The 144,179-nt window shown below is 38.8% G+C and overlaps 2 protein-coding genes across 4 annotated transcripts in view; both read left to right on the forward strand.

Annotated features, from left to right (window-relative positions):
• Nucleotides 1–3,956: 3,956 nt before the first annotated feature.
• Nucleotides 3,957–111,495, forward strand: LOC114655881 (solute carrier organic anion transporter family member 1C1-like). Of its 3 annotated transcripts, XM_028807170.2 has the most exons (15): nt 3,957–4,523; nt 24,591–24,735; nt 31,051–31,192; nt 32,494–32,626; nt 59,398–59,525; nt 72,434–72,580; nt 72,657–72,755; nt 73,216–73,461; nt 80,167–80,331; nt 83,647–83,842; nt 84,984–85,149; nt 87,584–87,768; nt 87,951–88,015; nt 98,117–98,234; nt 111,142–111,495. In XM_028807170.2, the coding sequence occupies exons 2-15, from the start codon at nt 24,604–24,606 to the stop codon at nt 111,365–111,367; spliced, it is 2,148 nt and encodes a 715-aa protein (XP_028663003.1). In that variant the 5' UTR covers nt 3,957–4,523; nt 24,591–24,603; the 3' UTR covers nt 111,368–111,495. The 3 variants fall into 3 exon arrangements, with proteins under 3 accessions (XP_028663003.1, XP_051775595.1, XP_051775589.1); XM_051919635.1 differs by lacking the exon at nt 80,167–80,331; XM_051919629.1 differs by lacking the exon at nt 24,591–24,735.
• Nucleotides 111,496–141,630: 30,135 nt separating this feature from the next.
• The window catches only part of LOC114655896 (solute carrier organic anion transporter family member 1C1-like), a 97,406-nt gene continuing 94,857 nt past the window's right edge, over nt 141,631–144,179 (forward strand). Inside the window, 1 exon segment of the mRNA XM_028807195.2 lies at nt 141,631–141,789. The gene's annotated coding sequence lies outside the window, so the exon portion shown is untranslated.

Raw genomic sequence — 144,179 nt, forward strand, 5'->3', positions numbered from 1 at the left:
AAAAAAAGGCAGTGTGCTCCGTGGTTACTCTCTCAGGTAGGAGTTAGCATATCATAATCTCTTGGATCAATAGAGTTAGTTTTCTGCATTCGACTTATACAACAGACATTATAAAATACCGGAAATTATACGATAAAATTAAGCCCCGACTTATCCGCCGGAGAACTTGAACACGAGTATATATGGTATTTAATAATTGCAGCCAGTAGAGGGCACTCTAGAACAGACCTCACGCCCAAAAAATGAGTCAAGAAAGCTAAAATGATTTTTTTCTTTATATGTTTTATTGATTTTAATTAGAAACAGATAACATTCCATACAATCAAGTCAAATTTAACAATTCAAAGCAAAATCCAACTTACACCCAAGAGAAAGTGAGAGGAGCCTGCAACCAAAGCTACTCTATAAAAGGAGCAAGAAAAGAAGGGTATCTTTTTCCCCGAAATGGAAGCTTATTGTAAAATGTTATTGACTAGATCCTGCCATGTTTAAAAAAAGGTTTGAACAGATGCTCTAAGTGAGAATTTGACTTTTTCCAGTTTCAAGTAATATAGAACATTGGTTACCCACTGACTTAAGAGTGGTGGGGTGGGTTTCTTTCAGTTGAGCAAGATAAGTCTACGTGTTAGTAGTGTAGTAAAGGAAGTTAAAGTTTGTTTGTCCTTCTACACTTTAAGGCCGCCTGGGAGTACACCACACACAGCTGTTAATGGATTAGGAGAGGTTCTGACACCAAGGCTGTCTGATAGGCATACAAAGATTTTTGTCCAAAATGTTGTTAATTTGGTACAATCCCAGAACATGTTGCCTAGTGAGGCTGGAGCTAGATGGCAACATTCACATGTTGAATCTTGCCCTGGATACATTTTGGACAATTTTAAACAAGATAAATGTGCTCAATAATAAAATGAAATTTAAAAAGAATTTAATACAAATGAGAGAGATTATAGAATTTATGGGGATTTAGGCGACACAGCACATATACAACAATAAACAAACCTCTTTGGACCTATCTAAATTTGGTCTTGAACTTTGAGTATGTTGTGGGGTATCACCTTTCTTGTCACTCATTTTTGTTATGCCAGGTAAAACTTCATGAACCAATTCATCTGGACTGCGGCACAGACGCTCTCTATCTGCTTTTCAACTTCAAATAGCCTACTCAAAAATGTGAAAGAGGAACTTCTAGATGTTTTTATGAACAGACCAGTAGAAGTGTACTGTTTTCAAGATATAAACTACAACAAATACATTACTTAAATATACAGTACTATGGATTAGAAGAAGACTAAAAATCAAATCGAGTTGGTGGAAAGCTATGATTCACTAAAATCAGAACCTAAAACATTAACATTTTTTCACAGTTTAAATGCATAATCTCAGACAAAGGACTAGTGGTGCTATGCTGGAATTTACAGAATAAGCAACTATTCATGACATGAATCATTGCTCCTACAGGAGACAGACCCTAGCAACCACTCAATGTATTTCATCTACCCAATAAAATACTAAAATGGTGGTTTGATAAATATAAACCTAAAAAAACTTTTTCAATCAAAGATATTAATTAAAATGTACACAAGGAAATGAAGCATGAACATTCAGATTTCAAAATAGTAAAGTTCCATAAGCAGATAAAAATATGTCTAAGTTAAAAAAAATTACTAATGAGAACACAGAGGTTTTACATATTTCTTCTACATTTCTGCCTCCTTTTTAGGGTTAATGCTGCATATTTGTACTGAAGAAGTGAACTGGTTGACAGGTCAGGAATATCTCAACCAAGCTTCACTCTTTCACACCTGCCCGGAAGCCATTAACTGACCAGCAAAGCGCTACATACAATTTTGTATGGTGTGGTTGAACTAAAAAAAAACATAACACGTTTTCCCCAAAATAAAAGGCAATCTGCAATTCTGTCATTACATGTGCCATGTAATAGTGGTGCCTTATGCCTTTCCTTAATCCCCATAACACAGAGAGTGGCAATGCAGAGATCAGACAAATACTCATGCATGGAGATGGCGGGGGTTCGATGAATTACAAGGGAGGCTGCACTACCTGTCAATGAAGTTCTGCAGCATTGTGATTGCATATGTATGAGGTTGCTTAGTATTGTCCATGTATGATTGGTTCAGGGCAGCAACCAGGTGGGGTTTATGCAAATTTACAAGATGACTGTAATTTATAAAGGTAAATTGCTTATAAATGTGTGTAGGCCAGATTTTATAAATCTGTACTTTTTTGGTGTACGCATTTTCCTGTCTTTTGGCATTCGCACATCTGCTTGCTCAAATCCACTCAAAGTTCTATAAATGAGACCGCTGTTGTATTTGCCTATACTTCCAGATACCACAGATCACAGAGTGCAAAAGATGGCCTCCTTGATATTGAAAACCCTGCAACCAAACTTTTACCAACTGTTATTATCCTTGTGGCTTTTAAAATGTGGAACTTACTCCTTTCATTTAACATGAGGCTCCTTTAGTCATAACATTCAAACTGTGCCCAGACATATACTTTTTCATTCTGTCACTCTCAAATTTGAGTTCAGCTCTGTTTGTTTGTATGATGTCATGGTGGTACAATAGTTAGCACTTTTGATTCACAGCTCGAAGAGACTGAAAGATTGGGCACTGTGCAGAATTTGCACATTCTCTGTATGTCTGTTAGGTTTTCTTTGAGTTCTGCAATTTTCTTCCCATAGAAGTTACATGTTAGGTATGTTAATTGGCAGCTCTAATTCAGCCCTATATGAGTGAGTGTGACCGTCTGCGTGAGTGTACCTGGCATTGTAACTGAATGCTACTGACTCCAGCTCTCTTAAAATCTATAGCTGGATAGAAAGCCTGCATCTCAGGCTTTAAAAAATTACTGTACTGTACCAGCTATACTAACATTGATCTTGTTTTGCTTTTCAGTCTTACTATGAATCAACTTCTAGTTATGCTGAATTCTTCCTTTTTGTATTCTGCAATAATTTAGATTCTTCCTGAATTATTTTTTCATAGGAGACTGCATTTCTTTGATGTGGTCAGTGACATCATTTGTATATTTTATAGCTCTGCGATCGCCAGCACGATATTCTACGCCCACCGAATCAACATTAATTATGGTGAAAAAGGCAGGCTCAGTTAAGGGACGCACACTTGATTCACTAGGGATAGTGGGAAAGGAGAGAATGAAGGGAAACCTGCCTGCCATTATAAACGATGCCTGCTATCCTCTCTCTGACACGCTAGCACTGAGTACTTTCAGCCAATGAGAAATTAACACAGCGGGGCCCTATTAAACCTACAGCTATATGACTCTATAATGCCACATTGTGACTGTGACTGCTCTTTTTAACTTTTGGCCAAGTCAGGCGTTTTCTTTTTCTTTTTTGGTTTATTATAGGGGAGTTCCTGTTGTTAATTATTGTATTTACGTATTATATTCCCAATTGCGACAAAATCTATCTATCTATCTATCTATCTATCTATCTATCTATCTATCTATCTATCTATCTATCTATCTATCTATCTATCTATCTATCTGTTGTGTTTAGGGTTGTGTGGAACTACAGTGTATTTAGGTAGCACTGTGTAGAAGGTGGGAAACCTCCAAGTTCTCGGTGCCGGTCCACTGCAAGGCACTCTGACATGCTGACATTCTTGGTATGAAAAATACCCTACAGAATACTGTAGCTGATAAATCAAGCACTGATAATTATTTTCTTCTTGTTCAATGTGCCTCTTGGGGAAATTCTGCAATTTAAATAAAGCCCAGTTGTTCCTATAAGAACTGCACAACAGAGGTAATTAAATTCTGCTTAAGGCAACGCTCCTTAATAGAAAGCTGATAAGCACACTAAGTACTTGTAAGTTTTGTATGAATTTGTGCAGCGCCAGTGCCTTGTTGCTTACGTGGTTACCTCGTGCCCAGCTTGGATTAAACCTTTTTGAGAGCAGCGTTCCCACCAGTCACCGTTTCTCGTTTCTATAACACATGACGCACGCAGTTCTACGCAAACAAGCAACAGCAGCTAACAAAACTCGGCTTTCTTTTCTCTAAGTAAAAAGCTGCAGCCGGGGGGTCTAAGCAACAGAAAAATCTCCCCCACCTGATGGTTAAGGAGTACAGCGATTTGTTTCTGTTTTCGTAACTTTTCTTTGTGTGCATCTCTCCGTCTGCATCATTTGTTTAGGAGCAGCGCATTAAACAGCACATAAGAAACAAAAGCACGTGTTTGCGTCAAGACTTTCAAGTGGAATACGAAATTTTGCAGTTCTGTTAACCCCCTACTTCTGACTCCCCGGCTGCCGTGTTAAAGCAAGGAGACTGACGTCAGAGCTTTCAAGAGAAACACGAATAAACCAGGGGGCAAAACGCTAGAGGATGACAGCCGGCAACTGACCCTACTCCGCTTTGTCGCTGATTCAGCCAGCTGTGGTAAACCCGCGCACCTTTCACCTCCTCTGCCGTCCTTCCCGGATCGTGGGGAGTGAAGAAACAGCTGTAAAGCGACGCGGGGACCACTTTACGTGAGTAATTACACGACTTTCGTCCGTCACTGTCCTTGTCAGTCCTGCCAGTTCACGGTGATTACAAGACCGTGGCGAGACGGTCCATATGAAACTGTTGAGGGGTTCAGGGCAAGTTGTCACATAAAATGCACGGGTTCGGCCCCTGTTAGTCTGCTTTATATAAATGTAATGAATTATTATTATTATTATTTATATATCATTTTAACTATTAGAAAATAAAATATATAATAGGAACAAATAACATGATTGGTAAGATACAATACACAATACAGTGCCTTAATGTGTGTACTGACTGTTTAGCTCGATGTTAAAGCTTGATGCCCACTCATTGTTTGCTCAGTTTCTTAGTTTATTCCTGAATATTTTTGTGATTTTGGTAAACATAATAGCTCCTGGTTAATTTATGATTTTTATGTATTGTAAAATTATCGAGTTTCTTCAGGCAATCATTTTAATTTTTAACATTCTTAAAACAGTATTAAGTCATTTACTGTTTAGATTATAGCTACCTTTAATTCACTTGTGAGAAATCATTTCTACCGTTTTGAAATGAATCTTACCGCCTAAAATACTACAATTATTTTGAAACTCTTAACACTTTGAAATGTACAGTATTTCCATTCTTTTAATATAAATATTATTTACTGTCATGCCTGAATTAGTATTCTTTCCTGGTGGAATACAGCAAATCCAATGGTGTTAAAAGTTGAATGAAATTTTTAATAAGCATTTTTTGATTAACAGGTTTTAGAAACTCATATTTACAGTCTTCTGTAATAATCTAGAATATAGTTTAGCAGATTAATGAAAGAGATATCTGAAGCATACTTTTCATCCAGATCTTATAAAGATCATCTGTCTTAAACATTTTTTCTAATAATGTGCTGATACCATTTTTATAAATAATAATAAGAAATAATCTATTTATCTATAGTTATCTGCCTCAGCCACGGTTCATTTCTGTAAAGATTTATATAAACACACTAAGACACTCTGTATAAATAGATATTATTTGTGTTGTCCTCCAGTTTTTTTGCATTTTTAAAAAATGCTAAAAATATAAGCATATTAAGTTATTTTTACTGTTTTATTATTATTTGCCCTGATGTTTTTAATTTCTTTGATGTAGAAATACAATTACAAATCCTTCTCTATTTTGCTTTCTCTTGTTGTATAGATCTATCAATATAGTTATTAGTGCATTCATTTGGTTAAAAATCAAATGATTAAACATCTGAAACTCAACACAGAGTGCAGATGCTGAGCATTGAAAATTAATCAATATTTGGAAGACCATAATTAAAATGAAATACCACAGCATTGATGAGAACAAATTTAATTGCCTTAAAAAAAAATGTTCTAAAGCCGTGATTGGAAAATAAATGATTAGATAGCTAAACTGTAATCTTGCTGATAATCTTAAAAACATGTCTATAAGCATGGCAGCATGGCTGTTAATTGTATTAATGATATGATCTATGCCTAATTTAAGATATGATGGTGTACCTAAGTATATACTGAAAGGCTGCTTTTTGGCCAAGCTCTTTAAATGCATCTTCAATGTAATACTAAAGCAGTAGTAGTTTACTGTGTTATTTCCAAGTTTAACATTGTTGAAATTCACAATTATTTGCTTACTTTTAGCACAATCAGTTAGTTTTATAAATAAAAAAATATAACTTGCATTTTTTTACTCATTAAATTCATAAGTAAATAAATTGATTACATTATACTGTCTGCAGTTTGATATATATTACTTGGATAAACAATAATGTTTCACACACCTAATTCATTAATTGTTTTATCTTTTATATGTTAAGAAGCATAGTCTTTTCGAGAACATTATTTACGTAATGCTGTAGATTAATCTGCATAAATTGTATATCTATAAAGTAAAACATTTTTTTCTGTAGATGCAAAATTGAGACTATTGCTCTTAAATGTCTGTTATGCCAATAATTCATATAAGATGATGTGGCAATTTGTATGGTACCCATTAAAAAGTAGGGTACAAATTCTTTAAGAGATTGGGCTTTCCAAAACATATTTCTGAAGTTTGGGGTTTTACTGCAGACACTTTCAGATTTCTGAAAACATGAGCTCTAGAGTAATGTTGTCAGCTTCACGGGACTCGAACATTTTTTAATGTCTTCTGGCAAAATAGTATGAAATTTAATAGAACTGTAAGTTACATGAAGGAGTCAAGTTTTGCATAAAACACAATTAATGCATTGCATGGTCAGAAGTACAGACTGCATTTTGTGTAAAATTAAATAGCTTTCTAGAGCCCCAGCCTTCATTTAAACCTGACTGCACTTTAATTTTGCGAAATTAGCCAGCTTAAAGCCATTAAGTTAAGTGTTGTGCTTTCAGCTACAATATTCTTGGCTCAATCGTTTATCGGTTTTGTTGTATATGTGTAATACCAATTATGTTTGATCCTGTAACACACTTAGCATATATAATGTATGTATGTATGTGTTAGAATATATGTGTGTGTGTGTACGTACATACACTTTGTAAGATTAGGTTTGTGCAGTGATGTTTTCATTCACAAGCATTTAAGTATGACTACAAGCCAAGGTAAGATCTCTATCAAATTTAAAAGTCATTTATCAAATGAAGTTGCCTTATCACTTTGCTTGTAAACCAGTATAACACATCTCACTGCAGGCAGATAATGTGCGTGTGTACCTTTTGTGGAGTTAACTTAAAAAAAAAAAGCTCTTAGGAAACCTCTAACTTCAAAACTGTAGCTCTCAACACAATAATTTACAATGAAAGATAGTAAAGAGTCAATTAAAGTTATGGAAATATAACCTTTTTGTTTTAATCATCATTAACACATTAAAATAGAGAAAACTTGTTTACACTTACTGTTTTCTGTAGCATGGCAGTTAGAAGTAAAGTAGTGGCCTAACAATTACTACACATTCCATATTTTACATTTATAAGATTAACACAATAAGACATGACTGCTTACCTCCAGGATGCATCCTCATAGAAAAGAAAAAAAAAGGACAAAGACGGGTTAAAAACAGGTTAAAAGTTAATTTTTGAAAAACAAACACACAGAAATCATCATAGCATTTTAAAACAACTTTCAAAAATCTAACCAATGTTTGAAAACAGGGTCTTTATTGTGGCCTAATGGATAGCACTGCTACCTCTTACCTGCAAAGTCTCAGATTCAAAACCCAGTCTGGGTTTTATTGTGTATTTTTCATTATGATTTATTTTCCCTTTTTTGTGATTTTATTTAATTTAATATAATTTAATTAATTAATTAAATTTAATATTATGGTTGTTGTAGAGGTTGTTGTAGGATAATTACATTTTGATTTTACTTAGTTTTAACTCCCTTTATGCCTTATACCTCACCCATGGAAGTGTTCAAATGACAGTTGATGAAAATCTTGTATAATCATGCCCTTAATAATGAATGAGAAACTATATGTAGAAATTATTTCTCTTCCATTTTAAATTGAGTAAAATGAGGAAAAACTGTAATAACAATTTGTAGATTTCCTTTGAAGTTGTGCTTACAAATCATGTACAAGTGTTAAAGTACAATATAGTTAGTGTATTAAAACCAGCACTCATGTTTATTGTAATTCAGCAACAGCACATTCATACTGACATGAAAGTATAACTGCTCTAAGTGCATTGTTTAAGTTTAAAAAAAATGTATATTTTTGTTAGAAAATGAAATAGAGAGAGGGATAATGAGATAATTCAGAAGTATCACAAAAATAAACCTCAAAGTAGAATCTTCCCTCCCTTAACATTTTTTATATAATAGACTGTAAATTCTAAAACTTTATTCATCTTTACCTCTACCTTTCTTCTGTCTCATCTGCAGTTTAATTCTTTAACTTTCCCACTTTCCAGTCAGAGTTCTTTAACCAAGCTTACTTCTGGATTTCAGATTCAATAGCCTCGGGCAGGAATAATTGTTTTCATTTCCAGCTTATGGTGACCTCTAAGAATCGTTTCGGTACTTAGTGACTCCAGTAGTCTAGTATGATCCTTAGTGGACCTAGGTAGATATGCATTTTTGGACTCTGCTTAACTGACAAGAACAAAAAGCCATTTTGACTTCTATATTGTCTGCCTTTATATAAATTTAGGAGGAGTCACTGATTTGACTTTGGGGTCATTGTGATACTAAGTTTTGTCCTGGAGGAATACGGCTTGACTCTACTTTGTCGTGATCACTGTCTAATTCTTCTCTCTCCACATAGTTTTTTTTCAGGGGCAGTCTTTACTTAACATAGTACCCTCATGATACCTCATTTCAGCTGTACAGGTTACTTGTCCAGGTTTTTACTATTCTCTGACATTCATGTTTCTCTTAACATCTTGTTTGCCTGGCTAAATGTAATTATAACCCAGTTTAAAAAAAACTTGGGAAACACAGTAAAATGTGAATAAAAACAGAATGTAATTATTTGCAAATCATTTAAACTCAAATTTAATTGAAAATAGAACAAAGACAACATATCAAATGTTGAAACTAAGAAATTGTATTGTTTTATGAAAAATACATGCTTATTTTGAATTTACTGCTAGCAACATGTTTTAAAAAAAAGTTGGGATGGGCCAAAGAAACACTGGAAAGACTGCCAGACTACCAGAGAGGCAGAGGCTGTCAGAAATATGGGTTCACCATTCACCACTAGTTCACATGGTGTGATAGTTTGCACATTTTTGAAGGCACCATTAATGCTGAATGATATATAAAGGTTTTGGAGCAGCATATGCTGCCATCCAGATGACGTCTTTTTAAGGGAAAGGCCTTGCTTATTTCAGCAAGATAATACCAAACTACATTCTGCATGTATTGCATCAGCATGGCTTTGTTAGTAAAAGAGTTCGGGTGATTGACCTGCCAGCAATCCAGACCCGCTTAAAACATTTGGCTCATTATGAAACAAAAATTTGACAAATGAGACCCCGAACTATTGAGCAGCTGAAATCCTATATCAGTTAAAAATGGGACAACATTTCACTTTCAAAACTACTGCGCTTGGTTTCCTAAGTTCCTAAATGTTTATAGGGTGTTTTTTAAAAAAGTGTGAAGCAGCACAGTGGTAAACATGCCCCAGCTTCAACTTTTTTGAAACGTGTTGCTGGCATCTTATTTAAAATGAGCACATATTTTTCTAAAAAGGATAAAATTTCTTAGTTTCAGCATTTGATATGTTGTCATTATACTATTTTCATTTATATGTAAGGTTATATAATTTGCAAATCACATTCTGTTTTTATTTACATTTTACAGTGTCACGATTTTTTTGGAAACTATATAATCGCAGTCGCATAGTTGAACAGAGTAAAATCTCTTAATTCCTTAGTTTTAAATCAGTTTGTTTTTACATGTCAGTCACTGAAAGTTTTACATGAAAGTTTTACAATGTCTACAGAACATCTGGTTGATTTTGCTGTAGGCTATGAAGTTATCATTAAAGGTGAGAATGAAAATGTATGAAAGTTTAAATATAAGGATTTTAAGCAATGCATTGTTTTATCAGAAGGTAAAAACATCTGTAATTACCAGTAAGAAGGAGCAATAACCTTTCTTATGGTTAATATACTAATGAAAAATACTGTAAATGATAGATTGTGCTGTATAGGCCTTGACTTTGACCTTAATTGAGATAAGAATATTTTGAATATGGAGGATGAAAAACTAGTGAAAATGGATATGTACTCAAAGTCCTTGAACAGTCTTATGATGCAAAGGATACCATATGTTATTTATTTATTTACTTTATTTAATTTTATTTTCTGTGTTTCCAATGGACTAATTAAAACAAGTATATTTTTTAACTCAAATGGCTTTAGTAAAATGAGCAACAGTGGTAGCTAAAAATTCTAAATAGCACCAATAGTTTACAATAAAATCTTTACTTTTTTAATTTATTAAAATGTAGTGTGTGTATGATAAGTTCAGTTTGAAGGGCAGAAAGTTAAGCACTATGTGTCTATTCCATTTATCTGATTCAGATCTTCTAACACACATACTCCCTTTGTTCCTCTTAATGTGTTCTTTTAACGTTTTCCTGGAAGTCATCCTTATGTTTTAACAAAAATGCAAAGCAGATATATTTTTCAGGCATTAAAGCCACTAAAGCATGAGGCAGCTGTTACAGATTTCATTATTCATGCTCATAGTCAAGTGTATTTGTAATTAAATGCAACATTGGTGATTATTCTAAAAGTCAAAGAATCATTCCCTGAAGCTTTGTAAGACTTACTTTACTATATGTTTCATGTAAGGAAAACAGCTTTAAACAAATGGAGGAGCAAAGCACATACAGAGCTATTTTTTGTTCATTAATCTGTTTACTGTGTTGTACATTATAATAAAGGAACACACAAATAAAAGAAGAATGCATAGAAAACACAGTATTTATTTGATAAAATTACCACTTTTGGAATAGTATTAAATAATATTAAGAATGTTGAGCACACAAACTACACCCTTAGACATAACAGTTTACCTGACATGTATGCTTTTGGAATGAGAGAGAAAAACTCACAGAAACATGAAGAGAGCATTTATAGTTGACACAATGAGTAAAACAAGATTCTAATTCAGTCTTCTGGTGCTTTGTGGCAGCAGTATTAGCCACAGTACAAGTGTGCCATTCTAAAATGAAGATGCGTGTGAAAAACTAAAAGTAGCAATACAGTATGCACTTTCGACTAGAGTCAGTGTCTAGTTTGTCCTCAAACTTTAAAGGGCATCATGACCCAACACTCCTGATATGGGGCCATATACTGTTCTTTCTCAATCTCTCTCTCTTTGTAAATACAGAGTCAGGCATGTTTGGCATCTACTAGGTTGTCTGCCCTCTAGCTACCTAAATGAATCTCTTCAGGCCCCTTCCAGAGATCCACATTCCCTCTGTCATTTGCACTGATGTCCTTATAGTTCCATTTCTGGGATGTCAAACAAGCTAGTACCTACAGCACCCTTCTGACTTTTGCTTCCTTGGTGGTATCTTAGCAAATTCTTTCCAGCCAGGCACCCTTTTATAATACACACACATGCAAGCATACACACACACAACCCTAGACATACAAATACATATACAGTAGGTGCTGCTATCTTGTATCCTTTGTGTTGGCCTGCACTGTCTTCTGGCATGCGTACTACTACTTCTTCTTCTTCTTTCGGCTGCTCCCATTAGGGTTTGCCACAGCGGATCATCTTTTTCCATATCTTTCTGTCCTCTGCATCTTGGTCTGTTACCCCGACCACCTGCATGTCCTCTCTCACCACATACATAAACCTCCTCTTAGGCCTTCCTCTTTTCCTTTTTCTTGGCAACTCTATCCTTAACATCCTTCTCCCAATATACTCATCATCTCTCATCTGCACATGTTCAAACCAACGCAATCTTGCCTCTCTGTACTTTATCTCCCATCCGTCCCACCTGAGCTGACCCTCCTAATTTACTCATTTCTAATCCTATCCATCCTCATCACACCCAGTGCAGATCTTAGCATCTTTAACTTTGCCTCCTCCAGCTCTGTCTCCTGCTTTCTGGTCAGTGCCACCGTCTCCAACCCATATAACATAGCTGGTCTCACTACCAGACCTTCTCTTTCACTTTTGCTGATACATGTCTGTCACAAATTACTCCTGACACTCTTCTCCACCCATTCCACCCTTCCTGCACTTTCTTTTTCACCTCTCTTCCACAATCCCCATTACTCTGTACTGTTGATCCCAAGTATTTAAACTCATCCACCTTCACCAACTCTGCTCCTTGCATCCTCACCATTCCACTGACCTCCCCCTCATTTACACACATGTATTCTGTCTTGTTCCTACTGACCTTCATTCCTCTCCTCTCCAGCACATATCTCCATCTCTCCAGGGTCTCCTCAATCTGCTCCCTACTCTCGCTACAGATCACAGTGTCATCAGCAAACATCATAGTCCATGGGGACTCCTGTCTAATCTCATCTGTCAACCTGTCCATCACCATTGCAAATAACATAGGGCTCAGAGCTGATCCCTAATGCAATCCCATCTCCACATTGAATGCATCCGTCACTCCTACTGTACACCTCACCACAGTCACACTTTCCTCATACATATCTTGTACAACTCTTACGTACTTCTCTGCCACTCCCGACTTCCTCATACAGTACCACAGCTCCTCTCGAGGCACCCAGTCATATGCTTTCTTCAGGTCCACAAAGACTCAATGCAACTCCTTCTGGCCTTCTCTATACTTCTCCATCAACATCCTCAGATCAAACATCACATCTGTGGTGCTCTTTCTTGGCATGAAACCATTCTGCTGCTCACTGATCATCACCTCCCTTCTTAACCTAGTTTCCACTACTCTTTCCCATAACTTCATGCTGTGGCTCATAAATTTTATCCCCCTGTAATTACTACAGTTCTGCACATCCCCCTTATTCTTAAATATCAGCACCTGTACACCTCTTCTCCACTCCTTAAGCATCCCTTCACTTTCCAAGATTCCATTAAACAACCTAGTTAAAAATTCCACTGCCATCTCTCCTAAACACCTCCATGCTTCCACAGCGGCCTTTCCATTCTTCATTCTCTTCATAGCTGTCCTTAATTCCTCCTTGCAAATCCGATGCAGTTCCTGATTCACTATCTCCGCATCATCCAACGTACTCTCTCTCATTCTCTGCATTCATCAGCCTCTCAAAGTACTCTTTCCATCTGTTCAACACACTCTCCTTGCTTGTGAGTACATTTCCATCTTTATCCTTTAACACCCTAACCTGCTGCACAGCTTTCCCAGCTCGGTCCCTCTGTCTATCCAATCGGTACAGGTCCTTTTCTCCTTTGTTAGTGTCCAACCTTTTCTTGAGCCTTCGCCAACTCTCTCTTCACCTTGTGCCTTATCTCCTTATACTCTTGTCTACTTTCTGAATCTCACTGACTATCCCACTTCTTCTTGGCCATCCTCTTCCTCTGTATACTCTCTTGTACTTCCCCATTCCACCACCAGGTTTCCTTTTTCTCCTTCCTCTGTCCAGATGTCATGCCAAGCACCCTTCTTGCTGTCACCCTTACTACATCTGCAGTAGTTGCCCAACTGTCTGGTAATTCTTCACTGCCACCCAGTGCCTGTCTAACCTCGTCCCTAGGCTCAATCTTGCAGTCTTCCTTTTTTAACTTCCACCATTTGGTCCTTGGTTCTGGCCTCACTCTCTTCCTCTTCTTGATTTCCAACGTCAACCTACAGACCACCATCCTATGCTGCTTAACTACACTTTCCCCTGCCACCATTTTGCAGTCTTCAATATCCTTCAGATTGACTCTTCTGCATAGAATCTGTATAATCTACCTGTGTGCATCTTCCTTCACTCCTGTATGTCACCCTATGTTCCTCCTTCTTCTTAAAATATGTATTCACCACAGCCATGTCCATCCTTTTGGCAAAATCCACTATCATCTGACCTTTCTCATTCCTCTCCTTGACAGCATACCTACCCAGGACCTCCTCGTCTCCTCTGTTCGCTTTACCAACATGTCCATTGAAATCCGTTCCAATTACCACTTTCTGTCCCTTGGGTACACTGTCCATCACTTCATCCAACTCACTCCAGAAATCTTCTTTCTCATCCATCGCACACCCAACTTGTGGGGCATATGCACTAACAACATTCATCATCACATCTCCAATTTCCAGCTTCATAATCATTACTCCGTCTCACACTCTTTTCACCTCCAAAACACTCTTGGCATACTCTTCCTTTGGAGTAACCCCTACCCCATTTTTCCTCCTATCCACACCATGATAGAACAATTTGAATCCACCTCCAATCCACCCGGTCTTCCTCGCTTTCCATTTAGTCTCTTGCACACACAATATATCAACCTTCCTTCTGTTCATCATTTCTGCTAAATCTCTCCCCTTACCAGTCATACTGCCAACATCCAAAGTTCCTACCCTCAGTTCCACTCTCTTTACCTTCCTCCTCTCCTCCTGCCTCCAGACACGTCTCCCCCTTCTTCTTCTCCTTCTTCGGCCAACAGTAGTCCATATTCCGCCAGCACCCTGTTGGCTAACAGTACTGGTGGTGGTCATTGTTAACCCGGGGATTGACTGTTCCAGTATGGAAATTTGCATTGTTGTCCGCATATTGATTTGGCAAAATTTTACACTGGATGCCTTTCCTGACGTAACCCTTCCCATTTATCCAGGTTTGGGACCGGTATGGAGAAAAAAACTGGTTTGTGCATCCCCTGTGGCTGGGTTGGCATGCATACTAATAAGATAACTATTTAAAGGAATACTCCCCCAAAAAATAATACTTTTTATATGTTACTTACACTATGTGATTTATGGTGATGGCTGAGAACATTTTTAGTCTCATGTTTTTATGAGAGATAGATAGATAGATAGATAGATAGATAGATAGATAGATAGATAGATAGATAGATAGATAGATAGATAGATAGATAGATAGATAGATAGATAGATAGATAGATAGATAGATAGATAGATAGATAGATAGATAGATAGATAGATAGATAGATAGATAGATAGATAGATAGATAGATTTTGTCGCAATTGGGAATATAATACGTAAATACAATAATTAACAACAGGAACTCCCCTATAATAAACCAAAAAAGAAAAAGAAAACGCCTGACTTGGCCAAAAGTTAAAAAGAGCAGTCACAGTCACAATGTGGCATTATAGAGTCATATAGCTGTAGGTTTAATAGGGCCCCGCTGTGTTAATTTCTCATTGGCTGAAAGTACTCAGTGCTAGCGTGTCAGAGAGAGGATAGCAGGCATCGTTTATAATGGCAGGCAGGTTTCCCTTCATTCTCTCCTTTCCCACTATCCCTAGTGAATCAAGTGTGCGTCCCTTAACTGAGCCTGCCTTTTTCACCATAATTAATGTTGATTCGGTGGGCGTAGAATATCGTGCTGGCGATCGCAGAGCTATAAAATATACAAATGATGTCACTGACCACATCAAAGAAATGCAGTCTCCTATGAAAAAATAATTCAGGAAGAATCTAAATTATTGCAGAATACAAAAAGGAAGAATTCAGCATAACTAGAAGTTGATTCATAGTAAGACTGAAAAGCAAAACAAGATCAATGTTAGTATAGCTGGTACAGTACAGTAATTTTTTAAAGCCTGAGATGCAGGCTTTCTATCCAGCTATAGATTTTAAGAGAGCTGGAGTCAGTAGCATTCAGTTACAATGCCAGGTACACTCACGCAGACGGTCACACTCACTCATATAGGGCTGAATTAGAGCTGCCAATTAACATACCTAACATGTAACTTCTTTATTAATCCCAAGGGGAAATTCACAATAGATAGATAGAGTGGGTATCTATGAAGACCAATGCGGGACTGCAGCAAACAATATAGGCACCTATGGATCATATCGCAAATACTGCGTGACTTTAAATGTCAGTGCTCATGACTCCACATTCGTAAAGGCACTAACCAAAAATAGGCTTCAATATAGAGTAGCACAGGAAAAACCACTGCTAACCAAGTAGTACATAAATGCACATCAGTTACAAAGATGGATCAGAGAATAGCTTGGTATTCATCAATGTGGAACATTTTAGATGCAGCATTCCACAGTAAGAACATTATACTACTACTACTACTACTAATAATAATAATACATGATATTTATATGGCGTCTGTCCCATGCTTAAGATGCTTATTTGTCAAACATAGTGGTGGTAGTATGATGGCAGGACCTGGATGACGTACAGTGATCCCTCGCTATATCGCGCTTTGCCTTTCGCGGCTTCACTCTATCGCGGATTTTATATGTAAGCATATTTAAATATATATCGTGGATTTTTTGCTGGTTCGCGGATTTCTGCGGACAATGGGTCTTTTAATTTCTGGTACATGCTTCCTCAGTTGGTTTGCCCAGTTGATTTCATACAAGGGACGCTATTGGCAGATGGCTGAGAAGCTACCCAGCTTACTTTTCTCTTTCTCTTGCGCTGACTTTCTCTGATCCTGACGTAGGGGGTGTGAGCAGGGGGGCTGTTCGCACACCTAGACGATATGGACGCTCGTCTAAAAATGCTGAAAGATTATCTTCACGTTGCTATCTTTTGTGCAGCTGCTTCCTGAAACGACATGCTGCACGGTGCTTCGCATACTTAAAAGCTCGAAGGGCACGTATTGATTTTTGACTGAAAAACAAACTCTGTCTCTCTCTATCTCTCTCTCTCTTCCTGCTCCTGACGGAGGGGGTGTGAGCTGCCGCCTTCAACAGCTTTGTGCCGCGGTGCTTCGCATACTTAAAAGCAAACAGCCCTATTGATTTGTTTGCTAGAGATTGTTTTCTCTATCTATGTGACATTCTGTGCTCCTGACACGCACTCCTTTGAAGAGGAAGATATGTTTGCATTCTTTTAATTGTGAGACAGAACTGTCATCTCTGTCTTGTCATGGAGCACAGTTTAAACTTTTGAAAAAGAGACAAATGTTTGTTTGCAGTGTTTGAATAACGTTCCTGTCTCTCTACAACCTCCTGTGTTTCTGCGCAAATCTGTGACCCAAGCATGACAATATAAAAATAACCATATAAACATATGGTTTCTAATTCGCGGATTTTCTTATTTCGCGGGTGGCTCTGGAACGCAACCCCCGCGATGGAGGAGGGATTACTGTATATAGTTGACGGAACCTTGAATACTCTTGTATCAGAAAATTCATAAGAAGAATATCCAGTTATCTGTCTGTGTGTGGAAGCTTAAGTGTAGCTTAATGCCACATCAGAATGTTGAAAAAAAGCAAAATTACAATTTTTGAACTGGCCTAATCAAAGTCCACATATATACCCAATGATGATGCTTTGGCTGGATCCGAAGCAAGTGGTTAATGCTCAGAAACTTACCATTGTTTATGAATTAAATCAGCCAGATAGGAAAGAGTGGGCTAAAATACCTCCACAACAATGTGAAAAACACAGTGAATTTATTACTTTGTCATATGCAGCAACTGGAACTCTCTTGAACAGTCGCTGTCATTGTGTTGTTAAAGATGGGACTTTTTGGTTGATATTAGCCCAGGATTCCTCTGTGTTTGTTTCAGATTAAAGTCTGCTGCATCAAGATGTTATGCAAGGCCAAGCAATGGTTTTCTTGGTTAGCCAAATTGGTGGGGCCTTAAGAATGTCATTTTGGACAGTCAGTTTATCATTTTTCATTATTTTGTTATACTCTTGGAGTAACACCTGTTTGCACTTGAAATGTGGAGGAGTGATATTATTGAGGTCAGGAAACCACTTAGTAGTTGTTGAGCGCACATTGTTTGTGAAGGTTCTCATTGCTGTGTTCAGTAGTATCTTGATGTCCTTGATGTATTGGCTGTTGAACCATATAAAGGCACATTATTCTGCTGCTGAGTACACTAAGGTCAAGGGTGATGTTTGAAGGCAACTGGTGGAGACACCCCAAGAAATGCAAACCAAATTCTGAATCAGATTATTTTTAGTTTTTAGTTTTGCCAGTCCCTTGCTGTTCTGAGCCTTGTGTGTCAGTGATCAACTGATTTTCAGTATCGCACCATTTATCTACTCTTTCAGTTGTCTGTTGGTCAGGTGACTGTTAAGGTGAAAGCAGGAAATTTCGGTCTTTGTAATGCTTGGCTGAAGGCTGCACTTTTTGCAGTAAAGGAAGCCATGTCGGTCATCATTAACCATTCTAAATGATGAAAGGCCATAGCGTTGGTATATTTAAACTTGTGTGATGCTGTTGAACTGGGTCATGGATGTAAAGGTGAAACATTAATGGTGCAGGGACTGAGCCCTGTTGTAGGTCATTGTTAAATCTTCATGTTGTGCTACTGTCATCACTTAGGTGTACGTTAAAATAACTATCACTGAGCATATTGATGATTAGGTCACAAATTTTGACTTACCAGATTACTTCAGTGAGCTTGTGGAGCAATCCTTCTTCCATGTGGTGTTATATGCTGCTGTAACATCAATCAAAGCCACAACTGGTTTTTGGTGCTCTTAAAATCTGTCTTTGATGAAATTAGTAAGAACAAGTATTGTCTTGGTGCATCTGTGAGCCTACAGAAGGCAGCCTGTTCAATAGAAATGACTGTCTGGTTAGCTTGACTGATTCTGATATGCAGCAGTCTCTCAAGTAGTTTAAGACAAATGGAAAATAACAAAACTGGGCAGTAGTTTTCAGGTACATCATCATATTAGCCTCTCTTGACTAGTGTGAAGATCTTTGCTCTTTTAAATGCTAATTAAAATTATTAAAATTAAATAGAGTTGAGGATATTGGAGTACAGTTAAAGATGATTTCTGGATAAATTCAATCCATTCGCCCCAACCGCGTATGGATTCTTTGTGGTTCCCTTCTGGGGGCACTTTTTTTGTCACGTGGCAACGTGCTGTATCAGTGCATGTTCCGTGCTGCCTACCTCTCGTTCTCTATATGTCATAGGTGAAAGTTTTTGTACACTGGGTGGTTTTCTTTTTTCCTTAGGCAAAAAACATGTATATAGTAAATGTAAGCACCAACATATGAAGGGAAAATAGGCACCCTTTGCTTGAGACTTGGATGATAAATGAAAAGGCAAATTTCCTGAATAATTCTGTTACAGGTTATTGTTGATGGCTGTCTACAGGATGTAGATAATTACCATCTTGCAAAAGTGTCACCTGCTTTGAAGATTTGACTGCTTTGATTGGTATCTCATCAACATACAATATTGTGATACAGAACCTGCTTTCTTTGAAAATTAACATGTTCTGGGGACATTCGTTTCTAATCGGCATACAGTGGTATACTGTATGTGCTTTTTGAAAGCAGGCAACAATACTATTGTTAAACCAATGAAAATGTGTTTACACTATTGTTAAGCAAAGGAAATTGGTATGTACTATTGTTTAATCGATCATCATATTGATCTAGGCAGAGACTGAAGCAGTTATATACTTCTGGGCAGTGTGTGGTGTTCGGACTGTATGAAGAGAGAGCGTAAGCAGAAAGGACGGAGCAAGGCCAGAGGACAGTGTGAATAAAAAGAGATCTGGCGCATGGGCAGACGGTGTAGAGAGCAGGGGCTCATGGGCAGATGAGGGTATGTGGCTGACAAGATGTGAGATACACGGACAGTGAGACCTACCTCGAGGGAGGAAGAGACAGTTTCACCAGGGTGATGGCAGTTGTGTCCCAGCAAAAGAGGGAAGACTTGCAAGAGGACCGAGTGAAGCTGGCAAACGAGAAGAGAATTGTGCCTCAGTCGTCGTGGCAGTACGCGGTACCCAGAAATGAAAGAGTTTAACAGACTTTAGAGTGTGGACTGCGTGCTCCTTCACTCCTGATATTTTTAGATTCCTATCTACTTTTATTTTCTATATAAATATCTTTCAATCTTTCTTTTATATTGTCTGGTGCCATAGAAGTTACTGTTGTTTTTCTTGAAATTGCTGCCATGTCTTTCATTGTGTGTTTACTCACTGCCCAACATAAAGAAACCTGTGTTCTATTATCTTTAAATTATAGGGGTTCTTAATGTTAAGATCTAGTTTAATAATTTATTAAACTTTTTAGCCTTTTAAAAATAATTTCAAGAGTTCCAAGACTATTAATACAACTGGGTGGTTTAGTCGGATGTATTAACTGTGTTTAGGTTAGATTACGTATAAGCAGAGTTGGGTAGTAACGAGTTACATTTACTCCGTTACATTTACTTGAGTAACTTTTTTAAAAAATTATACTTCTAAGAGAAGTTTTATTGCACCATACTTTTTACTTTTACTTTTACTTGAGTACGTTTGTGAAGAAGAAACGCTACTCTTTCTCCGCTACATTGGACAACACTCGAATCGTTACTTTTTTTCCATTAGATACGCTATATTTTTGCCAGAGAGAAGCCGCCAGTGGATCTACTGCATGACTGTTTCACCAATCAGACGTAGCAATAATAATCACAAGACTCCGTTTCACCAATCAGACGTAGCAACAATAATCACAAGACTCCGTTTCGCCAATCAGATGTAGCAGCAATAATCACATGGCTCCGTTTCACAAATCAGACGTAGCCATGCAGTCATGTGACCACACACAAACTGTGGCAGCATAGCGGCACAAACTCCTCACAGACAGCCGACAGGGAAAGAAAGAATACAAGTGGAACCTCGGTTTGCGAGCATAATTCGTTCCGGAAACATGCTTGCAATCCAAAGCACTCGTATATCAAAGCGAATTTCCCCATAAGAAATAATGGAAACTCAGATGATTTGTTCCACAACCCAAAACTATTCATATAAAAATGATTAATACAAAATATAAAGTAAAAATACATAAAACAAATTAACCTGCACTTTACCTTTGAAAAAAAATCATGGCTGGTGTGAGTGAGTTTGTAAACTCTTGTGGGATTTCACCCAACAGGACGACACGTGGAGGAGCATCCCGCAGCAAGCGCAGGCACCCAGCGCTGTAGCAGTTCGCTGTAAAAGCAAATCCGAAAAGATCGTGGTCATGCTATAAGCACATGCCGTTGATGGGTGATACAAGGAACAAGGAACATTATAAATGTGCAGGTCACAGTATTACTTGGCCACTAACCTGGGAATGACCCTGCCTGTCTGCTGTGCCTGTGTATAGGAAAGTAGCAGATCCCACTACAATAAATAACTGCGCTGTTCCTGTTTCATGCTGAATAAAGATGGTGTCGCTAAAGTATTGAGGCTCAGCTTCGTGTTTTGGGGTGCAAGATGGGGACTCACATGTCACAGCACATACACGTAGTCACAATGCTGTAGTAAACAGTATATGCTTGTACAGATGTTGACTATATGAGTAAGTCTCGCCGACTGACGATTGCCCACAATCCCGCAGTGAGAGATACCATCAGCTCAGTTGTGATCACATGACGCTCGGTAGACAAAGCATATATGGACTACTCGTATTGCAAGACCTCGCTCGTTTATCAAGTCAAAATTTATTAACAATTTTAGCTTGTCTTGCAAAACACTCACAGACCAAGTTACTCGCAATCCAAGGTTCCACTTGTACATGAAAAATAATATCTCATCTCTTATACTAATATAATCCTCTTGACACTTCCATTGACTCTGATGTCTATTAAAATCGCCACAGTATAGTATGGGATGTGAGAGTGATTGTAATACATCATCGGGACAGTCAATAATCGGGGGCTTGTAAATGTTGACAGAATTAATATCACTGACAAGGATGGTAATGGTGAAGAGGTTGCTGGAGGTTTCAGTACATGTATATTGTTGATGTCTTTTGTAAGTGGCAACTCCATAGATGGGAAGATTGTTTACTTCCACTAGCTTATAACCTATACGCTAACTATTGCTATAAGTTCTTCCTTCATAGAGGCATGTGTCTCCTGGAGCACAGCCACATAAATCTTTTTTTGTGCCAACAATTGTGACATGTTGTCAGCCTTGAATCTATTTATAGCTTCTACACTGAGTTGACAAATATGAAGTCATTGTCTGACTACAATATGCCTAGTAGTGTTGATCAGAGAATTTCGCCAAAGCATTATTTGCAGCAAATTTGCTGTTTTTGCATTTGCTCTGTTCATCGAATTATTTACTGATAATTAGGCCAGTTTATGAGAACTTTTTTTTTTCCACTGCCTAGTGGAGCAGCGTACCAGGGGTCAAGCAACACTACTGGGATATTTTACTAGGGACCTGTAGAAGCAGAAGCTGCAGCTCTGCAAGGTGCAGGCTCCTTTTGAGGAGGCCAATACGTTTGTCAGCTGGGAGAACTGTGGCTGGAATGATGTGCTCCCATTAGTGTTCCTGCTGTGTTCAGTCCAGTATAGCTGGGTGATGCTTCCCTAGCCGTTTGGGACACTTAAAAAAAACCAAACAAATTGGATTAAAAAAGTATTTTCTTTGGTGATCGTTTTTTTGAATTTCCTGGTTTTAAAGATCTCGTTATTTCTGACTTTAGACTCTGATTCGGCGTTTTCTCTTTGTTTTGATGAAACATATGATTGCTTTCTGGTTAAGAAGCTTGCGCATATCTCACTATCTTCCTTCTTCTTTGATCACATGGAAGCACAGTGGTGCAGTGGTTGGCACTATGAAGAGCACACAATCCTGCTCACAGTATCACTAGTCTACTGGCTGACACACTGCACATTTGAACACTGGGAGAAACACGGGGTTATCAGAGCAAACTCATGCAGATATAAACAGAACAGTTTGTTCAATAAATTGCATATATAAAGATGAGTTACTTATTCATTTAGGTATCCTTTATCTAATATATTTTGGCTGAAGACCTGAAAACACTCAATTTTTAAAAATGTACAATTTTCCAGGAAATCAGGAAGTGTAAAAATAGTTACTGAAAACAGTATACGATAACAGGCTGTCTGTTGTACTGTATGTTGTAGGTAAAATCTATGCCATTAAAGTGTACATTTAAAAGTCACATGCTGATAATGGTATTAATGTTAAACTAGCCGACGCCCGCCGTAGCATATGGCAGTGTAAGAATAGGAACGGAAAACGGTGAGAAAGGAATTCAGAAATCAAGTAGAAATTAATACTTCTTGAAAGACGCAGTGTGCATGTAAAATTTCCGGCCAAGTAGGATTACATGTGAAAGTGATAAATAAATCAGGCTTTCCGAATTTACGTACTATGGCCATGGCAACTTGATAGTTTTGTTGCATGTATCTTGGACTTCCTGGAAATGTGGATGGTAATATGATCATTTTGCCTACACATATGTTGCTATTTTCAGCGTTTGCTTACAGTGCGTCTGTATTCAAACATTGTATTGTTCCATGCGCAGATCTTGTTGATATAATCTGAGATAGCTGAGATGCGCGCCCTCTGTTTTAACATACGCATCTACGACGTACTGTTGGAATAGTTTGCCGCTGGAGTGCAATATACTAAATGTATTCCTCATTGCTAATCTGTATGCATAAAATTGGCATTGAGTAAGCCTTATTCGTTTGGCGGTTCTTTTATCAGGAACATGTTGTAAATCTTTGTGCCAGCCAATGTCTTCGTAAGGGAATAAAAGTGGGTAAACCACAGGATCGCAATTCATATTGAGCGTGGAAATCTGTTTACAGGAATTGCGTATGGGATAGATGCAAATGTCCCTTTCAGCAGGCGTTTCGCCATCTTCTCCGACGAAAATCACTGCAATTGTATCAGTAGCTTGCGCTGTATCAAAAACATACAACTGTCCATATCCTGGAGAGGTAGAAGTGTTAGCGTATAGTGAAGAGATTTGGTGATAAATTTGCCTGTGTATTTTAAAACAGGATGGTCCGTGGCCAGGAGGTTGAGTTATCTATGCACCCATGGAAGCAAACGCTAGAGAAGAGTTGTATTCTCAAATGTGTTCACGATAATTTTTACCTTCTGATGTTTGCTGTATAAGAAGCTGTTGTAAAGACACAGGTGGCTCCCGCAAAGGTGGTAAAGCTACTTTACCATTGTAGCAGCACCTCGAGTACTTGTTGGATGTATTACGCTCAGCAGGCCAGTATAGTGCATGACATGGAAGACGACGAATAGGAATCGAGAAATGCCGTGTCGGCTGCGTGTGGGCGGGACCGGTTTTGAAGTGGAAGCAGGACGAACCAGAAGAGAAATATATATAAGAGATGTGATGGAGCATGTATCCTGTTTAGTCATGCATTTGTGGCTTTTGAGATTGTGTTACACTAAAGTCAATTGAGATTTAAGAAAAAATATGTAAAATATAATTGCAAAATTAAAGATCATTCTGTATCAATGGTTTTTCGTAAAGTTAGATTTTAGAGTACCATGTTAAACTGTTTTCTTAAGCAGCTTTAAGATACTGCTCACTGTGAAGACTGTTTAATAAAATGTTTCATTGCTAATTTTCTGCTGTGTCTATGACATTGTAAGTAGTAAAATTATTTCATGCTATGATTATTAAATCATGGTTAAATTTAAAACTTAATAAACAGGATTTATTTTAAGCAGTCAGCAACCTGCTAATGTCTACAATTCCATGTTAACATATATATATATATATATTTATTTCAGTGTTATCTGAACAATGCCAAGGGATTGCATTATGGAGACTTCATCTAAAGAAAATGGTTTTTCTTCTTGGGCTGTTCACCTGCCAGTCAAACAGAAATCTATATCATTTTTCCACAGACCTCAGCTTTGTTTTTCTCAGCTTAAGGTAATTTTTTCTCACCACTTTGATTTTTTATAATTTACTTATTCGGCATCAAATTTTCTTAATCCATTCACGGCCACAGATTCCTCCACCTCTAACAGCAGCAGTGTATGCAAGGCAAGAGCTTGTGCTGGATTAATTACTACTCCAGAGATGCTGGAGTAGAAAGCTGAGTACTGTATATCCAGTAAAGAGTAACCTGTTAAGAGTTCCAGAAGTTCTCTTTGTCCATTTTTTGTATTTTCGGGGTCTTTACATCTGATCCTCCAAGCACATGAAACAAGTCAACATCAGTTTATGATTAGTTGAATACTCTAAACCTCGCTTTACTCACTTGTCCAGATTAAAAGACTTTGGATGCTCTTCAATGGTTTTATGGAACCACATGCATTACTGAGTAACCATATATTTCTACACTATATCTGTAATGCACAGTCCATGACAAGTAATACAATCAAAAAATAATTCACATCCATTCAGACCAGGATGGTCTTCACCTAATCACACCCTTGGAAATGTCTTCATCATTAACCATGTAGGCAAAGAAGGCTGTCTAGTTGAATATACAGTAATGAATAGTTTAAGTAAGCACATGTTCAAACAACAGCAGCCAGTGTTTTGTTCACTGCAATTTAAGGCTCATTTTAACAATTGTGGGAATGTGAAACAAACTACCAAGCCATGTACTGGAAGCAGAAACCTTGATAACCTTTAAGAAGTATCTGGATGAGATATTGGGACAGCTTAGCTATAAGCTAAACAAGCAAGCTTGATTGACTGAAAGGTTTCATCTTGTTTGTCAATTTTTTGATGTTGTTATGTTCATATGGTGTCCCTCTTGGTCCCTGGTAAAAACTCCTGTGCCTTTGACTATCCTTAAACCTGCCTGGGGCTTCTCCTTGGGAGCAACTGTAAGACAGGAGTGAGAGAGAGGCCTTACTGACTTTAGATTAAGCCCCCTACTATAAAACTAAATTGTACATCCAATTATAATTTCATCTTTAAGCATCAAAGTTATACTCTGCTTCACAAGAGAAAGTTTCTATCATTATGGCCTTGTCTGATTAAACATAAATAATGAATTTTATCTCTGTGTTTTCTTAACCTTTGCCAATTCCAGTTCAGGGCTGTAAGGATATACAACCTACCTTAAAAGACTCTGGTACAAAATAAGAACCAAACTCAGTTGGGCCAGCAATTTTTCAAAGAGTACAGCCACTAACAAAAGAACAAGTTCAGGAATTCACTTTTGCAAAATACCGTCAAGTCAAGATTTAAGAACCCCAAAATCCTTCTGTCTGCTACAGTACATAGTGACTACTTTACATATCTGTGGTTTTCAGTGTGAAGAAAAACATTCTTACATTGTGCAAAATTTACTCTCAGATCATCTTCCTTTTATGCCTCTTTGTTCTACTTATTATTATTATTACTTATTTTAATGCAAGAACATCTACTGTATTAATTCCCTTCCTAATTTTTAGCATTCAAGCCATTGAAATGGTTATAACACCATCTCAATTTACTTGTTTTGCATAATCTAAAGTCTTTCACGCACGAGAGCATTTACCAGAAATGGTTCGTTTTAGGAGTATTTTAGGCACAGAACATGTTTTTGTGATGTCTTGCGCATACCATACATTTGGATTATGCAAACCAAGTAATCTGAGATTTTTCATGGATGTTTTGATATTGTCTCCTGTTGTTCAACCTGGGTTGCCATTAAAGCCCATTGTGTCAGGACTTTTATGATCCACTTTCTCCGTGAAAACATGAGCTTAAAAGTATTTGCCAGCCACCACTACAAGCAACGAATAAGTAACAGATGCAAAAATTCTAGGTTTTGGATACAGTGAAGGCTGTAGAGAAAGACAAATGGGGTAGCTGGCAATGTGAAGTGCACATCCTGTCACATGACAGAATCTCATAACAATGGTTTGATTTTTTGCTTTTTTACTTTCTTAAAACAACTTGGAAATGTTACTTGGCAATATATGTTGTGAAGGAACACATGTATGGATGGGTGTCCTGACTGGGATTGGTACAATTCTCTTAACTGGCCAGGAAGCCAATATGACTGAAAAATGGAAGGGGGCGCAGTCTCGTAAACATATGCCTCCCCAAACCGCTAGATGGCAGCACCCCTATCCTTCAAGACCCATTCCCATAACTGTAAGGCATCATGGGACTTGTAGTGCTGTGAGGCAACCCGGCTTGGGTCCATGGGTGCCACCAGAGGGCACTACAGGAAGTTATGCTCCCTGCGTTAGGGAACTTCTTACTGACCCGGAAAAGTACTTCCATCAGTCTATGCCCTGCCACCGGAAGTACTCCCAGGTCCAAGATAAAAGGAGTCACTCAACCTCACCCAAGTTAAGTTGGAGTCAGGAGGAAGAGGGCAACACTTGTGGGAGGAAGAGGAGTCTGGAAAGGAGTCTAAAGGAGAAGACAGAACAGAGAGGATGCATTGTCCTTGTGTGATCCTTTTCTTGTGTTCATGTCATTTGTGTCTGGGGTTTGAGACTCAGTAGCACCCCCTAGCGTCCACACTGTGTAATCTAAAGATGGGGTTTGATACTCCGTAACATTTTGGATTGAAAGATGGATATTTTCAGTAAGTTTTAAGGCTTTTCTTTATAATGGGACCCTGTTGAAAATGCAGAATGTTATCTTTTAATTCACTTTTCAGACTATCAAAAAGTATTTGATTACTAAAAGAAAAGCTTTGTCAAAAACTAAAATGTGTGATTGTGCTAAAAGCTCATCTTAAAATATACCACATGAATCCCACAATAAAGTTGTAATAAAAAAGACACTGTCTTGTTAACAGTAACATAATGGAAAACTAAAGACTTAAGAAAAAAGTCATCAGTAAGATATAATAAGTGTTCCCTATCCATGACAAGACAGGGTACAATTACAAACAGAAGAGAGTACAAGAAAAAAATTCAATTATATAATAGCCTTTTCCTATTTGTTACTGATGTATTTTTATCTGAATTTCACTATCCACCACCCCTCCCCATAAATTGTAAACTTCATTAATAAATGCATAATCTATTCTTGTTATCCTATGTGATTGCGTTCCGGCAACTGAAATGGAAACCTTGGATATTGAAGCATTGATCCTGTGTTAAAAAATGGGGTTAGGTTTAGTTGTACCCAATTTTCTATACATTTTTGCTACTGTTTATCATAAACACAAACTTTTGTGTTCCAAAACGCAACTGAACTCATCACAATGCTTTTGTGTTTAGCAACAATTGGCAACACTCTTCTATTAGCATGTTGCTTTGCTGTCATTGTTATAATTTAATACATTTATCTGAAAAACAGTGTAAAACACTGAGAACAAATGGAATGTTATGAGAACATGGAGACTTGTTAGCACAACAGAAGCCTACAGCATCCTATTTTTTCTACTGCGCATGGTGGTGAATTAACACAAGTAGACCGTAGAAATTATGTTATGAAATGGTTTATGTTTTTATACAGGTTGTGGTAGTTAGCCCCAGACACAGACAGACAGACACCAGATGTTGCAAAAACACACGGTTTATTTACAACTAGACGTTAAGCCCTTTACAATAACAAGCGCTAGAACAGTAGTCCATAAACATTAGTAGGAACAGTCTATATTAAATGGCAAGGGACCTTTTACCTCATTAAATTTTTTCCGTAAAATGCCTGTAATTTTCTCTGACAGTAATACTGGCTTCGCTGTCCGTAATATGCGTTTAATTTTCTGTCACAACAGTGGGCAATCAGCAGATTCTCTCCAGCAACTGATGTAATGTGCGTGAAAATAAATCTACTTTTACTTTACACTTCACCGGGTCAAGCTTCTTAATTGCAAATCTGACATCCTCAGAGTGAACACTTGCACAACAATGGGGGAGCTGGTCTCCGCGTCTCAGTACCCGATTGGATTTTTCGTGTTTTCTGTTTTAGGTCTTACCTCATTTACCGAAATCCGATTGGATCTTCCGCGTGATATTTTATAGGTCCCGCCCTCTATGTCTTGTGTGACGCGTCAGGCGGCCTTTGAAGCATCGCACCGTGCCCCACGCATGCGCACTTCACCAGAAGACACACACACACGGACACTGGACGCACACAGGGGTTTTATTAAAGAGGATAGTTTGGCACACAACACAGTGCTCTTGCACCAAACACCTTTATAAGAGTCCTTTTCTCTCTCTCCGGACTTCTCCTGCCACCTTTCCTCCACTCCTCCCGAACTTTGTCTTCTTCCTCTCGACTCTAGCCATCAACTGGAGCAAGGCGGCCTCTTTTATATCCACCCGGATGTGCTCCAGGTGCCCTCTGATGATCTTCATGTCAGAAATAATCTTTAAAACCAGGAAATTAAAAAAAAATCGCCAAAGAGAATACTTTTTTAATCCAATTTGTTTGAGTTTTTTAAGTTTCCCATGATGGTATTCCTTCCAGCAGTTCTTCCGGGTGTGGCAGAAGTGCTGACACCCAAGGCTCCTCAGTCCTCAGGGCGCCCCCTTATGGTGGCCACGGGGCCCAATAGGGTTGAGCTTCCATGCTCGGTTCCCGTGGCCCCCATACAGACCAGGGCGGCCACCCTCTTGTGGCCCAGGGAAGGTATAATCCCTCTTCTGGTCCTTCCAGGTGTCCCGGCTGGGCATAAGCCCCCAGCCGACCGCCACAAGATGAATAAGAGAATCCATAGCAACGAAATCTGTGGATAGCAAGGATTTACTGTATTTGCATATCATAATAAATAATGATGTGATAAATGATTTAAAATATTATCTTAACACTTTAAACCGTATTTTTGAGTGGGGCAGATTGATTTCAATGGTAATGCATTTTGAGGTGATGTATGCTGCAAAGCCACTTCTTGTTTTGTTTTTCATAAGTATTACATATTTCACATGGCATTCAGATCTTCAGTCAAAGCCTGGTTTTAAATAAAATGAATTCTGTCTAACCAAGTTAAGATGTAAGTCCCTAAAATAATTGGTTATGCCACCTTTAACATTAATATTGAAAACAGATGTTTCCTGTTGTTACTGATTTGCCACAAGCCCATTACTTGTTGAACTGCTTCAGTTCCGGTTGCTACATCTCAGTGAGGTTTATGTCTTGACACTGAGTATGGAATTCTAAAACTCTTTTTTTATAATCATTCTGATGTTGACTTGTGTATGTGCTTTACATCATTGTCTCTGAAGTTGTGCTTTAACTTATCCTAAAATTATTGAAAATCAACATGGGGCATTTCAACAAATTTCAAATGAGGACTCAAGTTCTTATTAGTGAGCAGTGGTTTTTGCCTTATTATTCTGTCATTGATTACTTTCTTTCTAACTGAGAAGTCTTAAAGAGTGACCTTAGCTGAATGAAGAAAGAAATTAAATTCATTATATAGTTCTTTGTGGCTTTTTTTTTACCCCTCACTGTCCATTCCTCTGAATATTGACTTCTGTTTCAGATTTAGACAGTATGGCTCAAACAGTGATTTAATGGAGGCTTAAGGCAATAGAAAATGCTTTGTCAACAATTTTAGTCTTTCTTCCAAAGTTTTTAAGTAATTTCTAGTGATCGAGGCATGATGTTGACTGTAGAAAAACAAATGTGATAGGAGGACGGAAACTTTTTCACATAGATTGATGGCTTGATTACTTTGCACTCTATATGAATGAGTTAAATTTACAAAAAGATCTGACAAAATTCACTGTGAAAAATACTGATTTGTTTTTTTACCTCTGACAAGGATAGGTTTAAGTATTTTTAATTATACAAACCTTTATTAACGGTTGGCACTGTCACAGGGCCTTTGTATCATATCTTCTGTTTACTTCAGTGTTGGCTTGATTTTGGATTGCCCATGTTATGGGGTTTATGTTTTCTCATGAGGTTCACAGTGTTCCTTATCTCTTTTTCCCAGTTTACCAACATTTTGATAGGCTGATTGTTTTCTTTAAATATCCCAGCCGGTCTGGCTGGCTGTGTTTTATTGTGCCCTTGCCTGACCTCCCATCTGTTCTTGGTTCCAATCTTGTGCACATTACTGGCTGAGTAGGCCTTAGTAAACAATGCATGCGTAAATCATAACTAATGGAAAATTTTCTATCCAGTAGACTACTTTGCCATGCAACAGGAAATTGTAAAAATGTACAATCAAAACATGTTCAGTCAAAAATATAGGCTATATATAGAAAAGAATTGTATTAATGTGTTCTTCTGTTTCTGAAAGCTCATTTTACTTTGAAATATATTCAATATACACAGCTTTCATTACATAGGTAAGCTAATGTACCTGAATTGTTCTGTTCTCTACAGATTTTTCTCATGGCACTGTCATTTGCATATTTTGCTAAGGCTTTATCTGGAAGTTATATGAAAAGTACAATAACCCAGTTGGAACGGCGCTTTGATATTCCTAGTTATTTGATAGGAGTTGTTGATGGAAGCTTTGAAATTGGTAAGTGGTACTTATTCAAAATTAAATGCCTACTCTTATTAATAAATGTTAAACTTTCTAACATATGATATTTAAAACTATGTGCTGGAATTGAAAAGTATATATAATAAGAAATTACTTAAATAAAGTGTATGTATCCCCAGTTGTGAGTTTCAGGCAGGGGTAATATTGATGACTATAGTAATCATAATGGCCTTTGTGTTTTATTTGATGTAATTCATTTTGAATAATTTCCAGTTATAAATATTGTTACATTTTATCATTTTTCTACTTTTATTTGTTTAAATGTTTTGGACTTTTTAAAAATTAAAAATAGAAATTATGAAGTCGATTATACAGATAGTAAGTTACAAACAAAAACCCCAAAATATGAAGGTATATCTCATTCCCACCCAGATGATATGAGAAAGACAACCAGTACCCATACCTACATCCACATCCTGCCAGAGCATTTGGCTGCTGGGAAATATACCAGCATCCTTAGAAGATGCCAACATACTGAACGACCATTGCCAATCTGACAATCTGGTGACAAGTAGTGGGGTTGGAGTGGGGCACTTAAGAAAAAAAGTGAAACAAGAAACACATAAAAAATCACTTTAAAATTAGTATGAAGGTGATATAATAAAAAAGATCCCATCTGCTTCTGCTCCAAGAAATGTTATAACCCCAGGTGAAGTGGTCTAGTGAATAATGAATGACCAGAGCAGCACCTTCCCTAATGCTGTATAGTGGTAGATGAGTGTTTGTTTTTGTTCTAGAGGGCTCTTAGTGAATCAAGTTACAGAATAAAGTTTGCCAAATTACTGTGTTTTGTGTTTGTTTTTATGCAAGGTGGGTTTTGAATTGAATGGGTAATTAGGAGTTCCTTTTCATTCTGAAATGCATGTTTATAGATTTGGGATGGAAACTGGAGCACCAAGTATACAGTAGAAACACAAACTTGGATGGAAAATATACAAACTCCACAAAGAAAGTGGCTGCAGCAGCATTTCAGCTAATCATGGTGTCACCTTAACTTATCAAAATATATTTTTTTCTATGTGCAATGATAATAATAAGTTGCCTAATCAGCCCCATGTTCCTGTTGTTCCCATTTCACAAATTTTAAAGTTTAAATATAGTTTTATAGTGATGAATAAAAATAAAGAGTAATAAGAGTGCAAATTCTGTTTTTGCTTCAGTTAGCATCAAACTAATTTTTTGAATATTAAATAACATTTTTTGTGTTTACATTACAAATTGTATTTTAAATAATGGTATAAAAATGATTAAAAGAATCAATTATTATGTCTCTCTAGGCAATTTACTGGTGATTGCTTTTGTAAGTTATTTCGGGGCAAAGATGCATAGACCAAAAATTATTGGAGCTGGTTGTCTTCTAATGGCCATTGGAACATTTTTAATTGCAATGCCCCATTTCTTAATTGGCCGGTAAGTACAATTTAATTTATGGTGTAATTAATTGAAGAAAGTAACAAGTAGTGTAATTTTTTAATCAAACAATCTGAAAAGGCAAGGGAAACATGGGAGAAATAGACCATTTGGACATTTTTCACTTTCACAGTGTTGGCCATGTTTTATTCTGATCCGTTATGTGTGTTGTACCTGCTATGACAATGAAGGAGAGTAATTAATTTAATGTAAAAAAAAAAAAATACTGCTAGTTCTAGGCTGTTAGATGCACTTGGTATGTGCATAAAATAAATAGTAGGCAGGTCTTACTTCACTCTCACAGCCCTTTGTAGTTATTTCTCTAATGTTCCCAGCCTTACAGAGTCTCATAATTCTTTTAACATGTCCATGGTTTAACAAAAATGTTCCTCCTACTTTATATAAACTATCATTAAGTAGATCTTTGATCTATACAGTATTGTACCACTATTTAGAAAAATTATTTTGCTAGATTAAATGCCTTTAATTACTTGTTTTTGATAAATATATATTATTATCTTAAGGTTTATTTTTTTCAATTTTTTTCCTATAATTTGTGGGAAAAATATTTTTGTCCATTATATATAGTAAAATCTGTTTAATTCAGGTCAGGTCTGTTCTATTAACTATTTGAAAAACATGCAATCATAGTATTATTTATTATAGTTGGAGAGCAGGAATGCTTAGCTCCTGAATGAGGCATGCGATCCTCTGACAGAATGATATTTAGGTTTCTATAAAATCTTACAAAGTAACATTTTTAACTATAGTGATAAAAAATTAAGTTAAAAAGTCTATTTTTTGGTGTAAACTACATTTCTGTTTCAGGTACGTGTTGACTATCAAGGCAATGGAAGCATTGGCTCTATCATAACTAGACTCTTTAATTTTTTAATTTGAAAATAGCAAATCTTGGTCAGGTTTTGATAAATTGTTATAAATTTCAAACCTAACCGTTTTTTTTCTTGTGGCTTCCATCCCTGCCATAAATCCAGGTTTAGTTTTAGTTACAAGAAATTTAAGATGAATGTAAAACAAATGACAACATATTCTGTAAAAGAAACCTCCACTTTTCTGAAGAAGAGTGTGTTCTTCTTTTAGATGAAAATTGAGTTTTGTTGTTTACTAAGACCCACAAAAGCCTTTTTAATAGTGAAGTAAGACAAAAGTGGGGTGAGACAGTAAAGAGAATAGGTTTGCATATCACAACCTAACTTTACTCTCTTTTTACACACATAGACATCACTTGTGCACACTTTTGGCAATTTTAAGTTGTTTCTGTATATATTTAACTTGGGGGATTTGCCCCCTGCTCACTTCATTCGCCAATCCTCCCGGTCTGCGCTACGTGGCAGCCACTTTGTGTTGTGAAGAGGGGGGCTGAACGCACCCCAAGGAGACGTGGTTGCTCCTATAAAACCCCCTCTTAAACGGTGATACAGTGGGAAACAAATACAGTTTTTTTTTTTTTTTACCTCCTTTTGCTCGATCAGCTACTGGCTTGCTACTGCTGTCGTGCTGCGTGATCTGCATCTTGCGTGGCGCTTCAAACATTTAAAAGCCTGTACAGCAGCTGTCCTACTCTTTGTGTTTTATTTCCGGCCTCGGCGTGGTTAAATCTCTTGGCACAAAGTCTTGTCTCGCGGGACATGAGTTCTTGATATTTTTTAGCTTATAATTTAAAAATTGAATAAGAATCTGAAACTCTAATAACATCACATTAAAGTTTGATAAATTCTGAAAAGAATGATACCAAACATATATATGTAGGTTTTAAAATAGGCCTGATTTAAAGCGTGACAAAAAACATCACATAAAATCATTGCACAAAATCATTGCAGTTTTAGGCTTAAGATTTTATATATATATAGAGTAGATTTATCTAATCTGCAGTTTTTCCACAGTCCTTAAATTACGTAAATTAATTTAATTATGTATTTTTGAAAATTCCCTCACTTCTTCAGATAGTACAAATTGCACTTATTACTTAAATATATAGGGAATAACTCAAATACAATGAAGTGCAAAAATATTTTACTTAGAAAATAGTGTACAAGACAAAATAAGTATGTAGAAATGCTAGTGTTAATGCTCTGCCTAGATTCCACTCCAGCCTGATATACACCATTTGACATAAGAATAAGAAGTTTTGCATTTCTAACCTCCATTACCCCTTACTCTTCTTTAATAGCATTGTTGTGCAGCATTGCACATATAGCTATCACGGTGAAGCAAGGTTAAGGTGAAATTTGTATTCCACCTGACGATATGTGAAAACATTTGGAGCACATTTTCAGTATAGCTTGACATATACATAGTGTTTCAACATGGTAGTGGTTTGTTGACTTGCTATGTTGTATTATTCTTTAGTCACCATCTTGTTTAGTTAGAGATGTCAACAGATATGCATGAGGAGGATAAATATCATTCAGTTGTTGACCACCAACATACTTGTGATTTCTCACCTGTTAACTGACACTGCCAAATTGGCCCTCAGATGAAGGCATACTAGGTTCTCCTAGGCTAGTGCGATTGTCAGGGAGGTGGTTCTCCCTTGGTGAACTGAACTCAATTTTGGTGTGTTGGTCCCCCTCGGGAACTCGAGTATGATCGTCCAAGCAACAAGCCACTTTGTGAACCACTGTCATTTTAGACAATCGCAAGTCGTGACCCAGTGATTGAGAAACACTGTCCAAGGCACTTTTCCCACAGTATCTGTTACAAAACCTTAGTGATTACAGATTGCAGATCAGCTGTATGTTCAATACAGCAAACCACTGGAGCAGTTGTGATTGGGTGCCATGAGGCTCGGGGTATGAAAGGATATTAACTACAGCCTAATAATTTAACTTAAATAATGTGTACGTGTTGGGCTCATAAGATGGTAATTGGAGATACAAACTTACAATTCAGTGGATAGTCTTATGAGTAGGTTTTCTTTATTGCAACCATACTGTCTCTCACCAAACATAACAATTCTTATTCTTCATAACCAATTCCAATACATAAAATGTCTCCATGAATGTAAAGCAACCACAGAACACAGATTCTTCATAACACTTGAAGAACATCGAAATAGTACTGTATTAGCTTCTAAATTTTGCAATTATTAATAGTACACATAATTTACATTTAATTCAAAGTATATTAAATATTTTCATACAATTATATTAATGCAATTAATCATGAACAATTATATAATGTTCAGTAGAAATCTTCATATTCTAAATGTTCAGGTAACTGTTATGATGTGAATTTCATGTACGCTGTCTGGCAACTGCCATCTTGCTAGAGCTGGTGGAAGAGGTAGACAGTTTAAAAAGTATTTCTTGACTAACAGCTGGGTCTGGAAGCCCTACATTATGATGGATTTTGTGTGCTATTTACAGTGCATCCGGAAAGTATTCACAGCGCATCACTTTTTCCATATTTTGTTATGTTACAGCCTTATTCCAAAATGGATTAAATTCATTTTTTCCTCAGAATTCTACACACAACACCCCATAATGGCAACGTGAAAAAAGTTTACTTCAGGTTTTTGCAAATTTATTAAAAGTAAAAAAGCTGAGAAATCACATGTACGTAAGTATTCACAGCCTTTGCTCAATACTTTGTCGATGCACCTTTGGCAGCAATTACAGCCTCAAGTCATTTTGAATATGATGCCACAAGCTTGGCACACCTATCCTTGGCCAGTTTTGCCCATTCCTCTTTGCAGCACCTCTCAAGCTCCATCAGGTTGGATGGGAAGCGTCGGTGCACAGCCATTTTAAGATCCCTCCAGAGATGTTCAATCGGATTCAAGTCTGGGCTCTGGCTGGGCCACTCAAGGACATTCACAGAGTTGTCCTGAAGCCACTCCTTTGATATCTTGGCTGTGTGCTTAGGGTCGTTGTCCTGCTGAAAGATGAACCGTCGCCCCAGTCTGAGGTCAAGAGCGCTCTGGAGCAGGTTTTCATCCAGGATGTCTCTGTACATTGCTGCAGTCATCTTTCCCTTTATCCTGACTAGTCTCCCAGTCCCTGCCGCTGAAAAACATCCCCACAGCATGATGCTACCACCACCATGCTTCACTGTAGGGATGGTATTGGCCTGGTGATGAGCGGTGCCTGGTTTCCTCCAAACGTGACACCTGGCATTGACACCAGAGACTTCAATCTTTGCCTCATCAGACCAGAGAATTTTCTTTCTCATGGTCTGAGAGACCTTCAGGTGCCTTTTGGCAAACTCCAGGCAGGCTGCCATGTGCCTTTTACTAAGGAGTGGCTTCCGTCTGGCCACTCTACCATACAGGCCTGATTGGTGGATTGCTGCAGAGATGGTTGTCCTTCTGAAAGGTTCTCCTCTCTCCACAGAGGACCTCTGTAGCTCTGACAGAGTGATCATCGGGTTCTTGGTCAACTCCCTGACTAAGGCCCTTCTCCCCCGATCGCTCAGTTTAGATGGCTGGCCAGCTCTAGGAAGAGTCCTGGTGGTTTTGAACTTCTTCCACTTACGGATGATGGAGGCCACTGTGCTCATTGGGACCTTCAAAGCAGCAGAAATTTTTCTGTAACCTTCCCCAGATTTGTGCCTCGAGACAATCCTGTGTTGGAGGTCTACAGACTATTCCTTTGACTTCATGCTTGGTTTGTGCTCTGACATGAACTGTCACTGTGGGACCTTATATAGACAGGTGTGTGTCTTTCCAAATCATGTCTAATCAACTGAATTTACCACAGGTGGACTCCAATTAAGCTGCAGAAACATCTCAAGGATGATCAGGGGAAACAGGATGCAACTGAGATCAATTTTGAGCTTCATGGCAAAGGCTGTGAATACTTACGTACATATGCTTTCTCAATTTTTTCATTTTTAATAAATTTGCAAAAACCTCAAGTAAACTTTTTTCACGTTGTCATTATGGGGTGTTGTGTATAGAATTCTGAGGAAAAAAATGAATTTAATCCATTTTGGAATAAGGCTGTAACATAACAAAATGTGGAAAAAGTGATGCGCTGTGAATACTTTCCAGATGCACTGAATTTACACACATTGTGAGAACCTTATAAATTAATGTTTGATCTAAATTTTAGGGTGTTAATATCATTATAGAGCTATTGTGAAACTTGCCCCTGATCTTTGTGAACATCACCTGTTCTCATTGAATCCTAGCTTTTCAGATTAGACATTTGTGTGGTCCTAAACCAAGTGAAAAATTATATGAATGTCATCTGCATTTGACTACTTGAATCTGAAACATATGTAAATGTTGACATCCTAAATAATTTTACATCAATGATAATGCAACGTTTCAGCTTTTAAGATAAAAAATCAAATACAATTCATTGTGCCAAGGGAAAGAAAGCAAAATTGCTGACTTAATAACATTTGTGGAGACTATCACGAGCAATCACAGCCCAATTGCTACATTGTTTTCTGATGGAAATGGAATTGGCAGATATTGGCAGTAATAAATTGAATGTCCCCTTCTTAAACTTGTTAATCTACTGTATCCAAAGACTCCATATTTTACAAATAGCAGCCTTAGCTCCTCTCTTGTGCTCATGGGTTTTTATGGGCAGATATGTCGGTGATAATTGTACTCAAAGCAACAGCTATGCTTTTTTTTTATTATGTGCCTTTCTTCCTTGCTGTTAAGAGCTGATAATTTCAATGACATCCTGCACTGAAAACAATGTTAAGGAGTACAGCAGCCAGCCTGCTATTGGTTTTCAATTTTTTCTGTTAGGTCACATCAGTCTGACAGAAAACTTCATTCAATTTCGCTTTTCCTTTTCACTTTCAGGCACATTGAAAGAACTGTACACACACACACTAATGTCAGATTTAAAACATTTATAGAATTAATATGAACATACAAAAAATCGTATATGAACCAGAAATTCAGATATTACCATTACAGTGGTTTACTAGAGTTGCATATTATTAACATGTATTGTTTTGTTTTAATACGTCTGGTTGAAACTAGGTCACCAAGTGTGTAAATCTGTGTTATACTGCATGCATGAGCTCTTATGTGGTGTTTTTTTCTGAGCTTCTTATCCTTGTGGAGTGTACTGTATATGTGTCTAATGGTAAACAGACTAATCAGAGCTATTTATACACAGGCGGCCTAATTTATGTAGCCTGTGTCCAGTGGGCTGCCATAGTACTTACATTACCTGTAAAACAAGTGTCCCGATCTGTCCCTTCCCAAATCAGTCATGGGTGAGCTCTCTCAAGTGCAAAGGCATATTGTGTACTGTGTTTTAGGTTAATGTGTGTGTGTGTGCAAAAGTGATGACTGTGATAGTGATTAGTTATTTATCCAGATTTGGTTTTTGCCCTAATAAGTTCCAGAACTCCCAAACCTGAAACAGGGACTCATTGGGATCAATAATGGCTAGATGGATTAGCTTTATACTGATAAAATCACCGGATTTTACATTGATGAAAGAGAACTAAAAAGATTACCGGAATAAATCCCAAATGTCAAGTTTCCATGTTAGGTATTTAATCTCCCTGTGGCACAAGTTCTAAATAATGTGTTGTTTGTTTTGATAGTATAGTATGTTTGAACAGTGTTCACAAAATTATAAACTTTTTTTGTGTGATTTAATTTGTTTTGTCCTATATTTCTAATTTAATTTACAGTCAGCACTAAAATATTCTTCCGTTTATGTTTGTAATATATCTTGACAGCAGCTTCCTCTTTTATATGATTCATAACTTGAATATGCTTTACTTTTATTCAGTCTTTCCTCAGATATATCTCATTATGTATCTCAACTTTGGGCTTTCTGTCAAGAAAACCACTGAATAGACTAATTCTGTTCCTTTTCACCTTGAATGTCATCATCTTTTAACGGTTTCATACATTCTGCTTGTATATCTTTTCTTTCTGTTAATACTTTTAAGCTATGGATAAAGCACATTGCTATTTTAAGATTCTAATTTATGGTATAAACACATTTTCTTTACTTCTTTTTGAACAGTGCACACCTTTTTTCTAGTATTTTTGGTTCAGTGACAATGCATTTTTTATGCCATGAAGAAATGAATTCTGTTTATATTCTGTACTATTCTTAGGACTTTTTAAACCATGAATGTCATTTGATATTACGCTTGACATATTGTTTGTCACATCTTTCCCTGAAGTCATATGTTTACCTTGCAAACTGATACGTTCTCCTCTCTGATTTGACAAACCATAGAAAACACTTCATAATATTAAAATATATGTATATATAAACCTATACAATTACATTTTAATTTCCAACAATGTCTAATTTTCATATACACTTAATTATTTATGTTAATGAATGCACATATAAGTCCAGTTGTACTATTTTCAAAAGCAAAATTTTGCAATTTCATTAGGCATTGAAAACTTTTTGTGTGAGATTTTGAGAATGTTTACATTTTGACTATTTTAATCCTGAAATAACCTCTTAAGTTGACTGCAAAGCCTTTATCAGTTTGTTAGGTGCCCTCCCATTTATCGGGGCAGAATTGGAAAAAAAAGGGGATTCTGTTCCAAACATATGAGGTCAAAATAAACCCCTTGGGATGCAATACACATGTGTCAACGCTTCTTCCATTCCTGAAAACATTTCCTGTACTTGTCTTTTGTTGTTTCGTCTAGTGCCTTTGGTGATTTTTTTTTCTTAATTTCTTCCCCAGTTGTAAATTGCCTTCCATACAGTCATGAACTTAATTTTGTGAAAAAAAAAGGTCTCAGAAAGTGACATATGGAGAATTCGAGAGTGCAAACCAACAACCACATTGTTTTGGTCAAAAACTGACTGACAATGCAATGTGTGCTGGTGCACTATCATGGTGCAGTGTATACGCAGGAGTGCTGTCATGGTGCAAAATGGAGTTTTGCATGCCCCACTGTTTTTTTCCTGATGCTTTCCTGCAGATGCCTCGCAGTTCAGTGAAATGTTGCTGATTAAAAGTCTACTTACTGGGAAACTCTTTATTAACAAGTTCATTAATGTCAAAAAAATTATCATCATTGTTTTGATGTTCCATATGACTTGATGTGCTTTTATTTTGGCTTGGAGAAAAAAAAATCGCAGAAGTCATGCATATAACTGTAGAATGGGTGGGAGTGAACTGAATTTAATTTGTTAAGTTTGACTTGTTTGTATGGTTTTAATAAATTTAATAAAAAAGAATAAATGACAGAAATAAGCATTCAATCATCTCATCACAATGCCTCTTGGCAGACTGATTAGCAAGACTGCAGGCATACAATACCTAGTAGTATAGTTGATAACTACACCTTTACTCCCGTGGTATTGACCGATTCCGGGAATTTTTAGTCCCCCCCTTGTACAGTGTAAGAAAACGGTAAGGGAAGCATGACAACTTTCTGCTCAGATATAGCTGAAACTTAAAAAACCTCAATGTATAGTGGAAAAGCTCCAGTATATTTATCAAGAAATATTTTTCAACAAGGGTGGCATGCTAGTGAAGTTTTTAGTGTTGTTGCTTCACAAAGCAATTGTTATGGGATAGAATCATTTGCCCAGTTGTCATTAGCTAAGTTTCCATCCAGTTTTTTGCGACGTTTTGTTATCGACAAATAGAATATACGTAAAAAAAATGTGCGAAATTTGCTGTCTCCAGCCTGTTTCCATCCAACTGGCTTTTTATCGATAAAATGGTGTGCGTGATGACGTCATCCCCCCCAAAACGAACTGTCGCATAAGTTTTGTTGTATCGCGAAAAAAATCTGCCCTTGAGCTGTTTCCATACATAATTTTGTGTATGTCACAAATTATCTACCTTTTGTTTTCCACGTTACACCCCCTCCACTAAACAAAGAAACAAAGAAATGGAGAGATTATTCAGACAGTTTTTTGAAATTTGTCAGCTTACTGTTATTTCAGTTTCACAAATAATTGGAATTGTACATAATATCCGAAGACGACAGCAGAATGAAGCAGTTGCTGGTCTGATAGCCCTAGAGATCGAAGAAAGTACCCCAGTGCGACGAAACCCACGGGTATGGGAGAGACGATGGAATAAGACCTTCTGGGAGGAGGTGGTGGAGAGACACTTCACAGAAAATCTCTGGCTGCAACATTTTAGAATGACACGGCCGACGTTTGAGATGTTGTGTGGATTCATCAGTCCTGATGTTGCACCCATCACAGGTTGCCACCGACCACCAGTTCCAACCCAAAAGCGGATTGCCATCTCCCTTTACAAGCTGGCAACCTGCGCCGAGTATAGAGTAGTTGGAGAAACTTTCGGGGTTAGTAAAACTACCATCCATCGATGTGTAGATGCTGTGTGCACCGCTATTAAATAAAAATTAATGCGGCATTATATCAGACTTCCGACTGTAGCGGAGGCCAATGAAATTGCATACCACAATTTCTTGGTGCATCTTGTGCCACAGATTTACGGTGCGCTGGATGGCACGCATGTGCCTATTCTTCCCCCGATGGAAGGCTACCGCGATTACATTAATCGCAAAGGGTGGCCATCTATTGTTCTCCAGGCCCTTGTTGATGACAGGTGCATGATACGAGACATTTGCGTTGCCACTCCTGGAAGTGCCCATGATGCAGCTGTGTTTGGAGCATCGGATCTGTACAGGTGAGCCTACCTTTCAACATCCCTTCTCAGTGCGATAACAACTGAATTAGTACTGTAACCTGCTTCCCTTAAGGTTTTTAATTAAAACTGAAATTTGAATTAATACAAAATAACAACATTTAATCAAAAAAAACTCTCTTCATCAGACCATGCGAACCGCTCCGCCATTCTCGTTTTGATTGCACGTGATGAAAATGTGACACATTTATTTGCGTTAAAGCCCTTTTTTCTGACAAAAAGTGTTTCCAATGTAGTTTTTGCGACATCTGAAGTATCGATATGGAATTTATGCGCTAAAGTTAAACGGAAAAATATTATGTCGACATGTACAACATTTTATCGATAATTAGCATTTCCATCAGCTATATCGGTAAAAAAATTTGAAGGGCTAAATATTTTTTCGAAAAAACTCCTTGGATGGAAACCTGGCTACAGTCTGTGTGGAGTTTGTACAATGAATACTTTCCCTGTTTTGTATGGGTTTTGCTCCAGGTATTTTCAGTCATAAAATAGCTCAGTTACTGTAACAGCCAGAGGACCTCTGATTAAACTACATAAATGAATGGAAACACAAAAAATAAAATAATTTGGGACAAAGGTATATAATTGACCTAGCAAATCTAAAGGGTCACTAGGTGTTTTATTGTTTTATCATGTATATGCTTTTTGGGACACCTCTCCTTAAAACATAAACCTCATTTCAGATGTGTAGATTCGTTTTAGCCAGCTTCTGTAGCCGAGGATCAGACCGCCAAGGTCCCCGCCTTCGGCCGCCACCCAACTCACACTGCACCTGACCTCCTTGGCCCCTCCCATAGGTGGTGAGCCCATGGGAAGGGGGACCCACGTTGCCTCTTCGGGCTGTGCCCGGCCGAGCCCCATGGGTGCAAGCCCAGCCACCAGGCACTCGCCATCGAGCCCCACCTCCAGGCCTAGCTCCAGAGGGGAGCCCCGGTAACCCACGTCCGGGCGAGGGAAAACGCAGTCCAAATTTTTTGTTCATCATAGAAGGTCTTTTTGGCACCAGGACACCCTAGGCCTCAGTTCGATGATGACTTTGTGGTCGTGTCGTCGGACTTGCGGCCACATGTCTTGGACACTTGGGTGAAGAGAGGGGCGGAGCTATGAACTGATCACCACCTGGTGGTGAGTTGGCTTCGATGGTGGGGGAGGATGCCGGTCAGGCTTGGTAGGCCCAAACGTGTTGTGAGGGACTGCTGGGAACGTCTGGCAGAGCCCCTTGTCAGAAGTAGCTTCAACTCCCACCTCCGGCAGAACTTCGACCACGTCCCGAGGGAGGTGGGGGACATTGAGTCCGAATGGGCCATGTTCCGTGCCTCTATTGTTGAGGCGGCTGACCAGAGCATGTGGCCGTAAGGTGGTCGGTGCCTGTCGTGGCGGCAATCCCCAAACCCGTTGGTGGACACCGGCGGTGAGGGATGCTGTCAAGCTGAAGAAGGAGTCCTACCGGTCCCTTTTGTCCTGTGGGACTCTGGAGGCAGCTAATAGGTACCGGCAGGCCAAGCGGAATGCGGCTTCGGTGGTTGCTGAGGCAAAAACTCGGGCATGGGAGGAGTTTGGGGAGGCCATGGAGAACGACTTTCGGACGGCTTTGAGGAGATTCTGGTCCACCGTCCGGCGTCTCAGGAGGGGGAAGCAGTGCAGTGTCAACACTGTATATGGTGGGGATGGTGCGCTGCAGACCTTGACTCGGGATGTTGTGGGTCAAAGGGGGGAGTACTTCGAACACCTCCTCAATCCCACTAACATGCCTTCCAATGAGGAAGCAGAGCCTGGGGACTCAGAGGTGGGCTCCCCCATCTCTGGGACTGAGGTCACCGAGGTGGTCAAAAAACTCCTTGGTGGCAGGGCCCCGGGGGTGGATGAGATACGCCCGGAGTTCCTCAAGGCTCTGGATGTTGTAGGGCTGTCTTGGTTGACACGTCTCTGCAACATCGCATGGACATCAGGGACAGTGCCTCTGGATTGGCAGACCGGGGTGGTGGTCCCCCTCTTTAAGAAGGGGAACCGGAGGGTGTATTCCAACTACAGAGGGATCACACTCCTCAGCCTCCCTGGAAAAGTCTATTCGGGGGTCCTGGAGAGGAGGATCCGTCGGATAGTCGAACCTCGGATTCAGGAGGAACAGTGTAGTTTTCGTCCTGGTCGCGGAACAGTGGACCAGCTCTACACCCTTAGCAGAGTCCTGGAGGGTGCATGGGAGTTCGCCCAACCAGTCTACATGTGTTTCGTGGACTTGGAAAAGGCATTCGACCGTGTCCATCAGGGAATCCTGTGGGGGGTGCTCTGGGAGTATGGGGTACCAGACCCCCTGATAAGGGCTGTTCGGTCCCTGTACAACCAGTGTCAGAGCTTGGTCCGCATTGCCGGCAGTAAGTCAAACCCATTTCCAGTGAGAGTTGGACTCCGCCAGGGCTGCCCTTTGTCACCGATTCTGTTCATAACTTTTATGGACAGAATTTCTAGGCGCAGCCAGGGTGTTGAGGGGTTCTGGTTTGGTGGACTCAGGATTGGGTCACTGCTTTTTGCAGATGATGTTGTCCTGTTTGCTTCATCAGGCCGTGATCTTCAGCTCTTTCTGGATCGGTTCACAGCTGAGTGTGAAGCGGCTGGGATGGGAATCAGCACCTCCAAATCCGAGACCATGGTCCTCAGCCGGAAAAGGGTGGAGTGCCCTCTCAGGATTGGGAGCGAGATCCTGCCTCAAGTGGAGGAGTTCAAGTATCTCGGGGTCTTGTTCACGAGTGAGGGAAGAATGGAGCGTGAGATCGACAGGCGGATCAGTGCGGCGTCCGCAGTGATGCGGGCTCTGCATCGGTCTGTTGTGGTGAAAAAGGAGCTGAGCCGTAAGGCAAAGCTCACAATTTACCAGTCGATGTATGTTCCTACCCTCACCTATGGTCATGAGCTATGGGTAGTGACCGAAAGAACGAGATCACGAATACAAGCGACTGAAATGAGTTTCCTCCGCAGGGTGTCTGGGCTCTCCCTTAAAGACAGGGTGAGAAGCTCAGTCATCCGGGAGGGGCTCAGAGTAGAGCCGCTGCTCCTCCGCATTGAGAGGAGTCAGATGAGGTGGCTCGGGCATCTGATTAGGATGCCTCCTGGACGCCTCCCTGGTGAGGTGTTCCGGGCACGTCCAACCGGGAGGAGGCCCCGGGGAAGACCCAGGACACACTGGAGAGACTATGTCTCACGGCTGGCCTGGGAACGCCTTGGGATTCCCCCGGAAGAGCTAGAAGAAGTGGCTGGAGAGAGGGAAGTCTGGGCATCTCTGCTCAAGCTGCTGCCCCCACAACCCGACCTCGGATAAGCGGAAGAAAATGGATGGATGGAGATTCGTTTTAATATGGATTGAACAGTATAATGTTTAATTCTCTTTCACTGCTTGCCTATTCTAATGATTATCAAACTTCTGGGATATACAACAGTTGCAATACACTGGCACTCAGGATTCTAGTTCACTACCTTGCTGTCAGTAGTTCCTTTTGACTATTCCTATGTATGGTTGTCACTGTAGCCTTCCTGTTGGGATAGTTCTCTCTCCTTCACCCCTGATTCACCTAGATGAGGAAGGAACTTGCTTCCAGTCTTCAGTGGTAAAATGGAGCAAATGTGCAGGCAGAAAAGCAGGCTTTAATAAAGTTTAATCTTCAACTATTTTTATAATCGATAGTTCCATAAACAAAGGCAAAACAAACATGGGGATGTTCACCATAGAACGTGGTACTGCTAGATGTTTAGTTTCTCCAGACAGCTCCTTTCTTGTGTTGCCTGATGTGTCAGCAGTAACTCATAGCATTCTTGGTTTGTCTTTCCCCTTCCTCACTTCTTCATTTCTGTTTCTAAGTAGCACTTTTACTGATCTTATAAAGTCTCTTTGCCATTATCTAAGTTTCATAAAATGAAATCATGTTTTCAAAATCAGCAGCTTTGGCACACACTTCTGACATCATAAATGGGAGCCAATAGCATATAGCAGCATGTTTGTATAACTTAGAAACAGCTCATGAAAAAATATGTACATTATGGCATTTAATGTAAAATGTAAGGTAAATACTGTATATATATATAGTAGTAGTAATTGTACACTTCAAGCCCTTTTGTTTTTCTCGTGGGATGGCCAACACAGTTATCATGATAGTACATACAGGAACAAAGAAATTTATAGAATACTAATAATTTTCTTGTGAATTTGAGTGATAATTTAAACTCAGAAAATGTCCAATGTTTTCCTATTTCATATATCATAATTTATTTTAATGGTTATCGTCATTCTTTTTAAGTGTCAGTATAATAGTTCTATTCTGGTAGGTTTTACCGAACGTGAGCTTTAAATTGCATGGGATCCATTTTCAGTACTGGTGTTCAGTTTTTACAGTCATAAACTTCTTTGTTTTCTGACAAGGGTGTAGAAATAATTTTCCAAGCATAAGCTGAATTAGAGAGTGATGTCAGCAAACAAATCTGTTCTCTTGCAAAACCCACAAGTTCTACTGAGATGTAGTACTGCCACAGACAGTACATTAGCATCAGAATTCAAGTTTTTTTTTAAAACAGTTTATTACTTGTTATGTAGAATATAGGGAGTTTTGGGGTTAAAAGCTATATCAAATACTTAAAATTACCTGAATGTTTTTAACAACATCTATATATGTAATTCACTAAGCCGGAAAACAAGTAGCCACCCATGGAAAGCACACCGGAAGGGGCGTGGATTCACTAAGCCACCGACAAGTAAGCCACCAATGGCGCACGCAGGAAGGAACCACGCCCACCAACTCTAAGACCATTGGATTATGACGACAACTCGCAGAGCCACGGCAACCAACTCGGACGCGTCGACTGGGAAAAAACGCCGTCATTTATCTTCATCTGGGCTACAGTACACATGCACCTCTGAGCCACGTTGACTTTTTCGCTTACGACGCACGACCGCATGCACCATAGCAAACTGTTTTACACGCTACATGCAGCAATTCGTTTCCGCGACAAACATGCATCTTCTTAGATGGTCCTGCAGGAACAGGGAAAACATTTCCCGCCCACCAATGCAGGACCATGTAAAAAGAGGCATGTTTGTCGCGGATGTCAATTGCTGAATGCAGCGTCTAAAACAGTTAATAGGCTGCAACAAAATTATGAAAGTACGGGCGCATTTTTTCACACAAGCTGTGTGTGGGTGGGTTGGTGTTAGTTAGTTAATTAGTTCCTCGAAGGATTTCAACATTTAATATGCACAAGCGGTAATACTACAAAAGCAGCCCAAACCAGAAAAGACGACTGGCAAAAAAATGGCCGACAAATTAAACACGTGTGCATTGTACTTACTGAAAGCAGCGTTACGGATTTTGCAAATGTTCATTTTTTCCCTCTGCTTAAAAACATTTAAAAAGCGGCGTGATTATGCAACGTATACTACGCCGCGGCTTGGTATGCAGCATTTATAACAGTTTGTTTGTCGCGGATAATTTACCTTTTACTATATAAACACGTGTGCATTGTACTTACTGAAAGCAGCGTTACGGATTTTGCAAATGTTCATCATATATAATCCACCAAGTCGTCCGACCGTGCGGGTGCATTTTTTCACACAAACTGTGTGGGTGGGTTGGTGTTAGTTAGTTAATTAGTTCCTCGAAGGATTTCAACATTTAATATGCACAACCGGGGTTGGTGTTAGTTAATTAGTTCCTCGAAGGATTTTAACATTTAATCATCATCATATATAATCCACCAAGTCGTCCGACCGTGTGATACAAACGACAGAGCACCGCCCAAGAACTCGAACCGCTAGAGAGACACGCCCACCAACTCTAAGAGCACCAATTCTATACGCCTGCCCGCCTGACTATTACCAGCGTTCACCGCAATGTGCTGGAGTGTACAGTAATCCCTCGCTATATCGCGCTGCGCCTTTCGCGGCTTCACTCCATCGCGGATTTTATATGTAAGTATATTTAAATATATATTGCGGATTTTTTGCTGGTTCGCAGATTTCTGCGGACAATGGGTCTTTTAATTTCTGGTACATGCTTCCTCAGTTGGTTTGCCCAGTTGATTTCATACAAGGGACGCTATTGGCAGATGGCTGAGAAGCTACCCAACTTACTTTTCTCTCTCTCTCTCTCTTTCTCTCGCGCTGACTCTTGCACTGACTTTCTCTGATCCTGACCTAGGGGGATTGAGCAGGGGGGCTGTTCGCACACCTAGACGATACGGACGCTCGTCTAAAAATGCTGAAAGATTATCTTCACGTTGCTACCTTCTGTGCAGCTGCTTCCTGAAGCGACATGCTGCACGGTGCTTCGCATACTTAAAAGCTCGAAGTGCACGTATTGATTTTTGCTTGTTTGTTTTTCTCTGTCTCTTTACTCTCTCTCTCTGCTCCTGATGGAGGGGGTGTGAGCTGCCGCCTTCAACGGCTTTGTGCCGCGGTGCTTCGCATACTTAAAAGCCAAACAGCCCTATTGATTTGTTTGCTTTTCTCTATCTCTCTGACATGATCTGCTCCTGACGCGCACTCCTTTGAAGAGGAAGATATGTTTGCATTCTTTTAATTGTGAGACGGAACTGTCATCTCTGTCTTGTCATGGAGCACAGTTTAAACTTTTGAAAAAGAGACAAATGTTTGTTTGCAGTGTTTGAATAACGTTCCTGTCTCTCTACAACCTCCTGTGTTTCTGCGCAAATCTGTGACCCAAGCATGACAATATAAAAATAACCATATAAACATATGGTTTCTACTTTGCGGATTTTCTTATTTCGCGGGTGGCTCTGGAACGCAACCCCCGCGATGGAGGAGGGATTACTGTAAAACCATAACAACTATAATAGTTGTATCAGTTGAACTATCAGACGCTGTCTATATCTAAGAAGATATATAGATACTCATTATATACATATATATATATATATATATATATATATATATATATATATATATATTATATAGATACTCATTCATCCGGCACGCGTCCACCCACGCTCTCAAGGCATTCACAGTGCCTGCTCATATGCTTGAACACAGCAACTCGCCACACACGAATCTTGCTTTATTTGACTCCACACGGGAAACCTCACCCTGCCCGGACACGGAGAGGATTGACAGATTAATAGCTCTTTCTCGAATTGTTCCCCACAAACAAGGAATACCCACTGAGTGCGGGTTATACGCTCCCTCTGAATACGTCCCTGCCCTGTGTACACCCCCCACCCCCCTCCTACTACTGTGGTCGGGTGACTTGGTGGATTATATATACTGTACAAAAGCAGCCGAAACCGCAAAGAACAATGAAAGGACAACGTGGCTCAGAGGTGCACAGACGACAGCGACTCAGGTGAGGAGTTGGGGGCAGCAAGTCTTTGATAGGCTGCAACAAAATGATGAAAGAACCAGCGCATTTTTTTCACACAAGCTGGGTGGGTGGGTCTTACTTAGTGTTAATTAGTTACTCAAAGGATTTCAAGATTTAATATGCACAAGCGGTAACACTGCAAAATAAGCCCAAACCTGAAAAGACGGCTGGCAAATTAAACGCTTGTGCATTGTACTTACTGAACGCACCGTTACGGATTTTGCAAATGTTCACTTTTTCATTCAAAGCGCTATCCACACAGGGAGGAACCAGGAAGCGAACCCAAAATCTTCCACAGTCTCCTTACTGTTAACCAGAGACACTACCACTGCTCTACAAGGCAGAAAATGCAGTTAAAGAATGCACCGGACTCAATTTTATTTTCACTTCTGTTTGGACAACTGTGTTGTTCAGGAAGTGTTCACCCATCAATACATAATTATGCGGCATATGCTACGCCGCGGGTTGGCTAGTATATATAAATCTTTTAAGCTTTTAGGTTCTGTATTTATCATTCTGTCATCTTGGTAAAACAATAAATACCTACTTACCTAGTCTAACTTTTATGGAATTTGTTGTATTGTTTTTCCTTTCTAATATAATTTTGGGTAAAGTTTTCCAAATCAGAACATAATTAGAAATCTGCAAGGAAATCATAAGGTAATTCAACAGCTTATTAACTAAACAGAGGCTGATACTGTAATAATTTTAATTATACCTAAGGACTTATTGAATTAACATTACCTAACAGACCCTGAAGGTAAGACAGCATGCAATGCAAAAGACATCCTGAGAAGGTCTCTATTCCATTATAGTGCCCAAACATGCACAGTCCCAAACTCACACTCACACAGATCCAATAAGGAGTCACTACAGGTTGATTACTACGTGACCCTATCCAACACCCAGTCCATGCAAGTATTGAGCAGAGTAGGAGCAAGAACACACCCGTCGTCACAGCACTTACAGTGCCAGTGTACAGGTCAGCCATGATATTCAGCAACTTTAAGGGGATCGCGCAAAGCCTCAGGGAGTCCCATAGGGCAGCTCGATCAACTGAGTTGAACCTTTTATGAAAACTGACAAAGGCTGCAAAAAATCTGCCGATATTCGCATTTGTGCTCTATGAGAACCCTCAGTGCCAGGATGTGGGCGATGGTAGATGTTTTAGGCGTAAAACCAGACTGTTCTGGGGCCTCATGTATAAATGGCGCGTACACACAAAAATGTTGCGTAAGCCCATTTCCACGCTCAAATCGCGATGTATAAAACCTAAAAGCCACGCACATTTTCACGGTAGCTCAAACCCTGGCGTACGCAAGTTCTCTGCTCGGTTTTGCAAACTGGCAGCACCCAGCGTCAAAGCAGTGCTACTGTTCCAGTGTGGTTTGCCTTTCTTTTTCAGATCCACATCCCTGATGTGGCTTTATAAATACAGTGAAATTAATCACATATTGTTGATTACTTTAAGGCATCTGATTGCAATTAACCTGTAGCAATATAATGGTCCATGGAATGGCCAAACTATTCCAAATACCATAGGTGCTTTAGCATTGTTACTCTCACTGCACCACTCGGAGCAGCTGATTGGAAAGAGAATTATCAATATACAGAATCAAGCACACGCTGCCTCAGCCATTCGCTGTTTGAACTGCTCTCATCCAACAAACACTTCAGAGCCTTTCCTGTACGGACCTCGCGGTTCAGAAACACTTTCATCCCAAGAACTGTAAATGCACTCAATCAATCCATCAAGTGCTCCTTATAGAACTGTTTGTACTTACAAGTACAATTACCTCACTGTAAACTTGCGATACAGTTATAATATTGCACAACCTGCGGCACTTTATAAATCGCATATTTACATATGATGATGATATCATTTTTAAGATGAAATGCATCAAAATATGTTTATTACGTTATACAGATTAAATGTTAACATCATTTAAATAATCTGTATTGTTAATAATTAAACACGTGAGGACACGGTTTCACAGTGCTAGGGTTGAGCGGGCGCCCTGATTGTTCCTGTCTCGCGCTGTATTCTTGCTGGGGCTGGCGCAACACTGTGGAAAGACAGATGGATAGAATAATTAAACATGTACTACGAAGATATTTCAATGTTCCGTAAAAGTTTTGAAGAATCGGCATTCTAAGCTTACAGATGGCTTAACATCTATTACAGAGCTGATTGTGTGGCGATTGGTTACTTAGAGAACGAAAATGAAGGGCAGGAATTGGGGGTTAGTATGTTTGAAAGAGACAGTACTGCTGCAATAAATTATTTCATCAAAGGTCGCGCCCAGCGCAGCAAGCATCTTACAGGAGGCAGGAACAATCTCTGGACAGGGCGCCGGCTCGTCACTATCACTGCGCCACTGTGTTCCCATGTATAATAACATGCTTTAACTCCTATCATCATGAAAATTATATCACGTATACATCTCAGTATTTTAATTATTCAGAGAGCTGTAATATTACGATTATTGTCGGAACTATTGTCGGAGGAAGAGAAAGCCCATTTAAGAAGCGGGTAGTGCACATAGAGCACATAGAAGATCAAATACAAAACAAAGCATTTAACATGCTACTTTAGTTACGATGGGATTTGAGAAATTAGTAAATTAAATGATTTTAAGATGAAGTTTATGATGTTCTACTTTAATGACAAAATAAACTACGTAATTAAAGTGGAAATTTCGAGATTAAAGTTGACATTTCGTGCTTTTTTCACACTGTGTGTCTATTTTTTTTTTTCTCTGTACCCTAATAAGCTTTCATATGACACTCAGACAGTGGGCTTTTCACGGCGACTTTGATATGTGACCGCTTCTTTTTTATTTCGACTTTGCAAACTTGAACTTTCGAGTTTCTCTGACACTCTATGTCACTCGATCAACTTCCTTTTATTATTTATACCACTGTTTAAACCAACAAATAGAAAGTTTTTCCTTGCCTCCACTTGGTATTCACTGAAATTCTTCTATTTTCCCCTGTGTTTTTGCCATTGTCTTTTCACAGAAGGCTGAGCTTTTGGGCTATTTATATTGATTTGCATATTCAAAGAGGCGCAATTCTGGGAAGAGTTGGGGCGGGACAGCAGGCGCGTGCATGTGTGTTACTTTTCACGCTGACTGGGATTTATGTAGTGGAAGAACGTGGAAGTTGGCGTTCGCACAGATTTATGCATCTGGATTTTTTTGTGCGTAAGCACATTTACGCTTTTGTCCGTACGTCATGTTATAGTGTTAATTCTACGCACGGCGTTATACATGAGGCCCCTGGTCTTTGTAGGTGAGCAAGTTATCACGGATCCTATTGAAGATGACCTTAGCAAGGACCTTACCCGGCACCGAGAGCAGTGTTATCCCCCTGTAATTGTTGTAATCCAGGCGATCACCCTTCCCTTTCCAGGTAGGGACGACAAATGTTCCAGTCAGTTGAGATGACACCTGTCTCCCAAATGGAAGCAAAGATTGTCTACAATGCCAGGAGAACAGCCTTACCTTCAGCCTGGAGAAGTTCACCCCTGATACCACAGATCCCTGCAGCCTTCCCTACCCATCAGCTGACTCACCACCTGTGCAATCTCAGTGAGATTGGGTGGTTCACAGCTAATTGGAGGATCAGCCTCAAGAACAATGGATATTTGAACAAAATAACATAATAATAATAATAATAATAATAATAATAATAATGCATTTTAACATAATTAAAGTACTGCCCATCATGAAAAGGTGTTAGAACCATAACAAGAAGGGGGTGTAAGGCTTTCAAAAGTCTTCACTATCCAAACCAGGGGCCTCATGTATAACACCGTGCGTAGAACTCACACTATAACATGGCGTAAGCACAAAAGCGGGAATGTGCGTACGCACAGAAAAATCCAGATGCAGGAATCTGTACGTACGCAAACTTTCACGTTCTTCCACTACATTAATCCTGATCAGCGTGAAAAGTAACGCACGTGCATGTGCCTTCTGTCCCTCCCCAACTCCTCCCAGAATTACGCCTCTTTGAATATGCAAATCAATATAAATAGCCTTCTGTGAAAAGACAATGGGAAAAACATGGGGAAAAATATAAGAATTTCAGCGAATACCAAGTGGAGGCAAAGGAAAAACGTACTATTTGTTGGTTTAAACAGTGATATAAACAACAAAAGGAAGTTGATCGAGTGACAGAGTGTCAGAGAAACTCGAAAGCTCAAGTTCACAAAGTCGCACAGTGCCCGAAATAAAAAAGAAATCACATATCAAAGTCGCCGTGAAAAGGCGAGTCGTAGCCCACCGTCTGAGTGTCATATGAAAGCTTATTAGGGTACAGACAAAAAAAATAAGCACACAGTTGGAAAAAAGCACGAAATGTCAACTTTAATCTCGAAATGTCCACTTTAATCACGTAGTTTATTTTGCCATTAAAGTAGAACATTATAAACTTCATCTTAAAATCGTTTAATTTACTAGTTTCTCAAATCCCATTGTAACTAAAGTAGCACTTTAAATGCTTTGTTCTGTATTTGATCTTCTATGTGTGTGAATCACTACCTGCTTCTTAAACGGGCTTTCTCTTTCTCCGACAGGACACATAATCCATTACATTCGCGATATTACAGCTCTCTGAATAATTAAAATACTGAGATGTATACGTGATATCTTTTTCATGATGATAGGAGTTAAAGCATGTTATTAAACATGGGAACACGGTGGCGCAGTGCTTGTTCATGTCTCACGCAAGAGGCTTGCTGCGCCATGTGCGACCTTCGATGAAATAATTTATTACAGAAGTATTGTCTCTTTCAAACGTACTAACCTCCAATTCCTGTCCTTACTTTTCTTTCTCCAAATACCCAATCGCCACACAATCAGCTCTGTAATAGACGTGAAGCCATCTGTAAGCTTAGAACGCCGATTCCTCAAAACTTTTAAGGAACATTGAAATATTTTCGTAGTACATGTTTAATTATTCTATCTGTCTGTTCTTCCAGTGTCGCGTCAGCATGAGCAAGAATACAACGCAATGCAGGAACAATCCATGAACTATATAGCGCTGCGGCACCGTGTCCTCACATGTTTAATTATTAACAATACTGATTATTTAAATGAAGTTAAAGTTTTATCTGTATAATATAATCAACATATTTTGCTGCATTTCATCTTAAAAATGACATCGTCATCATATGTAAATACGCGCTTTATAAAGTGGCGCAGGTTGTGCAATATTATAACTGTAGTGCAAGTTTACAGTGAGGTGATTGTACTTATAAGTTCAAACAGTTCTACAAGGAGCACTTGATGGACTAATTGAGTGCGTTTATAGTTCTTGGGATGAAACGTTTTCTAAACCACGAAGTCCGTACAGGGAAGTCTGAAACGTTTTGCCGTGGCTCAGGCAGCCTCTGCTTCATGCTGTATACCGATAATTCTCTTTCCGATTAGCTGCTGCTGTGATTCCCCACTCAGATACAGTGATATAAATACTCCGAGTGGTGCAGTGAGAGTAATATGGAAAAAGATGATCTGTTGTGGCAACCCTTAACGGGAGCAGCTGAAAGAAGAAGAAGATGCATTGAGAGTAACAACGCTAAAGCAGTTATTGTATTTGGAATACTATGGCTATTCCCGGGACCATTATATTGCTGCAGGTTAATTACAATCAGATGCATTACTCTAATAAACAATATGCAGTTAGTTTCAGTGTATTTATTAAGCAGCATCAGGAATGTGGGTCTAAGAAAGAAAAGGGTGATCACACAGGAACAGTAGCACTGCTTTGATGCTGGGTGCCGCCAGTCTGCAAAACTGAGCGGAGAAATTGCGTACACCAGGGCATGAGGTACCGTGGAAAAGTGCGTGGCTTTATGCCAAGTTTAGGTTTTATACATCGCGATTTGAGCGTGGAAACGTTCGTACGCAACATTTCTGTGCGTACGCACCATTTATACATGAGGCCCCAGGTCTCCTTTGCCTGCTTGAAAAAGGTCTTACCCTAACAAATCTAATCCCAGCTTCAGGCTTCTCAGGCCCAAAAGGGAATTATGCCTTAAAACTAAAATTAATGGCCCCAAAATAGTACCTTTATCAGAAAGGAAAATATAAAAAAATTTGGTTTAAGAGACCAACTAAACAAGGAATCTTTACAAATAAAGTACTTATAAATATATATACTTTATTAATAAATATTTATTTGAAAAGTAAAACTGCCACAAAGGCCTGAAAAGAAGCAAAAGAAGAAAAAACAAGTCCCAGAACACAATTTGTAAAAATGATCCAATAACAGAGCAAAAAATAATCAAGAATTCAGAAAAAACAAAAAGAAATGTGATACTAATTGAAACTCCTTCACAGCTACAATGTACCACAACTGATATCTCTCAGCTTTGACCTAAATGTTTAGATGCAGCTCAGAAGTGGTGATAGTCATGGTGGCCCTGTCTATTGGCATACCACCCTCAATATGCAAGGGAAATAAGAGAGCATCTGTTCACACACACAGAAACATAATATATATACATTAAATAATTAATCAAAAAACAACACTTTTTATGAAAGGAAACCACGAATTTAAAGAAATATGAACTTAAATAACAATGAAAACAATGAATACATAAGAACTTCACATTAGCCAGAGCAGTAAGCTTGGCTGAACCATAATACTGTCACTAGAAAGGGGTTGTCTTAAGCATCCATATCTGACAACTAGCAAGACTATGCCTCCTGTCTATCCCAGTAACCCAAAAATGTTAAAATGGGAAATGTAATATAAAGTACAATAGTGCTGCAATAATATAAATATTATTTACACAAACATCATTCTCTTTATACTTGGTTAACTTTTAAGTTAAAATATGGAAATAAAATCATCAACATTTTGTGGTAGCTTGCAAACTCAAGGTTTCTGTGCGAAGTGGCCCTGTAATATCAACTTGATAAAGGATTCTGGTAAGTAGAAATGGACCAGTATTGCTCACAAACAGATGTGATACACAAATCAATCCACTACTCCAACATGGTATTTAGCTATTCTGTGTCCTTTGCTTGGAACTAATTTATTAATTTATTTAAAAAAAATACCTTTTTATTGTGAAACATAGCCCTTTCCCTTTATTATATTTTCCTGCGTGATGTTCAGGATTGCTAATTGTACATCTGTATCTGATGTTGTGTTTTTTTGTACAATATATGGTTTTGGTTTCTGGTTTGCTTACAAAACATACTTTGGTTCATATTTTTCGCCTAATACAGACAGGATATGCTTCAAACCTGTGCAACATTAAAACTTATAAACTTAGCAATTTAACTATTTCACAACAGGACATCATCTTACTCTGCTTTGCTTTTCTTTGCCATGCCCTATGCTTCATTCTACTTAAATCATGTTACTGTAGGATAATCCTGTTGAAAAAACAAACTGTCTCAAAAGAATTGATTTTTTTTTCTGTAAATTGGCTTTTTTAACTAATTGTAATCAATTAACATTAAAAAGTAATCCTGCTAAGTTTTATTAGTTTTATAAGGTTTTATGTCTCTCTTTTTTACCAAGGGATGTTGAAGGGGGGGCGGCACAGTGGTGCAGTGTTAGCGCTGCTGCCTTGCAGTTAGGAGACCCGGGTTCACTTCCTGGGTCTTCCCTGCATGGAGTTTGCATGTTCTCCCCGTGTCTGCGTGGGTTTCCTCCGGGCACTCTGGTTTCCTCCCACAGTCCAAAGACATGCAGGTTAGGTGGATTGGCGATTCTAAATTGGCCCTAGTGTGTGCTTGGTGTGTTTGTGTGTGTCCTGCGGTGGGTTGGCACCCTGCCCAGGATTAGTTCCTGCCCTGTGTTGGCTGGGATTGGCTCCAGCAGACACCCCGTGACCCTGTGTTTGGATTCAGTGGATTGGAAAATGGATGGATGGATGGATGTTGAAGGGGGATATTTTGATCTTTAGCAACTGAATATTATTCTTTAAACAACTGAATTATGAGGAAACTAATGCCTCATGCTTGATACAACAACTAAATACATGTATTTTAACAGAGTTTGCATACTTTATGTTCAAATCTGTGTTCACAGATCATTAAGAGGAACATGGAACACAAGAAAGTGTAATATTTATACATTAAATAATTAAAGACAAAAAGATCAAAAAACATTTTTTATGAAAGGAAACCATTAACATAAATAAAGAAATTCTCATATTTTGTAAATGTTTTTCAAGGAGGAGCTTTTTGTTGTCATTTGAATATAATTTTATTTCTAATTAGATCTTTTTAGTATTCTTATAAAAGTAAAGTTTCTTTTTGTAATTTATTTGTTAATCAGTGTAGCTAGTAATCCACTTTATGCATTTGCTCTTATGTTATTCTATATTTTTAAAGTGCTTTTTTTGACATTTCCTATAAAAAAGCGCAATAAAGAAACGTGTAAATGAGACATCATCGGCGCAATGAGACATCAACATTTTAGATTTTTAAAGCTGAATCTGTAGACAAACTTTCATTAGAATTTAAAATAACGTAGAAAATGAGATCTAATCATATTTACATTCTAATGCATAACGATAAATGTAATAATAATATTAACTGAAAGTGCTTTATATAGATAGTGGGGAGCCACTTCAACTACCACCAATGTGCAGTATCTACCTGGATGATTTGGCAATAGACATTATTGCAGCAGTACGCTCACCACACATTAACTAATAGGTAGTAAAGTAGTGAGAGAGAGAGAAGGCCAATTAGGGTGTACTCACACTGGGCACGTTTCTTCCATACCGTGCCCAAGTGCGATTGCCCCCACCTCCCAACTCCCCTGCTGGCCTGCACTCACACTGCTCTTATTGTTCTGGGCCTGGGTACACTTTTCTCATCACCATGCGACTTTGTGTAAAGCCAAAAAAAGATCCAAACACAGAGTGACAGCATGCATGTCGAAATGATCTTACTTATTTCGTGATTGTTTAGGAGTCGTGTAGGACAGGATAACGCTCTCCGCTCTTACTGATTTATTGAGTGTGTGCAGCGCAGTGTTTTGCTATTAATCATGCTGCACATATGAGAAGATTTTTATGGAGACAAATGATGTTAAGGGCGGAATTTGCAGCTTTTCTTGCCAACTATAATTCATGTTCATGTGTAAGGTGAGAATAAAATCCTGTTTTTAACTGAAATGGTATTGAATGAAATGAGAGTTGCACTATCTAACTTGTCGCATCATTGTCTGTTTTCCGCGCTCGAGCACATTTAGAGATCACACTGTTCCTTAATCCTACTGAACCATGCCCGGGCGCACCTCTTCCAAGCAGGCCAGGGCTTGGCATGGTTTGCCCGGTATGGTGCGATCACATTAGTCAAATGAACTAGATGTTGGGGGGTTACATGCAGACAAATGTGCTTGGGCATGGAACAGATCACTAGTGTGAATACACCCTTAGAGACAGGGGATAATTGAGGTCTGAGTGGACAAGACCGTGATATACAATTTAGCCAGAACATCGGGTAACAATTAATCTTTCTGAAAGTTGCCCAGAGATACCACAGAGAGTTAGGACTTGGCTTTATATCTCTTCCAAAGGAGGGCACCATTTTTCCAGCACAGTCTCCCTGTCTCTGCACTGGGGCATTGGTATCCATATGTAGACCACAAAGTAAGCACCCCCTGTTGCTTCACCACAACACCTCCTTCAGCAGCAACCCACTCCTTCCTGGTTGGTCTCCCCAGATATATTTAGGTTCAGTTGGATTCCCTGTTCTTAAGTGCAATTGGTATGGTGGTATGGCACGAGGTAATATCATACTGTTACTTTGTTTATAGGTATAAATTTGAATCAGCGATTGGATCCTCACTGAATTCATCCAATACTTTTTCTCCTTGTTCATTACATCATGGAGAGGATGCATCTGGTCATATAAATGATCAGTCTTCTGTCATCCCAAATTCTGGTAAGTACATTCTAGGTTCAGTAAAATGAATCAGTAATATTTTTTATTATGTCTCCTAAATAATTTTAATGAGAAGCATTCTATTCTTGTAATCTGAAATCATATTTTGAGCCAACTACACTATTAGATGCTTGCAACACTGAACATTTAGTTGAATTACTAGGAGATAATATATAGTGGCAAATTCATGGAAACATGGTAAACAAAATATTTTTATTGCATTCTTGATTTTTGAGTATTTTTCTGTATTTGATTCCTATAGAAGTACAACATCATTAGGAAGGGGGAATTCAAAGTCTAAGTGATTTAAACCATGTGGATGCCCAGCTCCTATATATTCAGTGATGAGCAGGACATAATGATAATAAAGCCAGCAAATGTATTTAAAACCAATTTGAAGATTTCCCCAGCAGCTATAATAGGTGTACACTATGATAAAATGCCATTAAATTAAAAGTTTGAAAACAAAAGAACTAAGAAGACTGATACAACATGTCTACTTCCACATTTTAGGTCCTTGTGGCAAATGGCTGTTATGATAATTTTACTTAATGGATTGTTAATAAGGTTGATAACTCATGACTGCAGTGTATAAATGTAGGCATTAACATGCTCTGTAGAAGTGTGTTAAAGTGACTTCCAAACTTGACTAACAGCCAATTTACAGATTTGAGAACTGAAATTATTATTGTACTTTTGAAGGTACCGCAGCCTGAAATGTAGAACTACCAGGTTTAAAAACAGTTTTTTTCCTACTGCCGTTCGTCTTTTAAATGAAGCATTTTAGTATTTCATTGTATGCTGATTTTAACTATGTGTTTTTATTAATGTCTTGTGCATCGTATTTTCGTTCTGCAGCGCATCTTGGATGTTCTGCTGAATGACAAATAAAATTGAATTGAATTGAATTGAATTTTGAATTGAATTGAATTGAAATTGTTGCCTGTTTTCTTAACAAGGCATCAGATAATAATGACAGGCAAATGACAAAGGAACCACCACATCTCCAGCTAACATATTTGTACTTAAATCAATGTATATGCATCATGAACTACAGTATCTGTGTTAGCAAAATGTTGTATGAATAAATGGACCAAGAAGCACAAATCTGTTTGGGACTACAAAAATATTGATAATGTTCTCAGAAAATTAAAAATCTACAATATTTTAAAGATTTGTCTTGAAAGAATGAAATCACTAACAATCCATATAATTAAATACCAAGTTTCATTGTCTTCTAGGCCTGGCTTCTAAATACAAAACTCCTTGGAATGAAAACATGTAGCCACTGAGGCCATCCAGGACTGTAACTGAGGAACTTTATCTAAGATAAAATTGAAAGGTGACAGTTAAATGAGTTTCAACAATAATATGAAAATTGTCTGTGGACTGCATTTTCACAATTTTGAAAAGTACAAATGAGTATTATTATCATATGAATACAAATTAATATGTTTCAAAATTAATTAAATAAGTAATTTAGTTTAAAATTTAAATTTCAATATGATAACATTCAAAGAGAAAATACTGTACAGTATAATGGGTTTGATCAGTGAAAGCCCAGGGTTTATAAAATCTGTAAAATTATTATAAGTTTCTACAGTCCTGCCCATGTCATTACCTCTCTTATTTTTATTGGCCTCTTAGCATACAAGCCACACATATTGCCCTACTGCTGCATTACACACTTTCTCTCTCTTTCACTTTTTATATTGGACATCTTATATTAAGCTTTCACTGCCTTATATTACTTTGTTGGGGCACTGAGTTCTTGGCAAGCGGGGCAACTCCTTACAATACTGAAAATTAAACAAGGTAGTTTGCTGCAATTGTGTTTGGAAATCTGATTGCTGGCATGGCATATGAAATGCTTCTTACAATGCTTCAAATGCTGAGAAGAAATTTTCTGGCATGGACCCTAATTTGTAAAGCTCATTCTTACAAATTACAAAGACTGAGCACAAAATGTTTTTCTTAACACTTTTATTTCCAAATTCCTGCCTGTGTTCCCCACATGGGACTGGTGTCTTGTTCAGGGATGGTTCCTATCTTGTGCTTAATGCTGACAAGATAGACTTTGTCCCTTGTAATCCTGTAACTGGAATAAACACCTTTGAGGATAACTGAATTAATGTCTATAAAGCATGTTTTTGTTTTCCCCAATGTTAAGATTAAAAGACATTATTAATAAATTTTAAGCACATGGTGTTCAGTCCTTTATTTCTTAAAATAATACTCCACATAAAAATATTTGTTTATGTCACTTATCCTATATAGTATGTAGTGATGGCACAGAAAAGAAAATGTAATCTCATGTTTTTATGAAGAACAGAGTTTTTTGATAGGATAGGTGTCCATGATGACTAATACTGGATAACAGCAAACAGTATTAAAAATGTTCATGGAAAAATCTCATGTTATTTGTGTTCCATAATCCACATGTCAAATCATCCAGTTGTATACTCATAATATCAAAACACATGTTTTTACTAAGGTATTGTTAAATTAACCACCTTTGGAAAATACGAGGGATGTTCAAAAAGTTTCCAAACTTTTTTAAAACTCTTATTTATTAAGAATTTCAAAAAGAAATTACAAGCACTTTTCTACATAGTCACCTTCCTTTGCAATTCAATTTTCCCATCGTCGTACCAACTTTTTAATGTCCAATTACTACTCCTCCTGCCTTCACCATTTCCAATGACAATATAAAACTGCGGAAACTTTTTGAATGTCCCTCGTATAACTGGATGACTTGAAAAGTGGATTATTTAACGTGGGTGACATGAGATTTTTTTCATGGACTGTTTGATATTGTTTGCTTTTATCCAGTGTTTGTCACCATAAACCCCTCCTTTTTTTCAAGAAAGTGAGGATTAAAAATATTCATTGGTCATCAGTACAAACTACATGGGGTAAGTAACATAAAGATATCATTTTTGGGTATTGTATTCCTTTTACCTTTTGTGAAGCACACCTAACAGTTGTTTCTAACTGTGTACATCCCTTTACATTCCTCTTTTTCAAATTGAAATCTTCAGCCAGATAATGCGCCATGTCACAAAACATACATTATCTTGATCCGGTTCCACAAAAATAAAAATGACTTACGTTTATAGCAGTGGTATTAATAATAAATAATAATACAGTAATCCCTCGCTATATTGCGCTTCACCTTTCGCGGCTTCACTCTATCGCGGATTTTATATGTAAGCATATTTAAATATATATCGCGGATTTTTTGCTGGTTCGCGGATTTCTGCGGACAATGGGTCTTTTAATTTCTGGTACATGCTTCCTCAGTTGGTTTGCCCAGTTGATTTCATACAAGGGACGCTATTGGCACATGGCTGAGAAGCTACCTAACTTACTTTTCTCTCTCTCTCTCTTGCGCTGACATTGTCTGATCCTGACGTAGGGGGATTGAGCAGGGGGGCTGTTCGCACACCTAGACGATACGGACGCTCGTCTAAAAATGCTGAAAGATTATCTTCATGTTGCTCCCTTCTGTGCAGCTGCTTCGTGAAGCGACATGCTGCACGGTGCTTCGCATACTTAAAAGCTCGAAGGGCACGTATTGATTTTTGATTGTTTGTTTTTCTCTGTCTCTCTCTCTCTTTCTCTGCTCCTGACGGAGGGGGTGTGAGCTGCCGCCTTCAACAGCTTTGTGCCGTGCGGTGCTTCGCATACTTAAAAGCCAAACAGCCCTATTGATTTGTTTGCTTTTCTCTCTCTTTCTGACATTCTATGCTCCTGATGCGCACTCCTTTGAAGAGGAAGATATGTTTGCATTCTTTTAATTGTGAGACGGAACTGTCATCTCTGTCTTGTCATGGAGCACAGTTTAAACTTTTGAAAAAGAGACAAATGTTTGTTTGCAGTGTTTGAATAACGTTCCTGTCTCTCTACAACCTCCTGTGTTTCTGTGCAAATCTGTGACCCAAGCATGACAATATAAAAATAACCATATAAACATATGGTTTCTACTTCATGGATTTTCACCTTTCGCGGGGGTTCTGGAAAGCAACCCCCGCGATGGAGGAGGGATTACTGTAATTAAAAAAAAAATGTTTTTTTTAACCTACCACAAACCAACAAAATAGATCTTTTAAAAGAAATGCAGAAGTTAAAGCAACAAGGCAAGCACAAAAAAGAGAAAAAGATGCAAGGTTAATTTTATTAAGTTCATTTTATTTTAATACTGTTTTTACCTGTGTTTCATTCTCAGTTTAATGAAGTTCAGTTTGATGATCAGTTTTTTTTTTTTCGGTGAATTAATCAGAGAATCATTTATTTGAGTTTTCATTTTAGCTTTAAAAAATGGCTGATTGATGAAGATTAATAAATCTTCACTAACACTGTGCCTACACAACAAGGTAATTTACACAGCGTTCTAGACATTCCATTGATTGATGTGCCAGAACACTTTCTTTCTTAATACAAGTATTCAATAAACTGAGTGACCAGACAGCAGCTTTCTATAGAAATAAAGTTAAAGTCTATTGACCAACTTAACTTTCCTTCTACCTTCTTTGGCAGGATTTATTTTTATTCTGTCACTGTCCTCCATCTCTTTGTATACACCTCTAAGAAAGCATCCATCCATCCATCCATTGTCTCCCGCTTATCCGAGGTCGGGTCGCGGGGGCAGCAGCTTGAGCAGAGATGCCCAGACATCCCTCTCCCCAGCCACTTCTTCTAGCTCTTCCGGGAGAATCCCAAGGTGTTCCCAGGCCAGTCGAGAGACATAGTCCCTCCAGCGTGTCCTGGGTCTTCCCCGGGGCCTCCTCCCGGTTGGACGTGCCCGGAACACCTCACCAGGGAGGCGTCCAGGGGGCATCCTGATCAGATGCCCGAGCCACCTCATCTGACTCCTCTCGATGCGGAGGAGCAGCGGCTCTACTCTGAGCCCCTCCCGGATGACTGAGCTTCTCACCCTATCTTTAAGGGAAAGCCCAGACACCCTGCGGAGGAAACTCATTTCAGCCTCTTGTATTCGTGATCTCGTTCTTTCGGTCACTACCCATAGCTCATGACCATAGGTGAGGGTAGGAACATAGATCGACTGGTAAATTGAGAGCTGAGCCGCACACGACAGACCGATGCAATGCCCGCATTACTGCGGATGCCGCACCGATCCGCCTGTCGATCTCACGCTCCATTCTTCCCTCACTCGTGAACAAGACCCCGAGATACTTGAACTCCTCCACTTGGGGCAGGATCTCGCTACCAACCCTGAGAGGGCACTCCACCCTTTTCCGGCTGAGGACCATGGTCTCGGATTTGGAGGTGCTGATTCTCATCCCAGCCGCTTCACACTCGGCTGCGAACCGATCCAGAGAGAGCTGAAGATCACGGCCTGATGAAGCAAACAGGACAACATCATCTGCAAAAAGCAGTGACCCAATCCTGAGCCCACCAAACTGGACCCTCTCAACACCCTGGCTGCGCCTAGAAATTCTGTCAATAAAAGGTATGAACAGAATCGGTGACAAAGGGCAGCCCTGGCGGAGTCCAACTCTCACTGGAAACGGGTTCGACTTACTGCCGGCAATGCGGACCAAGCTCTGGCACCGATCATACAGGGACTGAACAGCCCTTATCAGGGGGGCCGGTACCCCATACTCTCGAAGTACCCCCCACAGGATTCCCCGAGGGACACGGTCGAATGCCTTTTCTAAGTCCACAAAACACATGTAGAATGGTTGGGCAAACTCCCATGCACCCTCCAGGACCCTGCTAAGGGTATAGAGCTGGTCCACTGTTCCGCGACCAGGACGAAAACCACACTGTTCCTCCTGAATCCGAGGCTCGACTATCCGACGGACCCTCCTCTCCAGGACCCCTGAATAGACTTTTCCAGGGAGGCTGAGGAGTGTGATCCCTCTGTAGTTGGAACACACCCTCCGATCCCCCTTCTTAAAGAGGGGGACCACCACCCCGGTCTGCCAATCCAGAGGCACTGTCCCTGATGTCCATGCGATGTTGCAGAGGCGTGTCAGCCAAGACAGTCCTACAACATCCAGAGCCTTGAGGAACTCCGGGCGTATCTCATCCACCCCCCGGGGCCCTACCACCAAGGAGTTTTTTCACCACCTCGGTGACCTCAGTCCCAGAGATGGGGGAGCCCACCTCTGAGTCCCCAGGCTCTGCTTCCTCATTGGAAGGCATGTTAATGGGATTGAGGAGGTCTTCGAAGTATTCCCCCCACCGACCCACAACATCCCGAGTCGAGGTCAGCAGCGCACCATCCCCACCATATACAGTGTTGACACTGCACTGCTTCCCCTTCCTGAGACGCCGGATGGTGGACCAGAATCTCCTCAAAGCCGTCCGAAAGTCATTCTCCATGGCCTCCCCAAACTCCTCCCACGCCCGAGTTTTTGCCTCAGCAACCACCAAAGCCGCATTCCGCTTGGCCTGCCGGTACCTATCAGCTGCCTCCGGGGTCCCACAGGACAAAAGGGTCCTGTAGGACTCCTTCTTCAGCTTGACGGCATCCTTCACCGCCGGTGTCCACCAGCGGGTTCGGGGATTGCCGCCACGACAGGCACCGACCACCTTACGGCCACAGCTCCGGTCAGCTGCCTCAACAATAGAGGCACGGAACATGGCCCATTCGGACTCAATGTCCCCCACTTCCCTCGGGATGTGGTCGAAGTTCTGCCGGAGGTGGGAGTTGAAGCTACTTCTGACAGGGGGCTCTGCCAGACGTTCCCAGCAGACCCTCACAACACGTTTGGGCCTACCACGCCTGACCGGCATCCTCCCCCACCATCGAAGCCAACTCACCACCAGGTGGTGATCAGTTGACAGCTCCGCCCCTCTCTTCACCCGAGTGTCCAAGACATGTGGCCGCAAGTCCGACGACACGACCACAAAGTCGATCATCGAACTGAGGCCTAGGGTGTCCTGGTGCCAAGTGCACATATGAACACCCCTATGCTTGAACATGGTGTTCGTTATGGACAATCCGTGACGAGCACAGAAGTCCAATAACAAAACACCGCTCGGGTTCAGATCAGGGGGGCCATTCCTCCCAATCACGCCCTTCCAGGTCTCACTGTCATTGCCCACGTGAGCATTGAAGTCTCCCAGCAGAACGAGGGAGTCCCCAGAAGGTATGCCCTCTAGCACCCCCTCCAGGGACTCCAAAAAGGGTGGGTACTCCGAACTGTTGTTCGGTGCATACGCACAAACAACAGTTAGGACCCGTCCCCCCACCCGAAGGCGAAGGGAGGCTACCCTCTCGTCCACCGGGGTAAACCCCAATGTACAGGCTCCAAGTTGGGGGGCAATAAGTATACCCACACCTGCTCGGCGCCTCTCACCGGGGGCAACTCCAGAGTGGTAGAGAGTCCAGCCCCTCTCAAGGAGATTGGTTCCAGAGTCCAAGCTGTGCGTCGAGGTGAGTCCAACTATATCTAGCCGGAACCTCTCAACTTCGCGCACTAGCTCAGGCTCCTTCCCCTTCAGAGAGGTGACATTCCACGTCCCAAGAGCCAGTTTCTGTAGCCGAGGATCGGACCGCCAAGGTCCCCGCCTTCGGCCACCACCCAACTCACACTGCACCCGACCTCCTTGGCCCCTCCCATAGGTGGTGAGCCCATGGGAAGGGGGACCCACGTTGCCTCTTCGGGCTGTGCCCGGCCGAGCCCCATGGGTGCAGGCCCGGCCACCAGGCGCTCGCCATCGAGCCCCACCTCCAGGCCTGGCTCCAGAGTGGGGCCCCGGTGACCCGCGTCCGGGCAAGGGAAAACGCCGTCCAAAATTGTTTTTCTTCATAGGAGGTTTGTTTAACCGCTCTTTGTCTCATCCCTCACCTAGGACCAGTTTGCCTTGGGTGGCCCTACCAGGGGCATAAAGCCCCGGACAACAGAGCTCCTAGGATCATTGGGACACGCAAACCCCTCCACCACGATAAGGTGACGGTTAAAGGAGGGGTCTAAGAAAGCAGTTTAAGAATATTTTAAAATTCATCAGGATCTTTCCTTTTAATTGTGATTCACTTACCTGACTGCTGCATCTACAATTACACACTTTTCTCTTATTACTGTCAGCCTCATACTCAAAGTACTCCCAAACAGTACTTTTCCATTTATGACCAAATCTTTGCATATTCTCTTTAGGTAGCTAACAGCTGTCTTGCTTGTTAGGCTACATAACCAAATGGTGTATAGTCGTTTAATGAAATGGAGTGACAGTTTATTTCATTATTACTACCATGGACCAGAGTGTGCAAAAATACTTAGTTACATTTCTGTTACAGAACTGTCTGCAACATGCATTGAAGTTAAAGACAAATGAGAAACTGAACTAGCTTTGACTGGATTATAGTGGTGCAATGGTCTTTTAAGTGTCCTTGAGGGCTAAAGAAATATTTATCAACTATGCTGGATGATTATTGTAGACAAAAATGTGATTTGACCTGTGAGGCTGCAGTGCTTACCACTGAGCCACTGTGCCTCAAACAACAAAAGACTCAGATGGAACAATAACTACAAACAAAATACAACATATGGCCACAAATTAGCAATAAGTTAAAAAACATAGGTCATTGTGCTCACAGAGTTTTAATCTTGGGGTAGACATTAGCTCTGTCATGAGGCAGCAGCCGGTGACTGTCTCTTTCCATTGTTTCACGAGGCATCTACAGGCGTTCTATCTTTGCAGATTTTTTTCTTCCATCAAGAAGAAAGAATTGCCATAAAAATATTAAATATTAATAATAAATTATTTTGTTATTATTATTTCACAAGGTCTTGTATGTTTTCTGACTTGTGGAAGGGAAGGGCTAATTTAAGGCTTGACTAGACTCTGCACATGGTTCTTTGTGTATGCAAATTAGCCATGCTGTGCTGCGCAGTGCAGTGACTAGAGATTGAGGGAGCACACAAGAATCAGTGCTATACAACCCTTGGCAGAACTCATAATATTCTCACTATGATCAGCTATTGTATTCCTCAATTTAAAATACTGTAGATGTTTTAAATCTAACTTGAATGGCATATGACATCATCCATGCATGAAGCAGATTAGGCAGTGATCTTATGCATGTGTGAAAGTATTGTTATGCCACAATGGCCTTGCAAAGTATCATGGAGCACTGGGAAAAAAGTTTTTGACTAAGCCGATGACATGGGGAATTTACAGGAAAATAAAATCAAAACAAGGCAGACAAGGTTATCGGCTGTGTTCAGAAATTGTCAAGAACTCATAAATATGATTCTGAAGTAAACATGTGCTTACCTTTTTTTTACACTTAATGGTTTAGATGGCAAACTCTATTTACATTACTCTCTTCTATTTTACTCTCTGTATATGCAGTTGAGGTGTGTTATGATGTCATGTAATTTTCTAACCAGCTTAATCCAAATCAGGGTTACAGAGATTGGGCTAGAGCCAATCCCAACTAGCATAGGGCACATGGCAGGAGCAAACCCAGTCCATTGCAGGGCAAGCACACACACACTCAGACCAAATTTGGCTTGCCAATTCACCAAACCTGAATGTCTTACGACAGCAGGAGGAAACTGGAGCACCTGGAGGAAACCCATGCAGACATGTAGAGAACATGTAAACTCTATACAAAGAGGATCTGGGACACAAACACTGGTCTCCTTACTTCGAGTCAGCAGCACTACCGCTGTGTCACCATGCTGCTTTGTGTTATAACGTTTTGAGTCCAACAAGTAAAATAAATAAAAATAAATAATTGAAAAAATAAATGTGACTTTAATGTAGCAGTAGTTAGTATGTTAGTACATTAGGACTTTGGGCATCTCTGGGTCCATGGTTCTTGAGGTAGATCCTCCAATTAGCTGTGAACCACCCAATCTCACTGAGATTGCACAAGTAGTGACCCAGCTGAGGATAGGAAAGGCTACAGGGATCTATGGTGTCCAGGGTGAACTTCTCCAGGATGGTGGTAAGGTTATCCTTCTGGCATTGAAAGTAATCTTTGCAACTGACTGGAAAACAGGACTTGTCATCCCTATCTGGAAAGGGAAGAGTGATCGCCTGGATTGTGGTAGCTGCAGGTGGATAACACTGCTATTGGTGCCAGGTAAGGTCCTTGTTGGGTCATCCTCAATAGGATCTGTGAACACTTGCTCACCTACCAGCGACCAGAGCAGTCTGGTCTTACACCTAAGAAGTCTACCATTGACCGCATCCTGGCACTGAGGGTTCTCATTGAGTGCAAACGTGAATATCGGCAGAGTTTCTTTGTTGATTTTCGTAAATCGTTTGACTCATTTGATCGAGCTGCCCTATGGAACATCCTGAGACTTTGCGGGATACCCCAAAGTTGCTGGATATCATGGCCGGCTTTTACACTGGTACTGTGAGTGCTGCGCAGAGTGGAGGCAGAACATCTGCATTTTTTCCATTTGAATCTAGGGTTCGTTAGGGGTGTGTTCTTGATCCTGCTCTGTTCAGTGTTTGCATGGACTGGGTGTTGGGTAGGGTCATGGGGTCCAGTGGCTGTGTGGCATCTGTTGGTGAAGAGAGATTCACTAATCTTGACTTTGCCGATAATGTTGTGATCTTTGCAGAGTCAATGAAGGCTCTGATTGGGGCTCTGGAGAGACTGAGTGAGGAGTCTTGAGTGTCTGGGCTTGCAAGTGTCCAGGATAAAAGCCACGATCCAGGCCTTTAATGACCTCTTGGGCATAGCCATCAGGAGTATGTCTTTCTGCGGAGGGAATTTTGACCTCGTTGAAAGGTTTACTTACCATTGCATAGACATTCATGCCTCTGGTGACTCTTCCTGTGAAGTCAGTAGGCAGATTGGGAGAACATGGGAGGTCATGAGGCTGCCGGAAAGAGGTGTCACGCTCCCAATATCTTTGCAAGATCTCGAGTTGGTTCGTTCTGTGGTGGGTGTGGCAATGCTCTGTACCAGTGCATGCTCCCCTACCAGACCTGACCTGACCTGTATTTAGTAATAACTTTTCATTCATTCATCAGTCTAAACAGATACAGTGAATGTAGATCATGACCAGAATTAAAACAAAATTGCCCTAGCAGCTTAACCACATGCTTTTTTAATAGCTTATTACATAAAACTAGATTATAAAACAAAAAATTCAAACTTGGTTAAAATTGCCGTAAATCATAACTCTGCATTTGCATCAGCATCTAAAAATATAATTAAATTATGGAGTTGGCAAAAATGACCACTGACCAGAAATGTATTTTGTTTTTATATTGTAACAAATAACAGAATGCCTATTTAGTTGTACTATTTAGTTTTCATTAATAACCTTTGTCCTTAGTTTTTAAAACTCAGTTTCATGTGGAAGGTCAGAGAATCATCTCAATCCATAGTGATTCAAATGTGCCAAGTAGAAACCGGCACATTCAACATTTCAGCTAAAGCCAGTGAATTACTTTCAGAACCAATTTTTTTTTTTTGTTTCTAATATATCTCTGCAAATGCTTTGCTCTTTTTCTTCAGTCAAGAAGATATAAATGCCATCCATGTGTTATTTTTTATTATTATTATTTTATGGCATCTCATGTGTTTTCTAATTCTGGGAGTTGTAGAGATCGGACTCTTTTAAGGTTTGTTTCCAGCATGCATAATTAGGTGCACAACATTCCAGAGAGTGAGTGAGGACACAGGGATCTGTGTTTTATACTAGATGACAGTGCTTGATTTGCATGGGTACTCTGTGCTGCGGGTCATTGTTTGAGATTCGAAGTACCAGCAGTCAATGTATGCATACTGTGGTGTGTACCGAGATACCCACAAAATCTACAGTTTATTATCCAAATAAATAGTTTCAGACTGCATCCTGTGCATTGGCTTAAAGTTTTTATTTGTGATACTTAGGTGCAGTTTGGGGCGGCACGGTGTCGCAGTGGTAGTGCTGCTGCCTCGCAGTTAGGAGACCCGGGTTTGCTTCTCGGGTCCTCCCTGTGTGGAGTTTGCATGTTCTCCCCGTGTCTGCGTGAGTTTCCTCAGGGTGCTCCGGTTTCCTCCCACAGTTCAAAGACATACAGGTTAGGTGCATTGGCGATCCTAAATTGTCCCTAGTGTGTGCTTGGTGTGTGTGTGTGTGTGTGTGTGCGTGTGTGTGTGTGTGCCCTGCGGTGGGCTGGTGTCATGCCCGGGGTTTGTTTCCTACCTTGCGCCCTGTGTTGGCTGGGATTGGCTCCAGCAGACCCCCGTGACCCTGTAGTTAGAATATAGCGGGTTGGATAATGGATGGATAGATAGGTGCAGTTTCTGCATCACAAGTTTATTGTAACATTCATTGTTTGTCCACTTGCTTACTTGTATTTCTGAGTGAATTTATTTCTTTATATATATATAACTAGCTGGATTGCTGTTCTTGTTTTGTTTGTTGTAAACATTAGTAGAAGTTAAGAGAAGTGTAATGCTGGATTTCTTCATTTAGCAAATAAATTATCATTCCTCATTTAATTATAACAGTTGTTACAAGTGATTTAAGATGATCCGCTGTGGCAACCCCTAACGGGAGCAGCCGAAAGAAGAAGAAGAAGTTACAAGTGATTTATAGGTTAATGTTATTGTTAGCAAGCTCCTATGCAAATTCTGATAATAGCAGAAGAAGGGGTATTTTTTATTTTATCATTAAAGGAGATAAGCCTGTGAATTTGAGCTACTATATAATAGCAATTGCCTGCACAGTTTCCAGATTATAATCCAATAGTGCACCTTTATGATGAAATGGAACAGTAGGTTCCCAGCATGAATGTGTGGCAAGACACCTACCTAAACTGTGTGATGCTTTTCAATCGGCATGGACCACAATCCTCTAGAAATCTTTCCAACAAAGCATGTTGAATGCTAACTTCCTTTGGGCTGAGTCTTTACGAGTGTCATTATGGCAGTGTCATTACCATCTTCATCACTTCATTACTCTGTTTCTTGACAGGTTGTGAAAAAGAGGCAGGGCTGTCCACATGGATCTATGTTTTTCTTGGAAACATGCTGAGAGGCATTGGGGAGACTCCGATACAGCCATTAGGAATTTCTTATGTAGATGATTTTGCACTTGAAGAAAATGCAGCTTTTTATATTGGTAACTAAAAAATCATTTTCAGTTATTTTGGTGACTTTTTTATGGCCTAACGTTTGTATCTTTTCTATTTTTCTAGGTTGTGTTCAAACCATCTCAATTATAGGTCCAGTGTTTGGATTCTTACTAGGATCATTGTGTGCGGGGATATTTGTTGATGTTGGCTTTGTGGAAATGGGTAAGTTTAAAATATGAACACTAACTAAAGAGGGAAAATTACATTTGCAGGCTGTCTAAGAATATCTGTTTGCAAGTAGTTTTATTTCTGTATTATCAAAGAACTTATCTGGGGAGGAATTTTGAAGAGAATGTAACCATTACCAAGATAGAGAGGAACACATACCTGAATAGTTAGAATAAGTGTTTGAAAAGGAATGACTCATTTTGTGCAAATGCAGAAAGCAAACATTATAAACAAGGAACATTTCAATCTGAAATGAATATACTATACACAGAAAAGAATATACTCATGTATCTTTAATATATATAAACATGCATATGTATTTACATAAGAAATAAGAGGCTAACAAAAAATCAGATCAATTAGCATTTGAGGAGAGGGAAGCAAAAGCTCCATGTTAACAACTTCCAGCAGAAAATAAATTAATATGGTCAGTTTACTATGTTACTTTTTCTAGACAGTGTTACAATAACTCCTGCAGACTCACGGTGGGTTGGTGCCTGGTGGCTTGGATATTTGATTGCTGGAATTATTTCTTTGTTGTCTGCGGTTCCATTCTGGTTCCTTCCAAAGTCTTTGCCAGACCCCAGAAAAAGAAGAAATTCAAAATCATCTCCTGAACAATCCAGATTTATTAAACAATCTGCAGCTGGTCATAAGTACATTGTGGAAGAGCCTGTAAGTTTCTCTGAAATGGCAAAAGGTAAATTACTTATGCATACATTTTTGATTTTTAGCTTTTCTCTTTTGCAATATTTCTATCCAGGACTGCAGTTTTATACAGGAGACGAGAGTATGATGGTATTCTTGATTAATATTTAAGGAAAGAATTTTAGTAAGAACTTTAGTGATCTTTATGGTAACTACAATTTTATAAGAAAAGGATGGCACTTGCTAATTTGATTTTTAAGTAATTATTGAAGAGAGAATGAGAAATCCAGTGAATGCAGTCATAGCAGAAGATGGAAGGAATACAAGGAGAATAATGTATATTGCCTTTTATATCAGTAAAGTTATTTATTATATCAAAATAAGTGTTATCTGATTTGGATAGTGTGGCCCAGTTTGGATAGTTGGGCCAATTTTCCTACCAGCGCTTTTACATTTTAAGCACATATAAATCCAAAGAAGAATACAGAGATAATACATCTTTTTGTATGTGAGATAAAATGCATTTCTTAAAAGCACAATGAGAAAATAACCAGTTTGCAAAACTAAGGTACAGAGGTTTCATAGGGATCCCACCTTACCCAGAATACTTTTAAATGCTAAATCTAATTTTTGCAAATTTATTATTACTGTATTAAAGAAAGAATATAAAATTAGAGTAAAACGCTGTTGTGGTAGGGTGATTTATGAATTAGATGCTTAAACTTGGAAGCAAGAATCCTAAAATATTTTTGAATTACAGATGTAATGAAAGTAAATGAGTGAATGTTAAATAAAAGTAATAAGGAACCGAGATTGAGAAATTAAATTGCAGTGACTACTTCATAGAACAACAGAAGAGAATCATAAGAAAACATAAATGAAGGCAGCTGGTAAGCCACACACAAATAAATCTATATATATAAAAACCAAATACCACTGACTCACTCATCACAAAATCTCCCAAACCATGAGGACTTAGGACTTGCAATTTGGAATGTAGGATTGTAGATTGTTAAGGAATAATGTTTGACGTTCTTGAGAAAGAGATCAGAGCTCCATGTGTTTTAGAGGGTAGCTGCTGATTGCCAGAGATATCACAGCCATGTACTTTTCTCCCCATGCGGGGAACGCTCTCCTGTCAGAACTGAACACGATCAGATATAGTGCCAATGTCTATTGATTTTTAAAGTTTGTCCTCTTTCATTACTATGTGGGTGTAGCCACGGGGTACAAATAGTGTATTAGTTACTTTAAGTTTCAGGAATACATTAGGAGAAAAAATGCTAGCAAACATGAAAGTGTCAGTGCCTCCAAAATGAAAAAATCAAGAAATAACTTAAAATTTGAGTGTTTACCATGAGAGTGCCTGATAATCAAACAGAGCTTTATAATGTGAATGTAGAGAAACCTAGATGTGTGAATTAATGATCTGAATCAATTATATCACTAAAGTTTTTGACAAGCAAATAAATGTAAGGCTGACTCTGGTGAATATATTCTCCATTGCAGTAGTCTAATCTAAGGTATTATATGACATTCTCAACTGAGCTCTACATTAAGTAGAGAGTTTTTTGCTTTAGCTATCTTCTGTATACATTTGTTATTGTATGTCACCAAAACATTTTCCTGCTTTCAAAACCAAATTTTAAATGCATAATTTTTCAGCTTTATTTATAGTTTTATGTATATCGTAATTTTCTGTTTCTAGACTGTCCACGGCACACTTGTTATATCTCTTTCTACTTGTTTGTGAAAAGTGGAACTAAAAGGCTCACATTCAGGCAGTGCTACCAATTGAAAGCAAGTAACACATTTACAAAGTAATATTGACAAAAATAAAAAAGATAATAATAGTAGTATTGACAATTATCATAATACATTATGGGAAAACACTTTTTTCTTGTAAAGGCATAATCAGCAAAATAGTTGAAATTTCTGAAGGGCAAGAAAAACCTTGCATATCTTTATTTTTGGATGTAATAACTTCTTTATATCATTTCTTCTGCATGATGCAAAGTGACAAAAACAAACAACAGCTGTTTCATATAAGACCTAACTGTTTCCCTGTGTGTACAACTGGAGTACAAAAATTCAGCATTTCATTGTCACAAAGCTAAGGTAATAATAGCAACTGGATATGGAAATTGTTTTAGAAATCTTTAGCTTGTACTACATTTTTAAAATACTTTATAAACCTTAACAAGGCAAAACACTATTTTTGTGGTGCTGTTAGAATGTAACTCATTTTATTTTATTACATTAAGGCCTTTTAATGTATACAATTAATATTTCCTTGCTATAGGAATTTTTCCAAATTAATCTGTATCAGGGCTGTCAAAGTTAGCATGCTAATGCATTTGGATAATTTTCAAAGGTATAATGAGTTATTTTTCCTTAATTGCATTTAACACATACATTGTCTGACACCCCTTCCTACCTAAGCCAATGGTCTTCAGATTGGGTTCATGGCCCAGAAAACATTATTAAAAAAAAATAATTTGAAATTTAAAGATTGTCTTTAAATTGATTAGTTTTTAATTAAACCAGTGCTTGAAATGGGTTGGTATGTACATGGCTAATGTATGCATACTAGTGTTTACTGGCATTTCTTACAATATAGGCCCAATTTTTTTTTGAGCTTGCTCACTTCAGTGCACGGGGCCCCAACTCCCCCAGTGTCCAAAAGTGTTTCTGTATATCAGCGCACTCATTTCACAATGGGAGACAAACATCTCAAGTGCGTACTCTCTTTCTCACCATCTCTACCTGCATGAGCAAGCTGCACAGCATGTCTCTCGCTCTCTCTCTCTCTCTCATTCTCTCAGGTGTGGTTCACCAGCTTTGCAAGATTTTAAATTTTGGTGAACTTGCTTTTTGTACCATTATTTTTAGAAATGTTTTAGAAATTGCCAGACTAAAGAAGAGTAAAATACAAGACGGAATTTAACAATTATTGATAATAAAATACACGTGTCTAACATATCATTTTTGGTATTAATAATGATAATCATAAATAATTATTCTTTACATTAATATCAGAAATCTATTGTTTCAGACAGAGTTGCCGGTGTTGGATAAGCTTCATTTTTCCTTTAAAAATAAATATAGTGATAGGCTGAAATTAGAAGCAGAACTATGCTGAAAGTTATCAAAACTGGAACCCCACATTGACAATACTGAGTATATAAAACATCAAGGTAACATTTTCCTCTTTTTTGACCTTTAGTTATATTTTGACAAGTTATTTTTCTGGTTCATTTAATCTGGATTCATATTAAAAAATATGAAAATTTTAGGTAAATTTTTATTCCTTATCAAACCATATTAAAGTTCTTACATTTAAAAATAATTAAAAAATATTTGATATGCATATGAAAAACTAAAAGACATACACAAGCACAAAAATCTCTTTAATCACTTGTTAAAATCCCCAAATGAAGTACTAGGGGCAGAGGTCAGTCAGTCAGTCATTATCCAACCCCCTATATCCTAACACAGGGTCACAGGGGTCTGCTGGAGCCAATCCCAGCCAACACAGGGCGTAAGGCAGGAACAAATCCCGGGTTGGGCGCCAGCCCACCGCAGCACCGGAGCAGACACTGGGAGAACATGCAAACTCCACGCAGGGAGGACCAGGGAAGCAAACCCAGGTCTCCTTACTGCGAGGCAGCAGCGCTACCAATGCACCACTGTGCCGCCCAGGGGCAGAGGTGAGAGTTATGACATCTCACTTTTAGTTGTGACCAGTAAGATTTCTGTACTTAACAATTTAAGACTGTAAGAAAATCGGTATACTTCAGAATATTTCAAATCCTAGAGATCCTTTTCAAGAAAAAAAGGTTGAAAACCCCTGGCCTAGAGATATTTCACATATAATCACATATGTGTCAGTAGCCTGATATAGCTAAGTATCCCAAAATGTAAAAAATGCTTTGACATACAGTATTTCTGATTGAAATTTGAAGGAGTTACAAAAAAAAGAAAATTGGCAGACTTGTTTTTTTTATTTGTCAATATTTGTCAATAATAATACTGTAGCAAATAGTCTATACTAACAAATGGCTGAGCACTGAAAAGGAATTGTAGAGGGGAATGACAATTTATGCAAATGAAGTGAAAAGAGTTAAGTTCAGTGAAGGTCAAAGAAGATGAGCTATAAAGCTCAAGAGTGTACCTTGGTCTGTTGTTGTGTGCATAGGTGTTGCTTGACTAGAAGCAAAAATGGAGGGAGATAAAAGTAGAACATGAAGTGGCCTCTATGGGTACATGCAGTACCCCCTATTCTGTCAGATTCTTTGACCAGGATGGCACAAGGTTGGTGTATTTGTCCCTCTTGGATTGTCGAGCATGCCTATCTACATATAGAGTCATGCACAGAGGACCATTTGGGACAGGCCATTTGGCTGTATGTCAGATTAACTGTATAACTCTTCGCCCTTTCACGGACAATAATGCTATATGTCACCAGGCTTTTGGTGGTGTAATTGAGTCAGATAGCAGATCAAACCTAAACCGTCTTCGCACCCCTTTCTGCAATATTGATAGATTAAAACAATATAATTTACATAATATTATCAAAATGACAGAGAGAAACAGACACAGTAGAAATAACAGTATTAAATGAATCTTATAAAACTGCACAAACATAAATAGCAGCAACTGGATCCATAAATGCACCCCCCCATACATCAACATATACAGTACGCAAATAACACAAAAAAACCTATGATGCACACACCCTACAAAGTCCAAGCAGTGCTGACACTTCTGATAATGATTCTGATAGTGATTCTATACAATATAGAGTTAAACAAGATAAAATGGAAAAGTCTAGAAATTAACAGAAAAGTATAACTAAATATAGTGTCTAGAGTAAAAGTAAACTACAGAATGTTTAAAAACAACAAGGAAAATTAGTATTAAGAAAGAATGAAACAGAAGATCTAATATTTCTTAAAATAGAAAGATATAGCATAGTGTTAAGGTGAAAGGAAAACGAAAACTACAAAAAACCTTGTTTGTAGTTTAAATATTTTAGTTTTGACATAGGCATGGCTCTGTTTTGGTGTACCTCACTGTTTATTTAAATATCTTGAATATAGAAGAAGTAGCAGTTTTGACACCGGAAAGGAAATTGAACATTGTTTAATGTTTAGTTTATGTAACCTTTGTCAATCAAAAAAGTTGTAATGACTGAATGCTTTTATTTTCTAACAGGCTAGATTTTGACACTAATATTTTTATCACCACCATATTTTATAGTATGGATGGCATTTCTAGAATGTTGTGGGTTTGTTTAGTTTAGTTAGGATATGCCTAATATTTTGAAAATAAATTAATTCTTTGAAGTCCAAATGTCATAAGTATCCAAATAAGTGATGTATGTACTGTTATTTCCATCCTCATTCTGCTAGAATATAATTCATTCAGAGTCACCATAGGTGATGGAATGGACTTGCTGGCTAGTGTGATGACCAGTTTGGGAGGGTGTTTTGCCCAGTAAAGACTACCACTTGTTCTCTATTTTTGCTGTTACTTCTGCTTTCGGGAATTTACAATTACTTGGAAAGTTCCTAAACTCTTCATCTGACTAATGATTTTCAGTTATATTATTCTATATTATAATTGAATGTTATAAGCTTATCCTGGTGTAATTTAATTTTAACTACAAAATGTATCAATGTTGTAATTTTTCCAGACTCACATTATGTATACTGTATTAACAAAGTAATGTAAAGTGCACATAGGTTGATTCCATTCTACAAATCATAGAATGTTTATACTTTTGTTCATATTGTAACACAATACAGTGTTGAAATGCCCAAGGGTGTGAATTGTTTTTAGTTACTATGTTTCCATTTCTTCCAAGAAATGTTTTTGTACCTATCAAAGACTTTTAGTAGCCAGCAGTATTTTGTGGCATTTAAAACCGTGCTTTGAAGGAGAAGGGTGAGTGATGGTGCTGAGGCTAGGGATCTGCTCTGGCAATTGGAAGGTTCCTGGTTCAAATCCTGTAAATGCCAGAAGAGACTCTACTCCATTGGGCCATTGAGCAAAGCCGTTAACCTACAATTGCTTCATCCTGGGTATGACGTTAACCTGCATCCAGTCCAGCAAGCAGGTCTTCCAACTTGCAGGGAAAATTCGGAGGTTAATGTCAGAATTGGCACTCCAGCCACTGTAAAAAAACCACACACTGTTCCAGTGTGGTGCTGAGGTGTCACCCGGTGCATGACTGCACTTGGGTCCCAATTTGGGTGGCTCGTTGCAAACTCCTCCTTTGATGAAGTCTATTTATATATTGAGAGTAGCCATACATGGGTTGATTAACTGTGATTAATTGGAAAAGAATTTTACACAAAAGAAAATTAACACCATAAAAGTCATTATTGTCGCACAATAATTGGTAGCATGCTTAAGTAGTTTAAGGTGCAAATACTAAAACTTGCTAATTTCTATGTTTAGTTAATGTAAGCTAAGCACCTGTATAACCTTATGTTGCACAAAATTTAGTTGGGAGCTGTTACATGCGTTTTTTTAATTACCTTGTGAAAGTATAGCATTCATTTTTGAAAATATTTGTATTTTGCAGTTACATTGGTAATGGAAACCTGCAGTAACTTCCACTGTATAAGTAAATCTGATTTATTATGCCATGGAATTTAGAGAGTCAAAATTCAATATTTTTAGCACTAAGTGTGTAAGTACTTTTACTGCATTGTATCTAAAGTTGGTGTTGGACTTTTTTTTCCTCCAGATTTCATTCCCTCGCTGAAAGGACTCCTTGGGAACCCTATATATTTCTTGTACCTCTGTATAACAATTGTACAGTTTAACTCTCTGATTGGCATGGTAACATATAAGCCTAAATACATTGAACAGCACTATGGCCAGTCTACCTCCAAGGCCAACTTCATTATTGGTATGTGTGTAATGCATGTTTGAAATATCGTTATTGTTTTGCCCAGTTAAATAATCTAGTAATAGTAATCTAGTTCAGAGTCATTCACATTAAATATGATTTGATTAGCCCATTTTACATGCAGTGTGTAACCATGGAAATTAACAGGTCATCCTTCTCATTAATATACATACTTTGATTTGCTTGCTCACACATAAAAGAAACCAGGCAGTTTCCTCGGTCAACAATAGTCACACATAAAACTTTACGCTAGGTGAGGGGAAGAGAAATTCTGAAAGTGTCTTGTCTAAAGAGAATATGTCAGTGACCAGAAATGGGGCAGTGTTAATTCTGTTATTTTAAAATATTATTTTGCACTATTCCCTCAAGTTACAAAAACACACTGGAGAAAGGCATGTCTGACTAGGTTCAAACTTTATTTGGATTTAATAGGAACAAAATTCCAGTACTATTGAATCTGGATGTGTATAAGAAGAATAAACAGAAAAAAATCCACATATCAGGTATAGGTTGATTAAGTTCATGCTATAGGCCTAATAAGTCTTTAGTAGGAAGCTGCACCACAGACCTACTTGGAAGCAGGGACACTTTCATTTTTAAGAAAAATTAAATATATGCTATATTTTTTTCCAACAGTTCTTAACAAGGTTCCTTCAGTTAAATTCTGCTAAGATGGAAAGGATGAGCTGAAAATACTTTAGATTTAAATTTTGAAAAGCAGAAGTTATTACTTCAGAGTTTATTAAAGTTCTGTTGAATACAAACAGGTTCGGATGGGCAAAGATTTTTGAACTGCCATGGTAGTATCTCACTTTGACCTTATGCATACTAAACTGAGCCTTGTCTGGCCTGAAGTTTGTACAGTCTGCAGGGCACACTTTTTTGCCAAAATAACCAATTAGCTGAGGGTCATCACATTGACCTCACTGTAGTGTTACTAGGTCTATGTAAGTTCAACATCCTTAGCATGAACCAGCCTTGCAGAGTTGATTCTCAGTTTATTCAAGGAAGCATAAGAGAAAAATGTAGTGGGAACCAAAAAAGAACCAGACTTAGCCTATTTCTGTTTAGTTCCTTATTGCTAGTAGAAAAATGTCATTAGAAAGTGGTGATCTCAGTTGGACCTGCTGTTTTATAACAGTGTGTAATTAGCTATGTATAGAAAGTGCATGTGAGCAACTATAAAGAAATGAAAACAGCTAGATTCTTGAAGTCTCATGTAAACTAAATGTTCAGAAAATAAAGTGCTCATGTACAAAGAAAAATATCAAAATGTTCACTTATCTGAACAAATGCATGTGATTACTAAATAACATGGAAGTTTCTTTGCATCCTGTACTTATTCTATACTTCTATAGAAAGGTTTTAGAATTTTTAAAATAAGTTTATGGATCTTCTGTACTCCTAATAAACTCCCTGTTTGTCAGAGAGTAAATTTGTAAGTAGTCTTAAGAGTATTCTTTTATCAAAGGATGGATTCAGATTAATGAGAGTGCTGGAGAACATTTAGACATAGTTAAACTGAAAAAAGCAGGAGGTAATATAAAATCTTGTACAAAGTTATGGTTAAGCAAATAATTTAAACTTAAATGGGGAAAAAGCACCAGCAAAAGCATAGGAAATAACAGCAAGGTAAAAACAAACTATAAAAACAGGAAATACTGTAGCATGTAACAGGCTCAAAGCACACTCAACAAACTCAATGACCATTTACTGTGGTTAAATCTAGAGAATATAAGTAAACATTGCTTCTGATAATGGAAATCATTTGCATTTTACAGGCTGTGTGTGAGGTTTGGCAAAATCCAGAAAGCAAGTAGTAGCAGTGCAGGACTAAGCAGTGCATCTTTTTTTGAGTTGAGCCATTTTGAGGAGGTGGTACAGAAGTAAGAACTGCTATTTTATTATGTAAACTCAACAAACTAATTCAATAATGCCTAAAAGTGCAGTCAATTGCATTACCTTTTGACATTGTGCAAACTTTGGAGAATTGAGGCTTTCCTCATACCATGTGAATAATTTAGCAGTGAAAGTGGCCTTCTGTATGTTTAGTATTATATTATTGCATTTCATATTTTAGCAGGCATAGGAGGAGATTAAAGAGACATCCACACAAAGGTTACATTTTTGTTAAATATTTTACATAAAACACAGCAAAGCTTGAACTGTTTCATTGTTCCTGAAACCAATTATAAATTATCTAGGAAAATTTACGGCATGCATACAGCTTCTGAGAATTGGTTACATTTCATTTTTTCAATTACAGCACAGTCTTGTGAAGTGGCTTACTCATGGTCATATAGTGCCAGTAGCAGGATTTGAACCCACAGCCTCAGAGTCTGAAATCCTAGATCTAAAACCTTAACTTCTTCACCATACTGCCTGTCAGTAATACTAGTACATTGTAAAAAAATCTACAAACATAGTACAGAAAAACACTTAGCTAGTTATGTAGTACTTTTGATACTTCTGATATACCAGATTAACCGATGGCACTATAACTGAGGCCCACTGTCTTATGAAATTTCTCGGTGAAGCCAGGTAACACAGCTAGTACAGTATATTTTTTATGCTAAATGAGTGCTCTAATTAAATTGATACCATAACCATTCCATTTTTTAAAATCACACAAATTTTTATTCATTTCCTGTGGTAGTGCTAGAAATATAAGGCTTCTTAAACAATAATAAAGCATGTAGAGCAGCTCGATGTCCATTTTCTTTTAAAAGCTATATTTTAGTTTCTTCTCTTTGTAGACTTAGTCCCACTTGAGGCATATAAATCACCATTCAAAGGGTGCCTTTGGCTGCTGCCAGATACCAAGTGCCTAAACTCCTTCTGGAAGCTACTTTTGTAGGTCATTTCTGGGTCATGTGGACAGAACTGCTGGTCTAAGAATAATCCTCTACAGACATCATGGGTTGTCTTTCCGCCAAATGTGACGTCTACTTACTTGGCCTTGGCCTAATCACACTGAATTTGTGTCTTTCCTGAGGAAAAGAGATATCTCACACTGTGAGGCAAATGGAGCTCCTCATTCCAGCCCTTGGTCCTTGTTTGTGCCCCACACCAGACATCACCGTGACAGTATATATTACAATTCACAATCCAGTTATTATTCAAAATTGAGGATACTTAGAATAAATTTGGAATCGTTAAAAGTATTTTTTTTTATTTTACAGTTGTGTGAAATCTGGAAAAATAAAAAATTAACATTTTACTGTAAATTATTATTTGGAAAGTATATTTGCATTGAGGTAAATTTTCACTTTTTAAATGTCATTTTTAAAACTTTTTTTTCTACTTAATTTTCAGGAGCTATTAATATTCCTGCTGTTGCCTTGGGAATATTCTCAGGTGGGGTTGTAATGAAAAAACTGAAATTAAATGTGATAGGAGCCGCAAGATTTGCACTTGGTACCTCTGTGCTGGGTTTTGTCATATCACTTACCTTTTTTGCAATGGGATGTGAAAACTCCAAAGTGGCAGGATTAACCATTTCATATGAAGGGTATGCAATTTATACTGTGCAATTACAGTATTTAAAAAATGAGATGGCTTTTTATCTGTGCTGAATCATAGTAGTTAAGGGCATTCCCTCATTTTAATGTTTAAGGGAAATACAGCCTGTTCATATAATTTGTGTGATTGCCGGATTGCAGGCAAAACAAAAGACTAAAATTTAGTCATGTACCTATACTACTAAAATAATATCATCTGCATAAGCTCCTGATATTGAAAAACAGAAGAGGAGCAGTTACAACACTGGAAGACTATGGGCAATTTCTTTAGAGATATCCTATTTTTGTGTTGTCTAAAGTGAAATACTAAGTTTTTTTTTTTGTTTTTTTTTAACATCATCTACTATTATTGCTTCTATAAAGCACTTAGACACCACTGAGGCACAATAGATGTTTTGTTTGTAGCTCTCTCATGAGGATGGTAAATGTTTCAAACATGTATAGCATGTTTTGTGCCTTGCTGACTTTGCATAGTGTTAGAAGCATAGCAATTGTCAATTGCATTTTGAACTTGGGCTCTTCCCCTACCACTTCGTTTTACGTGAAATGCCCTAACCCCTTCTATCTGTATCTGTTACTGAACAACACTAATGGAATTGCAGTGACATGATGGAAGCAAAATAAAAAAGGGAACTGGGCTTTAGCACTTAACTGAGGTATTGTGCATTGAGACTTTTTTCATAAACCTTTAGTTGAATTCACTTGGTGTATAATGATTTTGTGTTTTTAACTTTTTTATCCATCTTTAAGATACTCTTCTTGATTCATCTTCCTAGATACCCTTGCCTGGCTCTGTTGCCAGACATGTACTTTCACCACCTGCCTATTTTTGGATTATGGCATAAAATGAAATATATATTTGTACTCCATATCTCCTTGTCATGACTCCTGTCCTGCTTTGGCTTTTAGAGGATATCCAGGCTTTGCTCTGCTGTGCGCTTTCATGGCTTGGTTATCTCTCCATGGGAAGTAATGTAGGGAGAATGTAAGAAGCATTGTTGTGAAGAAAGATTTATATGGCGTAATGCATCACAGTTTATTTATACCACCCTGACCTCATAAAGGTTCAGATTGCAAGATACAAGTGTCTACCTAGGTACCAAATTCACATATTTTTGTATGTCATTGCAGCATCAAGCATATCTCCTATTTTGAAAAAACATTGTCAGCAGGTTGCAATTCTGACTGCTTCTGTTCTGTGAAACACTGGGATCCAGTTTGTGGAAGTAATGGAATAACTTATATTTCACCATGTCTTGCTGGGTGCAAAACATCAAGAGGTTCTGGAAAAAGCACTGTAAGAGCATTTTGTATTTGTTTTGGATTTTGAATAAGTAGACAATTTCTGTACATGTACAGCAGGTTAATACACAATTTTTCCTTGCATGTTGAAGATGCATGTGTATATATGTAAATAAAAGTCCAAGCATTCCATCAGTTCACGTAACTATAGGCTTACAGATACAGCCTTTATTTTTTTTGTATAAAATAGATAGGACTTATCAAACTACTCATAGGAAACACCATGGTAAAACACTTCACAAGGCACATGATTTTAGACGACATAAAATTACACACAACTTTGCATTTAACATAGCATGTATTTAACATTTTCAGTTATAATGATCCATCAGCTATTAGATTTGTCAGGCCTATTAATTTTTTCTCTTTTCTTTCACCTATGCTTCTTTCAAAGTACCCTTATTCTCAAAACGTAGTATGCCAGTTGTAACTCTTTCATAATGTAATTCACAGGTCCCAGGTTAGCAAAGTCACAGCCACATTAATGCACTCAGCATTACCTTTGATAATGAATACAGTATATATTTTTAAATCTATTCTCATTTAAGAAATTAAGTTACATTTTTAGAGCAAACTACTGTATTTTCGTGTTATTTTGTATGATGATAGTACTGATTCATAGTTAGAATAGTTAGGATTTGCAACTTCAGAGTGAATTTGCTGTCAAAAAGAACATCTAAACAAAAAATAAATATCTTCAGAATGTTTTCTGAAGACTACATAACTTGATTCAAAAAATGTGCTTAATTCAAAACTCTCAAAATGCTTCCTGTTTGGTGTTAAATTTTGACAGCATATTTTTACGGTTTAGAGTGGAACTTTTAAATCTGACATGGAAGGTAAACTATGAAACTACTGTATGTGTATCTATTTTGTGGAGGACGTCCTTGTGTCTACTGTATTAACTGCAGTAGTATTAGGACTACAGAAAAATAAAAGATAAAAGATCTTGGTTTAATATATATCTTCCTAAGTAATTGGGACAATAACTATCCATCGTTTTCCATTTTATCTATTAAATGGTCATGGGGAGTAGGGGGTTATCCTGTGATCATTAGGTGCAAGGCATGAACTGGGATAAATGGATCCCATTTGTAAATGGGAATTGTAATAGGTTTATTTGCTTATTAAAGTTAGGACTAGCAGCAGATGATGCAATTTAGTTTATATACAACAATTTCTCTAATCTGGAACATTCGCCTGTATTTATTTTTTGTTTTAAAATCACTTCTAACATGCAGGAAAAGATGTGTTAATTTTGCATTTACACATTAGAAAGCTATTTTTTCATTGTATATTAGGTATATGTACAGATCAGAACAAGTTGCTTTAGAGTGTGATAATGGTTTTGCAGACAAAACAGTTTCGCATCTAGGATAAAGAAAAAAGCATACACAGACACAGACATGTATCAGGAAGAAAGAAAATGGTGATTCAGAAAGATAGTAATTGCTTCCCTAGTGTGCTATGGTGTGCCGAGTGTCCTGCCCAGTAGATGAGAAAAAATGTTAAGAGACTTCCTGATCAGAGTTCTTGCTGTTCCTATCAGAAAACAGTCTCTGTCCTAGACTGAGATGTTAGTAACTGGGATGAAGCTTTAAAAGAGCAGTCATTGAGGTGTAACTGTTATATATTAACTGAAAGTTAGGGGGTACCTTTCTTATTTTTCCTTGGTAACTTATGGGAAACTAAAAGGTGCTTCCATAAAGATTTAGTGTTAGGATTTTTTGTTTGCTACTTTGACCGTGATTTTTTTTTTATTTCTGTGTCTCTCATTCATGCCTGAGCCCCATTTACAATATCTCCGTGTTTTTTCACTTTGCTTCCATCTCCTGGTCACTTTTTGTTTTAAATAAACTGGTTGTTCTGAGCCAATCATAATACCAGAGCCCATGAGTGGAATCTTTTGCTTGATATCTCTATAGACAAAGCATGGTCATCCTTGACCTTGGAAGTGATTCAATGAGTTAGCTTTATAGTAACCTTGAGACTTAGATTTAAAGTACCTTAAGAGTGAACACTCACTGAGTCTAGAGAAAGGGATGTGAATGCAGAGCTGCCAGACACTGTCTTTGCACACTTTTAAAGAAAAAAGCATGAAAAGATTGAAAAAAATAAGTTTAATTATTATTTATAAAATCACAACCTGTGAGTGCTGCTGCAAGTTACAGAATTATCAGAGCAGCAGCTATTATTAAAAAGCATTCTAAGGGCTTTTGGATAAAAGTAACTTAGAGAAAGTGCTACACTGCCATTTTGTTTAATTAACTAATTATGTTGAATGTTTGGCCTTCTTGGCATAATTTTGAGTTAAAGATGTGCTGTGCCATTTTTATGATGAAATTTGTTGTTTTGTGTTGTAATAATGTTGGTTACATTAGCATAATTTAAAATGTCACTCTAATAACTCAAGTTTCCCTTCTTTCCAGGTGTTTGATAACTGCCAATGCTTGGAATTAGATGGCTTTTCAGGTGGAAATATTTCAGCAGTACTCGGAGAGTGTCAGAAGAGAGAGGACTGTGATAAAATATTTCCTTATTTCCTAGCTTTATCAGTCATCAGTTCTTTCGTCATATCTTTAGGTGGCACACCAGGATACATACTGCTTATTAGGTAGTAACACTAGTCCTATTTCACCTTTTAAGAAATACAATAATATACACTAAAACATAATACATTTTGAATTATAATTAAGCAGTAATTTGTAAAGGACTAATTATGATAAATTAAGAATTTAAATATTGGCTAATATTACACTTTTTTGAATATACATGTATCTAATATTCACTTTTCAGATGTATCAAACCGGAATTGAAATCTCTGGCTTTGGGTTTTCACACATTAATTACAAGAACACTAGGTGAGTTCTCTAATATTATTTCCAATATTACTGGTGTAGGGGTTGGTGCTGCAAATGTTTCCACAAAAAGTGTTAGCAAAGCTGCAGGCTAATTGCACTAAGCTATTTTAAAGTCTCTTTTGTAAAATGATAATTTAACAGAGACCTTACTTAATCGGTCTTATCTTCTGTTTGGTCTTTCAATGTGATTTGTAAAATCAAAGCAAACTTGACTTCAGTAAAAAATGTTCCTTCCCTGTCACTAAATTTTAAAAAATTTTTGTAAGCTACTGTACTGTACAGTACTGTTAGCCAACAGGGTGCTGGGGGAAACTGGGGGAAGTGTGACAGTTGTAAGGTCTGCAGTAGAAGTGACAGATGCATTCAAGATGGAGGTGGGATTACATCGGGGATCGGCTTTGAGTCCATTCTTATGAGCAAAGGTAATGGAGAGGTTGACAGACGAGATTAGACAGGAGTCCCCATGGACTATGATGTTTGCTGATGACATTGTGATCTGTAGCAATAGTAGAGAGCAGGTTGAGGAGATCCTGGAGCGGTTGAGATATGCTCAAGGAAGCAATGAAGGTCAGTACGACCAAGACAGAATACATGTTAATGAATGAGAGGGACTGTCAGAGTAATGGTGAGGATGCAGGGAGTAGAGTTGGTGAAGGTGGATGAGTTTAAATTCTTGGGATCAACAGTACAGAGTAATAGGGAGTGTGGAAAAGATTTGAAGAAGAAAGTACAGGCAGGGTGGAGTAGGTGGCGAGTAGTGTCAGGACTAATTTGTGACAGATGGGTACCAGCAAGAGTGAAAGGGAAAGCCTACAAGATGGTACTGAGACCAGCTATATTATATGCATTGGAGACAGTGGCACTAACAAAAAGACAGGAGACAGAGCTGGAGGTGGCAGAGTTAAAGATTTTAAGATTTGCATTGGGGGTGACTAGGATGGACAGGTTTAGAAATAAGTTCATTAAAGGGTCAGCTCAGGTTGGATTGTTTGAAGACAAAGTCAGAGAGGAGAGATTGCGTTGGCCTGGACATGTGCAAAAGAGAGATGCTGGGTATATTGGGAGAAGGATGTTGAGGATAGAGTTGCCAAGCAAGAGGAAAAGAAGAAGGCCTAAGAGGATGTTTATGGATGTGGTGAGAGAGGACATACAGGTGGAGGGTGTGACAGAACTGCTGTGGCAGCCCCTAACGGGAGCAGCCAAAAGACAGGGAAGAACACTGTCATCCTATTGGACAAAATAAAAGTTTGCCAATTACACAAAGTGGGAAAAAGTCCATATTTAAATGATGTTTAATAGATTACCATCTTTGGGGAAAGGCCAATTCCATTTTTAACATAGTGTAAGACAGAATCACCATAATTTTGAAATTGTCTTGTACCCAGTTCAATTCAGCATAGTGCAGTGTCATTGTTTCTGGAACATTTTTAATAATAAAGGTATTACTCTCTTAGACAAGTTTCCGTGTCTGCTCCAATGCAGCAATTCCTAGAGAAAAAAAACAAGAGAACAAACTCAAATGTTTTGAGCATGGCAGATAGTTACACTTCTTTGGATAGCTTCTGCTTAAGAAAGGAAAGTAATTTATGTTAAATTTGGTCTTGCTCTTAAGTTAACAGACAGCCTATGTCAGAAGTCAGATTACGCCTTATGTATAAGTTTAAGACAACTGCTGTGTCAGTTTTATATGATCACCTAATTTAAAGTATAGTCAGGTAAAACTACTAACGCAAGCTAAACAGCATAATATTTAACAGCTGTAGTTGTAGTAGCTGAATACAATCTTTCCTCACTATCAGTTGTGCAAACCACAGTACATTTTAAATTTAAAATCTCAAGAACACACCCATTGGAGTGCTTAGTCACATAATCAGAATGGTACATTCCTTCCAATTTGGTGTTCAAATATTGAGACACAAGACAAAATACATTTGTTAAAGTAGTAAAATAGATTTTACTTAAAGTGACAATCAGTAAATGTAATAGAGAAATTGCAATATTTCATGAGCCAAGCCATACCCTAACTCCTTTTAGGAAGCTATGCTAAAAGAAAGACACAGTGAACCCTGAACTGATGAGGAAGAGTATGTGCATCTTCACTCCAAACACACTAGAAGGGAGAAAAAATAGCAGTTACACAGGTATTTCTGCTATATAGTTCACATAACTGTGGCATCAAAAGCTTTGAGTTTTCACAATAGCATAAACATTAGTAGACAGGGGTCAGATATTTATAGATCCGTAAATAAGTTTTAAATTTGTCCAGAGCCACACCTTAGTGTGTCCTAAATATGCCTAGCCTATACCTGTTTATCCATCCATCCATTTTCCAACCCGCTGAATCCGAACACAGGGTCACGGGGGTCTGCTGGACCCAATCTCAGCCAACACAGGGCACAAGGCAGGAACCAATCCCAGGCAGGGTGCCAACCCACTGCAGGACACACACAAACACACCCACACACCAAGCACACACTAGGGCCAATATAGAATTTATTTCCCTGCTTCATGGCATCCTCATCAATGCCTTTGTATGCAGATGGTAAAATATATTGTATGGACTGTTTAAAAAATTGTGACCAAAAAATTGTGACGGAATTGTGCATTAACATGACATGACATGTATATTTAATCAAGTTAATTTCTAATTATTTTAAATGTTCTGCCTAATTTCTAGTGATGTCTTAGACCAGTGGATGGTGTGTGGTGATATTAACAGTGCAATCCTTTATATGTTCAGAATAATAATTTGTTCCTTATCTTATGTGCTCCTTAACTGAGACAAGTTTAACTACTCCCTTCTTTTTTGTGCATTTTCTGTTATGTTGTGTTGTGTTGTATTTCTGTTTATCTTATTTAGGTATTGTAGAGGAAATTGCCTCAGGGATCCAAGATCTGTGATTTTTGGAGCTTTATAAACCTGGTCAGGTTATCCTTATCAAAATTTTTCCAAAGAAATGACTATATAAGTAATAAACTCCACTTTCAGAATAGTTACACCAAAGACTGTGAGGACTTCACATGGTGGGGATGGTCAAGAAGATGGTCACCTTCAGTCCATAGAAGCAGGGAAAATCTTGTGAGTTTGTCCCCTGCAAGGCAAGAGATATTATCCAGGTGCAATGACTCTAAGATGCAAGGCACATGCAAATAAAATTCTGCTGTAATATCCCATTTTTGTGGGAATGGCTTTTGTAGTCCTAATTGAGTAGTAGGCAGCTGTGCAGAGCTTGTGTTAGAGTTTGGAAAGTGCTACCTAGAAATAGGCTTTCTCTTCTCTGCTGTTTTAACAGCCATTTTAAAAGTTCACAGAGGTTGGCCCGTTGCCCTGACTCAACTCAGTGACTCAAAACACTGACTCTGGTACAAAACTTATTGCTCTGGAACTTCTATTCAGAAGACACTGAAGTTTAGGCAGCTGGAGGTTTTGTGGGTACCTGAGTGGAATGTCTTAGTGAAACTTTAGATTGCAGATAGATGCAAATATCTACAGACCTTGTAGTTCTGTTGAGTAACTTAGAAGCTCATGTGGGAAATAATGCATTTGCTAGAAGTAGTGTAATAGAGGACAATAACTTGTATGCAATTAACTGTTTTTGGATTTCTTGCTAGTTATGGATTATCAAAAGCATATACCACTTCTAAACACAGTGTTGTACATATACTGTATATAGCTGTACTAGTGTAGCGGTGCTACATGGAGGGGAACGTCTAAATGTGTTTTTTGTCAAGTTGTGTGTTTCGTAGCGTTGTCTTGTTTATGTAGTATTTGGTGTGTCTGTGTAAATGTCGTTCCCTGGAACCAAAGGGAGAAGGAGAATGCTACAGGACCATAACCCCTCAAGGTAATTTTCCTGCCCCCAATCAAGTCCATCCGGGTTATTCCCTACTTAAACGTAAGGAGGGAGAGAAGAAAAGGAGATAGAGGGGAAAAGGAAGAAAACCAGAACACAACAAGAGACAGAGAAACGCTGATCCGGGTCGTCATGTGCCTTTCCACAGCTTGCTGTTTCAGTGCTGGGAAATGTAACGATATCTCCATTCTCACAAAACACAGAAATATCAGGACATGCCGAGGACAATATTGTGAGACCGTTTTTTTTTTAATTTCAAGTAAACAGCAGAATATCATAAATAGTGTGGCAATAAATATACAGTGCAAACCCTCCCTTGACCCTACACTGAACATAAAACAGATATGACGCACAAGAAACACCTAACACACATAAAGTCCATGGAATTTTCCAGAGGATGATTAATGGAAATGACCTTGAACCTGTTAGAAACTGTCCAGCAGTAATGGTAATATGGAAGTACTTCATCGTTTGCTCCTTTCCCGAAATTAATAAAGAAACGGTCTCACCATTTGGTCCTTGGCGTGTCTTGATATTTCTGAAACCCGGGGTTTTGTGAGAATGGTGATAATGTTACAGGTCTGGCATTGAGAGAAACAAGCTGTGGAAAGGTACGTGATGCGTTTCAGTGTTGTGTTCTGATTTTCCTCCTTTTCCTCCTTTCTCTCCCTTTCTTCTCTCTCTCCTCAAGTTTAAGTAAGGAATAACCTGGACGGACTAGATGGGTGGGGACAGGAAAATTACCTTGAGGGGGTCACAGTCCTGCAGCATTCTCCTTCCCCCTTTGGTTCCAGGTGACAACATTTATACAGACACACCATAGACTATATAAACGGGACAACGCTACGAAAGACATGACTCAGCACAAAACACATTAAGACGTCCCCCTTCATGTAGCACTGCTATACTGGAATCCTAGGGAAAGGTGACAGCGACTGAATTTGTGTCTTCTGATTTCAGGGATTGAATTTATGTCATCTGTGATTTTAGTCTAAGTATTTTCTTCTTAATTGGTTAAGGAAATGTGCTATACTGCCATCTGGCGTTATAAGAAAAAGGAAAGAAAGAAATGGTATCAGTGTAATTTTTCATTTTAAATCTTTCTAATGTCTGCGGTGGGCTGGCACCCTGCCCGGGATTGGTTCCTGCCTTGTGCCCTGTGTTGGTTGGATTGGCTCCAGCAGACCCCCGTGACCCTATGTTCGGATTCAGCGGGTTGGAAAATGGATGGATGGATGGATCTTTCTAATGTTTGAAGTGAAAGCAATAAATGTAAATATGAAGTTCTTAATTGTCAATGCTATCATTAAAAGTGAAAGCAAAAATTTTGGGTATTTAGACGTATTGGTTGAAACTTTGTTTTTTCTATAACTGAGTACCTAGTTCTGTTGTGATTTTTAAGAATATTTTGTTTTTTGATATTTTGGTGTTATGTTTATATTTTTTAATTAAATAATTATTCCCATCACCATTTTAAAAAAAAGTCATGGATGCTGCCAGGGGTTAGAGTTTCTAGGAGCAGTTGCTGACCTTGTGATGGGAAAGTCAAATGAATGTCCATAAATATTTGGACAGAGACAACTTTTTTCTGATTTTGGTTCTGTACATTACCACAATGAATTTTAAATGAAACAATTCAGATGCAGTTGAAGTGCAGACTTTCAGCTTTAATTCAGTGGGGTGAACAAAACGATTGCATAAAAATGTGAGGCAACTAAAGCATTTTTGTACACAATCCCTTCATTTCAGGGGCTCAAAAGTAATTGGACAAATTAAATAACTGGAAATAAAATGTTCATTTCTAATACTTGGTTGAAAACCCTTTGCTGGCAAAGACAGCCTGAAGTCTTGAACTCATGGACATCACCAGATGCTGGGTTTCCTCCTTTTTAATGCTCTGCCAGGCCTTTACTGCAGCAGCTTTCAGTTGCTGTTTGTTTGTGGGCCTTTCTGTCTGAAGTTTAGTCTTCAACAAGTGAAGTGCATGCTCAATTGGGTTAAGATCAGGTAACTGACTTGGCCATTCAAGAATTTTCCACTTCTCTGTTGTCTCTGTCCAAATATTTATGGACCTAACTGTATATCATTTTGTTCCTCCTATAAAAGATGGCAGTACACATTATTTGATGTTTTTGAATTGCTTAATTACAAATTAAGTTTGTCCTTTCCTTATAGCTTTTATTTTTTTATGCTGCTGGTTTTGACTTTTTGCTTTGATTTTGTTTACCACAATTATTTACACTCATTGCTTTTGGCATAGCTAAATGATGTTTGCAACTGTTCTTTTGCCTATCCCTTACTTTTTTATCTCCTGGTCCTTCTTCATTTTGTCAGGACAAGCCTAATGTTTCATCTGGGCACAATAAATATCTTGGACCAAAATTGTGTACAATCTAGGATAGAAAGTTTGATAATAGAAATGATCAATTTAATCAAAAAAGAAAAGAAACAAGAAAGAAAAACAGATCAGGGCATTAACCTCAGCAGTACTACATTCCTTTGAGGAGGTTGTTGCTTTGGCTTTAGAGTTTCAATATTTTTCAATTAATTAAGTATTTCCTGCCTCGAAAATGAACTTGGTTAAACTGAACGTAGAGTAGGAAACATTTAAGGAAATATTTATGTTTTTATTGTGGCTGTTCTAGACATTTGTATTTCATTTATGTATGATTACATGTGTTGAATCTCTATAAATGTCTTTTTTTAATTCTTTAAAAGAAGAGTCATGACACTTATTTGGATCAAGTTTATATTTTAATATGAACATTCTGGGAGCCCTTAGTACAGTGCCATAATGTACTATCCAGCCTGATTTAAATTGCCTTTCCAAAAAAAATATTTCTAACACAGGGAAGTATTTTGACTAGATAAACAGGATGTGATCTACCCTTGTATATCCATCCATCCATCCATTTTCCAACCCGCTGAATCCGAACACAGGGTCACGGGGGTCTGCTGGAGCCAATCCCAGCCAACACAGGGCACAAGGCAGGACCCTTGTACAGTATATCTAGGAGTTAAAATGATACATCTGTTACACTCCTGAATCTGTGACATAGTTTCTTTAAATTAATAAAAAGGTTGTTAAATAAAGGCACATCCTATCACATAATTCACTTATATCAAACATTGTTTTATTCCCTTTGCTCTACCCAAAATGTGTTTTGTTTGACAGGGGTCCTCAATTCATTTCTGATTTTTTAGAGAAAAGCCAAGCAAAATGACACCTTTTATTGGCTAACTAAAAAGATTACAATATGCAAGCTTTCGAGGCAACTCAGGCGCCTTCTTCAGGTAAGACATCTTGCCCGAAGAAGGGGCCTGAGTTGCCTCGAAAGCTTGCATATTGTAATCTTTTTAGTTAGCCAATAAAAGGTGTCATTTTGCTTGGCTTTTCTCTACATTCATAATGGCTAACACGGTACAACACCCTAGTACCATTTTTTAGAGATATTTTGTTTTAAGATGGGTATTCAGTTGAGTTTACATCAGTGGACCACCTGGAATGCAACTTTCAAACTAAACGCATGAATCTTTAGAAGTATTTACAATATACTGTTAATTCCATTCAAGCAGATTGGTCCAACGGTTAAAATTCATTTGGATGAGAGAGGCCCCATCTGAGTGTCCTGTAAGCCAAAACAGTTCGAATTTACTGTTTACTGTATTCACAGTACAAAGTATGACAACTAGTTTAAAGAACCATAAAGATAAGTGGTCAAAATATTCTCTGATCACAAGATTGTTTAATTGAGCAGAAAGTATGTCACTGTTCTTGGGAAATCTGCCTAATGGTTCCATCCTGTAAGTCAGGGCCAATGTTTCATAGTACTATACTAGGTTGAAGATGGCTGAACAAATATCCTATAAACCATTACCCAAACATTTACAGATAAATCCAACTTTTTATGTGTCTTGCTTAAAACCTGTTTGCTCATGTCGCCTTTCAAAATTGTGTCACCCCCTCCCTTTATTAGATTAATGGAGACTAAGAATATAGAATTCATCATATTTTTGACATTAGATAGTGAGGTCCACAAGTTCTTTATTTTCTGCTATACCATGGTTCCAGCACAGAAGACAGACCTTCGGTTCCTATCACTGATATTCATGTTCTTTGCATTATTAAAATTTTATATCAACACTTCACTAACAATGCTCTGTTATGATTCTTAATAATAATTTGTTTGTTTAATTTTTGTATTTCAAATTATTTTATAATGTTACTATTTCTTGTGTCAAAATTTTGAAAGTGGCATGGACATTTGTTTACTGTTTTTAGGGAGCAGTTGCTAGTCACATGACATGAAAGTCACATGATCTTACTCTGCCTAAAAAACAGCAGCATACAGTGATCCCTTGCTATATTGCACTTCGCCTTTCGCGGCTTCACTCCATCGCGGATTTTATATGTAAGCATATTTAAATATATATCGCGGATTTTTTGCTGGTTCGCGGATTTCTGCGGACAATGGGTCTTTTAATTTCTGGTACATGCTTCCTCAGTTGGTTTGCCCAGTTGATTTCATACAAGGGACGCTATTGGCAGATGGCTGAGAAGCTAGATTGCTTACTCTTTGCTTACTCTTCTCTCTCTCTTGCGCTGACTTTCTCTGATCCTGACGTATGGGGATTGAGCAGGGGGGCTGTTCGCACACCTAGACGATACGGACGCTCGTCTAAAAATGCTGAAAGATTATCTTCACGTTGCTATCTTTTGTGCAGCTGCTTCCTGAAACGACATGCTGCACGGTGCTTCGCATACTTAAAAGCTCGAAGGGCACGTATTGATTTTTGACTGAAAAACAAACTCTGTCTCTCTCTATCTCTCTCTCTCTCTTTCTCCCCCTGCTCCTGACGGAGGGGGTGTGAGTGGCCGCCTTCAACAGCTTTGTGCCGCGGTGCTTCGCATACTTAAAAGCCAAACAGCCCTATTGATTTGTTTGCTAGAGATTGTTTTCTCTATCTATGTGACATTCTGTGCTCCTGACACGCACTCCTTTGAAGAGGAAGATATGTTTGCATTCTTTTAATTGTGAGACAGAACTGTCATCTCTGTCTTGTCATGGAGCACAGTTTAAACTTTTGAAAAAGAGACAAATGTTTGTTTGCAGTGTTTGAATAACATTCCTGTCTCTCTACAACCTCCTGTGTTTCTGCGCAAATCTGTGACCCAAGCATGACAATATAAAAATAACCATATAAACATATGGTTTCTACTTCGCGGATTTTCTTATTTCACGGGTGGCTCTGGAACGCAACCCCCGCGATGGAGGAGGGATTACTGTACATATCAATATGTTTAAATTTTTGGATTCTTTAATTATGTACAATCTTCACTCTTTTTTTTTGACCTCTTGTTACTGTTCTTTTAACTTTGATACCATAATCGTTTTAACCTCCTGGTTTTGTCATGCATAGTAATTTTTGTTACTTTTCTTCTACCTGTCACTTGCTTTTATATCTCCTGGCCTTTTCTTGCTTTGTCCATTTAAAGCCAAAACTTTTCACCAAATCTCAATATGCACACCTTTGTATAAACTGTTGCATGAAGAATTCTTTAGTGCACTTCTTTAGTACACTCAGTAACTGAAGTTAGTAAATCAGAAGAGTAAACCACTATGTCTGACATTAATAGAAAAATTCCCGATTCTTTTCGGTTATGCATCTTTTAACTTTGTGACCTATACAGTATAATGACAGTTAATTATGCATGCCACTTTCTACCTACTTTTTTTTTCTTTACGCTGTAGAAATTCATTTTAATGTTTCTTAAAGTGTTTGCTAGAGACACTAACCGTTCCCATCCAAGTAAGAGTCACTAGCATCCAGAACAACAGTGTATATCACTATTCACTTGGTTAGGCAGGAGAGCAAATGGACCAAAGTTAAAAATAATAATCTAAAGTTGCAACAGGTACTGTGACAATGGGTCCTGGAACGACAGTTTGTTTAAACAGAGCAGACAGACACACTCTTAATGATTGCTAAGCTTGAGAAGATTTATCTTATTTTATAAGAGTGGAAATTAACAATAAGTGGAATCACTGAATGCCAATGAATGATGGCTACATTTACTTGATCACAATGGTATTAATTCTGTGAAACTCCTCAGAGTACTAAAATCCAATCCCACCCTCATCTTAAACATTAATTACCCTCATAATGTACTTTTTAATAAATTCAAAAATGTGTTTCTGTGTTATAGTCAACTATAATTGACCGTCTTTCATGGTTTCTTTTGTAGCCGGAATTCCAGCACCAATATATTTTGGAGCACTTATAGATGCCACCTGCTTGAAGTGGGGCAGCAAAAAATGTGGAGGCCGTGGTGCATGCCGCATATATGATACCAATGCCTATAGGTAACATTTGCCATTTTTATAATGTGTTACAATATTTAAGCATTAAATATTATAAAAAGTTAAGTATTAACACAATTATTTGCATTGCATTACTGTCTCTTCCCCTGGATTTCTTTTACTTTGTTGGTTTGTAATCACTTTAAGCATGTTATAACAAAAAGGAATCTTTTGTTGTTAGATTTTGTAAATATAGTACAATTCAGATTTATAGTTAAAGATCAGAATGCTGTATGCATTTACAAATACAAGTAAACCTTCACATTTACATGTGAAAATTTGCAAATAATACTTTCGTCCCCTTAACACACAGACAAACATAAAGTATGATTAGGTAAGTGAACCTGATTTGAACAAGTCGAGATTTAACGGTTTTTCATGTAAAGTGCAAAGGTTCCATTCTGGCACTCGCCGCCAGTGCTACATTGGTGTCAGGAGCAGAATGAAATGAAAAGCTACCGTCCAGTTTAGCAAAGCAGAGGATGCAGTGATGCTCAGTAACAGACTTATTTGGCTCTTCAGAGGAGTTGCTTGAGAGTGTATGCCTGAGATCTGAGCTCTTTAGTGCCATTTGCTGCATTGGGTAGTGATGGGGTGGGTTTAGGCATTACATTAGACAGCTGATAGACTGGTACCTCTGCAGGTACTTTGGGCTCATGGAACTGGGGAAAAGTGTGGCAGATCAAGTTGCCACTGAACCCAAAAAACTGTTCAGGCAAAGGATGAGGCAGATCACATCAGCACTATGAGGCAGCCATGTTGGGAGAGTCTCAAAAAGCTGAGACCCTGACCTGGGTCCTCATTTATAACGGTTTGCATATGCACAAAAAGAGGCCTGAAATGTGTGTACATATCTTCCAATGCAAACATCAGGATTTATGTAAGAAGACTTGACAGTAGAGCATGCGTTTACTTATGGGAACTCTGGCCTTTGTGTATGCATCATTTCAGAGAAACTTGATCAAGCAGGGAACTGAAGCCAAACCAGTTAAATGATGACTTGTACACATAATAATTCATATCACTGAGCAGTTATTATAATGCACGTTGACATTTTTCTGACATTCATTTACAGTGTCTTTTTTACTAAGAGACCATTACAAAAGCTTGGACCAATAAAGATGTTTGATCTTAAGATGAAACAAGCCCAACTGCACATTATAATTCTGGGACTCCCTTGGCTATAAACATAAACCAAGTTTGAATTAGGTTAACTGAGAGAATCTTGGAAGCTTATAAGTTAAACTTGTAGTATTCAGGATTGTCCAATGTACATGGTATTTTGCAGTACTAAAGAACTTCTTTCCATCCACTATAGTAATTTTTTGATTTGTTTAATAAACAATGGTCTAAACATTTACAACCTTGACGATCTTGTGATTGTTCATTCAGTTTACTGCCAGGTGTCCAATCACCTAATGGAATGGAATATTATATTAGTGAAAACTTTGAAAATGGTTTTATTAGGCTGTTCTGCAGTTCCATTGGCTTGGGATTTCTTATTTGTTGAAGAAAAGGGTATCATTCTGAATACTTGCATCAATTACAGGAAATAAAATTTACAATCACAAATAGTTATCCATTTCCCTTAGTATCATTGTTACTTGATCAAATCCCAGGTGTCACTGTTTTTGCCAAATTAGATTTAAGTAGTATATATATAATCTTATTAGGAATGATAATTAGTTAAAAACTAAATATTTGTAATGACCTGTTGTCGAGTTAATATCTTATGGTTTGGCCAATTCTCCTACAGTTTTTTAGACATTCATGAGTGATATCTTTACAGATCTCCTTGGAGTGTACATTTTAGTATATATGGACAGCAATCTTTCCAAAGACCAAGAAACCCATCTTTACTAATTTCAAAGTCCTGTTATGTCACAGGATGTATAACAAACTAGAAATATGTAAATTTTACCAAAATACTGTTTTGATTTTTGATTGAGATTTTGGGGCGGCACGGTGGCGCAGTGGGTAGCGCTGACTCTCAGTTAGGAGATCTCGGTTCGCTTCCCAGGTCCTCCCTGCGTGGAGTTTGCATGTTCTCCCCGTGTTTGTGTGGGTTTCCTCCCACAGTCCAAAGACATGCAGGTTAGGTGCATTGGCGATTCTACATTGTGCTTGGTGTGTATGTGTGTGTGCGCCCTGCAGTGGGCTGGCGCCCTGCCCGGGGTTTGTTTCCTGCCTTGCACCCTGTGTTTCCTGGGATTGGCTCCCCATGACCCTGTAGTGAGGATATAGCGGGTTGGATAATGGATGGATTGAGATCTTGCTGTTGGGCTTAAAGGGCCTGCCCTTTACTGGTTCAGGGTTAGGGTCTTCAGTGTCTTTCAATTCCTCTTTCTTGTCTACTGCTCCTGTTAAATGTGGTGTTCCTCAGGGACCTCTTGTGGGTCCTATTTTATTTACTATATATCTTCATCCTATAGGAGCTATTTTCAGAAAATGTAATATTTCTTTTCACTGTTTTGCTGATGATACACAGGTTTATATTCTTGTGTGTAACTCTGCAATTAATTGGCAGCACAATTGTCTTTTAGAACTAAGATCCTGGATGACTGACAATTTTCTTGATCTTAATCAAAATAAAATGGAAGTGCTGATAGCTGGTCCTTCAGCCAAAGCTCAAATTGGTGTTGAACTTCTTGGCTCTTTCGCTGACTTTTGCAAACCAGTAACCTCTGTTTTGATAAACAGATTAAATCTGTAGTCAAGAGTTGCTTTTTCTAGCTTTGTCTTTTAACTAAGGTCAAACCTTTTGTATCTCCTAGGGATCTTGAGAAAGCTACTCATGCTTTTAACTTTTCTCGGATTGATTACTTCAATTCGTTGTATTCTGGAATCAGCAAATCCCTGATACATAGGTTGTAGTTCATTCAGAATGCTGCTGCTCATTTTCTGGTTGGGGCAAGAGATTTGGTTTGGTTCTGTTTCTCCAATATTAGCTCCTTTACACTGGCTATCTGTTAGCTTCAGAATTGACTTTAAAATTTTGTTGCTAGTATTTAAATCATTACATGGGTATGCTCCTGCCTATTTATCTGAATTGTGTGTTTTACACCAGCCATCCAGCGAACTTAGATCTACCGGTCAGTTGTCTCTTATGCTTGCTTGCATTAAGGGTAAAACTAAGGGGGACAGGGCTTTTCCAGGTGCTGTGCCTTGTTTACTTCATTACATTAAGGAGTCCCCTTCAATTGAACTGTTTAAAACTACATTGAAGACTCATTTCTGTTCTCTAGCTTTCAGTGACCTTCACTGATACTTATGGTTTCCCTACTCTTAGTCATCTTCTTTCTTTTTCTTTAACTCAATGCTTGCTGCATTTTGTTTTATTGTACTTTATTTCTATTTATTTCTTTTTATTTTATTTATGTTCATTGTATGTTTTAATGTAAAGCACTTCAGTTACAGCATTACTGATGTTGTTTTAAATGTGCTTTATAAATAAATTGGCATTGATTTTAGGATATCAAATTTCTCAACTAGAAGTAAGATGAAATTAAGGTAAAAGCTTTCAAAAATGAATAGAGCCTAATTCCGACATATAGTTTCAGAGTTTCATGGGACTGTGTTGGACTGTGTCGGCTCCTTGCTCCATGGTTGATTGGACCCGGGACTGTAACGTACCTGAGGATGAGCTGGGCAAATGAGAACACACAAAGTCAGTGAGAGGGGTTGCAACTGCTTTGTGCCTTTATTTTTCAAAAAACAAACAGTGCCCAATGTACAGTGCTTCAATTTGTCCATAAGTAAATAAATAATCCATAAAATGTGCAAAGTGGAGGTTAAAATGTTCAATAAATAAATCTAATAAAAGCAAGGTTAATAGTCTCCAAAGTAGTATTCTTCTAAAAACAAATGAGCCACAGCACATCCCTTTAAAAACTGACATCTCTTCTGCTTACTCCGAAAAGGGATCCTGGGGCCAGAAAACACAACCTTCTGACAGGCATAGCTAACCTTTAACACTAGAATTCCTGAAGCCAACGAAAAACTCGTAATCCGAGCCCACCTTAAATCCCTTCACACCTCTCCATCAGTGTCTTTTGTTTTATAAATGCCTCAATCAGCAGAAGCAGCAAGCAGCCTGCTGTCCCATCCCCCGCCTTGACAGAGCTCAGCTCGGAAGAAAAGTTCTCTCAGCTCAAGCCAAGGCTCTTTATCTGTGTGTGGGGTGTCTGGAGTTGTATAGGGTAAATAATGCAGTATATTGTTATTTGGAATACATGCATTTCATGTGTGTTCCGTGTCTACAAAGATCTGGGTTAGCGTAGGATGAAAGGAAATGCAAGAAATGCTGAACACCTATCTAAAGCAGAAACTTTTTCCATGTTATACTAATAATGACTGAAGTGCATAATGTGTGAAGACTTTAGTCCACATATCAAATAAACACGTGCACTTTTATTCAAGAATATAATCTAAAAAAAAAAAGCATTCCATTTACAGTACATGTGGCTGTCAATGAGTTTAAAACTCAAGCTCAAATGTCAATCGACAGGGAGTTTACACATATTCTTGAATGGTGCAGAGGTAAGAACTGCTGCCTCATAACCCAAAGATCGCAGGATCGAGACCAGGCGCTTCGCCTTTTGAGTAGTGAGCTGCTATTATTATTATTTCTACAATATAATAAAAAACATACCATAACAACAGACAGCTTCTTCACAGCGATTGTGCTGTCTAATAGACTGCTGCACTGTAGCACAACTCTGCTTGGCACCATAAGTAAAACGGGACTTCCACCTGCAGCTAGTAACTTCAGTACGCGAGCAAATCGCCACGCTAGTTTTTGGATCTGACAGCGCCATGCTGGTGGTGTATGCGCCCAAACTTTACACTGGCTGTTACATACTGAAATCAAAGGCTTCTTCTTTTTGGGCGCACATTTTCTTGTTTGTTGCTCCCCTGATTTCACCATGCAGGCTCCCTTTATAGTACCGATTGGGTGCAGGTGCTCTCCTCCACCTGCTCTGAGGTGTGAATGAAGCACCTGATCGACCTGTTAACATTTGGATGTGAATCCATGATCAGCCAAGAATTCCAGTCAGCCTCAGAGTGGCACATGCATGTTAATACGTGCACCTCCACCGATCTGGAGCCTGTACGCTTGGGGACTCGAGTGGTTTTAAAAGTGTTGCATGGAATGTGGAGCCGACCCAGACAGTCACAGAGATTTGTGACTACTATAAACTACTATATGAGATTTTTTCAAATATTTTGGTTCTATAATAGCTCCTATAATACTCTTAACTAAGATAAACATTTTTGTGGATACTAAGGTTAAAAAATCATTAACACCCTGTGACAGAACCACTAGGGGGTGTGCCAGCCACCCAACCCAACACAGACAGACACAGGAGGCACTCATGGAAAACGTCCTTCCCATTCCCACGAGCCCACAACACAGTTCAAGCACAAACCAATTCTCTTCCTTCTCTCTTCCTTTTCTCCTCCACTACTCCATTCAAGCTCTGTCTTCCTCCTCCTGACTCTGGCTCCTGAGTAGTGGCTGCTGGCTCCATTTATAGCCCACCCAGAAGTGCTCCAGGTGCTTGATGACTCATTTCTGGCAGCACATCCAGGTGTGGCACCAAACTCCAACTCCCATGTAAACCTGTGGTAGTCCGAGGCACCACTGCAACCCAGGGGGGTTGCCATCTAGCATCCTGGGGGAGGTAATGCTTTGACCACGCTTGCTCCCCAGTCCTCCCAGCGTGGAGGCATCCTGGCCAGGCAAGGGCCCCGGCTGCACGCTACAACCCTCAAAAAGATATTTGTTAATGCCCCTATTTTATGTTACAAACAAGGCCTCAGGAAGATAAACAACAAGATTCATAACACTCTAGAGATTATACAACAATATTAGTTATTGCAGATTGTTTTTCAAAAAGCATTCACTCTGTAAGTTTATGAAAATTGCTGTCTGTGAAAAAATCTATTAGTATTTTTATTAAAGAACTTGGTGGATTACATGTGTTTCCAAAGACAATCATTTCCAATCATGGACCACATTTATTTCCACATTTTGGCAATACTTTTTTACAAATTTTGTTATACAATTGAACATCATTTCAGAGTATCATCCTGAGAGCAACAGGCAGATAGTGGGAGTTAATCAGGATTTGAAAGAATATAAATCTTGGATATCTTACTGATATTATTTATTACTGTTAACTGAATTTTCAAGAAATGTTTAGAAAACTTCTGCACTGGGGATGTCTTCTTGTGAGTTTTTTTATGAGTTTAAAATGTCAGTGAATGTGAATGTGAAAACCAACTCCTCAATTCCCACTATTACATAATATGTAAATAATCTCAAGACCATTATGAGTTTGGTCACGATGAATCTATGTATAAAAAACTTTGTGGAGAAATAAAAGACTATTTCCCCTTAATTACAAAATTGGGCAGAAAGTCTCTTGAGGGTTCCATCCAGAAAATTAGGTCCTCAGTTTGTTGGTTCAGATATTGTTGCTAAAAAGATGGAACTGGATTCCTATAAACTGGCTCTTCCAAGTTATTTCATAATTCACTCAACATTTCAAGTTTTGTTTGAAACCAGTTCTTTTTCTGGAAATTGATGGGGATCCAGTATGTTATTGATTCTAAGAAATATAGTTCACAGATGTATTACATGTTTGGATTTGATTTTTGTGATTTTGCTAATCTGCTTTTTGGATTAGTTCTGACCATTACCTTGTTCCCTGACAATGTCTCAACTTGTGCCTCTTTGTGTATTCTGTCCTGATCTTTTATTCCATTTAAAGCAGTTCTACTCTCATTTTTACTCATAGATTAATACAGTCCTGCCCTCCTATTCATATTAAATTATATAAACTTCCGAAGTTCAGTCTTGTGAATATAGTGAATCCAGTGAACTAACCTTACAAGGAAAAAATAAGAGGAAGTAGATAATTATTATTTATGATTATTTTGTTTATTTTACAATAATCAATATAGAGATGCAAAGATCTGTCTTTTTCTGTACAAAGAAAAAACAACTTTAACAAGTCTGCCTTGCTAATTGATTAGCTTGGTTTTTTTTTATATTATTGGCGTGGGCCTCAGGTTTCAATAAGGCATAAACTTTCCCTTTTGGAAAAAGTGAATCTAGCAGAAGATCAGTTGCATGGTCGCATGAACAATGGAGTGGTACTTCAAAAAAAATTTTGGTTGCTAAATGCATCCACAAATGATTTACATTCACATGACAAGTTCTTTAGACAATTATGCAAACATTGAGGACTCCAAGAGTTAATTTCTTTGATTCTCAAATTGACACAAGGGTGATACTGTAGTAGCCAAACAAATCACCTTGCAGACCAGTGATTAAAAAAAAACAGTACATCACTGAAGGGTAACTTGTGTAATATTTAACATCAGGCATTCCAATTGGCCCTCTATCAGTGAAATACATTTTCAGTTTTAATCCTATTGGTATTAAAAGTAAATCTGAAGTCATAAAATTCTCAGCAGTACCTGAGTCAATGAGGAATTGTTGAAATGTCCTATTAATCCTTAACATCAATTTAAAAAAAATATTCTTGGTTTGGTATTGAGAGCACCCACCCATCCTACCAACTCCTGTGTATTCCATCTCCATAGGCAGATGACATCTTTTAGTATGAAATGATGTCTTTGACACTACATATTCAGTTATCACATAATTCTCTTCCTTTAACAGACCACTTCTTCCCACTTTGTTAATCAAATCTTGGTTTAAAGTCTATTATAAAGTCATCCAGGTTGGAGCGACAAAGATACCCAGAATTATAAAGGTCCATGGCTGTTTCCCCTGTAAAAGAGAAATTATAAACATTGTATTTGCTCTGACTCTGACATTAAGTATTAGACTGCTGGCTAAAGTTAAATTTACATTGTTTTGTAAAACCCCAGAAATTACTAGGCTTCTACAAGAAACAATCTGAGTAGGGGATATGTGGTTCAAGTATTGCTGTAATAGTCAGGTGCAAAAAGAAAGTATAATTTTTGCTGAAAAACACTGTTCTCTATAACCACCTGGTAAATTGTTACTGTCAGGTCATTGAGCTTGTTTGGCATAGTTTTTTGATCTATCTGAAGCTATCAGAAGCTGCCCTATAATTTCTTGTAGAGGGAGGGCAAACACCTTGAGATGATAGCTTCCTTTAAAGAGAATATGAAAGAGTCCAGGGAGTGTTCTAAACACAGCAGTCCTTAAATACAAAACACCAACATTTCAAAAGAGGGCCAAGTCAATGATCAATGACATTAAGTAAAAATTAATTTCTGTAACTAAATAAAGTTTTTCAAGAAACTGGGCTTTTTATCAAAATATTTTAAAAGCTAGGATGCAGACAGCTGTGTGGATCTTAAATATCTATCCATCCATCCATTATCCAACCCGCTATATCCTAACAACAGGGTCACGGGGGTTTGCTAGAGCCAATCCCAGCCAACATAGTGCGCAAGGCAGGAAACAAACCCCGGGCAGAGCGCCAGCCCACCACAGGGCACATACACACACCCATACACCAAGCACACACTGGGGACAATTTAGAATTGCCAATGCACCTAACCTGCATGTCTCTGGACTGTGGGTGGAAACCTACGCAGACATGGGGAGAAAATGCAAACTCCATGCAGGGAGGACCCAGGAAGCGAACCTGGGTCTCCTAACTGCGAGGCAGCAGTGCTACTCACTGCACCACCGTGCCGCCTGGATCTTAAATACAGTAGCTATAGCATAATGACATTACATGCCATATCCACGTGTCCAGCAATGCTATTAACAATAAGGTCACATCCATGAATAAAAGACACAAAAAGATTGTGGCCAGTAAAATGAACTGCAAAGAGTGGAAGTAAATGTCATTGTTCTAATGTCTGGTTTGAATAAGTAATTTGAGATGAAGTTAGCAAAACACCTTGTCGTAAGATGCTTAAAGCAAATAACTTAACTTTTTCATATGTAATTTTCATTTGTGAGTAGTGTCTATTTGTTTACAACAACAACATTTATTTATATAGCACATTTTCTTACAAAAAATGTAGCTCAAAGTGTTTTACATAATGAAGAAAAGAAAAATAAAAGACAAAGTAATAAATTAAAATAAGACAACATTAATTAACATAGAATAAGAGTAAGGTCCGATGGCCAGGGAGGACAGAAAAAAAAAAAAACAAACAAACTCCAGACAGCTGGAGAAAAAAATAAAATCTGCAGGGGTTCCAGGCCACGAGACCGCCCAGTCCCCTCTGGGCATTCTACCTAACATAAATGAAATAGTCCTCTTTGTAGTTAGGGTTCTCACGGAAGGACTTGATGATGATGGTCATACAGACTTCTGGCTTTTAATCCATCAATGTTCGAACATTGGTGCTTTGAGTAGATGGTGGTGGCGCAAGCCGCCACCACAAAGAAACCGGAAAAAGAAACAGAAGAGAGAGTAGGGGTTAGTACAGATTTTAGAGCCACCATGAATAGTTATTATAATGAATTGAATATACAGAGTATCAGGATTAAATTAAAGTGAAGTTATGATAAAGCCATGTTAAAATAATGTGTTTTCAGCAGTTTTTTAAAGTGCTCCACTGTATTAGCCTGGCGAATTCCTATTGGCAGGCTATTCCAGATTTTAGGTGCATAACAGCAGAAGGCCGCCTCACCACTTCTTTTAAGTTTTGCTCTTGGAATTCTAAGGAGACACTCATTTGAGGATCTAAGGTTACAATTAAGGTTAAAGAACAACACAATCGATATCGGCAGAAGACAAACAGCAACCAAAATAACAAAGGCTTGGTTAACTGCTTTATTATAAAACATACAGTATGTACTCCTTCTTACCTCCCAGGTATACTCATTCTTAATACAATGGCCACCTAGTCAGATGAACCCTTGCCATTACACGTATCTTAACACAGAACTCATCTGGCTGAGAAAGTGAGGGACCACATGCGTCAGTGTCAGTGTGCTCTGAGCTCAGGTTGATCCCGTGTTGGTTTGATCTTAGTACATATTTACACTAACTTTGGGGATTAGAGCCATTGCAGTTTGCCTCGGAGCTGCAAACTAGCAGCTAAAAAAGACATAGTTGCTGTGTGCTTCGTGAAATTGGAGATGAGGAACAAAGTTGCGTACTAACTTAGACAACCTCGTGAACAGGTTTAACTTACATAGTACTGTAGGTAATGTTACAAAATAAATTTTGCATGCATCAGACAGAGTGTTACAGACATGAAAATGCACAAATATGCCATTACAAACTGTCAAAACTATTTTTTTATATTTATATTTGGACCCAAGTATAGCATGATGCAGAATCCAATATATTTAACACAATGCTACAGAAAAGTGATGCATGGAAATATTTATGTTGTGTAATATAAGAAATAGAAAAATATGGACCAACATACATTTAACCATTAATCTTCAGTAAAAACACTCAGAGTCGGTGTCTCTAAAATATCACTAAGCTACCAGTTCAGACAGTGCACATTAAAACATGCTGCTAGTTTCCTCCATTCTATATTCCTTTGGAGTGTCATGGAGATACCTTTGCAAGTGCACTCCAGATCTGAAATAAGGTCTCTCTGACTATGCATTATGTAGTGCCTGTTAACCTCAGCTGTGAAGTTTTTGCTGCAATGGAATTACTTGGTATTTTATTCGCTTTGGTGACTGTGGATTAATTTAGTTATTTAATTATTAGGAAAACCTGTGCGCATAACTAATGGCAAGTATTAACTTTTTTTTTATTTTTTTATCTACATTTGAGAAAGTGATTCATAACATTACCTGACTGAGACCTCCACAGGTCACAGAGTGTGACACACATATATTTATACTCTATGAACATCACAGATAAAATTAAATTAAGTCAGGAGGTGGTTTCCATCAGAAATTTAAGCCAGAAGTCAGTTGTACATTGAATGGAGGAGCGGTGATATAAGGTACAAGTAACCATGCATGTGTATTTTGTGGAAGAGCATGAAGTACTGCTGAAGCAGAAATATTGTAGTACTATTGAGACTGTAGCTGCAACAAAACAACTTTTAGGTAGGAGTGAAATTTCTAGGGCATACTCTACAGGTCAGTCGGTGACAGCAGATGAAATCTGAAGTGACTCCAGTCTGCAGTTAAGGGCGGAGGGTGGAGAAGTGGGGACAGGAATATTTTCTCAGGGGCGATATCAATATCCTAAAATCCTGTTTATACCAGGTCATCCTGATAGTAGAACATCATCCACCCCCGAGTTGCAGAGAGACAGTTATGTTTCACATACGATCCTATTATGTTTACCTTTCATCGCTGTTACTTTCTATATGCTCTATATAGACAGATTTCGTGGCCTTTAAAGACACTCAATGTGAATAACATTTACAATAATGACAGCATTGGTTATTTCAATAATGCAGCTTAACAATTGCAATTATTTTTATTTTTACATCAGGACATACTTTTATCCTGTACTTTGTCCCTTTAATTCGAGAGGAATATGTGACTGCAAGTCTTTAATTTAGAGAGGGCAAGACATTAATTGCAGGGGTTCTGCCATTAACGGACAATCAGACAAACAACAACATTTATTTGTATAGCACATTGTCATACAAATGATGTAGCTTAAAATTTAACAGTAAGAGTAGCTGCATAATATGTTAAACTTAGTATGTGATATTTGCCCGGACATCATCAGACCGACACTGCATCTTTATCAAAATACCTTTTATTGTCGTCCACACAACACAAGTCTATTCACAGTCCCGCACAACTCACAGTGCTTTAGCCCCAGTCTCCCTTCTCCTGGGCCTTCTCTCGCCTTGTCCCTGGGCCACCTCTACTCTCTCTCCAGGAGCTTCGTCCTGCTCCTGCTGCCAACTCCAGCTCCTTGATAGGAGGGAGGCAGCCCCATTTATCCTCATCCGGATGAGTTCCAGGTGCTCTGCCTGACGTCACTTCCTGGTGTGGCGGAAGAGTCAGGAGAGCACCCAGAAACACTCCGGGTGGCCCTGGAAGGATCGTCCTCCATTGGTGTGGCAGCATTAAAATAGTCCCGGGCTCCATGAGACTCAGGGCGCCCCCTGGCGGTGACCAGAGGCCCCATCGGTCTTGAGCCTCCCTGCTCCCTTTCCGTGGGCCTCATCTAGTCCAGGGCAGTTGTCCCCTCGTGGCCCGGAGGACAAATACGCCACCAACTCGTTCTTCCAGGCGTCCCGGCCGGGTCTGACCCCCAGCCGCGTACCACAAGTATTAATCTTGTTCCGCTGTTCACTGCAACAGCAATTAGACCTAAGGATCATTTCCTGTTTGTACCATACTACATAGTCTGGTGTTGATCTGCAGCTAATACAGTCCTATCTCAGGTGCAATGCAACCTTGCCCATAAGTCTGTTTCCATGGGTACTTCAGTCAGCCCACCATAAAGTACTTCTGTGTTAAATCTGTTTCTCAAACAGAATCTTTAAAATTCAGTAGTTCCCAGGAGCTTCAGCAGAAACTTAAACCCACTAGCAGCCTGGGGAATTATTGCTCTCATAGACCTCAATCTCAGCCAGGATTCTATCGTTGAGGTATGTGGTCGGATTAGGGACATCCCATCTGAGAGATGAATCTCCTTCCTCCTGCTTTCGCTTAAAGTACACTAGGTATAAAAATGTGAGGCTCCAGGCTCACAGCACTTAATGTACTGTAAAAAAAGGACACATTAATCCTTTTTACGGAGTTTTATGATTATGTCCTCATTTCTGTCTTTTTAGAGTTCTGTGTGCAGGCAGCCAGCAGTTCATATGGATTTTACATTTTCTGGTTTCATATATTTTTACATATTTCCACGTTTTTAATAAAAAAATGTCAGAGAAACTTAATCTTAGAATTTGTTTGTGTTCAATATTGTAAGGTGCTGTGTTTTTCTGGCTCTTTCAGAATTGTCTACCTGGGATTAACATTAGGTTTGCGAACATTTTCTTATTTCTTCTGTGTCATCGTATATAACTTGTTGAAAAAACAGTGCCGAGAGGAAAGCCAAAGTTCATTAGCTAAAGGTGGATCAGAAGCTGAATCTCTGAGGAAAGACGACGGTGCATCTTTTACCAGTGACAATTTAATTTATGAAACTGATTGTTATTCAGAAAAGGAAACATGTTTATAATATGAACTTGGCTATATATTTGTCTCAGATAATTTGCCTGTGAAAGTTTAATTTATACTGAACATTTGTATGAGTTTTGTAGATTATGTGAAATAAAGCCTTTTTTTAAATAAATTAACAGAACTGAAGTGTTTATGATGGGTTTCTGTGGGATTATGTATGAACTGCTTGAGCGCTTATCAGACCATTGCAAGAGTGATTAATTCTTAGTTCTTTAATTCTGGCAAACTCCAATAAACATCTCTTTGGATTTTACCTATTCCCTATGAAGAATGTCATGTTGACTCATCCACATTCTTCTCAGCTCCATTCCATTCAGGTCTTCAAACATCATCTGGTGGTGGCCATTAATAATTGTTTTGAAGTTTTTGTCTTGGGTCAGCTGGGCCAGCTATAGCAGAGTGAGACACATTAAAAAATGTATGTTCCTGTTCCACATGTTGCTTTGGACACCAGTCCATCATATGGCCAGTTTGAGAACATCCATTAACTGTATACACACCCTTACCTTTGGAAAATGTGAGAGGAAACCCTGTGTGCATAGAGGAAAGCACAAACATGGAAAGAACATCCACATTACACATGGACAACAACTGGATATTGCATTTAAACCCAGGACAACAGAGCCATGAGGTGGTAGCACTGTCTACTGGGCTACTGTGCCACTAGTAGAAATATATCCTTTCTGTTCATTTTTTAAGAGATGACATTGTGTAAACAGTATAAATTAAGCCTGATACTTCTTAATTGATTAAATCAGTACAGAAAACTTTTTGGAACCAAGAATATCAAACAATAGCACTCACCTTCAGATTCCTCAATGACACACTGTACGAAGCCTACATAACACTACAAGCGGGTTGGCTTTCTGGACTGGCTGTCACTGTATTATATGGCCTGGAGGTCGTCTAAGAAAGATCCCTTCAGGCATGATTGTGGACAACCCAGTTCTGGTAGGACCCCACCCAGTAAGGATTCCAGCTGCCTAGTGCAGGCATCATGTTACTATGTCATCTAAGCAAGAAATGGATGTTTTTGCGGGAAACTTTTCTTTTTAAAGGGAATGGCAGACCGAGGAAAGGAGGGAAAAGAAACAGATGGCAAGGAGCTCGGCTATCTATGCTTAAAAATATTTCATGATCAAACTTCACCCAGGGATGTCCACTGTTTGTGGGTGGCCACCCCGAAGTTGAAACAGTGAGGCGAATCCCTGAGAAGAGGCAATGAGTTGTGGTATGTGGACCTGAGGTTCTCTGGGTGCTCCTGTTGGTGAGTCGGACTTGTGTTTTCAAATTCTTCCGGATAGCAAGCCAGGAAGCCGTATTCATCTGAGGACAGTTTTTTTTCCCTCCATCATGCAGTAAGAACTGTACTACAGGATTCTTCACTGTTTCACGGACTATGTTTAATCTTTCTCTTTTTCATACCGTTATACCTTAATGTGTGGTTCAAACCGGGGATTAAGATTTGACCGCTGGGGGTAGGAAGACTAGGGAGGGCATCTGGGGGAAAAGGGATCACTAATGAGCACTCAGTCACCTGGCATGTAAATGTATCAACGTTGGATTACAATACACTTGCTAATTTAACCAGTCCAACTACCATCTGGTTTCTTTCAAGTATTGGTGGATGCGTAATGAGGAGAAGAGAGGCAGAGGACCGAATGTTTTAATGCTATTATATCCTTTGAACATCGTCCACTTCCCTTTTGGGTGGTAAAGTGTCGTGATCGTGTACCGTATCAGGCGATTGTTATAACACAACTCAAGGATCCAATTTACTTCTTTCTGAATGGGAGCTTTTTGAATTTCATGGATTCTTTAGGGATACATTTGATTTTGAATTTGGGTCAGTGATTATTTTATGGTCAATCAGAGCTGTTTTCTCTGAGCAGCTAGAGATGAAGTAGTTTTATCCACCTATAAATCTAGTGTTTGTGGATCTGAACACCTTTTTTTTCTACACCATCTTCTGTAACGTTACATACAAGATACACTATGATTAAACAGTTCAACCTCAATTATCCATGGTAATGTGAACTAGTGCAACCTCGGTTAATTGAAAACTGGGATCAAATGGATGGTTGAGGTTCTGCCCGGTTTGATAGCTTCCAGTTTCACTTGTAAGGGTACCACAACAGGCTTCCTTTTGCCCACTCATTGTGATATTCAAGATGAAGACTTAATGAATTACATAAATGTATAAATACAAAAATCCTAAGTGAATGAAACAGAGCATGTACACGGTCAATGCTGGCAGCACACTGAAAATAGTTGAGGGGTGCATTTAGAGAAGGGTGAGTGAGTCACAACCACATTCTAACAGTCATCAACTCCTTGACCACTCACTTGGTACTGTCAAGGTTAAAAGCACAGTATTTATGCGCTCGGTACGGTATTCATGGCAAAGTTTTTATGAATTATAATGCAGAACCTTGGTTACAATGATCTTTGCCACCTGGTGAAATTTCCAGGAGAGATGTTGTTTCAAGCCTCTTCACCTTAAATCATGAAAATCATTATTCTTGCCCATTCCCCCCTCAAATTGTGCATACACATGCAATTTATTACTATGTGTCTTCCTGTTTTGAAAACATTACCTACACATATAATATGGTGTGGCCTACAGAGGGTGCTCCCGCCGCCTGACACAGACAGACGCATGACACAAGTTCTGCACGCACTTTTTTATTTTCTTTGTGGGAAATGCCTTCCCCAGGACAGCAGAGTTCAAACCACCAAACACAGCACACGACACACTTCTTTCTTTTTCTTTCTCTTCCTCTCTCTCTCAGTCTGGCTCCACTCCTCAAGGCAAGCTTTTTCTTCCGCCTCCCGACTCTGGCTCCCAGAGAAGTGGCAGCTGGCTCCTTTTATTGAACACCTGGAAGTGCTCCAGGTATTCTATGACCTTCTCCCAGTAGCACTTCCAGGTGTGGAGGAAGTACTGCAACAATGGCCTCAGCAGTACCCACCCTGGCAGCGCCCATGGAACCCAAGAGGGCTGCTCCAAACTCCAACTCCCATGGAGCCCTATGAGAGTCCGAGACACCGCTACAACCCAGGGTGTCTGCCATGCAGCTCTCTGGGGGAGGTAATGCCCAGATTATTCTCTCTCCCCAGGTCCTTCCACTATACAGGTGTCCATCTGCCACAGTGGTCATTGATTGAACAGTCAATTATGAGGGAAAAGCATTATTTTTGGTAAGAATAATTCCTTAAAAGTGTTTTTGTTTTTAATTTTATCCATAATTATGTTGTCAGCTGTTTCCTTTAATTATATCTGCATAATAACTTTAGAGCTACACTTAATGTTTGGTTACAACAGTAGACAAGGAAACTTTGCCCTAGTAGCGCACTAAGCAAAGTTTAAAATGATAAAGGACTGGTCACCGTTATCTAAAAACAACAACACTGCAGCATTGACAGGACTGCTGTGGAAATCCTACATTTCTTAAAAGATAACTGAAGCTGCTGTTATGTTAATTTTCATAATTTTGACCTGGACACTAGTGTAAGAAATGTAACCTCAGTTATTTTCAGAAATGATCCTGAACAATATTATTGATCTACCACAAGTAATATATAAACTCTAACCTATGCATGTAATACTACATGCTAGTTGGGCTATCTTAAGCTTTCACAAATGGGAACCTTCTTCCATTCACACCAAGACGACTTCACTTTTATGACATAACTAAACATTATGTTCTCAAAGCTATCTGATCCAGTTCCAGAGCCTTTGTCATTTTTCACCCTTTGATAGAGGTCCAAAGAGGGCTAGATCCCCAGTTCAGGATCAAAAATAGCATCATATTCATAATCACTAACCATTAAACCTCTACCTTTACAAGGTCATTACCTCTACAAGGTCATGCTTGATGTCCATCCATCCATCCATTTTCCAACCCGCTGAATCCGAACACAGGGTCACGGGGGTCTGCTGGAGCCAATCCCAGCCAACACAGGGCACAAGGCAGGGAACCAATCCCGGGCAGGGTGCCAACCCACCGCAGCATGCTTGATGTTTGTCATTTTTAACCTTCTAGAAGTAGCTCCTAGAAGGCTAGAACCACCTTTCAAAGCAACTTTGAAAAAGCAGAAAACAACACTCCACATGCCTATATTATGACATTTAGTTTTGTGAAAAGAAGTAACTTTGACCCCTTGTACCCCATTAGGGGTTGAACCCTGAGGTTGGTTAATGTGGCAGACACAACATCAAGTCATTCTAATACTTATTGCTGAAGACACCAATCAGTTTACTCTTTATTATAAGAGGGTACTTTCCTACAAAAATATGGTCCAAAAATAGCATAAAAATGAGGGTTTAACATCAAAAAGCTCAGCTTCTGCATAATTAGTGTGATGGAAGGCACATGTGGGTGGGTGCCCTCGCCAATATGTTCCTTACCTGAACGGGAGGCCACCCCTTTGGAAGCAAGAAAAGAGGTCGAGGATTGTTCTGTATTGGCCAGGAGAGAGACACAAGATACCAATACATAAGTGGGTTTACTGGCATCCCAGCCAGAGGCCATTGTGATGCAAGGACAAGAGAAGACAACCTGTCAGGACTACACGCTCCCCCCGATACTCTAGGTGGCAGCAATTCTGGCTGACACTCCCTGTATGGACACACGCAAGGCATGCTGGCAACTGAAGTCCTATGGGGTAGCCTTGTTGGGTTCCATGGGTGCTGCCAGGGGGTGCTGCAGGAATCAGTGATCCCTACTTTGTGGGGCTTTCATTTGACCTATCTCCTACCTCCAGAAGTACTCCTGGCTCCAAGATAAAAGGAGCCACTTGACCTCATCTAGGCGAGTTGGAGTCGGGTGGAAGAAGGCAAAGCTCACCTGGGAGTAATGGAGGAAATCAAGAGAGAAATGGAATTTTGATTGTGTTTATTACAAAGCTTTTGAAAAGATAATTATTATTAATGAACCTTGTATTTGCACCCAGGATTTGTGTCTGTGAGGTTGTGTCTGGGGTGCTGAAACACCCCGTAGTGGTCATGCTAGATATCAAGATGAATTGGATGGTATATCATATGTGGGGGGTTTCTTGTAAAGATGAGTCAGGAGGCACTGGACGAATAAAAAAAACTGATGTGATTTCTAAGTGTAAGAGTAATTCTTATAAGCACAGCAATAACTCATACATAACAAAAACAACAATAAAAAAAACAAATACAAGCCAGGGTAAAAAAAAAAAACTACCTGCAACACAACGTGTTTTTCTTTTATGTAGAAGATAAACTTCATTCCTCTGCCATCAGGGATTTTAAATGAGTGCTAATATTCCAAAGCTTGAAACACTTCCTACTCCTCAGAGCAACTGTAATACTTTTAGGCAGGATTCAGTTTCTATGATAAGGAAATGAATCTACATAACTTAACAACAGCATTCTTAAACTCACTTATCTGCCTTTATTCTGAATGTGTTCAGAAATTTACCTTAATTGTGTTATACATAAAACTAAAAATCCATCCATCCTCTTCTGCTTATCCGAGGTCGGGTCGCGGGGGCAGCAGCTTGAGCAGAGATGCCCAGACTTCCCTCTCCCCGGCCACTTCTTCTAGCTCTTCCAGGAGAATCCCAAGGTGTTTCCAGGCCAGCCATGAGACATAGTCCCTCCAGCGTGTCCTGGGTCTTCCCCAGGGCCTCCTCTCGGTTGGACGTGCCCGGAACACCTCACCAGGGAGGCGTCCAGGAGGCATCCTGATCAGATGCCCGAGCCACCTCATCTGACTCTTCTCGATACGGAGGAGCAGCGGCTCTACTCTGAGCCCCTCCCGGATGACTGAACTTCTCACCCTGTCTTTAAGAGAGAGCCCAGACATCCTACGGAGGAAACTCATTTCAGCCACTTGTATTCGCGATCTCGTTCTTTCGGTCACTACCCATAGCTCATGACCATAGGTGAGGGTAGGAACATAGATCAACTGGTAAATTGAGAGCTTTGCCTTGCGGCTAAAAAACTAAAAATCAGTTTATGAATATGTTGTGTCTTTTCATAAATTCCATAAGTATTATAAACTTAGTTTTCCTTCTTGAGAATTTCTTTCATTATTATTTATCTTACATACAGTAAAATGAAGTTTATAATGGGTAGGCACATGTTCAATTGAAAAGAAACATAAATTTGATTTCATAAGTAGCATCCAATGTATAGTTATGGATTCTTGTAAGGTAATTGCCTGAAATAAAGACTGTAAAGGAGGGTGTGAGTGTACTAGCGAACCCAGATGAGGCAGTTGATGTTACCAGTGTAATGGATGAGCAGTCAGAGACCACTGGAGGGAGCTCATGGGGGCAACTTCCCTGCCCTCATACTCATGACTTAGATCAGAAGTGCTTCTGGTGTATAATTCAGACATGCTGGAAGTATTCCTGAGTCTGATTTTAAAAGAAGTTGGTACATCTTGGTCATGTGATTTACAGTCAGGCGCTGAGAACGGACAAAGCACAACTAGAGTAGACCAGGAGAAGAAACAGAAGCAATATGAGAGAAAATAGTTTGTTTTGAGACGTAAAAGACAAAGAGGTGCAGCATCTTTGCAGGGTCTGCTATTTTTCCTGCTTACAGTGCTATAAAAGGTATCTGACCCTGTGAAGTTTTTTTTTTCATTATTCGATATGTTTTACAGTGAATACAATCATATTTTTATTCTGCAATGGACTGATGCCCTATCCACAGTTTGTTCCTGACTTGTACTCCTATGCTATCTGGGATAGGCTCCAGTCCCTTGTGACTATAGTCTGGATTAATTTGGTGAGAAAATGACATGACATGACATTCTTTTATTATTACAAACAATTATTATAACACACTATGTTGTATTCTTGCCTTACTAAGTCTCAAAAAAAGAAACACTCTTTTCTTTTCCGTCCGTCCCTTATTGTTAAAAAAAGTAAACATCACACCCACTGTGGAAAAAGTTCAAAGTTGGCAGGCATTGGCAACAGACAGCTTGTGGGCTGCTTTTTTACTGAGAGACTCTTTTCACTTAAGTCAGATTCTGTATCAAATTGATTTTCTACCAGTAATATCTGGTGTCATGCATGTTAGTCAGAGGGTCTATTTCCAGGCTTGTCAGTGGTAAACACTACCAACTCGGGACACCAGACGGCGCAATAGTTATCTTTCTTGTCTTCTTTTCCACCCACATCTCTGAGAAGATGCCCAATGAAAACAACTGACCCGGCTCCTTCCAGTCCATAAGCTATAAAAGCAGGCCGCTTCTGGAACAATGCATCTAATTTTGGAAATGAACAACCCGCAAAACGTGGCTCTGACCCTGAAACTTGACTATTAATTAATTATACATTGTGTTAATTATAGTGCCCTCAATCGCTTGTTATTTTTCTTTTCCTCCTGCCTGGTTTGCACCTAACATTTTGTTTGCGCTCCTGTGTTGTTATCCATCAACAACACTGGTGATAAACTCAACAAAATAAAACATTTAAGTCCTTGATAAGGCCAACTCAGGGTATTCAAAGACAAATGTAGTTTCACATCTTATCTATTGAAACCATCAATAACAATATAATGAGCATCTGTGAAATAGCACCACTGATCATCTTTAAAACTAATGTAATCTATACTTGTCATAGAATCCAAGACCTGCTTCCACCATCTTAGAAATACTATAGAATATCTACTGCACATGCATAAAACTGAACTTCTGTTTGTCATGTTTTTCTGTTCAAGAATCACGTGAAAAACACCACACCCTACAGTATTTCTACAAAACTTTGAAATTATTTCTAAAATTGCCCAGCCTTTGCTTATAGGCTAATAACATTTTTGATTTTCTGTGTATAAATATCTAGAAATAATCAACCAAACTAATAAATTAATGGCTCTACATAATTAAGTTAGCAATAGGTCAATAGTGTGCCTGCTCAGAAGGGATGGCACTTTCTTTATGTCTATCTTATTGTTTTATACACAATATTCTCGCCAGAGGAATGAAATTCAACCGTATCCGACATGAACTTCCTAGGTTCCCTGGAACACATCTTATTAACCGAGAAAATACCAACGGAAAATGCACAAGAAATAAGGTGCAACACTGCCAGCCAGTTAAACACAAGACAACCGACCACACATATTTCAACAAAAGAACAGAAAGGTATACGATCGCTACAGAATGATAATAGTATCATTATCACACCAGCCGACAAAGGAGGCGCAACTGTCTTATTAGACAAGGAACGGTACACCACAGTAATGGAAGAAATACTTTCTGACACCAACACTTATCAACAGCTGAATAATGACCCAACTAAAACCACGCTTAACAGAATAAACACCACACCAAGCTCCAAAATAACAACCGCCTATACACACAGAATTATTACAAAATGAAATCCAGCGATTCTAACTGCCCCAAATTTTACGGACTCCCAAAAATACTGTACATAAAACACCACTGAAATTCAGACCAGTGGTCAGCCTAATAGGTGGACCAACTTACAACTTGTCAAAAAGACTTTTCCAAATGCTCAAACATTTAACTTATGACTCGGAATATTCGGTAAACAGCGCCGAGTTGGCATTGCAACGCTTGAAAGATGTATCCATCACCGAAGACAAGGTCATGGTCTCGTTTGATGTCATGTCGCTATATACCATGATCCTGATTCATCTGGCCACAGAAACACTATTAATGAGACTGAATAGTGACCCCACCATAGAGACAAGAACTAAGCTGTCCACTAAAGACATAATGCACCTAATATCACTTTGCCAAAAAACTCACTTTCATTTCAATGGCAAATACTACATTCAAAAAGAAAGCATGCCAATGGGATCGCCGTTATCAGGAATCCTAGTGGAACTGGTAACGCAGCAATTCGAAAATGCGACTCTATCCCAGTTCACACCCAAAATTCGGATACACTACGTAGATGACACATTCGTCATATTAAAAAATGGCCAGCTGAACGAGTTCTACAGCCATATCAACACAACATTCCCTGCAATCCAATTCACCATGGAAAAAGAAACGAACGACGCATCAGCTTCCTGGACATCTCCATTGAAAGAAATAAAGACGCCACCCTGACCACTAGTGTTTACCGTAAGGAACGCTATGCAGACAAAATATTACACTTCGCCAGCAACCACCCATTATCTCATAAACGGAGCTGTGTTAAAACTTTATTCAGAAGAGTCCATACCCATTATAATACGAAGGAAACAAGAAGGAACAAAAGACGCTATCTTTTCCATCTTTTCACTTCAAATGGATACTCAAAGACATTCATTACACAATGCCTACACAGAAGACGCCAAAAAACTCAGCAAACAATTGACTCGAACCAGATCCCCCATCCCACCTGGTACACACTTCCTTATCAACACAAGTGTGTCTGAAGGTGCAGCACGCATCCTGGCCAAATCAGGCATTAGAATAGCACACAAACCTGCAAACAATCTGTGCACTGTCCTTTTCAACGCTAAAAGCAAGAAATCGACAGCAGAAACACAAAATGCCGTTTATAGCATTCCATGCAGTTCTTGCCCAGTGGTACACATAGGACAAACATCAAAAAGAATTGCAACACGTATACAGGAACATCGCAACGCCATTAGAAGGAAGGACTCACGATAACAGATCTGTGCGCATACAAAATCAACAGGACATACATTTAACTTGGACAATGTACAAGTAAGATTTAAGGCCAGTACTAAAAGTGCCAGAGAACTGACTGAATCTTGGCTAGCAGACAAAAACGCCATTAACAGACATTTGGACATAAACCCAGCATATGCAAACTTAAATAGAACATATTCACAATAAATAAAACGTTATGACCAATACCCCCGAAGCTCCCCCCACCTAATTGTGCTATATATTGCCTTTGATTCTTGTATGTCTAAGCATTATCCTCTGATGAAGGCTTCCATTCATTCATATATATATATATATATATATATATATATATATATATATATATATATATATATATATATATATATGCCACACATGTGCGTTTAGGAGGCATCGCGAGACAAAGGGTTGTCACGTGGTACTTACCCGAATCTCTTAATCTCCCAACAGGAAAACCAAAGAAAAATAAGTCCTTCCATTTCCGGGTTCCAAAATGGCCGCCAAGATGTCACTTCTGGCCACTATGTATGACTCCACTTCCGGTTCCGTTCAGAATGACATCGCTTCCGGCTCCTGAATTCAACGTCATTTCCTGCCAACCACTTCTTGTTTTCATTTCCATACTGTATATAAACGCCATTTTGTCTCATGTACTTGGTAAATTGCTACCATTACAGTACTTTTGATCATTTCAACCGTTTTTTCTGCTTTATTTTTGTCCATTGGACAATATACGGGGATGGTCCCCAAAACTTTGTTTTTGTGGAGCTTCTTTTTTCTTTATATTCCACAGTTGGCGTGGCTGGCAGGATATTTTTGTTCGAAGATGACTGAAGAACAGGATCTGAACACTGTACTTTCCACCATTATGGCCGAACTGTGTACCTTAAAGGTGCAGATGGGTGAAACTCGGACCCAGTTAGCTGAATCCAAGGCTCTCACTGCAGCCTTGGTACGGACGGAGGCTGCTCAGTCATTACCGACACAGCTAACTTACTTGACTGAGGAAGATGATATAGAGTCTTATTTTTTGGTATTTGAGCGAACCGCTAAGTGGAACGCATGGCCAAGGTCGGAATGGACATACCTACTGGCCCCCTACCTGAAGGAGATAGCGCAGAGAGCCTACTACGATTTAACTGAGGAGCAGGCCGCAGACTATGACGTTTTAAAAACAGAGGTGTTCAAACGCTATGGCATCTCTCCGTGAAACAGTAGGCGAGAGAATGGAGGGAGTGGCAGTTTGATCCCGAACGACCTTTAAGAACACAGGCGCTCAAGGCGTGGAGTAAAGTGTGTCATTGGCTATGGCCCGATATTAACTCCCACAAGATGGCCGAGCTATTAGCATGTGAGACCTTTGTTCATGCCCTCCCTGAAAACATTACCCAGCAAATCCGGAAACAAAATTTTGAATATATGGACACCTTGATCAAGGTCACTGAACGTCACTGGGTGGCTTGCAAAGCAGGGCGAATGGAACGGTCCTTTCACCGTACCCAACAGGCACGTGGGGCAGCCCCTGAGCCCTCTCGATGATCTCCCGAGCCTGCCGTTCGTCAAAGGGACAAACATTTTGGCCTCCCCCACTGTTTCAAGTGTGGGGAGGTTAGTCATCTGTCCCCAACCTGCACCAACGAACCAATGGATTGCTTGCTGGTTAAGGGAGAAAGGTACTGTGCCGCTGTGATTAACCCTTTGTCTCTTCCTTATACAGGTGCAGTTATTATAAATGGCATGAAGGTAAGGGCAATGTTCGATTCCGGGAGTAACATTTCCATTGTTGCTTCCCAATTCGTTTTACTGCCACAGTGGCTTAAAATAAAAACTAGCCTAAAGTGTATTCATGGGGATATCCGATATTATAAGACCGCTAACTGCATGATTTCAGTAGATCACGTCCTGACCAAATTAACCATGGCAGTACTATCGGATCCCCCATTTCCAGTCATATTAGGGAGAAATTGGAAAAAAATGAACAGCAGTACAAACGCAACTGCTCCTGAAAAGAATTTGGGCTTAATAATGGAGAGTTCTACTCCATCTGCCTCCACGCCTTGTACAACGGTCACTAGGACCCATGTAGGTACTCAGTATGAGGGAGTTGACATCCCATCATCCTCTGCTGGAGCTAGTACAGTTAACGTAGAGGATGTGGTGGCAGAAGCCCCTCCCATTGAGGTCACCAGAGTCCCTATTCAAAATTTATTGGCCCAATTTCTAATTATCCCATCTTCCTTTAAAAGAGAACAATGGAACGATGATTCCTTAAAATTCGCAAGGAATGCAATAGTATCTACCGAGAGTCATACATCCCTTGATCCCATGCCACTGATGCCTTTCTTTGTAATACAAAATGAACTCTTGTATCGAGTTGCAGAACACGGGGGTGAAGTGAGGGCATTTCTCCTAGTACCACGTACTTATCGGCGACAAGTATGTGAACAAGCACATGCTCAACTTCTAGGAGCCCATTTAGGCTCTGAAAAAACATTGGAGAGAATTAAGCTCCGATTCTATTGGCCAGGAATAAACGAGGAGGTCCAATGATTTTGCGCTTCTTGTCCCAAATGCCAACTTCGTCAGATTCCTAGGAGGGACTGTTCTCCTCTTGTCCCTCTTCCCCTTATTGATAAACCATTTGAACGAGTCGGTATCGACCTCATAGGACCATTAGAACCCCTGTTGAGAGGTCATAAATATATTTTAGTTCTAGTAGACTATGCCACTCGATTCCCAGAAGCTGCGGTCAGCTACTTCTAAAAAGATCGCACGGGAATTAGTAGGGATATTCGTTCATGTAGGGATCCTGAAAGAGGTTCTTATGGATCAAGGGACTCCCTTCACTTCGGAGACGTTCAGGGAGGTGGCTAAATTACTTAAGATAAAACATCTGAAAACATCGGTCTATCATCCCCAGACAGATGGGTTGGTGGAACGATTTAATCAAACTTTAAAACAGATGCTACGAAAAGTAGTTAACAAGGATGGGAGAAACTCGGACCAGTTACTTCCCCTCGTATTGTTTGCCTATTGGGAAGTCCCACAGGCCTCTACAAGATTTTCTCCGTTTGAATTATTACAGGTATATGGAAGACAACCCCGTGGGCTATTGGACATGTTAAAAGAAGGTTGGGAAGAGGATGTCCTTCCTACCTCAAATATACTTGAATACAGTATATCGCGCAATTATTGGAAAATATTAGACCAATACTAAAGGAAAATTTGGATAAAGCTCAAGCAGCACAGTCTCGTTATTATAATAGAAACACCACCATTCGGGAATTTGTCCCGGGTGATCGTGTAATGGTGCTCATTCCTCGTTCCCATTCTAAATTATTGGCACATTGGCAAGGCCCTTACAAAATTAAGGAAAGAAAAGGATTCATAGATTATTTGGTTAAACAACCAAATCGTTGATCGAGTGAGCGAGTGTATCATATTAATTTGCTGAAGTTGTGGAAGTACAGGGAAATTGATCCCTCCTCCGGCCAGTCTCGCTCCTTTTTCATATCAAACTCTTGCCTTAATTTCGGACCTGATTTAACCCCGGAACAAAAACAGGACCTAGAGATGGCTATCCTGTCAGTACCGGAAGTAGTGAACAAACTACCAGGACGGATTGCACTGATTGAACATGACATCATTACTGACCTGGGGGTAATTGTCAGAGAAAGATTTTATAGGCCCCTGGAGGCAAAGAAGGCGTAAGTAGAGTTGGAAATTAGATGAATGCTGGAATTAGGGGTTATTGAAGAAAGATATAGCCCCCTGGTCTAGTCCAATTGTCTTAGTTCCTAAGCCTGATGGGTTGTGGAGGTTTTGCAATGACTTCCGATGACTTAGTCAGGTCTCTAAATTTGATGCGTATCCAATGTCACGAGTGGATGATCTACTCGATCAGTATGGGAACGCTCAATTCCTAACTACTATCGAAATGACCAAAGGGTATTGGCAAATTCCTTTAACGGTCTCCGCTAAAGAAAAAAATGCTTTTAATACTCCAAGTGGACATTGGCAGTACACTGTTCTCCCTTTTGGCTTGCTCCGGGCACCAGCAACCTTCCAACGTCTGGTAGATACACTGCTACAGCCCCACAATTCATTTAGTGCCGCCTATTTGGATGACATAGTCATTTATTTCAGAACATGGGGGGAACATGTATTGTAGGTCAAAACTGTGCTGTCCACACTAGCACGAGCCGGACTTCGCATTAATCCTAGGAAATGTTTCTTTGGATTAAAAGGACCCAAATATTTGGGCTTCCTGGTGGGTGGAGGCACTGTTAAACCACAATGCTCCAAAACTGATGCTATCATGAATTGGCCCTGTTTGGTGACTAAGAGGCAAGTTCAAGCATTTCTGGGCTTAGCGGGCTACTATCGCCGTTTTGCACCTTGTTTCTCTGAAATTGCTACGCCCTTAGCTAATTTGACAAAGTAACGAGCACCCTTAAAAGTGGTATGGGATGATAAGGCTGATACTGCATTCAGTGACTTAAAATTGGCCCTTACGTCAGCACCTGTTTTAAAATCTCCTGATTTTTCTTTTCCTTTCATACTCCAGACCGATGCATTGGACACAGGATTAGGGGCTGTGTTGAGCCAATGCATCAATGGTGCTGAACACCCCATTATGTACCTCAGCCGGAAACTGCTGGACCGGGAGACCAGGTATGCCGCGGTGGAGCGAGAAGTCTTGGCGATCAAGTGGGCTATAACGCAGTTAAGGTACTACATATTGGGGCGGGAATTTACACTGGTGACAGATCATGCTGCTCTACAGTTGATGTCCCTTCACCGGGAGTCTAATCCCCGTGTCACTAGGTGGTTTTTGGACCTTCAACCTTATCGTTTTAGTGTTGTTTATCGTAAAGGTTCCTTGTAGGCCAACGTGGATGCCCTCTCTTGTGCCCACGACCTCTTGGTGCAGGTTGCCCGACCTAATAGGTCGGGGCTGGGGGGGGGGGTGGGGGTCATGTCATACACACGGGTTTAGGAGGCAGTCAAAAAGCCTAAAGGTGAGTGAAACATCGCAAGACAAAGGGCTGTCACGTGGTACTTACCCAAATCTCTTAATCTCCCACAGGAAAACCGAGGAAAAATAAGTCCTTCCATTTCCGGGTTCCAAAATTGCCACCAAGACGTCACTTCTGGTGCCAGCCCTGACATCACTTCTGGTCACAATGGATGATTTCACTTCCAGTTCCGTTCAGAATGACATTGCTTCCGGCTCCTGAATTTGACGTAATTTCCTGCCAACCACTTCCTGTTTTCATTTCCGTACTGTATATAAACGCCATTTTGTCTCATGTACTTGGTCAATTGCTACCATTGCAGTACTTTTGATCATTTCAACCGTTTTTCAGCTTTATTTTTGTCCGTTGGACAATATATGGGGGCGGTCCCCAAAACTTTGTTTTTGTGGAGCTTCTTTTGTCTTTATATTCCACAATATATATGAAATTGAATTTCTCTTTACCTGATTATTTGAGCATTGTGCAAAAACCACAGCATCTACTTCTACAAAACCTTGCTTCCGGTGTAGTCTCAAACTAAATACGAGTTATTAAAATTTTAGATTTTCTATGTAAATATATCTAGAAAAAAAAACTCAATCTTATTAAAAGTTACTATTTGTACTGGATCTTCACCTTGCACCATTTACCGTCAATATTTCCAGAACACAACATGATTTTGATGCAATGTTTACTTCAACACAAAGATAAATAATTGCATAACAAAACAATCCCAATTTCAGGTGTTTATGTTGACTACAATAATTACAGAGTTTTTAAAATATTTAAGTGTGTTGAAAAAGAATAAGATTTTTACTTTGGCTGCTCAATAACTCTTTTAATGGTACACCATATTAAATATAATACTGATAATCGTACTTTTTGATAGTTCAGAAATTGTGAGAAAAAAGTGTATTCTTGTCTGAACAAATAAAGAATGATGTTGGTGTTACAAAAATTAAAAAGCCACACAAATGTGCTATTAAAGCTTGTAGAGTTGATCAAAAGAATAAATGGGTGAGGCTGGAGTATTACATACAGTGCATCCGGAAAGTATTCACAGCACATCACTTTTTCCACATTTTGTTATGTTACAGCCTTATTCCAAAATGGATTAAATTAATTTTTTTCCTCAGAACTCTACACACAACACCCCATAATGACAACGTGAAAAAAGTTTACAGTAATCCCTCCTCCATCGCGGGGGTTGCGTTCCAGAGCCACCCGCGAAATAAGAAAATCCGCGAAGTAGAAACCATATGTTTATATGGTTATTTTTATATTGTCATGCTTGGGTCACAGATTTGCGCAGAAACACAGGAGGTTGTAGAGAGACAGGAACGTTATTCAAACACTGCAAACAAACATTTGTCTCTTTTTCAAAAGTTTAAACTGTGCTCCATGACAAGACAGAGATGACAGTTCCGTCTCACAATTAAAAGAATGCAAACATATCTTCCTCTTCAAAGGAGTGTGCGTCAGGAGCAGAGACTGTCATAAAGACAGAGAATGCAAACAAATCAATAGGGCTGTTTGGCTTTTAAGTATGCGAAGCACTGCGGCACAAAGCTGTTGAAGGCGGCAGCTCACACCCCCTCCATCAGGAGAAGGGAGAGAGAGAGAGAGAGAGATAGAGAAAAACAAACATGCAAAAATCAATACGTGCCCTTCGAGCTTTTAAGTATGCGAAGCACCGTGCAGCATGTCGCTTCACTAAGCAGCTGCACAGAAGGTAGTAACGTGAAGATAATCTTTCGGCATTTTTAGACGAGCGTCCGTATCGTCTAGGTGTGCGAACAGCCCCCCTGCTCACACCCCCTACGTCATGATCAGAGAAAGCGCAAGAGAGAGAAAGAGAAAGTAAGTTGGGTAGCTTCTCAGCCATCTGCCAATAGCGTCCCTTGTATGAAATCAACTGGGCAAACCAACTGAGGAAGCATGTACCAGAAATTAAAAGACCCATTGTCCGCAGAAATCCGCGAACCAGCAAAAAATCCGCGATATATATTTAAATATGCTTACATATAAAATCTGTGATAGAGTGAAGCCGCGAAAGGCGAAACGCGATATAGCGAGGGATCACTGTACTTGAGGTTTTTGCAAATTTATTAAAAATAAAAAAATTGAGAAAGCACATGTACATAAGTATTCACAGCCTTTGCAGTGAAGCTCAAAATTGAGCTCAGGTGCATCCTGTTTCCCTTGATCATCCTTGAGATATTTCTGCAGCTTAATTGGAGTCCACCTGTGGTAAATTCAGTTGACTGGACATGATTTGGAAAGGCACACACCTGTCTATATAAGGTCCCACAGCTGACAGTTCATGTCAGAGCACAAACCAAGCATGAAGTCAAAGGAATTGTCTGTAGACCTCCAAGACAGGATTGTCTCGAGGCACAAATCTGGGGAAGGTTACAGAAAAATTTCTGCTGCTTTGAAGGTCCCAATGAGCACAGTGGCCTCCATCATCCGTAAGTGGAAGAAGTTCGAAACCACCAGGACTCTTCCTAGAGCTGGCCGGCCATCTAAACTGAGTGATCGGGGGAGAAGGGCCTTAGTCAGGGAGGTGACCAAGAACCCGATGATCACTCTGTTAGAGCTCCAGAGGTCCTCTGTGGAGAGAGGAGAACCTTCCAGAAGGACAACCATCTTTGCAGCAATCCACCAATCAGGCCTGTATGGTAGAGTGGCCAGACGGAAGCCACTCCTTAGTAAAAGGCACATGGCAGCCCGCCTGGAGTTTGCCAAAAGGCACCTGAAGGACTCTCAGACCATGAGAAAGAAAATTCTCTGGTCTGATGAGACAAAGATTGAACTCTTTGGTGTGAATGCCAAGCGTCACGTTTGGAGGAAACCTGGCACCATCCCTACAGTGAAGCATGATGGTGGCAGCATCATGCTGTGGGGATGTTTTTCAGCGGCAGGAACTGAGAGACTAGTCAGGATAATGGGAAAAATGACTGCAGCAACGTACAGAGACATCCTGTATGAAAACCTGCCCCAGAGCGCTCTTGACCTCAGACTGGGGCGACGGTTCATCTTTCAGCAGGACAATGACCCTAAGCACACAGCCAAGATATCAAAGGAGTGGCTTCAGGACAACTCTGTGAATGTCCTTGAGTGGCCCAGCCAGAGACCAGACTTGAATCCGATTGAACATCTCTGGAGAGATCTTAAAATGGCTGTGCACCGACACTTCCCATCCAACCTGATGGAGCTTGAGAGGTGCTGCAAAGAGGAATGGGCGAAACTGGCCAAGGATAGGTGTGCCAAGCTTGTGGCATCATATTCAAAAAGACTTGAGGCTGTAATTGCTGTCAAAGGTGCATCGACAAAGTATTGAGCAAAGGCTGTGAATACTTATGTACATGGGATTTCTCAGTTTTTTTATTTTTAATAAATTTGCAAAAACCTCAAGTAAACTTTTTTCACATTGTCATTATGGGGTGTTGTGTGTAGAATTCTGAGGAAAAAAATGAATTTAATCCATTTTGGAATAAGGCTGTAACATAACAAAATGTGGAAAAAGTGATCCGCTGTGAATACTTTCCGGATGCACTGTATCAATGACTTTTAAAGAAGTAAAGAATTTTGAGATTGGAGTCTTCAGCTCTTTTGTTATCTATGCCAGCATTGAGCTTGAAGAAAACTAACAAAAATAGAACCTAATAGGAATAAATAAGTTTCACCTGGTCACATATTCTGCGGTGGGTTGGCACCCTGCCCAGGATTGGTTCCTGCCTTGTGCCCTGTGTTGGCTGGGATTGGCTCCAGCAGACCCCCGTGACCCTGTGTTCAGATTCAGCGGGTTGGAAAATGGATGGATGGATGGTCACATATTTAAAAATATTAGCACATAATGTGGTCTATTTTTATAATAACACTAGCTGAAATACCCAGCGTTGCCCGGGAGGAAAATAGTGGTTTTTTTTTTTAAATTGTTTGAGATAAATATAATTAAAAAAACACAACTTTAAAAATAAAAATAAATTAACAAACAATGAAGACTTACTAATGTGCTTGTCTTGCAGTCTTGTATGTATGTTATCATCCAGCTGACGCTCGGAACCGGCCAACTCTATTTAATTTCAAAAGCAGCAGGGGCGCGGTGGTGCTCAAACATAAAGAACGCTGCCAGTCACCTCCAGTTCGCCCTCTGGTGGTCGTTGCAAGTGTCAACTGGATGATAACATGCATACAAGACTGCAAGATCACCCCACACCCTACCCAGAAGGGGGTGGGTGTGGGTTAGGGTTGATTTCACCCTAAAGTACGACTTTTCAATAAGAAATATCGGAGATAATGTTTAAGGTTTTGATATATATCCTGTTACCTTTTTTTTTTTTTTTTTTGGTATAAATATGTTTTATCTAACTGCCTTACCTTAACCTTTCTTATTTCTATTTGTCTGTTTTATTTCATTCTGTCTGTTACCTATTATTAGATGTAACTGAGAAGGCAAATTTCATGTTTTCCTGTGTAAACATGAACTAAATAACGAAACCTAAACCTAAACCTAAAGTATTTTTAGTCAACCAATGAGAAACATGTGTACCAAGTGTCATGAAAATCACTCCAGCCATTCGGAAGTGATGCTGGAACATACATACATACATACACACACACATACATTGACTTTTATATACAGTATATAGATTCACAATATCTATTCATTGATTTTCTGAACCCCTTACAAAAAACAGAAACTGAGGATATTAAACTTGTTAGGTTTGAGTGAGCAAGTGTGTCCTGTAATTGAATGGCATCCTACACTAAGTTTCTTCATGCACTGCACACATTGTTAATGTCTCCAGAGTTATGTAACGTTTTTGTCCAAAAATGGATGAGGAATGAATGGATGACCACAAACAAGCACAGAAAAAGAAGGGAAAGAATAATATCCTTAGTGAATAAGGAACTCTTCTTTAGCTAGTCCAGCAAACATTCACACTGATATAAGGTTAACTGGCATTCTTATCTTAACATTGCTATGCATGCTGCTTATAATTAATTTTTTTTGTTTTATTAATTACATTTACTCATCATCATAATCCAAAGCAGAGGTTATCAAGTAAAAATCTATCTAAAAGAAATGCTGTATTTACACTATAGGAAACTTCATTTTTTTCATGCTGTTTATTGTTGTTTTGCCTCTTTATTTCTAGCATCGCTGTTCAGCTTGACACTTCATATTCATCTTTTTTTTTAAATATCCGTACTCTTACTAAGTTTTTTTTAAATCTTTAACAGGCCTTGAGCACTCTCTTGTGTTCACAATTTATTTTTACAGTTTGATATGTCAAATTTATTTACTCTTTTTGAAAATGGGCAGCCCTGTAAAGAGTTAAATATATACTTCTATTTTCTTTAGAAACATTATATGCCACTTTAGCAATTCAAAATAGTAATAACTTGTTTTATTCTGCACATCTTCCAAAAACAAAGGTTTTGTTTTACCAGATCAGTTCTAGTAAATGCAAAAACTGTAATTCTTATTCTGGTCCTTAAATTGGAACGAACAAACTGGCAACTAGATTTAAAGAATACTGCCTAACAGAAATGTTTTTTTAATATAGTATTATTCCATTTTTTCTATTTTGAAACCAATGCGAAGATCTGTGAACTTATAAAGCAGTGGTTAATTCAGCGCTATGTCATTAGTATAAAGTCACACCCATAGTAATGTATAAACATGTCACCTTCCTATTTGAAACTTCATCAGTGGATTTCATTATTCATAAATGCACATCTCTGTCAACAAGTTTTTCTTAATTATGAGTGATTTAAGAAAGAGTATTATAAGAAATAGCCTGTGTGCTGTGTAATGCCTATGACTATACACACAAGGCACAGAGGCAGGCCTGCTGTGCTATGCAAGTTATTAAGCTTTTGATCAATAAAGAAGGCTATTCCTTAAGCACAGTAGTCTTGTGATTAAAATATTTCTAGTTTCTTAAATTATGTTGCATAATATGCCCTGTGATGGACGGCCAGCAGCTCAATCTGGACGAAAACCCCAGGATGCTAGATGGCGACTTCCCTGCAGCTTAACCTTGCCTCAGATTCCCACAGGGCATTATGGGAGATGGAGTTCGGCTTCACAGCCCTGCTGAGTACAGTGGGTGCTGCCAGGGGACACTGCAGGGAGACACAGAGATTTCTGTTTCCAATATAGCCCGGAAGTACTCCCAAGTCATGGGGACGGAAGGACAGAAGTACTTCCGGGCTGAAGAAAAATGTAATTCTCCATCTGACCCGGAAGTGCTGACAAGTCACGTGAACAGAAGAGGAGAAGCACTTCCGGGTCAAGAACTATATAAAGGACTATGGGAGACCCAGCAAGCGAGCCGGGGTTGGGAGGTAGAAGACAGAGCTTGTTGGGAGGTGTGGAGGAGAGAATTGTATTGATTTATTATTTCTTTATTTGTGTATGGTGGCTGTAGTGCTTAAAAGGCACTTTAAAGAAAGAAGAATAAGTAAAGGATCTTCTTCGTGCTTTTACCCTGTGTCTACGTATCTGTCTATTGGGTTCACGGGGCAACAGTGCCCTTTAGTGTACATACAGCCTGTATAAAATTTAAAGAAAAGCATCAATAGGGTCCCATTTTAATGAAGTTATAACACTAAAGTGATATTTTTATTAGGGTGCCACATCAATACCATGAAAAAATTTAAATTTGGGTATATTCTTATTTAGCATCACTCCGTCCCCCCCACCCCCAATTCATTATTTGTACTTTCAAACTGTTGTACATTTTCCTTAAAAGAAATTGCAAGCAGGGCATTATATTCAACATTATATTTTCATTAACAATGAAGATCTAGCCTCTAATATGAATTTTTTCTTGCTGAAAATCCACACTTCTACCTTTCTTCAAAATACACAAATCTGAAAAACCTGAATGACTTAATCCTTCTTCATGTAACTATTCTACAGTCTTTATTTCAGCTTATGGAGAACATTTAGAGAGGATCTTCTTTCATTCTTAAAACATAATATTTATGCTCCATTTAATTACAGGTCCTTCATTGATTCATTTTCTCATGTTATCTACCCAACCATTATCAGTAATGGTCATGGGATACTCTAGTCTATCCTATTAGTGGTGAGTGAAAGGTGGGGACCAACCCTGTGTCAGATTCCAGTCTACCATGGAACATTAATCACTCACACCATCACAGTCATTCACACATGGACAGGTCAGAATAACCAAATAAAGTAGCCTGCATGCTTCTTGAATATAAGAGAAAGCTGATGTGGCTGGAGAAAATCCATGTACTGTATACAACATTAGGGTGTAGAAATTTGACAAACAGAATGACCTGGCTCAAAATTAGACAAAAGGCCTTCGAGTAGTGAAATATCACTGGTAGTCATTATGTCACCACCCTTAAGCTGCACCCACACTAATACATTTTCATTTACAAAAGTAGATATTTGTGTCCATTTTCAACCTTTTACCAACACTATCCTGGTATTTTTTACCCCCAAAAACTGAGAGCTTTGAAAACACTCTCCACAGCCGTATACTTGTGAAACCTTGGAATCTTGTTTTGCAAAGTGCAAGGGCAAAAATTTCGCCTTTTTTAAATGTGGACTCTAAACGTGCAGTGATTTGTTAGTGCTTATTACATTTCTCGTTTTGCTCATTACAATGTCTTATTCCCTGATTGGCAACCCTACACGGAAGAAAATTATACACAGAAGAAGAGTTGGAGAGTTTCTTTCCTTTGTGCTTGTTGCATTGCTTACCTGTATGCATCTAAATTGTTTTTTGTACAGTTTAAATGCCGTAATGTTCTATCTATAAAGTTCTATCTACATGCACAAAAGGCAAATAATTTAATGTTTGGTACAGTTTTGTGATACATTCCCTGGCCAGGAGTTTTACCTTCCCTCCAAGGATTTATCCACAAATGAACACAAGCTTAGTGTTGGCGAATGTCTATGTCATATACGTTTTGGTCAAAAGACAAAGATACTTTCATAAACAATGTGAAAAAAATGCTAGTTTGAATGGAGATCCATTCAGATTAAAAACACCACTTGTTAAAGGAAAATGTAGTAGTGTGAACATAGCCATAGTTCATGTCACTTTAGTTTGGAATAGCACACTTACCACTGACGATTTTAGAGTACGCTATACACTTACAAGTATAGTCAAAGCAAAAAAAAAAAAAACGCATTCAGTAATTAACAAAAATGCTGGGTAGTAAAAACATACCAACTTTCATACACAGTATGTGTGCACTTTATTATAAACATCAATCACCCACAACATTAAAACCACTGACAGGTGAAGTGAATAACATTATCTCGTTACAATGGGACCTGTCAAAGGGTAAAATGTATTAATGGACCATGAAGCAATGAAAAAAATGGCCTAGTCTAATCAATCACGTTTACTTTTAGATCATTTGGATGGCCAGGTGCATTTGTGTCGTTTATCTGGTAGATGAGATAGCAACAGGATGTACTATAGGAAGAAGGAAAGACTGCAGAAGAAGTGTGATGCTCTGAGAAATGTTCTGCTGGGAAAGCATGGGTCCTGGCCTTCATGTGGATGTTACTTTGACATGTACTACCTACCTAAAAACTTTTGCAGACCATGTACACCCCTTTATTGCAGTGTATTCCTTGAAGGCAGTGGGCTCTTTTAGCAGGGTAATGCACCCTGATACACACAATTGCTCAGGGATGGTTTAGAAACATAACAAAGGGTTTAAGGTGTTGACTTGGCCTCCAAATACCTCAAATCTCAATCTGATAGAGCATCTGTGGAATGTGCGGAAAAACAAGTCCAATGTATGGAAGACCCTACCTTGCAATTTTACAAGACGTAAAAAAATTGCTGCTAATGTCTTGATGCTAATGTCAGATATCACAGAACACATTCAGAGGTCTTGTGGTGTCCATGCCTTGACAGGTCAGAGTTGTTTTGGCAGCATAAGACAGACCTACACAATATAATACAGGTTGTTTTAATGTTGTGGCTGATCAGTGTAGACAACTTTTATCTATTTACATTTTCAGGATTCTTTAGAATTATTTTAAGTTAAAGCCAGCTGTTAATAAAGGAAAGAAATACAAAACTCCAATCCATACATAATCCAAATAACACAGACCTCCAGAACACATGACAAGACAATTTCTCTGTAACCTAATCCAAATGACCACCTAATCCATTCTTCTATGTTCTTAAAAGCCAGGAGTTTTAGTTGTGTACTTTTTATCATGCACATTTGTCCTCTGTGTAACAGATCCTGAGCAAAGGTTAAGTACTGAATGTTGCCATATAACTTTTTTTATCTGTAATGTTTTCATCATTAACACTGGTTTAATCTTTACATTTGTGCGAAGTTAATGTGGGTACTTGGATGACATATTATGCATATTTGTTGGTTGGATGGGTTTACTTCCTCTTATCTAGGCCTGTTGTCTGACTCAAATAAGGACAGCCTCAGTGACTGTGTATTTAAGAATGTGTTGGTGCTGCCTTCTCCTTCAGAAGTGAGATAAAGGAATTTACTAACCAGCTTGTCAATGTCCATTGATCTGTCACTTTTTGTGAACCAGCTTAATCTAATTCTGAAGTTTGTGACAAACAGAGCCCAAGGCTGGAGCCAGCATAAGAGAGGGCACAAGTCTACTACAGGCCATACCCACATAAACCCTAACACTCACTGACTTGATTCCAGGTAGGTTAGAGTTGCCAGTCAACGTAACTATCACTAAAAGAGTTGAACCAGAGTACCTAGGGAAAAATCAAAAAAAAGAAAAGAACTTGCAAATCCCATTCACGCAGTGACTGGTTTCAAACCATGTTTCCTGGAGCTAAACCACAGCAACATTGAGTCATCCTCTATTTACTCCATATGATTTAAAAAAGTGTTTTCAAAATAACAATTTAAGATTGTTATCTTTTCAATTGGTTTTTGTAATCCAGGTGCAATAAAAACTCTCTTCCTTTTTCACAGTTCTTCAGAATTTTGTCACACCTCTGGTAAAGTCCGTTACTTCCTTAAGCAGCACTTAGAATACAAGGCTTTTTTCTCCCAGAGAGAACATTGTCTACACTTTTGTAACAGATCCCTGTTAGACAGATAAGATTCAGTTCCGGTAATAGTAGCGCTAGAATACAAAGCAGTACCCCATTTATTCCCCTCCTTCCACTGTTGAACTGTGTCATCATTTGGAGACTAAAAAACAACTCTTATATATTACCGAATGATCCATCCACAGGAATGTTTTTTTCTAAATCCACTCTTTATCTACTGTGTGTAAACACCTCACCATCCTAATGTTCCTCCACAGTCTAAAGCTACCTTCTTCGCTGGCACTTTCTATTACAGCAGGAGAAAGTGCATCAAGTATTTAAAAAACTAAATAAAATAACTATAGATTTTTTGTAAGCATGTTAAACACTCGCCATAGCCAGAGACTTTTGAAAATGTTGGAGTGGCATTTCAGTGTGGACGGGCAGACTCCACTGCACTCTGGTTGGTTTGTGCCTCTTCCCAGAACGGACTCTGCTCATAACAATGTCCCATTACCTGATTGATCACCCTACAAAGAAAAACATATTCTAACATAACAGGCATAGAAGAGTTGATGGCACTTGTTGCATTGCTTACCTGTGTGAATCTAAATTGCATTTTGCGTGACTTTTAGAGATCATGGTCATGTGACTCCTCACACTGCACAATGGCTTTGCAAGTCAAACTATGTGCTATCATATACATCATACACATTATAGTTTTAGTATGGATGAACGTATTTTCATAAACTATGTGAAAATGGATGGATATCATTTTCATTTTAATTTTAAATGAAAACATGGTAGTGTGGATGTAGTCTAAGACTAATGGCTAATTTCATCTTGCTTTATCACAGACATACAGTATCTGACTATTTGTGCTTCTCACAAGGATTTGCAGACAATACTTACATAAAACAGTAGAATTTAAAAACCTTCCTAAACCTGGTTCTTACACCACTTCACAAAAATGAAACATAAACAAACTGTGTTAAACCTGAGCATTATTTTTTTGAATTTGGGCATTGTTAGATTCATCATAGTTTTCAAATCTTCACCCACATGTTGTCACTTCTCTCTCTCATTTGTTTTTTCCATTGTATTAAAGTTTTAACTTTATTTTCATTGAATTGAAATTCTTAAATATACTGTATAATATTTCAACATTTCCTTTCATTTTAAAGATTTTTGCTAAAAATTACGAATTCCATTTTTGAATCCACCATATGTATTGTAATATACTGAGCCATTACATAGTAATGCTGTGGCCAAAGTGCTTTACAATAATAGAATAAAAGAAAAACAAAACAGTTAACATAAAACATAAATAGAAATAAAATATATGAACGTAAAATAAAATACATAATAAACAGAAGTAATGTTATATAATCACAAAGAGGAAACCATCAGTATTACTGAAGGTCACTGAATGCAAGTGAGTAGAAATGAGTCTTTAATCTTGTTTTGAACAGTTCAATTGTAGACAACTCCTTTATATGATGAGGTAAAGAGTTCCACAGGCGAGGCACAGCAGCTGCAAAAGCCCTGTCCCCCTTGGTTTTACACTGGGACAACCAGAGACAGCTGACCAGAAGATCTAAGCACTCTAGATGGCTGATGTAAATAGGCATGAGCAAGACCATGTAAAGATTTAAAAACTATCAGCAAGTGTAAAGAAGCTAAAATAGGAGAAACAGAGTCATACTTTCTTGCCCCAACCAGAAAGCGAGAGGCAGCATTTTGGACCAACTGTAACCTGTGTATCAGGGATTTGTTAATCCCAGAATACAGCAAGTTGCAGTAATCGAGGCAAGAAAAAATAAACGAATGAGTAGCTATCTCAAGATCCCTAGAAGATAAAAAAGGCTTTATCTTACCTAATAGACGAAGTTGGAAAAAGCAACTCTTGACTACAGAATTTACTTGTTTCTCAAAAGAGGGGTTACTATCAAAGGTAACACCAAGATTGCGGACTTGAGGTTTGGAAAAGACAGAGAAAGAGCCGAGAAGTCCAAGACCAATTTGGGCTTTAGCTGATGGACCCACTATAAGCACCTCAGTTTTATTTTGATTCAGATCAAGAAAATTATTAGCCATCCAGGATCTTAGTTCAGACAGACAGTTGTGGAGTTGATTTGTTGTAGAGTTGCAGACAGGAATATAAACCTGAGTATCATCAGCATAGCAGTGAAAAGAAATGTTAAATTTCCTAAAAATCGCTCCAATAGGATGAAGGTATATGGAGAATAAAATAGGACCCAAAATGGATCCCTGAGGGACACCATATTTAAGAGGAGCAGTAGATGAAGAAGAGGAATTAAAAGTCACTGAAAAGTGTCTACCAGTTAAATATGACCTGAACCAGTTAAGAGTAGCCCCTTTAAGCCCAACAAGATGTTCAAGCTGCAACAGCAATATCTCATGGTCAATAGTGTCAAAGGCAGTGGACAGGTCAAGGAGGAGAAGGACTGCCGCATCACCTGAGTCAGTAATAAGAGAGATGTCGTTGAACACTTTCAGGAGTGCTGTTTCAACACTATGATAACACCTAAAGCCAGATTGGTAGATCTCAAATAAATTATTGGAGCTAAGGTGATCAACCAATTTATTATAAATAATTCTTTCTAGAATTTTAGCCAGAAATGGCAGTTGGGAAATTGGATGAAAATTGGCTAAAACTCCAGTATCTAATTCTGCCTTTTTTAGATGGGGACGGACTGCAGCATGTTTAATAAATGAGGACACAACCCCCAAACTAATAGAATCATTGAGGATGGCTAGTAAGGGTGGGCCCAACACATCAAAGGCTTCCACTAAGAGACGTGGTGGTACAATATCCAGAGGACTGGGGGCTGGTTTAAGGGTGTCAGTTCTTTTTAGCTGTGAAAGTGAGACTAGATCAAAGGATTCTAAGACAATGTCAAAATTAACAGTAGGAAGTTCATAGCCCGTTTGAACAATGCCACAGTGGATAGTATCGATTTTGCTGACAAAGAATGATAGAAACTGGTCACATGAATGAACAATGCTATTTAATCCCATTGCAGAGTTGGGGTGAATGGCCGCATTAATTGAATTAAATAAGACCCTAGGATTCTTTGAGTGACAGGATACTAAATCGGCAAAGAAGTTTTGTTTCGTTATCTTAACTTCAGCCTGGAAATTAAAAAGAGAAGTCCTAAAAATCTGTTTAGAGACAATCAGTCCATCTTTTTTCCAACGCCGTTCAGCAGTTCGACAGGCGCGGCCCAGTGATAGTGTATTTTCATTTAGCCAGGGAGCAGGTCTAACCCTTATTACTGCGTATCTTGGGTGGAGCAATTGAGTCTAAAATCGTTTTACAGGAAGAATTAAATTTTACGACAGAATCATCGATACCATTATTTTGGTCATGCACATAAAGACTAGAGAAAATGGTTTTAAAATCAGATATAATAGAAAAAATTAATAAGGAGGGTAAATTAGAGTGTGATTAGAGTCTGTGTTTTTAAAAGTCTGTGTTTTCACCCGTCCACATCACAATGCTGAGACTATAATTTTAGAAGTATACAGCGCTAAAGGGCATTTTCAAATGTCTCCTTTTCAGGGACTGAAAAAACTGGGGTAGTGTGAAAGAAAGGTGGAAATGGAAACTAATCTCTGTTTTTTTTTTTTTTATGAAAACGTAGTAGTGTAGATGAGGCCTATTCACGGGAGCTGGTATTGCCTTCGCTCTTTCATATTTCACAGCATGGGTAGTTTCATAAACCATCTATGGATTGTACTCATTGAACTACACCCACACGCAGGCAAATTTAGAGCCTCCATTTACCCTGATAGCATACTTATAGACTCAGAATAATCCCTGTATGAAAACCATACAGACTCCAGTCAGAAAGTAAGATTTGAAGCTGGCTCCACAAGGTCAGAAGTGATAACACTATTAGCAACTATATAAACAAGCAATTGGAAGCCATTTAGCAATTCACAAACCCAGTATGACAATTCTATTACATAGTGCCCTGTCATCTATTAAAGAATAATTTATATTGAATTGGTTCTAATAAAATATCAGATAATGTGATTATTAGCAAATAGATATCTTAAAATCTCAATTATCTCAAGATATTTATCATGAGCTTGGGTAGCAGTATACTGTATAGATAAGCCTTGCCATGCAGTAATGGTGGATTCTGACAGATCTTGGATGAGAACTAGGATCCTAGGGACTGCCATGTCTTCCTTGCAGAGTTGTAAAAACTAAGCCAAAAGAGATAGAAAACAATTTAAGTGTTTTTAGACTGCAAACAGACGGCCATTACTCATACATTTTGTAATAAGCTCACTCACTTTAAGCACTTTTACACAGTCTTGGAAAATCGTGCAGCATTTTATTCTTTTCTTCTGACTTTTTGCCTTAAGTATTTTAATTCCCACCTCATTAAACTTAACATGTTTTTGCTTTTTTAAAGTGGCTTTTTTTAAATGGATTATTTCCTCCTCCACATGCTACTTAACATCTGCGATTTAAGCAACATAATCGTTCTGTATATGGATAAACATTCCATATCTGAAAGTAAAAAGAGTTTTAGTAAGCAGTTAATCCTGACAATGTGAAAAACGACTTTGCTGTGTGTATGTGTGTGTGTTTTAATAATTCCTAGTTGAGTAAAATTCTTTGTAGCCTTGACAACATTCGGATCCCACATACTATTAACCCTATACCATCTACAACTTGGTTTGCATCCACTGATAGACTAATATTACAAGTATGTAATTGAAAGATATGAATTGACTGCATGATTTAATACACATATCCACACCTACGTATTTTCAGCATTTTAGATAGAAACAGGGACATTCCGAATTCCTGCTGTAATCCGCACCTGGTACCAAATTGAAACTCTTATCTCATACCGCAAATGAAAAAAAGGCACGATCATATATTTTTTTTAGCTTTTCTACAAACCGTTGTTTCTAGTTTATCATTTGCTTTGTGTGTCTTATTCTTCAGTAAGTAAAATGAGCGAAAATAATTCAAGAATAATAAAATAATGGTCCTACACGGATTACGCACGACGTAAATCTCGTTCAAATTGTGGCCCCGGTCTAATCTCACCTTGATTAGAGGGTCCCTCTCCCCATTGTTGGCCCCCAGTGCGTGTTTGTATTGATTCGGGAGGTGATTGCTCTGTTTTGTTTAATGAGCTTCATGACCACAATAAACAAACATCACAGACGGTTAATTATTACAGAAAGATGCAATCGGTTCAAAGTTTATGCGGCTCTGCAAGGGTTTGGGGCATTTGGGTTCGGCAGACAGAAAGGTAAGACACTTTACTTGTAGAGCTCGAGTGCAGGCCTTACTCTACTTTCTCGTTAAGAATTATTATTATTATTATTATTATTATTATTATTATTATTATTATTATTATTATTATTATTATCACGACAGTGTTACAGATTAATTTACAGAAATTAATATCTAACCTTTTAGTTATATTTTGCATATCGTTCGGTTTCAAAACGTCAGTTACACAACCCCATTACTGCTCTTAATCTTATCAGAAAGGAACTTGTTTTAATTGGTCCATATTAGACAATCACCCGAGCTGTGTGCAGCGAAGCAAGAAATGTTTCGAGGCTGCTGTGAGATTTAAATATCAGTGTCCAGTTAACTTGAACAGAGAGCTGGAAAGAAGAACCTGGAAAGCAGCCGAAAAATTTGTGTTATAAGGTGTCTCACCGGGACTGCTGCAGACAGGCGAGGTGATTCTTTTTCTTTCTTTCTTTCTTTCTTTCTTTCTTTCTTTCTTTCTTTCTTTCTTTCTTTCTTTCTTTCTTTCTTTCTTGCAGTTTGACAGACTCGACATAAGAAAAAGTAGTCAGCAGGAAGCCGTTCCCTCAGTTACTGTATTTATAATGAGAAACTTTTCTCTAGGAGTGCTGCTCCCAATGCTGATCAATGGAATTGTCCTCTGTTGACTATTACGTGGTGGGGTGTTCAATGAAGGAGACGGCAGTACAGATATTTTTGTTCTATTATTATATAGCACAGTATTAATGTATCATTTAATTGGTGATAAATTGCTTGCAATATTAATGCATCATTTTGTTTAAATTGTATTACATTTATATTTGTTTTGTCTATAACCACTTGTTTCTCTCACATTTAATGAAAAAAAAATATTTATTTGTACGGCAATGCGTAATACATTTGGAAAAACCTGTACTTTAAAGTATTCTGTAGCATGGTACTGTGCTCCAGTGGTCAGCATTGCTTCCTTACAGCTTTTCCTCAAGCAACCTAAAGACGTGTGTGTCAGATTAACTGGAAACTCCACATTGTCACTTCTCAGGGCAAGTCCTTGACTTATATTTGATGCTGCTGGTATAAGTTCCAGCACTTACCACCTGAACTGAAATTACTTAGGTCGATAGGTAGCTATAAATTGTACCTGTAAGAATGTGCAAGTGAATGTACTGTGATGTTCCCTTGCAAAAGATTGAGGGTTGGTTCCTCTCTTGTGCTCAATTAAATGGGTTAGGCAGATTTGAAAGAATGATTAAATAACATTAGCCCAATATGAAAGAGTATGAATGTACTTTAGATTGGAATCCTGTTCAGGGTCGGTTTCTGCTCCGAATTGGAATAAGTTGGTTTGGGGAAAAAAAAAAATAATGATTGAATAAATGAAATTAATTTCCCCATAGTGAATATTAGGCAATGGACTTGCATCTTATCCTGGGTTGATTCCTGCTTTGTGCACAATGCTACCCGAATAGGCTGAGGTTGCTTTACCATGCTGTATTGTAATGAATTGGTTGAAGGAATGAATGAATGAATGAGTGAATGAATGAAATCAGTTGCTTTTTTATGGGTGAGTGTGAATGCACTATGCAATGTACTGGCATCCTTTACATTATTGTTATCTGATGTTACTGGCAAAGATGTCCTTTAATATATTTATTTAGAACGAGGTAGAGAAAATGGATGGTAGAGTAGTATTAATTTAAGGTAATCCACCTGAAGCTAAGCGTGTTTGGGCCTGGCCAGTACTTGGACTGGAGACCAACCAGGAAAGCTTGGGCTGCTGCTTGAAGAAGTATTGGTGAGATGAGCAGGGGAGGTTACCCTAGGTTACTTAATATCCCAGTGTAGCAACAGGGATGCTATGCTGTCCCCTGCGGCTCTGCCCACATAGTAGTGAAACAAGACAAACTTTAAAAATCAATAAACAAAAAAAATGTAATTCTGGCCAAGCGGAAGGTAGGTACGCTCCAGCGTCAAACATTAGCACTGTATTTGATCATGCTCAGCTTTGACAGGAGAGTGTCCCCCACATGGGTAGAAAAGCACATGGCAGTGATACTTCTGCCAGTTAGCAGGTCCCCTCTAAAACACATGTAGCTCTGATCTCTCTCTCTCAAAAATTTCAAACGTTATTCCTTAACAATCTGTAGGTGATAATATCTGTTGAACAAAAGGGTATCTCTAGCTAAGCAGAGGCAAGGTATTCTCCAACACGTGGTGAGAGATAGACCGACTCAAACGGAGGCTGGTGTGTGAGTTAGGAGGGCCCTGTCCGCTTCCCCCTCGGCCCGCAGTCTCTCTCTCAGATTCACGAAATAAATCGGTACCGCAAGTGAACTTAGCACTTAGAGCTGTGGACTCGGTAGATAAATCCTTCGACTCCGACTCAAACTCCTTAGTTTCCGGTACTTCTGACTCCGACTCCCCGACTCTGACTCCTCTGTATTTAATATGCTAATGTATTTTCCATGTTGATGGAAGGAAGGCAACATACACGTCATTTAACCACAGAATTACTGGCTAGGAAGCTGACTCTGTGCCATATTGGCCAGTTTAATCAAAAGACAAGAACCCATGAACGCACATCAGGCCATAGCACACACCTTCACCTACATCATTATACTTGTTTACATTCAAATAAACTTGTTAAACACATTATATCTGAAATAAAATGAAAACACTTTTTGTAATGTACCATAATCCAGATTACAATATGTGAATGTCAGGTTGTATAATAGCTTCACACTACTACTAACACAACTATGCACTGGGCTTTATTCTTACATCAGAGAAGTACATAATTATGACAGTTGTTTGTGATGTGGGACGTTTGAACTTGCTGTAT

This window comes from Erpetoichthys calabaricus, chromosome 1, assembly GCF_900747795.2.
Source record: "Erpetoichthys calabaricus chromosome 1, fErpCal1.3, whole genome shotgun sequence".
NCBI classification, from domain to species: domain Eukaryota; kingdom Metazoa; phylum Chordata; class Cladistia; order Polypteriformes; family Polypteridae; genus Erpetoichthys; species Erpetoichthys calabaricus.

What these genes read in the sequence shown, in the direction of transcription:
- LOC114655881 (XM_028807170.2), top strand. Translation starts at nt 24,604, where the DNA reads ATGCCAAGGGATTGCATTATGGAGACTTCATCTAAAGAAAATGGTTTT. An exon ending in CCCCATTTCTTAATTGGCCG is followed by an intron (nt 32,627 to 59,397) that starts GTAAGTACAATT and finishes CTTTGTTTATAG; the next exon opens with GTATAAATTTGAATCAGCGA. An exon ending in GAGGTTCTGGAAAAAGCACT is followed by an intron (nt 85,150 to 87,583) that starts GTAAGAGCATTT and finishes CCTTCTTTCCAG; the next exon opens with GTGTTTGATAACTGCCAATG.